General features: G+C 38.0%; 11 protein-coding genes and 2 pseudogenes across 13 annotated transcripts; 12 read left to right on the top strand and 1 right to left on the bottom strand.

The window, feature by feature from the left end:
• Positions 1-2,071: 2,071 nt before the first annotated feature.
• On the bottom strand, positions 2,072-5,428 carry LOC112180231 (protein NRT1/ PTR FAMILY 5.10). Of its 2 annotated transcripts, none has more exons than XM_024318754.2 (4): positions 5,167-5,428; positions 4,883-5,100; positions 3,824-4,305; positions 2,072-3,035 (listed from the first exon to the last, which is right to left on the bottom strand). In XM_024318754.2, the coding sequence occupies exons 1-4, from the start codon at positions 5,303-5,305 to the stop codon at positions 2,219-2,221; spliced, it is 1,656 nt and encodes a 551-aa protein (XP_024174522.1). In that variant the 5' UTR covers positions 5,306-5,428; the 3' UTR covers positions 2,072-2,218. The 2 variants fall into 2 exon arrangements, with proteins under 2 accessions (XP_024174522.1, XP_024174521.1); XM_024318753.2 differs by having other exon boundaries at positions 3,809-4,305; positions 5,167-5,427.
• A 21,278-nt stretch (positions 5,429-26,706) lies between these two features.
• LOC112180233 lies at positions 26,707-37,437 on the top strand (annotated as a pseudogene).
• A 6,399-nt stretch (positions 37,438-43,836) lies between these two features.
• LOC112180240 (protein NRT1/ PTR FAMILY 5.10) lies at positions 43,837-47,050 on the top strand. The gene is made up of 4 exons (XM_024318761.2): positions 43,837-44,018; positions 44,085-44,302; positions 44,855-45,339; positions 46,118-47,050. Exons 1-4 carry the CDS (start codon positions 43,880-43,882, stop codon positions 46,932-46,934), a joined length of 1,659 nt encoding a protein of 552 aa, XP_024174529.1. The 5' UTR covers positions 43,837-43,879; the 3' UTR covers positions 46,935-47,050.
• A 2,203-nt stretch (positions 47,051-49,253) lies between these two features.
• On the top strand, positions 49,254-49,793 carry LOC112178108 (protein NRT1/ PTR FAMILY 5.10). The gene has a single exon (XM_024316313.1). The coding sequence runs from the start codon at positions 49,254-49,256 to the stop codon at positions 49,791-49,793; it is 540 nt and encodes a 179-aa protein (XP_024172081.1).
• Positions 49,794-61,885: 12,092 nt separating this feature from the next.
• LOC112180234 (protein NRT1/ PTR FAMILY 5.10) lies at positions 61,886-65,278 on the top strand. The gene is made up of 4 exons (XM_024318755.2): positions 61,886-62,053; positions 62,120-62,337; positions 62,900-63,396; positions 64,346-65,278. Exons 1-4 carry the CDS (start codon positions 61,915-61,917, stop codon positions 65,160-65,162), a joined length of 1,671 nt encoding a protein of 556 aa, XP_024174523.1. The 5' UTR covers positions 61,886-61,914; the 3' UTR covers positions 65,163-65,278.
• Positions 65,279-67,436: 2,158 nt separating this feature from the next.
• LOC112180230 (protein NRT1/ PTR FAMILY 5.10) lies at positions 67,437-71,101 on the top strand. Of its 2 annotated transcripts, XM_024318752.2 has the most exons (5): positions 67,437-67,639; positions 67,710-67,927; positions 68,918-69,320; positions 69,363-69,414; positions 70,170-71,101. In XM_024318752.2, exons 1-5 carry the CDS (start codon positions 67,501-67,503, stop codon positions 70,996-70,998), a joined length of 1,641 nt encoding a protein of 546 aa, XP_024174520.1. In that variant the 5' UTR covers positions 67,437-67,500; the 3' UTR covers positions 70,999-71,101. The 2 variants fall into 2 exon arrangements, with proteins under 2 accessions (XP_024174520.1, XP_024174519.1); XM_024318751.2 differs by having other exon boundaries at positions 68,918-69,414.
• Positions 71,102-75,726: 4,625 nt separating this feature from the next.
• LOC112178107 lies at positions 75,727-79,915 on the top strand. Its single transcript, XM_040511489.1, has 3 exons — positions 75,727-78,296; positions 79,170-79,269; positions 79,358-79,915. The coding sequence occupies exons 1-3, from the start codon at positions 75,727-75,729 to the stop codon at positions 79,913-79,915; spliced, it is 3,228 nt and encodes a 1,075-aa protein (XP_040367423.1).
• Positions 79,916-80,218: 303 nt separating this feature from the next.
• Positions 80,219-81,989, top strand: LOC112178106 (FK506-binding protein 5-like). Its single transcript, XM_040511488.1, has 6 exons — positions 80,219-80,387; positions 80,470-80,714; positions 80,879-81,085; positions 81,165-81,254; positions 81,418-81,504; positions 81,596-81,989. The coding sequence occupies exons 1-6, from the start codon at positions 80,219-80,221 to the stop codon at positions 81,935-81,937; spliced, it is 1,140 nt and encodes a 379-aa protein (XP_040367422.1). The 3' UTR covers positions 81,938-81,989.
• An 18,548-nt stretch (positions 81,990-100,537) lies between these two features.
• Positions 100,538-101,137, top strand: LOC112178105. The gene is made up of 2 exons (XM_024316310.1): positions 100,538-100,823; positions 100,971-101,137. Exons 1-2 carry the CDS (start codon positions 100,538-100,540, stop codon positions 101,135-101,137), a joined length of 453 nt encoding a protein of 150 aa, XP_024172078.1.
• Positions 101,138-122,777: 21,640 nt separating this feature from the next.
• LOC112180235 (protein NRT1/ PTR FAMILY 5.10) lies at positions 122,778-127,318 on the top strand. The gene is made up of 4 exons (XM_024318756.2): positions 122,778-123,066; positions 123,137-123,354; positions 124,598-125,094; positions 126,409-127,318. Exons 1-4 carry the CDS (start codon positions 122,928-122,930, stop codon positions 127,223-127,225), a joined length of 1,671 nt encoding a protein of 556 aa, XP_024174524.1. The 5' UTR covers positions 122,778-122,927; the 3' UTR covers positions 127,226-127,318.
• A 2,368-nt stretch (positions 127,319-129,686) lies between these two features.
• Positions 129,687-133,734, top strand: LOC112180237 (protein NRT1/ PTR FAMILY 5.10). Its single transcript, XM_024318759.2, has 4 exons — positions 129,687-129,891; positions 129,959-130,176; positions 131,578-132,074; positions 132,834-133,734. Exons 1-4 carry the CDS (start codon positions 129,753-129,755, stop codon positions 133,642-133,644), a joined length of 1,665 nt encoding a protein of 554 aa, XP_024174527.1. The 5' UTR covers positions 129,687-129,752; the 3' UTR covers positions 133,645-133,734.
• Positions 133,735-133,871: 137 nt separating this feature from the next.
• Positions 133,872-136,863, top strand: LOC112180238 (protein NRT1/ PTR FAMILY 5.10). The gene is made up of 4 exons (XM_024318760.2): positions 133,872-134,059; positions 134,138-134,355; positions 135,204-135,700; positions 135,916-136,863. Exons 1-4 carry the CDS (start codon positions 133,933-133,935, stop codon positions 136,730-136,732), a joined length of 1,659 nt encoding a protein of 552 aa, XP_024174528.1. The 5' UTR covers positions 133,872-133,932; the 3' UTR covers positions 136,733-136,863.
• A 2,171-nt stretch (positions 136,864-139,034) lies between these two features.
• On the top strand, positions 139,035-142,142 carry LOC112180239 (annotated as a pseudogene).
• The last annotated feature ends 711 nt before the right edge of the window (positions 142,143-142,853 follow it).

The raw sequence follows: 142,853 nt of genomic DNA, 5'->3' as shown, positions 1-142,853 counted from the left end.
AAACAAAGGGTTCTAGAGTCCACCAGAGATAAAAGAGAAAATTCTCTATTTTATTGATAAAAGATTAAAGATGCGTTCTGCAGCCGCTTAAGGCTGCTTAAATAAGAGAAAATAAACCCTACGGCGACTAACAATGAAACCCCAAAGCCCATAGGTAAAAACAAAAACAATCCAAAATAGACTAGAAAACCAAAATTCGGAAAAAATATAAAAAGGCATTTTTGAGGCCCTCAACGACCCCGAAAAAGCCCACAGCTTGTGGCAAAGCAACAAATCTTGTTCCTGGCACAATTCCCTTTCCGGAAAGGTATGGTACGTTCCAATCGGACACCAAGTGATGTCGTGGCTACTAGTCACTTTTCGTTTTCCTCCTTGCGCACGATCAAGTTGCTCTTCAAATTGGATTGCCATCCGTTCCATGACTGAAGTGAAGCAGCTGGTATGTCAAAACCAGGCACAATAGTTCTGTCCATGGTAGCACCTTGCTTGGTGAAGAAAGTAGTGGACTATGCATACACAATAGCGCATGCCAAGCATGTAGCCCATATTGGAAACAGCCTAAGAACAGCCTTTGCTTCCTCAACATCAGCGATGGTACACACCTTCCTGTTTTTCTCTAAATCATCTAGTGCAAGCAAGGCTTTGTTGAGGAACCTGCAAATTAAAGGAAAAAGAATTTAAAAAAGCTTCGAGAAAGCTTTGGTCAAGTATTTAAGCTTATGAGATCAATCAAAGTTTCAATTGTCAGCGACATGAAGAAAAAAAATTTACACTATAAGGGCCATCGGATTTTCTTCCGATCAACCATGGGAAATGGCCATCGGATTTTGTCTTCTTTTGGTCAGAATTAATGTTTGTTTAGTCCAATAAAAAGTCAATTGAATTAAAGTTTTCCATTGAAAATATTTGTATTTTACATGAATTAGTTGCGACGACAATTTTTGTCATAATATTTATTTCCGGCAAAATAGTTTTGACCCACTCGTTTTGTCAAAATGACCGTCTCTGACGAATTTTTTCTGACCACAAAGGTTGTCGGAAAACTTTTTCTATGACATATTTTCCACCAACAGCTTTGTCGGAATAAATATTTTCGACTAATGTTGGATCATAATTCATATATATATATATATATATATTTGTGTTAAAACATGAAAATTACTTGTTCTAAAAGTCCAATTTAGTGTTGACTAATCTAATTCCATGTTTTGTAGAAAATCTTAACAAGAGAGAAAAAATGTGAAATTCCAAAAAAATTTCCAGCACCACCACTTTTGGGGGCACAAGTACTTAGTGAAGCAATCCCAGAAAAATAAAAGTCTAAATGGAGCAACAAAGCCATTAACCATGAAGCACAAATGCTAGGGATGATCATTCCTTTGGTCGGAAATTACAAGGGAACTCTACGGAAATCGTTGTGCAAACAATTACTGCAAAGAAGAAAACTGCAGTTTAGAATAAGCTTATCGGTAAATTTTTGGACAACTTTTCTTGCAGCACTCCAAGTGGAGTCTTGCTGAAAGGGAAGGCATCCCTTAAAGATATGATGTTTTAATACAACATGAGCCTAAGAGCTGGTCAGAAAAGTCATCAAGGAAGTGGGAAATAATGCTCAAAATAAGCTTCCCGAGAAGGCAGAAACTGTCAGCTTTTCACGAAGCATTTTGGGAGACTTTTTCCGATGACTTACTTGGAGTTTTTCTCGAAGGCTGTTGATCAATTTAGAAGACATTATGTAGGAGTCGACAACCATCCAGAAACATAGCAATAGCCAGTCAAACCTAGTCCAAGAAGGACGCTTCAGAAGCAGAATACGAATCCTAGTCAAATAAAGGTAACCATCGGCGTCTAGCAGCGGAGTTTGGGTCTCAGGAGAAGTAGCCATCGGCGCTGGTGGTTGTGAAATGGAAGAGATATTGCGTACCCAAAAATATTTTGTATTTGTTGTGCCATGTTCTTCTTAAACTAGGTCTATTTAATTCCATTCCTCTTTGGAGTTACACACCATGTTGGATGGTTTATTCTATCTGACACACAGTACCAATCAAGATCAAAATCAAATGGAAACGTATTTTTCTGACTAGAGAAGGAATGCTAGTACATGTTTGTAGGAGAACAATACTCAACACAATTGATTTACATATTCACTTTTCATATTTACCACAACAGATGTGATGACACTATATTAAGGGGTAATTATAACGATTCAGATTTGTGTTTATATTGTACTAGCCCTATTGTAAATGTAAGATTTTGCAAAATACATGTAGGCCAACAATCCTACTCCACAGAGTGCTGCTAGTAACCAGTAAAAGTAATCAAGATGTGCAAGATTAAGGTTGTCGGAAAACCAGCTAGTGTGGCCTCCCCAACTGGTTGCTTCCTCAATAATAGAGATAAGAAAGCTGCTCAGAAAGTTTCCCACACCCAATATACTGAGGTAGAGAGCAATTCCCATGCTTCTTAATTCATTTGGTACCTGATCATAGAGGAACTCTTGTAGACCAACAATGGTGAAAACATCGGCTAGTCCATACAAACAGTACTGAGGAACTAACCACCAAATACTCATTGGAATTGTAGCACTTGGCAGATCAACCAGATCATAATCTTTGGCAGTTTGGAGCCTTTTCATCTCAACTAAAGCTGCAACGACCATAGATATGATAGAGAAAAACATCCCAGTTCCGATTCTTTGTAGCATTGTAATGCCAGAGGGTTCTCTGGTGAAAGCTCTTGCCATTGGAACAAAAATGCGGTCATAAATGGGTATGATCATTATTATGGCAAGGCAGATAAATGACTGAAGTGAAGCAGCCGGTATGTCAAAACCGGGCACAATAGTTCTGTCCATGGTAGCACCTTGCTTGGTGAAGAAAGTAGTGTACTGTGCAAATACAATAGAATATGGCAAGCATGTAGCCCATATTGGAAACAGCCTCAGAACAGCCTTTGCTTCCTCAACCTCAGCGATGGTACACACCTTCCCTTTTTTCTTCAAATTATCTGGTGCAAGCAAGGCTTTGTTGAGGAACCTGCAAAATTAGAGGAAAAAGAACTTTAAAAAGCTTCAAAAGAGCTTTGGTGGAGTACCTTAACTTATGAGATCAATCACAGTTTCCTATCGTCAGCGACATGAAGAACAAATACGATTTACATTATAAGGGAAATATAACGACATTAGTACAGCAAATAGTATATAGGAGTTTCTTTAGTTGGAATGACGGCTTTTTCAATAAATAAAGTCACTTTACAAGAAATAACGCAAAGTTGCATTAAATGGCGAAGTTCAATAACATCCATAAGTATATGTAGTTATGTAGTATAACTGATGCACTGAAACGACATAGTTCTTGCTGAACCATCTAAAACCACAAGAAAAGTGCATTTATAAATTCTAAAATGCCCTTGTTACACAACAACGAATACGCATAGCTGTATAAATGACAGATTTTTCACTCAAAGTACCTTAATCCCAACTTTTATATGCCTGAGTACAAACTAATTATTGGCATACATCAGACCCAAAAAAAGAAAAGGAAAAAAAAATTGGGATTCATATTGACAATAAGAAGAAATATGACAATCTTCGGTTACGTGCTATGTAAAACTGATAGGGACAGTATCCAAATGGGAAATATTAACACTTGATAAGAACCTTCATCCATCAAATAGTTTTAAAGTCAGTACTCAGAAGAGTCATGCAAGATAAAATGGGCATCATATGTATCAAACTCTTTTATTGAATCCTTCTCCAAGTTTACTCCCCATTCTCTTTAATCTAAACCTATGCATATAAGATGCTTACTTGAATTGTTCAGACCTTTGATCAGGCAAGGTTCCACGGGATTCCTCTTCAGAAGGTATTGCTGAAGGACTAGTTCGCCAGTTCCTTAATGCAGCAACAAAAACCTTGCCAATTCTCACAAATGGGCTTTCCTCCTCCCCTTGGATGCTATACCGGTATGTCCTAGTTCCACTGACAAAAATAATCAGTGCAAGGACCATCACAACACAAGGAATTCCAAAACCCAGACCCCAGCTTAGATTGTCCTGTATGTAGGTCAATACTGAGAATGTCAATAGTATGCCTGCATTCATACCAAAGTACCACCAATTGAAGAATGAGCTTTTCGCTTTGCACTCCACTGGATCTTGTCCATCAAACTGATCTGCCCCTAAAGCCTGAACACAGGGCTTGTGTCCACCTTGCGCAACTGCTACTAGATATAGAGAGAAGAAGAATAACACTATTTGAAGCTCAGAAGAAGTAAGCAAGGCCGACACGGTCAACAAGCCGAGTCCCTGTTCCAATATAGGTCAACAACAATAATATTCAAACATGGCAAGATGTAGAAAACAATAATCATTGGTAACATGCTCCTCCATCAGAAGGTAAAGTGAAATATAGATCAAATCTGCAGTATTTTTCAGTTCCATCTGATGTATGATGGAAATGGAGATAACACCTCGTTCATTTTCACATCGTAAACACCCAGATACATGCAAATAACATTACTACAACTAAGTTCCATTTCTCGGATTTCGGATTTCGGAAATCTCTTCTCATCCATGACAAACAGCTAGTTGCTAGGTTTAGGTTAGTGTTCTTTCTAAGTATCTATTGCTTTTCAATACGAGAATGTTTCCCGGAATCAGGGTCCATCAAAAAGACAAAAAAAAAAAAAAAAAAAAAACGCATGCCATAGATTCAGATCATCCAAAGTTCCAAACTTTTGGAAACGGATCAGCTAGAAGCGGGTCGGGTCAGCAGATAAGTCAAATTACAAAGCTAACCCGCATTGACTATAAGCACGTTCACTGATTGCAAAATAAATAATAGAGCGGAAAAAAGAATAAAAATGGGATGAAAGCGACAGACCAAAATGTAGAGCAGAGAAGCAACAATAATGGTGCGGTAGCGACCGAGAAAAGAATCCGCCACGAACGCTCCCAATAGAGGAAACAAGAACGATGTTCCGGACCATATGTTCACATTCTCCGCCGCCGTCACCGTCGACTGTCCCAACGGCCCCGTCAGAAACGTTATCAGATTGGAGCTAATCCCATAGTATGCGAACCTCTCCGCAACTTCCACCCCTGAGTCAAATTCAAATGATTCTTTAGCTTCTCAGTACTGCAAGTGAAGGCAAGTGATTGTGTTACCTATTATGAAGGATGCGGAACGCCAACCGCCGGAGGTGGATCTGTGAACCGGATGGCCTTTGTAGTCAACGGCGCTGTCTACGACGTCGTCTATGAGTGGGGTTTGGGTCTCCAGAGATTCTTCGTGAGAAGTAGCCATTACCGGTGGTTAGGTCGAGTAGGGGGAGATATTTCGTATCCAACTCCTTCATGTTCTCCATTCCATATCAGATAGTTAATCTTCTCGATGCCTGATGACGTCTGACACTGACTTTTGTAGCGACTCAGAATACTTTTCAATTTTTATTTCTAAGGAAAAAAATTTTAAAACAAGAAGGAGTGACGTGAAGTTCACTCCCTTTATTTTAAGATATATATTTTTAATTTTGTCATTTTATAAGATTTTCAATTAAATTAAAAAAAAATTCATTGTAAATTAATAGGTGTGACTTTCGTTCTTCAAAGAAAAATGGTAATTTAATTAGATTGAAACTTCATTTTAATCAAATAGAGATCAATATATGGAAAATGATTGATTAGAATTTCATTAGTATCTACATTATCTATCTATAATATACGCTTTGGTCGAAGTGGATATGAAAATACTCAAATATCCTCACATTATAGATTATATTAAATTAATGTTTAATAAATAAGAAATACTAAATATAATAACAAAGTTATAAAAAAAATTACTAAAAAGAAGAAAACTACCCATTATTTGTATAAACTATTATATCTTTTTTTTTTAAACAAATTTTACTATTTTTATAATGAAAATATTTTCTTACACATGCAGAGCATGTAGTTTCAGACTAGTTATTATTAAGAGAAGCAGATTGAATGATGAAGCAATAACCTAATGCCGCAAGAGCAAGCACAAACACAACCACACTGTTCCTTGTCTAGCAGCGGCCATGGATAGAGCCGGCGTCGCTGTGTCGTCTTTGGTTGACTGCCGGACGGGCACTTCAAAACCCAGGGTTGAGGTCGGAAGAGGAGGTGTTTTGCCTTGGGGTTTGGAAAGTTGGTTTTGATGGTAGGTTTGGAAGGCCTTTCTGGGCGTCCGTGGTTTCTGTGCAGGGACAATGAGTTCTATCCGCGTGGATCTAGAAGCGGCTGGGCGACGGTGCGGTGTGAGGGTCTTGGGGCTGATGCATGGACTGTGGCTCGGAGGGGCTCGGGGAGGTGCTGGCTTGGAGGAGATCAACAGCGTGGCTCTTGGTGCAGTTAGCTTCTTGGTGGGGCTCTTTGGCGGCGCAGGCTCGTGGTGATGAGGCTCTTTGGGCGGAGCTGCACATGCGGCTGCAGGCGTGGTGGAAGGGTGGACTGGGCTTGGGTCAACTCTGGCTTGTTGGACCTTGAGTTAGGCTCTTCTCTTTGGGGTTGCCCTATTGGGCCTTTTATTTATGTTAGGGTTGTTGTAGCCCTAAGCCTTTTTCTATGTTTTTAGTTTGTCTATTTACAATAAGGTTCCGTTTTCAGGGATAATCTAGGCACCTTTGTGCATCTAGATTTTTGCATTTGGTCTGGTCTTGTCAACTTAATTATCAATGGATCTAGTTGTACACCAATTGAGGTCTCTAGACAACTAGGTTCATTGGTTACGTGTTAGGTTGGGAGGGCCAGATCTTTCTAGCGCCTTCGGCTTAGTACCAAAAGGGGATTCCTGCTATGTCCACGTATTGATTGTACAATGAGTGGGTCTATTTTCTATGTACTATTGTGGGTACTACCACTATCTTCTTGTCTGTCTAAATGGCAGCAGAAGGGTATGTAACGGCCTATTCTGGCATTTGATGAATATATATTCGCCCTACTGGCTCTATTATATAAAAATAAAAAATAAAAAAAAATAAAAAAGCAGATTGATTTCCACATATAGCTAGATATAGCTCTCAAGAACTCTTATCGGGGAACATTGGAATTACGTTTCCAAGTGTGATAGTTAAGTTTTCACTTTTCAATGTGTAGTTGATTTTCACTTAAAGTTTGTTTTAACTCTCAAAGACAGGTTTCTCTATATGGAACACTGGAGTTATGTTTCCAAGTGTGGGAGAGAGTTGAGTTTTCAATGTAATAGTTATGTTGTGGTCTGCAGTTGCGTATAAGAATAAGATGGTTCATTTTTTTTTTTTTTGATAGGGACAAAGTTTGGATTGAATTTAGGAGTTTGGAGAAAAGCACATAATTCAATATTTGACAATGAATGCTGGACTTTTAACAAGGTTTCTCCTAAAGCTGCCAATAATATTTTGCATCTTCTTGAAATTTTTTTCAAAAGCTTCTTGTCAACATATCAAGTGATCAACTATAGCAGATCCAATCAAATAATTCCTAGTGGGAGAAAGTCTACCTTCTCTCTAAAAAACAAAAACCAAATACACTTCCTTAGTTTTCCTCCCTATTCTCTATAGGCGGATCTAGATCTATATTGATTCGGATCATCAGCTTGAGAGTTAGGGGAGGCACCGATCTACAATTTCCCAATGGATCTACCTTCTTCCAAGACTTTATGCCTCTCATCTCGGCTTTTCCTTTCGAGTATGCTCCATTACAACATAGACGGTAATTTCCGACCATCAAAAATTAGTCTGAAGTAGGGTCTTTTCGTCGGACATACGTTTTTCCAATGAAAAAGTCATCATCGAAAATCATTGAAAATGCCTGGGTAGGAAATAATTTTCTTCTAACCAACCGTCGGAAATTCTTGTCATTTGCTCCGCCAGAGATAATTGGAGGACAACCAGTTAGATTGATATTGTCGGAGAAATAGTATGGCAATGGAGGTGGAAGAAAGAAACACTGTATATGGTGAAAAGAAGGGCACAATTGAAAGTTTAATGCGATAGTTTTGAAGTGAAGTCTAAATACTATTTTAAGAGGTATGAATAGAAGCCTCCTTTATTCTGTTGTGCAACTCACTTTCAAACAATATCTTTAGACAATAGTTATTTTTTGCTGCTATAATCTATTATACGACTCTCTAAAGGATAATGACTATGAACTCATGTTGTCTGAACTCTGAAGTTGTATTTTTTTTATCAAACAAAAAACTTCTTCATTCAATTTTCATAATCAACCGAGCAAATTCATCTCTCTCTCAAAAAACTTCCTATTCCGATTGAAACCTAATCCCATCCTCTCCAATGGCCACCATCGATATCGCAAAACCCACCGACGCCACTCCCTGTAGACCCCTTGCCGCCGCGGCTAAACTAGATCTACTGCTATCCAAAAGAAGATGCTCGAATCGGAAATCAGGGCAAAGCAAATACGCTTAGCAAGAATGGGTAATCTGTCTCTCCTTTTCAATTTGTATGGTTTTTCTAGGTAATGGGTCAAACCAAATTATGGTTTCTTTCTAATTTTTATTTTGGGGTTTCCTTCTTAATAGACTGTAGTTCAATAAGTTGTTTTTTGTGCATGTTTTCATTTCTCTTTCTCGTTTTATCTCTTAGTGGGGTGTATTCATTTAAGAGTCTACAAGATTTTTTTGTATTTTAAAAATCTATGGGTATTCAATTGAGATTTTAAATAATCCTTTAAAATCTTAATGTATTCAATTAAGATTTAAAATTATCCATTCAAATCTGCAGATATTCAAAAGTATACGAAATTTTAAGGATTTCATTAAATGTTGGATTTAGGAGGATTTTATAGTGCTTTTTATACATATCAAAACTAAAAAACAATCCAACCGCTTCCCAAGAGATTTTGATGGATTTTGAAGAACCTCTTCACCAAAAAAAAAAAAAAAAAGGAGAAGCAGCTCTCAATAGGTGACACTCATCCATTTTGTCTTAGACCTATTTCCCACTATCCTCCTCTACCTCTGCTCTCATCTAATAATTTTTTTATTTTTATCACTATAGCTCTGGAAGCCTTAACCTTCTAGCCAATTAAGCTCACTTTTAATGGTATTGTTAAGATGATACATACACACATGTTTTTTTTTTTTTTTAATCAAACCCGAAGTCGGGTGCATATATATATATATATATATATATACATATATTCATCTAAAGTCAAAATAGGTCATTACATACACACATGTTTATTTTGTAAATTAGATATGAAATAAATTATGTCATTACTTTACTACTTTATTTTTTGTGTAACATTTTGGTTGATTAGTTTTCTCTTATTATTCATATAATACATAAACATAAAGAATGGTAGATTGCCACACACACACACACACTTTTTTGTCACTGATATAGCATTATATATATCCATTGCTTTTAAAGTAGAAGAAGAAGGGCTTGTAAAATCTAAACAAATACTAATATATCAATCCATTAGAATCAATCAGAGTCCATATAGAATTTAAACAATCCGTGGATTAAGTAAATCCATGGATTATAAAAACTCAAACAAAATCTTTTAAAATCTGAATTGAATACACCCCCCTTAGTTTGTACTGATTATGTATGTTGGATTGAAAGTAAGCTATATGATAAATGTCTTTTCTTATTTTCTTGTAGTCAGAGAGTTGATTTTACTCTTATATTAACCTTTTCATTTTTGGCTTTTGCTATCTTTTTACAGGATTGGCCAATCTCTCAGTCTCAGGTTAGAACACATTCTACCTATAACTTTGTGGTGTTATTCTTTTTCTCTTTTCCAGTTTTTCTTTTGCTTCGATGAGAGAAGTGGGGCTTGGCTTTTTCCTACATTTGCCTATTATAATAAAATGAAACTCTTCTATGTTTTAAATATCAGTTCTTGCAATGCAAAGTTTTGCTGGTGTTTCCATTCTGATAAGTTATTCTAAGAATGCTGGTAACCTTACTGTGTAGAACACATTCAGCAATTGGAACCTATTATTCGAGCAAAGAAGATGAGTAAAAGAATATTAGTAATTCACATTCAAAGAAACACCATTTTCTTACTTCAAATTGCTGACAGCTCTCTTGAGTTGATAAATTATATTGGTATGGAACAGGGTCACCATGACTTGTGACTCTAAACAAGCTTTCATGCTGTTCTTACTTCAAATTAGACAGGTGTTAAACGGACCGAGTTAAACCGCCCAAACAGCATTTTTATTTAATTTAATTTTTGAATTAATTTTATTACTTGTCTAATTATGATTTGTCATAAACCAAGCTTACATAGACTTGTATGCACTCGATCTGCAGAAACCCTAATACTCTCAAAAGTCAAAACCTAGCCGCACGACCTCATTTGCCAAAACACTCTCTCAGTCTCTCTTCAGAAAAGAAAAAAACTCTCTCAATCTCTCTCTACCCATCTGCTCCAATCCCATCTTCTCTCTCGGCCGAGAGCTTGCGAGGGTAAGCTCTCTAAATCTCCGATTGATTTACTGAGCTTAAAGATCCATGTTTAGATGTTCAGAGTTTAGATTGTTCTTCTAGAAAACTTATCACAATCAAAAATTCAAAATCAAATGAGGGTTTCGAAATGCGATTTGGGGCTTTTTATTAAAACTCGGGTTTTGATATTCTTACTAAGGTTTTGGGTTTCAATATTGATTTGGGGCTTTATGATATCAATGGAAATTTGAAATTAGGGTTTTTGAGCTTCATTGTTGTTCTGGGTTTATGAGTCTCATTGGGGCTTCTATTTTGTATATGCAAATTATGGAAGGGATTAGCGCAGCTCCGACTCCTACAGGGACAAAAACTCCAACTGTAGATTCCAGTATTGGAACTACTCCCACACCAACTCCTCAACCTACAGTTGATCAAGGTGCAGCATCAGTTCCAGCAGTTCCAGGATTTCCACCAATACCACCAGTTCCAGGGGACCCTGATGGGAGTTCAAGCAAAGTCAAGAGGAAGAACACTTCAGTCATGTGGGCGCATTTTGAAAAGTGTAAGAATCCAGACATGAAGCCAGCTCGTTCAAAGTGCAAGTACTGCCCCCAGACATACGCCAGCGACACTAGAAGCAATGGCACATCAGCAATGAGGAACCATTTGCTCCACCAGTGTTGAAAGTGTCCCATTTATGTCCCCAACAAGAAGCAGAAGTTCTTGACCTTTGATAGCACAGAAAGTGGAGGTAATTTAATTGCTGTGAGTTATGAAAAGCATGTTTCTAGGCTAGCTTGTGCGAAAATGGTGGTTCGTGATGAACTGCCATTTTCTTTTGTTGAGAATGAAGGTTTTAAAGAATTCATGAAGGTGACTCAGCCTCTATTTAATCCACCTTCTAGGAGAACACTAGCTAGGGATGTTTTGAAGTTGTATGAGGCAGAGAGGGAGAGGATTAGGGGATTTCTTGTTGCTAATGAGCAGAGAGTGTCGCTGACTACGGATACTTGGACAAGTATCCAAAACATCAACTACATGGTGTTGACAGTGCACTTTATTGATTCAAAATGGAGGCTGCATAAGAGGATTTTGAATTTCTGTGTGATTCCAAATCACAAGGGGAAAACCATAGGAAAGCTAGTTGAATCGTGTTTGATAAAGTGGGGGATTGAGAGGGTTTTTATGATAGTTGTGGACAATGCAAGTCCAAATCAGGTTGCTTTAGATTACATGAAGGAGAAGATAGGAAATTGGGATAAGTTGGTGTTGGGAGGTTCTTTTCTGCATTTGAGATGTTGCTGCCATATTCTAAACCTCATTGTGAGGGATGGAATGGAGGAGCTAGACTCCTCCATTGATGGCATTCGAAATTCGGTAAAGTACATTAGATCTTCACCGGCAAGGCTAGATAAGTTTAGGAAGTGTGCAGCTCAAGAAAAGACTGAGCATAAGGGAGGAATTGTTCCTTTAGATGTCTGCACCCGATGGAATTCAACATACTTTATGTTGGATATCACTGTGAAGTATAAGAAGGCCTTTCAGAGGCTTGAGGATGAAGACCAGCAGTTTGAGAACTATTTCCAAGAGAGAGTGGGTGGAAATAAGAGAGAAAGACCCCCTAAAGCTGCTGATTGGGATAAGGCAGCAAGGCTCGTCAAGTTCCTAAAAATTTTCTATGAAGCCACCCTGAAATTTAGTTCCACAAAGTTTGTAACTGCAAATGAGCCTTTGCTTTGGATGTGCACAATCGTGGGTGAGATGGAGAAGTGCATGAGCAATGATGATCCTTTATTAGTTAATATTGCAAACTCGATGAAAAAGAAGTTTGACAAGTATTGGCTGCATCTTGAGGATTTAAACAAGATTCTGATCATTGCCATGGTTTTAGATCCAAGATACAAGCTATTGTATCTTGAGAAAGCTGCAAGCATATCAGACTTTACAAATTCTGATGATCGATGAAGTGAGGGATGCATTGCATAACCTATATAGAGAATATGAAGGTAAAAATGTATAGAGAATATTAGTTATTTACTTATATCTTTTTGCTCTATAACCTTGCTATTTTAATAATGATACACTAATCGCAACTATTTTTTTTATTTGTAGAATCTGATCCAGTGGCAACAACAGCTTCAAGGGATGTCACAATGCCAAGGATGGAGTCTACATCTGTGCAAGAGCAAGAGGATAGTCATGCAGCAAACCTGTACCAGTTCAAGCTTCTTAGGCAGAAGAAAGATGTCATGGTGATCAAGAATGAGTTGGACAAGTATCTGTTGGAGGCTTCAGAAGACCCTTCTAATTCAAAATTCCATATTTTGGACTGGTGGAAGGAGAATGCTCCAAGATATCCTATTCTATCCAAAATAGCCAAGGATGTCTTTGTTGTACCGGCTTCAACCGTGGCTTCGGAGTCTGCCTTCAGCCTTGGAAAAAGAGTTGTGGATCCTTTCCGAGCATCACTCACCCCTAAGATGGTTGAGGCTTTGGTCTGCATGAGTGACTGGCTAAAGGGAAGAGGCTTTGATGCATACAAGGAGCCTACCAAAGATGAGATGGATCTGTATGCTGTGTTGGAAAGACTTGAAATTGGTAAGTTCAAAAACTGGAAAAACTTTCAGATTTCTTGCATTTTGTTAACGTTGCTTCGAATTCTAACTTTTGATGTAATTGACTACTTTGTTGCTTTCTGTTGGGATTGTTGAATACTTGGATAGATCCAGCCGAAGGGAATTCTGATGATGAAGATTGAAGAATGGAGGCCGAAGCAATTTTCCGGCATGTAATGTTTTAGACTTTCATTTTGTTATTTCTTGTTTGGTTTTATGTATGAAACTATGAATTATGAAGTTTGATGGTGTGTATCGTGTTGAACTGCACTTTGCCTTGTTGGTTTTAATTTCAGCAGTTTGAACTTTGAACTTTGCAAAATTGAAGTTTTCATGAAGTGTTGAACTGTTGATTGTTCAACTACAGTTTCACTTGCAGTTTGGAACTTTGGATTTTGGAACTTTCATGAATGTTTTTTTAGAAGAATTGATGTTTGAGTCTTTTTAGCAGTTGGCAGTTTGGATGTTTTTAGACTTAGGAGTTTTGCAGCTATAAACTTTTGATTTTTGGATGATGTATTGAGCAGTTTGGGCCTGGCTTTAGGGCCTCAAATGCTGATTAAACAAGGTCTTATTAATGGGCCTAAAATATTCGGTAACCGGCCCGCACCGAACGACATTTCAGTGTAACCGAAAAATGCGGCCCAGCCAGAAGAAATTCGGTTGCGGTTCCAAAAAAAGGCAAACCGCAAAATACGGTGTGGATGCAGTTTGGGCCTCAAACCGGGCCGAACCGCACCGTGCCCACCCCTAAATTCTTAAACCTGGAATCAGAATTCAGAACCATTCAATACCAAAACCAAAATCAATTGATAAACCAATAATTGAAATTATCAAAGTAACAATCACCTTCTTGCAGTGATGTGGTTCTAGTGAAAAGTCGAAACATACAATTGCGAAGACATCAAGTAAACAGAGATCATAAACAATAAATTCCCTAATTGTGTATGGTTGTCCACTATTTATCCAACTTCTCGTATTATGTTCGTCCTCCACCCCTATTTGCCCTATGCCCCTATGTATGAATTGCGTGGGTGCAATTGAAATTGAACGACTTACTGAAAACCTTGCGCAATCTTCTCTCACGTTCACTCTTTTCGGATTTGTTTTCTGTTTTTCTTTCTTTCTCTTTTATTTTGTATTTGTCAATGTCAATAATAACCCTATTTTATATTCCTTTCTTACGTTGTATTTTTATTCTATTAGAAGGGTGTTTAAGGTAATCCTATTTTTTGGTGAAGCCTTTGACACCAAAACATGGCCCAGCTTTATAGTAGTAAAGATATACCATTTTATTTATTTATTTATTTTTTAATCACATAAACAACTCAAATGCTACAACTAGTCTTTCGTAAGTCGAACCCACACCTCCCACGTACGAAGGGGAGACTATGCCACTAGACCAAATAGTACTAGACATATCTTTTTTTTTTTTTTTTAATAAATTTTACTATTTTTATAATGAAAATATTTTCTTACGCATGCAAGCATGTGGTCTCAGACTAGTTATTATTAAGAGAAGTAGATTGATTTCCACATATAGTTATATATAGCTCTCAAGAACTCTTATGGTGTTTCTCTATATGTAGGGGATGGCAATGGGAAGGGTAGGGTAAGGGGATTAAATTACCATGCTCATACCCAACTTCATTCTCCATTCCCTTACCCGCCTCAATCCCCGTAATAAGATACTGGGGATTCTCTGTCCCTGTCCTCATTGGCGATTAAGTCTCCGTACTCGCCCCAATCCCTGTTAACAATATTGCTCATTTATTATACAACAATCCATACAAATAATTATGGATCGTAAAAGATGAATGAAGTTAAAATCAACCATCAAAATAAAATAAATTTCTTATTTCAATCAAGGAACATTGACATGTTGATAAAGATTTTTATTAAAAGAATCTTGTTAAAGGAAAAGCACATTATGTGCCTTCGTCAAAGAAACAGACGAAGAGGGAATCAAGCAATTACAAATCACAGCTCAATCAGCATTTAGTATCATCAATGTAATTGATATTTCCGTTGTAATCCTATCCCTATATAAAGGGGTTATGAATGAAATGAGTAGACCAATTCCAATTGCATTTTACTTTTACACGTTATCAGCACGCTCAGAGCCAATAGCCAAAGAAATCTAATTTTCTAGTTTCATTCTTCTTCCCGTCGAAAAACAAATCAAAACCCTAGAAGAAAAAAATTTCTTCTTTTTCTGCCACCACAAACAACAACAATTCTCAACAAAAAAAAATAAATTTCATCCAGCGCCACGTGTTGCCATGACAAAGGTTATGAACCTTCTCAAACTAGGCTGATCTAGTTGGATGCGATATCTAGGTAAGGTTCAGATGAGGCTGTGTACTTAAGTGGGCCTCGCTCCACCAAAACGTCATCCTTCCTTCCCTGGTCGTATTCAATTGGAGTTACCAAAAGGGTTGAGCAATAACTTTTCATTCCTTAGCAGACCAGCCTGAGCCCAGCAGGCCCTCTCTCCCTCTGCATGACCTACCAGCCCAACAGGCCTCACACACTCTTTGACTAGTGCATGAAAGCCTGAGTCACGAACTCACACACTAAGCCCCGTAGGCTTCACTATCAAGCCCACTCTTTCTTTGGTCCAGTAGAATCAAATAAAAGGAAAAATGATTTGATTCCGCTGAGATTTGAACTCAGTCAACATGCATGTCATTATGACTTTTGTGAATAGATTCACCATATTTAATATGTGTAATTAATCGCCAGAAGTATTTATTCACATAATTGTATGATAATTAATATGTTATATTAGTATATTACTAGTATTTATTCACGTCCTCTTCAATGAAGCAAAATGCTTACCGGCCAATAACCCAATCTAAAACAGAATAGTCAAGCTTCCTCGGACATCTCCATCAAGCCGGACACGAATGTAAAGGATTCTCAGGGTTGAAGGAGAGACTAGTTTTGGGTAAGTATTCTTAAGTTTGAGAGACTGAGATGGCTGAGATTGAGAACACAATCTCAATTGAGTCTTTTGTTGCTTCGAGAGCTGATGGAGTTCTAGACATTTTTTTAGGGGTTGAGTCTTAAACAGGGTCAATATCACGAAGAGGGGTTTTGTGTTATGTCCAAAGAGCAAGACTTGAAACAATTAAATTGAAACTGACCTTTCTTATTCGGACAACATAATTGTGTTGTCTGAAACTAGTCAGCTATAGGGTTTGAATACTTGAGAGGGAAAGACTTGAACTTCTAGGAGGGAATTCTAAAATTTTTGCTTGGGTTCAACATAGAAAATCTCCATCCATTAAAACAACATATAACTGTTGTCTGAATCTAACCATATTTTCAAAAGTTCAGAGTATGGTTTTTCTGTGTATTCAGATAACACATTATTTATCTGTCGTCTTAGACAATTAGCATTATGTCGTCTAATGCGTGTCGTCTGATAGGTTTTTTGGCATAGTGCGGATTTCAAGTGTTCAGCGGTTTCCCTTAACTCTTTAAGGACTTCCAATGAAGAACATGTCTAATATGAACCACGATAGAATCCGAAACTTGTTATGGAAAAATGCGGGCATATCCCTTCCCAATCAAGTAGTTAATTTAGTGAGCGTTTTAACCTTATTGTAAAAGCGCTCCATGGTCTGGAACCACTTGACTTGCATAAATGAAGTTCACCATTAACCTTCATGTATATTCCATATCTAGATCCCCATATAGATTCGTAGTAATCACATTTGTAAGCTACATGTTCAGTTATTCAGAACTACCAAACTGACAGGGTAATGGAGTGCAATGACATCCATTACGAGATAATATGTCTCAGCGTAGTCGATTTCAGGGCATTTTGTTAGAAGCTTTGTGCCATAAGGCGAGATTACTATCTCTTTTTCTCATCACGCTTTCTAATGAAGACCTGTTAGTCAATAGGTTTTATGTTAGGAGGTGTTGGCATCATTTGCTCGAAAACCTTCCTCTTCGTTAGAGAATCCAACTTAACCTGGATCGCATCTTTCCATTTAGGCCAAATTTCTCTACGTTGGCATTCATTCATCAACGGAGCGTGGTTCGATATCATCGGACTCAACAAACTCATACGCAACTACATCATCAATTATGATGAAGTTTCTATCCCACGTCTCGTGTACACTAGTATAATTTTCATATATTCTCAGGAACAGGTTTTGACGTTGAGGCGTCCCCAACGATAACCATAATCCGGAAGATTCTCATGAGACGGATTTTGAGTGTCGATTATCCAAGGATTGAGTTGTGCCAAAGTATCCTTCGAACCCACGGGCCTCCCATGCATCTTATTTGGGGCCATGGCCTATAACGCCAGAGTGCCACTCTCTATGGCGTTGGCGCCATGCCTGCCTCCGTGTAGGGTGGCGCTACGTCTTTTAGTAGGGGCGTCCTTCCTTGAAGGCATATTTGCAGAAGATGTGTGATCTCGTGACTTTAACAGCGATCGAGATGAGACATAGTGGGGACATACCACGATAATTCCTGTTGTTCCTTATGAACATTCATGTTCTTATCTCCCCAAAACGATGGGAAGACTATCTCATAAAAGTGACAACCCACAAATCTAGAGGTAAGGAGATCGCCTAGTAAGGGCATTAAGTGGCGGACGATTGTTGGAGTCTTAAATCCAACGTAGTTATCCATTCGTCTGTAAGGACCCATCATAGTGCGCTGGGGCGGTGCAATTGGCACATAAATGGCTCACTCAAATATGCGTAGGTAAAACATACTTGTACCCAGTCACTAGCTGTAATGCAGAGGTAGATTGAATGGCAGTGGGTCGTAGACGAATTAGTATGGCTGCATGCGATATTGCATCACCCTAAGTGGATATAAGGAGATTGGTGCGCATTACCAACATCAGGGCTACCATCGTAGTCATTTCTGCAAGAACATTTGGGTGTGTACATGAGAATATGATGTCCAACATCAGTTCCAATGATATGCAATAACCATCGAAAGTCTTCGATGTAAACTCTCTAGTAATGTCAAATCCAATTGACTGAATAGGATGATCCGGGGAGCGAGCCCATTGTCATATGATATTTGCTAGGAGTGTAGCATCAGTAGATTACAAGTGGATAATGGCACAACATGTGACCAACGTGTTTGCTTGTCAACCAACATCATGAGATATTTAAACGTCCGCAAGTTGGTTGAACTAGTCCACAGAATCCTCACATATTCTATGTAAGAACAGAATGTGTATGTTCAATTCCTTTGCATAGGACGGTCTCAGTCCTAATTTTCCTAAAGAACGGGCTTTGTAAATTGAGCGATAGGCCCTAAAAGCAACCAATGAGGATTGTGGTTGGGCCTGAGCATCTGAAACGCTATTTGAAGTAAAGTTGGTGATTGCAACATCACCATGATGGACGCCATCCATGGTGTCAAGGATAAGGACTGTACCAGCCCTAGGCTGGTAGTGGACTGTTACGGCTTTGGAGGCAGCGGCGGCGGTCATACTTAGTCCAAGAATCAACTTTTGATTCATGCTTTGTTTCGCTCGAAAGAAATGATGCCCATGTGAAGTCTTTAGTAGACGGATCATCATATCATGACTAGGATGACCTTCATGTCGTAACAAAGCCAATATGTGTCTAAATCCAAGAGAGCTTCTCTCATAACTTTATTGGATTTAATAGCTCGAATAGTGACATAGAGTCCACTAGAGAGACACATAAACTTCTCTAAGATGCACCTTTGTTCACAATCTTTAGAGGTATTGCAAAGGAACTCATTTCCGTTCTCCACATGCATTTTCACATGGAATCCGTTGGCTATCCATAGGTGCGATTTGCCCTAGGAGCGTAGAGAGTTTCTGTAACAGTAATCAAGGTACCATTTGGCAAGAGGAACTTGGGCTATTCCATGTCCTTGAATTAATACTGATCGCCCAGCCATCGTAGTCACAAAGTAATATGATCAGAATCAAAATGGAGTCATAATGAAAAGACCTCGAAATTTTATTCATATGCCAACGTAGTACATTATCTCTTAACCATTAGGAGAATCTAATCCAAATGCTAGCTAATGCAAAACAAAGGTAGTCGTTTGACTTCTTTCGATAACTCCAAAATAAATTTGACCAAGTGAGTAGAGAGATGTCGGTGGAGCAAAGCTTGCTTAAGTACTACTTATCTCGAAACCTTCCTAGACATAATACTAATTTTAGATGAGCCTATGTTAAGAAAAACTAAACCAATGGCATTTACTACAAAGTATATGGCAATTGCCTATTACATCTCTTGGAAAAATAAAGACTTAAATTGAATTGGCGATCTATTGATCCAACCAGATTTATAGTCTTCAACCCTTCATTCTAGATCATCTTCTTGATCTTCTTGTTCCACATAGTGAGCTTCTCTTGCTTCACAATATGCTTTGTAGGCGGTGACAATTTCTTCACGAGCTCTACAAATATGTGTCCAATGACATGACACTCCACATCGGAAACATACATCTCTATGCTCAAACTCCATTGATTGAGGCGCTTTGAAAACGTCATTAGGATGGCTATTAGTGTTAGTGGCGCCACCAACATGGCCAAAGGCATTGCCTCCCCCTCTCTTTCCACGTTGACCTCTTCAGTTCCGTGTTCACCTATTTTGGTAGTTACCTTCCCAAGTAAAGTGATTATATGGATGAGAATGTCCAAAAGTATCCCTAAGATTAGAGTTTTACTCTTGGCTCCATCTCTTAGGGGTGTGACTATAATTTGATTTTGGAATAAGCTTTGTTTCCACGGATCTCAAATTATAGTTCTTCACAAGGATGTTGTATTGCTTTTCAATTACATTCATAGCTCTAATGAGCTCATGAAACCTTGTGATCCGTCCTGCAGTAACAACGATTTCTTTGCAACCATCAAAGTAGAGACGAGGAAGGTAGAGAGAGTCCTCTCAATCAACATCACATCTATGATATCTGTTCCATAGAATTCCATTAAGGATTTAATGCGAAATGCTTCCGAGTTGTAGTCAATAAATGACTTGAAATCACATAAGCTGAGGCTATGCCATCTCACTTCAAGTTCAGGAACGTTGCCAAATCTTTCTTCGAGTGAGACCCACAACCTTCTACAGTCCTCTTCATTCATACCCTCGTATTGGAGCGAATCATCCATATGATGGGTCATTAGAATGATGACTTTTACCATATTTGCCTCTCAAGCTGCTCTATTTGCTTCCAAAGCTTGAGCTTGCTCAACTGTTAACACATCTTGGCTAGGCTTGAGAATCGTATCCAGGATTCCATCGACCTTGAGATGCTGGCGGACATCACGAACCCAACTACGATATCCAGAGGTAGTTGTTACCAATGGAGCAAAGTCTAATTTGTTCAGGTTACTCATGCTAAAAGAGAACAAGAAAAAGGGTTAGTTTCGGAGCTGAAAAAGCTACCAGGAAAACATATAAAATTTCTGATAGTAATCGCTTCCAAGAAATTAGGAATTTCTAAGCATAATCGCTTCCAATAAATTCAATTCCAAGAGGTATTGGATTAGATCGAAACAATGACGTAAGTGGTCGATCATAAATTCTCTACAAACTAAGTTTGGAGATCTCAACAAGCTCTAAGCTTGGAGTGAGCACGAACCCCCACAGTTCGGCTAAATTAGGTCTCCCCTATGATGAAGAAATGGGGGGTAGAGGAAGGGAGTTTGCAAGTCCCCGAGATAAACAAGAGAAAAACAATTAAAAAAAAATTCAAAAACAGGAACTAATGGAACATTTAAAACATACCTCGAAAAAAGTGTAAAAAAGTCACTCGAAGGAAATTGTTGCCAGAGGTGGTTAACTAGAAATCATTGCCGGAGTTGGTTGACCAGATAAGCTTGGCTAGTGGGCTGCCCTTGCCTCTTTTTCTTCTTCTGTTTTTCTTTCTTTCTTTCTTTTGGTTTGGCCCAGGCCTGGCTTTCCATTTTTTTTTTCTGAATGGGCCCAAGCCCGCACGTCCCCTTTTTTTTTTTTTTATTTCTGGCACGTGGGCTGCGGGCCCTGGGCTACCTTTTTTCTTTTCTTCTTTTCCTTCCTTCTTTCTTCTCTGGGCCGTGAGTCTCTTCTGGGCTAGCCTCCAATTTTTTTTTTCTCTGGGCCGCGTCGTTTCTGGCTCTGGGCTAATCTCGATGAGGTTTGGGCTTCGTCGGATCTGGGTTAGGTGCATGCAGGTGCAGGGATCAATGGGAGGCTAGCAGTTCAAGAATTCCGGCCATTTTGCCGACCGGTTCAAAAACTTTTCGGCCTGTTTAGGAATAATGTTTTCCAGTTCTGGGATTCTGGAAGAGAGATGCCACCTATGACAAAATATGAAGGTTGGAGGTGGACTGTTAAGTTGGGAACCAGGCAGGGGAGCTTTTGCTTCTTCTAGAGGCCGGTTCGGTATTTTTCTGGCAGGTTCTGAGGGTGGCGCCGCCGGTTCTGGACTCCTGGTGTTGTGGGCTTTAATATATGCAATGGTTTGAAGGCAACAATTTTAGGGTTTCAGGAGTAGGGCTTTGTGCTGATAACATGTTTAAGGAAAACTGAATTGGGAGAGAATTGAGTCGTGCTTTCATTGATAATAGGGACCTCTTTATATAGAGGATTACAAGACATAGAATCAGAGTTGTACAAGGAAAGATAATCGAACAATTAATCGGATATCTATGAATATCTCTGAGAATATCTCTAATTCAAAACCCTATTACAACTAGGTCAAGTAACCTAGAGTTTAGGCCAAACACATATTCTGGATTTACTTGAACATAATCATTATAATTATCACAAAATATAGTGTCATCACATCTGTTGTGGTAAATAAGAAGGCCTGGCAATTGGCGGGTTTAACGGGTTACCGTGCAAGTTTCTTGCAGGTTGCTGGGTTACAACTTACAACCCATTTGCCAGGTCTATAATTTACACAAAATGTGTGTTTTGAATTTTCAAAAGTTAATCACTAGCATTACCAAAATACTGCTATATTTTATATATATATATATATATATATATATTTATTATGTTGAATGGTCAATATATTGGACATATTCATTTCTACTTTCTAGGCACATGTCCTTATTGGAGAAATGAAGAGTAGACTTGCAATAGTTCATCTGTTGACCAAACTCTAAAATTCAATACAAACTATGTCCCTACTGAAAAGAAAGATGAATAATCTTACTCTTATACCAACTAGGGACCACAACATAATTATTACACTAAGGTCACGTTTGGTTCACGGAACGTAAGCATTAAGAAAAAAAAATTTGTTTGTTTTTTGCGTTTGGGATACAAGAATTTTCTTGAAGGAAGGAAAAATAAGGGGAAAATTAGTACCTTCCAAACTCCAAAGGAATCATTTTTCCTCATTTTTTTACTGGTTACTTGCAACACTCAGTGCAGTAGGATTGTTGGCCTACATGTATTTTGCAAAATCTTACATTTATAATAGGGCTAGTACAATATAACCACAAATCTGAATCATTGTAATTACCACAAAATACAGTGTCATCAGTCATCACATCTGTTGTGGTATAAATGAAAAGTGAATATGTAAATCACTTACTAGCATTCCTTGTCTAGTCAGGAAAGATTCCTCTCCATTTGATTTTGATTTTGATTGATACTGTTTGTAAGATAGAATAAACCATTCAAGATGGTGAGGAATGGAGTTAAATAAACCTAGCTTAGGGAGAACGTGGCACAACAAATACAAAACATATTTGGATACGCAATATCTCTTCCATTTCACAGCCACCTGTGCCGATGGCTACTTCTCTCGAGACCCAAACACCGTTGCTAGATGCTGGTGGTTATCCTTATTTGACTAGGATTCGTTTTCTGCTTCTGAAGCTTCATTCTTGGATAAGGTTTGACTTGCTATTGCCATGTTTCTAGATGGTTCTCGACTCCTTTTCTAGATTGTTCAACAACCTTAAAGAAAAGCTCCAAGTAAGTCGACGGAAAAGATCTCCAAAAAAGTTTCGTGAAAAGCTGACAGTTTTTGCCTTCTTAGGAATCCTATTTTGAGCATTAATTCCCGCTTCCTTTATGACTTTTTTGACCAGCTCTTAGGCTCATGTTGTATTAAACCATCATGTTAAGGAATGCCGGCGCTTTCTACAAGAGTCCACTTGGAATGTTGCAAGAAAAGTTCTCCAAAACTGTTCCCGATAAGCTTATTCTAAACTGCAGTTTTCTGTTTTGCAGCAACTGTTTTGTACAACGATTTTCGTGGGCTTCCCTTGTAATTAACAAAGGAATTATCAAACTACATCCTTAGCATCTGTGCTTTATGGTTAAAACCTTCGTTACTCCATTTAAACTTCTATTTTTCTGGGATTGCTTCACGAAGTACTTTTGCACCCAAAAGTGGTGATGCATGAAAAATTCGCCTAAATTTCACTTTTTCCTCCTTTTGTTAAGATTTTCTACAAAACATGGAATTAGATTAGTCAACACTAAATTGGACTTTTAGAACAAGTAATTTTCATGTTTTATGGCACAAATATATTTATATATATATATGAATTATGATCCAACATTAGTCGGAAACATTTATTCCGACAAAGATGTTGGTTGAAAATATGTCATAGAAAAAGTTTTCCGACAACCTTTGTGGTCGGAAAATATTAGTCGATCGGAAACAGTTATTCCGACAAAACGAGTGGTCGAAACTATTTCGCCGAAAATAGATATTCCGAAAAAAATTGTGGTTGCAACTAATTCAACGGAAATTGAATTATTTCCAATGAAAAACTTTAATTCCATCAACTTTTTTTTTTTTTTTTTACGAAATAAACATTAATCCCGACCAAAAGAATATCGAAATCCGATGGCCATTTCCCACAAGAATTTTTGACTGTTGGTGGGAAGAAAATTATTTCCTACCAAGGCATTTCCGATGACTTTCGATGATGGCTTTTTCATAGGAAAAATGTATTTCCGACGAAAATACCCTATTTTTGACTAATTTTTTATGGTTGGAAATTACCGTCTTTGTTGTAATGGAGCAGACTCGAAAGGAAAAGCCGAGATGAGAGACATAAAGTCTTAGAAGAGGGAAGATCCATAGGGAAATTGTAGATCGGTGCCTCCCCTAACTCTCAATCTAATGATCCAGATCAATATAGATCTAGATTTGCCTATAGAAAAGAAGGGAGGAAAACTAAGGAAGTGTATTTTGTTTTTGTTTTTTAGAGAGAAGGTAGACTTTCTCCCACTAGGAATTATTTGATTAGACTTGCTATAGTTGATCACTCGATATGTTGACAAGAAACTTTTGAAAAAAATTCAAAAAGATGCAAAATATTCTTGGCAGCTTTAAGAGAAACCTTGCTAAAAGTCCAGCATTCATTGGCAAATATTGAAATACGTGCTTCTCTCCAAAGTCCTAACTCCAAAATTCAATCCAAACTGTCCCTATCAAAAAGAAAAATGAACCATCTTATTTTGATACCCAACTGCCGACCACAACATAACTATTACACTGAAAACTCAACTATCTCCCACACTTGAAAACTGAACTCCAGTGTTCCATATAGAGAAACTTGTCTTTGAGAGTTAAAACAAACTATAAGTGAAAATCAACTACACATGGAAAAGTAAAAACTTAACTGTCACACTTGGAAATGTAATTCCAATGTTCCATATAGAGAAACCCAACAAGAGTTCTTGAGAGCTATATCTAGCTATATGTGGAAATCAATCTGCTTCTCTTAATAATAACTAGTCTGAAACTACAAGCTCTGCATGCGTAAGAAAATATTTTCATTTATAAAAATAGTAAAATTTATTTAAAGAAAAAACGATACAATGGTTTATACAAATAATGGGTAGTTATCTGCAAAGATGGGTAGTTTTCTTCTTTTTAGTAATTTTTTTTATAACTTTGTTATTATATTTAGTATCTCTTATTTATTAAACATTAATTTAATATAATATGTAGTGTGACAATATTTGTGACTATTTTCATATCCACTTCGGCTGCCAAAGTGTATATTATAGATAGATAATGTAGATACTAATGAAATTCTAATCAAATAACTATTGTCCATATATTGATCCCTACTTGATAAAAATGAAGTTTCACTTTAATTAAATTACCATTTTTCTTTGAAGAACGAAAGTCATACCTATTAATTTACAATTCACACTCATTCTTTCTTAATTTAATTGAAAGTGTTATAAAAGGACAAAACTAAAATTTTAAAAGAAAAATCGTTAAATATATATCTTAAAATAAGGAGGGTGAATTTTTAAAAAATTTTCCCTAAAAATAAAAAACGAAGTATACAGTGAAGTCAGGGTGTTGGTTAGCATCAGAGCTTCAGAGGGTTCATGAAGGGTTAGTCGGTTGTAGCAACAGTAGCAATAAGGAAGGTACCCAAGTTTGGGACACTTTGTGGAAATTAAGAATTGCTAATAAGGTGAAACTTTTTCTTTGGCGTGCTTGTAAAGGCTTCCTACCTTGTGCTGCTAATTTGTTCAGAAGGCATGTGGGAAATTCTAGCCTTTGTTGCCGTTGTGGGAGGGAGGAGGAGACAACAATCCATTGTATGTGGAGCTGTCCGTGGTCTAAGAAGGTTTGGAAATTCTCATTCTTAAATGGAGTTTATAAACAATGGAGAGAACCTAGTTTCATTGACTTGTTTGCGCATGTGGTTAAAACTTCCTCCAAAGAGGAGGTTGAATTGTTCAGTGTTATCTGTTGGTTACTTTGGAAGAGCAGGAACAGATTTAAGCACGAAGGAGTTGTGGAGGAGAGTAAGCATATTGTATGGAGTGCGAATGAGTGGTTAAACAACTTCCAAGATGCACAAAGAAGTAATGAGACCGTGACTAAAGATGCAACACAAAAGAGAGTGAAAGTCAAGTGGAGGCCACCTACTGCACCAAATCTGAAGTTGAATACTGACGCAGCAATAGATTATAAACAGAAGAAGGCTGGTCTAGGCATGGTTGTAGGAGATGGTGAGGGGAAATTGAAGTGTGCAGGGCACAAGGTACTGCCAGGAAACCCATCTATTGTTGCTATTGAAGCTCTTGCTGTCTATCATGGACTGCTTTTGTGTAGAGAAGCTGGTTTTCAGAACTTAGTAGTGGAGAGTGATTCCACCATAGAAATATTGATACGTTGAATAAGACAGAGCTTGATCTTAGTGTGGAGGGTGGAGTCTTGGATGATATTAAGTGCTTGGCTTCAACTTTCGAATCAGTCCTGTGGAAGAAAGTCAATAGAGAAGGCAATATTGCTGCACACAAGATGGCAAAGCATGCCTTGATGGCTGACGAAGATAGACTCTGGCAGGAAGCAGGGCCACCTTGGCTTACTGATATCATTTTAGATGAATGTAGAAATTGATGATATGGGGGGTGGTGCTCTTTTTTACTTGCTCTGATCATGCAGGGTTTTTAGCGAGACCACCTTAACCCCGAAGGTTGTATTGACCATTTGTTATCGATGAAAGTTTTTTTTAACTGATCAAAAAAAATATATATATCAAAAACGAAAAGTGTTCCAAGTTATTGCTTTACGTACGTAGTTACTACAAAAGTCAGTGTCAGACGTCACCAGGAAAACGAAATTCGCATCGAGAAGATTAACTATATAATGTGGAATGGAGAACATGAAGGAGTTGGATACGAAATATCTCCCCCTACGTACTCCATCCAACCACCGGTAATGGCTACTTCTCACGAAGAATCTCCGGAGACCCAAAACCCACTCATAGACGACGTCGTAGACAGCGCCGCTGACTACAAAGGCCCAGAGATGCCGGGATCGCTAGGTTTGCCAGTGACCCGCGTTCCCGATCGAGCGATCCGAATCGCGGTACGATCGCGAACTAGATCGGTAACTCCAGCGATCCCTTATTTACCCAGCATCAGGTGATTCAGATCTGGTGTTCTTCAATAATCAAGACTTCGTCAGTCATCATTCAATTAAGTTTACCCACTTCTGCTGCTCCACTGAGATACCCACCTCTGCTGCTCTGCAGAGATTTATTTCTACTGTTTTAAGTTTATCCTCTTTTTGGTTTTTTTAAGAAGATAATGACTATTCTAATAAAATAAAAAACGATAATATGTAAAAGAATTCTAATATCTAATTTTACTTATTTATCCTTTCAAATTAATGTGGTTTTCATAGTAGATGTATAAGGGTTATTTACGTAAAAAAGTTATGTTTCTAAATATACAATTAGGAGTATGGTTTATCTATTTATTATTTTTTTTATAATTATATTTATCATATGTAATTTATTTTCAATAAAATTTTCACTAATATATTCTAGCGCACCGCGTACCATAGAAACTGGCGTACCGCGTACCTGTAACACGTACCCGTACCGTAACGGCCCGCGATCCAGGCAACACTGCAAAGGCCATCCAGTCCACAGATCCACCTCCGGCGGTTGGCGTTCCGCATCCTTCATAATAGGTAACACAATCACTTGCCTTCACTTGCAGTACTGAGAAGCTAAAGAATCATTTGAATTTGACTCAGGGGTGGAAGTTGCGGAGAGGTTCGCATACTATGGGATTAGCTCCAATCTGATAACGTTTCTGACGGGGCCGTTGGGACAGTCGACGGTGACGGCGGCGGAGAATGTGAACATATGGTCCGGAACATCGTTCTTGTTTCCTCTATTGGGAGCGTTCGTGGCGGATTCTTTTCTCGGTCGCTACCGCACCATTATTGTTGCTTCTCTGCTCTACATTTTGGTCTGTCGCTTTCATCCCATTTTTATTCTTTTTTCCGCTCTATTATTTATTTTGCAATCAGTGAACGTGCTTATAGTCAATGCGGGTTAGCTTTGTAATTTGACTTATCTGCTGACCCGACCCGCTTCTAGCTGATCCGTTTCCAAAAGTTTGAAACTTTGGATGATCTGAATCTATGGCATGCGTTTTTTTTTTTTTTTTTTTGTCTTTTTGATGGATCCGATTCCGGGAAACATTCTCGTATTGAAAAGCAATAGATACTTAGAAAGAACACTAACCTAAACCTAGCAACTAGCTGTTTGTCATGGATGAGAAGAGATTTCCGAAATCCGAAATCCGAGAAATGGAACTTAGTTGTAGTAATGTTATTTGCATGTATCTGGGTGTTTACGATGTGAAAATGAACGAGGTGTTATCTCCATTTCCATCATACATCAGATGGAACTGAAAAATACTGCAGATTTGATCTATATTTCACTTTACCTTCTGATGGAGGAGCATGTTACCAATGATTATTGTTTTCTACATCTTGCCATGTTTGAATATTATTGTTGTTGACCTATATTGGAACAGGGACTCGGCTTGTTGACCGTGTCGGCCTTGCTTACTTCTTCTGAGCTTCAAATAGTGTTATTCTTCTTCTCTCTATATCTAGTAGCAGTTGCGCAAGGTGGACACAAGCCCTGTGTTCAGGTTTTAGGGGCAGATCAGTTTGATGGACAAGATCCAGTGGAGTGCAAAGCGAAAAGCTCATTCTTCAATTGGTGGTACTTTGGTATGAATGCAGGCATACTATTGACATTCTCAGTATTGACCTACATACAGGACAATCTAAGCTGGGGTCTGGGTTTTGGAATTCCTTGTGTTGTGATGGTCCTTGCACTGATTATTTTTGTCAGTGGAACTAGGACATACCGGTATAGCATCCAAGGGGAGGAGGAAAGCCCATTTGTGAGAATTGGCAAGGTTTTTGTTGCTGCATTAAGGAACTGGCGAACTAGTCCTTCAGCAATACCTTCTGAAGAGGAATCCCGTGGAACCTTGCCTGATCAAAGGTCTGAACAATTCAAGTAAGCATCTTATATGCATAGGTTTAGATTAAAGAGAATGGGGAGTAAACTCGGAGAAGGATTCAATAAAAGAGTTTGATACTTATGATGCCCATTTTATCTTGCATGACTCTTCTGAGTACTGACTTTAAAACTATTTGATGGATGAAGGTTCTTATCAAGTGTTAATATTTCCCATTTGGATACTGTCCCTATCAGTTTTACATAGCACATAACGAAGATTGTCATATTTCTTCTTATTATCTATATGAATCCCAATTTTTTTTTCCTTTTCTTTTTTTGGGTCTGATGTATACCAGTTAGTTTGTACTCAGGCATATAATAGTTGGGATTAAGGTACACTGAGTGAAAAATCTGTCATTTATACAGCTATGCGTATTCGTTGTTTTGTAACAAGGGCGCGCATTTTAGAATTTATAAATGCACTTTTCTTGTGGTTTTTGTAGAACTAATTTACAAGACAAACTCACACATATATATGTTCATGATTAACCCTAAACATACCATTGACATCATAAGTTGAGGCCATTGTTGCAGCTGCAAAAACAAGGATGAAAACGAGGTTGAAGTCTTCTGCTATTCACCAACTGTAGCTTCTGAATGGGCAGAACACAATGCTTGTAGAACGGTGGTGATAACAGGGACCCTAACCTCTTATATATATAAGTTCAAGTCCTAGGAATCCTCCCATAAAGGTTTTCCTTATGGAACAAGACTTGTATCTTAGATTCCTAATGCATCACAGTTTAGGACTTTCTTGTAGTCCAAATAATGGATTCCTAATCCAATGATAAATACACTATCACATTAGATATCTAGGTTGATTCTTTTCCATATCCATGTTGTATTCGATTTCATGCTTTGATGGTTTCCTAGTTGCTCTAGGATAACTTGTGATGAGTCCACAATTGATCTAACAATCTCCCACTTGGACTATCACTGGTTATCTAGGACAACCAAAACTGAACAACATCAACTCGTTTACAACCAACTGTAGTGTGCACCAGAATAAGGAAAAGTCTCAAAATCCATTCAACATGGTCAAAACACAGTAGCTTAAGCAGAGTAAGGAAAAGCATACATTTTAACAAAAATGCAGCACTTCCAGACCACTATCATAAACTCCTGCATTCCACATATGCTATTAAAACAAAAGATGCAGTATATGAACATCGTGTATTACCAGAAGATCATATACCTAAATAGTCCAACTAAATGTTTCAAAATGAAACTCAAGCATAACTGAAAACACTGATGGCCTTAATGCTTGTACTTTAAACTGAAAGAACATGTTCACTGAATTTACAAGACCATCTGACATTTAGATAAATCAAGAACACAAAATAAAGTTGCAGAGAATTTTAATAAAATTGCAGTAACACAACTTGAATGAAATACCTCGAGAATTTTATTGATAATCAAAATTCAATAATACATAAAGTTGTGATGATGAATAGACTGGAATTCACAACTACCAGAACCTTACAAGAACTTAGAAAATACAAAACTCATAAAAATTTGCTCTTACTAAATAGACTCCCACTGAACTCAAGAACCTAAACTAGGTAAAACACCAATGTTCTCAATATGTTTCTTAAAAGCTGCAACTGACAATGCCTTAGTGAATGGATCTGCAAGCTGAAAGTCTGTGCTTATACTTAATACTGAAATTTCACCATGCTTGACTCTCTCTCTCACACTGTAATACTTGAGGTCAATATGCTTTGAGTTATTTGACCTTTTACTGTTTTTACTGAAGAACACAGCTGCCTCATTGTCACAATAAATTACAAGAGCATCAGAAACTATATGACTTAAAATTCTAGTCTGCATCAAGAAATTTCTAATCCATAGCCCTTCACACATTCCTTCATATACTGCAATAAATTCTGCCTGCATTGTAGATGTTGTCACTAAGGTTTGTTTCATGGTTTTCCAAGCAATAGCCCCTCCTGCAAGCATAAAGACATATCCACAAGTCGATTTCTTGGAGTTTTCCATCTGTCTATACACAAGCATGTGGTTTTTAGTCCTCTGCAAGTACCTGAGTACTTTCTTTCCAGCTACCCAGTGTTCATGACCTGGATTAGACTGAAACCTGGAAAGAATACCAACTGCAAAAGACAAGTCAGGTCTAGTGCAGACCTGAGCATACATTAGACTGCCAACAAGCCTTGCATAAGGCTTGGACTCCATATTCACCTTTTCTACTTCATTATTTGGACTTTGTTTCTTAGTGAGCTTATCTCCTTTAGACATTGGAACTTCCCCTGATGCACAAGTCTCCATGCCAAATCTTTTCAGTATTTTGGCAATATAGCTTTGCTGGGATAAACCTAGCAGCCCCTGTGCTCTATCTCTCTTAATTTCTATTCCTAGTACATATGATGCCTCTCCTAAATCTTTCATGTCAAAATTCTTTGACAGAAAAGCTTTGGTTTCTTTAAGTAGCTTTAAATTGCTACTGGCCAACAAAATGTCATCAACATAAATTACTAGAAATATAAATTGGTTTCCAGATGTTTTGAGATAAACACACTCATCCACTAGATTCTCAGTGAATCCAAAAGAAGAAATCACAGAGTCAAACTTTTCATACCACTGTCTAGAGGCCTGTTTTAAACCATAAATGGATTTCCTTAACCTGCAGACTAAGTCTTCTGTACCTGGTTCCATAAACCCTTCAGGCTGCTTCATGTAAATAACCTCATCGAGTTCTCCATTCAAGAAGGCTGTCTTGACGTCCATCTGATGTAGCTCCATGTCAAACTGAGCTACAAGTGCCATAATGGTCCTAAAAGAGTCTTTGGTTGAAACTGGGGAAAAAGTTTCAGTAAAATCAATACCCTCCTTCTGTGTGAAACCCTTGGCAACTAACCTAGCTTTATATCTCTCAATATTCCCATTTGCATCTCTCTTGGTTTTAAACACCCACTTGCAGCCTATAGCCTTTTGATTGGGGTCAGGTTTCACTAAATCCCAAACTGCATTGTGGTTCATGGACTCAATCTCAGCTTCCATAGCTTGTTTCCACTCATTTGACTGACTGCTTTCAATAGCTTGATTGAAAGTAACTGGATCATTGTCATTTGCAAGATCAATTTCAACTTCATGTTCTTGCAAATAAACAACGTAGTCAGAATCTTCCCCCCCCATAAGTTGGTTTCCTTGTCTTATGAGACCTTCTTAATTGGGGATTTTTATTTTGTTGTGGTTCTGCAGGCTGATCTTGAGGTTCTACAGCCTGTGGTTGATCAGGTAAGGGTTCAGGGTTAGCTTGATCATCTTCAAAATGCATTTCTTGATCAACAAGTTGATCTTGTGCATTTTGAGTTTCTGGAACACTAGTGGCTACTTGTGTATCTTGAACTATAGGCAATATACTTTCAGTATGCGCATTATCCACAATTTCTTCAAATTCTGAAGATAAATCTTCCAAACTTGTATTGTGAATTTTCTCATCCAAGAATTTTACTTGATGTGTTTCAAAAATTCTTGGTGAGTGTTGAGCTGCATAAAGCTTATAACCCTTAGATTTTTCAGGGTAGCCTATAAAATAGCAGCTTACTGTTTTAGGATCAAGTTTGTTAATGTTTGGATTGTAGATTCTAGCTTCTGCAGGGCAGCCCCACACATGACAATGGTGGAGGCTAGGCTTTCTGCCACACCATAACTCAAAAGCAGTTTTCTCTATACCTTTACTAGGTGTTCTATTGCAAACATAGTTTGCAGTCCTTAAAGCTTCACCCCATAAAAACCTAGGTAGGCCTGTTGTGCACATCATGCTCCTGACCATATTCAAAAGTGTCCTATTCTTTCTCTCAGCCACACCATTTTGCTGAGGATTATATGGTGTGGTATATTGAGCCTTAATGCCTTGTACTTGCATAAACAAGGCAAAAGGACCTTTTTGTTGTCCATTCTCTGTGTATTTTCCATAAAATTCACCACCTCTATCTGATCTAACAGTTTTGATTTTCTTCTCTAGTTGTTTTTCTACTTCAGCCTTAAAAATTTGAAAGGCTTTAAGTGCTTGAGATTTTTCTGAAAGTAGATAAACATAACAATATCTAGAGAAGTCATCGATGAAGGTTATGAAATATACGTTTCCACAGATTGTTTGAGTTCTAAATGGACCACAAATGTCAGTGTGTATGAGTTCTAAAAGTGCTTAGCTTCTGTATGCAGTCTTTTTCCTTAAGTTTGTTATTTTTCCCTTAAAACATTCAACACAATCTTGTAAATCAGAAAAGTCAAGTTCATTCAAGGTATTGTTTTTAACCAAAAGTTTCAATCTCTCTTTTGATATATGGCCAAGTCTTCTATGCCACAAATATGCAGACCTTTCATTGCAATTAGTTCTTTTAACACCAGTTAAAGTGTTACTCGATGTGTTATTATTTTCAACAAGAGAAATTTCTTGTTGACTGTGTGAACAATTTAACTGTAGGTAATCATTCAATATAACACCAGAACCAATTTGAACTGAATCTTTAGAAATAATAATTCCATTATTGTCAATAAGAAGTCTACATCCAGATTTAACCAAAAGAGAAACTGAAATTAAATTCCTTCTCATGGAAGGTACATAATAAACATTATCTAAAACTAACAACTTTTCTAAACCAAGATCTAATTTTAAGGTTCCAATAGCTTTCACTGCCACTCTCATGCCATTGCCTACACACAGGTTCACTTCATTACTTCTTGGGACTCTCTTCCTTATGAATCCCTGCAGAGAATTAGTAATATGTAAGGGGCTTCCTGAATCAATCCACCAAGTTTTTGGTTCAACATTAACTAAATTAATTTCTAAAGAAAACAGTGAGTTAGAAAAATTACCCTTTTTGATCAACCAATTCTTAAAGCCTGTGCAGTCTTTCTTCATGTGCCCTACTTTCTTACAGAAATAGCACTTGAACCTAAATGGTTTGTTGGCTTTAGCTGCTCCTGAGGTAGATCCTTTGAAGATGGTTTTGGTAGGCTTGAGCTTGGGCTGGTTCTGGTATTTCTTCTTAGGCTTCTCAACAAGGTTCACTGAGGTACTTGGCTCTCTTTCCTTCCTAATTCTGTCCTCCTCATCTACACAAATGGCAATCAGCTCCTTGAGGCTCCATTTTTCCTTCTGAGCATTGTAGCTGGTTCTTAGTTGGCTAAAACTATTAGGCAAGGAATGCAGTGCAGTGTGCACTACATAGTCATCAGTGACCCCCATGTTGAGGTCCCTTAGCTGAGCATTAATCTCAATAAGCTTCATGATATGCTCTCTCACTTTTCCTGTTCCAGTGTACTTAAGGTCGTTAAATTCCTTTGCCAGCGTAGCTGCCTCAGCCTTATCACTTTCCCGGTACATATCATGAATGGCATACAAAAAATCCATGGCTAGATCAGGTTCCTCTATGCTACCTCTAACTGTGTCTGACATGGTAGTCCTAATAACATTCTTTGCCATCTTATTAGCCTTATGCCATTCCTTAAAATATTTCTTCTCTTCATCTGAACTTTCACTAGTAAGCTTCTCAGGTTCATCCTCAGTTAAGCAAAGGTCCATGTTCTGGTTCATGGCTAGGTAAAATTCTACTTGGTTTCTCCACTTCTTGTAGTTATAGCCAGTTAGGAGCTGAATGGTGTTCAAGGTCACAGTAGGGATTCCTAAAGAGCAAAACAAAATAAAGCTTTGTAAGTTTTCTATCTGTAAAGTTCTTAAAATTTTTAAGTTTTATGTTTTCTGTAACTTCAAGCAATATCAAAACCAAAACAATGCAAACAGAAAACAAAACACAAGCAATGTCACATATCAATAGCCCTTTAACCAAAATTAATAGCATGCATCACTTTTAAGCAGAAGACATGATATTCTGAAGGTTCCAAATCAACATGCCACATTTATTCAATCCAAGTTATCCAAAGAATCCAAATCACATCTTTAGACAGAAATTTGAATTTTAAGTATCCATATTTGAAAAGAATGAATATGCATGTTGCTATCTGCATCCTAAAATCACACTGTACTACTTCTTTGGAAGCAAAATTATATGCATGATTTTAAAACACAAGATACAATTTTCTGGTTTGTTAACTTGAGGTTGTCTGCAAGAATTAGTGGAGATTGCTTTGTGCAATATGTTCACTCAAACCTACAGAAAACACAAACCACATTTAGCTTGAAAACTTGATTTTCTATCCGGATTAATAATCCTTATAAGAAACTAAGCTCTTTGTACTTGTCAAAATTCAACAATGCTTAAAATTTTGGGAGTTTTCTGTATGCATTGTTATATCAAGATTCACAAATACAAATTCAATAATTCACTTTAAACATGCATATCATGTCATAAACACAACCAACACAGATATGCAAGCAACAATGTCGATTTCACAAGAACACAAAAAACATCCAAGAAATTTAAATTTCATCCGGTCACCATCTACTCTAGCCTATGCGCATGCCGAGAATGCTACTAGGGTTCTTGTGCTCATCAATCAACAAAACAAATTGAATCGAAACTGAATTTTTTTGTAAAAACCAACCTTTGCAAATTTTCCCAATTTTTGCTGCGAAAACATTCGCGGAAGCATGAATTTAAAACCAGAGTGCAGCAAAAACATCCTTCTTGGCATCATGATTCGACAGCATAAGGGGTTTTGAATTCCCAGAAGGATGAATCATCCTTTGTGCTTCCGATTCCAAAACCCAGAAAAACCCATTTAACCCAGATGACCGTTGTGAAATAACGGTCATCTTCTTTAGTTTTTGAAGGAATAGGTTTTCGAGCCGGGTATGGGCTTGGATCAGCACATGCTGTGACTTGGGCCTTGAAGGTTTTTCTGAAGAGGCAAACGAGGGTTTTTTTTTTTTTTTTTTTGAAAACCTAAAACGATTTTTACATCGAAAATAAGTTTGAAGAACAATTTGTGAGCCTAAGCTCTGATACCAATTGTAGAACTAATTTACAAGAAAAACTCACACATATATATATGTTCATGATTAACCCTAAACATACCATTGACATCATAAGTTGAGGCCATTGTTGCAGCTGCAAAAACAAGGATGAAAACGAGGTTGAAGTCTTCTGCTATTCACCAACTGTAGCTTCTGAATGGGCAGAACACAATGCTTGTAGAACGGTGGTGATAACAGGGACCCTAACCTCTTATTTATATAAGTTCAAGCCCTAGGAATCCTCCCATAAAGGTTTTCCTTATGGAACAAGACTTGTATCTTAGATTCCTAATGCATCACAGTTTAGGACTTTCTTGTAGTCCAAATAATGGATTCCTAATCCAATGATAAATACACTATCACATTAGATATCTAGGTTGATTCTTTTCCATATCCATGTTGTATTCGATTTAATGCTTTGATGGTTTCCTAGTTGCTCTAGGATAACTTGTGATGAGTCCACAATTGATCTAACAGTTTTAGATGGTACAGCAAGAACTATGTCGTTTCAGTGCATCAGTTATACTACATAACTACATATACTTATGGATGCTATTGAACTTCGCCATTTAATGGAACTTTGCGTTATTTCTTGTAAAGTGACTTTATTTATTGAAAAAGCCGTCATTCCAACTAAAGAAACTCCTATATACTATTTGCTGTACTAATGTCGTTATATTTCCCTTTTAATGTAAATCTTTGTTCTTCATGTCACTGACGATAGGAAACTGTGATTGATCTCATAAGTTACAGTACTCCACCAAAGCTCTTTTGAAGCTTTTTTAAGTTCTTTTTCCTCTAATTTTGCAGGTTCCTCAACAAAGCCTTGCTTGCACCAGATAATTTGAAGAAAAAAGGGAAGGTGTGTACCATCGCTGAGGTTGAGGAAGCAAAGGCTGTTCTGAGGCTGTTTCCAATATGGGCTACATGCTTGCCATATTCTATTGTATTTGCACAGTCCACTACTTTCTTCACCAAGCAAGGTGCTACCGTGGATAGAACTATCGTGCCCGGTTTTGACATACCGGCTACTTCACTTCAATCATTTATCTGCCTTGCCATAATAATGATCATACCCATTTATGACCTCATTTTTGTTCCAACAGCAAGAGCTTTCACCAGAGAACCCTCTGGCGTTACAATGCTACAAAGAATCGGAACTGGGATGTTTTTCTCTATCATATCTATGGTCGTTGAGCTTTAGTTGAGATGAAAAGGCTCCAAACTGCCAAAGATTATGATCTGGTTGATTTGCCAAGTGCCACAATTCCAATGAGTATTTGGTGGTTGGTTCCTCAGTACTTTTTGTATGGACTAGCTGATGTTTTCACCATTGTTGGTCTACAAGAGTTCCTCTATGATCAGGTACCAAATGAATTAAGAAGCATGGGAATTGCTCTCTACCTCAGTATATTAGGTGTGGGAAACTTTCTGAGCAGCTTTCTTATCTCTATTATTGAGGAAGCAACCAGTTGGGGAGGCCACACTAGCTGGTTTTCCGACAACCTTAATCTTGCACATCTTGATTACTTTTACTGGTTACTAGCAGCACTCTGTGGAGTAGGATTGTTGGCCTACATGTATTTTACAAAATCTTACATTTACAATAGGGCTAGTACAATATAAACACAAATCTGAATCGTTATAATTACCACAAGATACAGTGTCATCACATCTGTTGTGGTAAATATGAAAAGTGTATAAGTAAATCAATTGTGTTGTGTATTGTTCTCCCACAAACACGTACTAGCATTCCTTCTCTAGTCAGAAAAATACGTTTCCATTTGATTTTGATCTTGATTGATACTGTGTGTCAGATAGAATAAACCATCCAACATGGTGGGTAACTCCAAAGAGGACTGGAGTTAAATAGACCTAGTTTAAGAAGAACATGGCACATCAAATACAAAATATATTTGGGTACGCAATATCTCTTCCATTTCACAGACACCAGCGCCAATGGCTACCTCTCCTAAGACCCAAACTCCGCTGCTAGACGCTGATAGTTACCTTTATTTGACTAGGATTCGTATTCTGTTTCTGAAGCGTCCTTCTTGGACTAGGTTTGATTGGCTATTGCTATGTTTCTGGATGGTTCTCAACTCCTACATAATGTCTTCTAAATTGATCAACAGCCTTCGAGAAAAACTCCAAGTAAGTTGTCGGAAAAAGTCTCCCAAAAAGCTTCGTGAAAGGCTGACAGTTTCTGCCTTCTCGGGAAGCCTATTTTGAGCATTATTTCCCATTTCCTTGATGACTTTTCTGACCAACTCTTAGGCTCATGTTGTATTAAAACATCTTGTCTTTAAGGAATGCCTGCCCTTTCAGCAAGAGTCCACTTGGAATGCTACAAGAAAAGTTTTCCAAAAATTTCCCGATAAGCTTATTCTAAACTGCAGTTTTCTGCTTTGCAGTAACTGTTTTGCACAACGATTTCCGTAGAGTTCCCTTGTAATTTCTGACCAAAGGAATGATCATCCCTAGCATTTGTGCTTCATGGCTCAATTTAGACTTTTATTTTTCTGGGATTGCTTCACTAAGTACTTGTGCCCCTAAAAGTGGTGGTGCTGGAAATTTTTTTGGAATTTCACATTTTTTCTCTCTTGTCAAGATTTTCTATAAAACATGGAATTAGATTAGTCAACACTATATTGGACTTTTAGAACAAGTAATTTTCATGTTTTAACACAAATATATATATGAATTATGATCCAACATTAGTCGAAAATATTTATTCTGACAAAGCTGTTGGTGGAAAATTTGTCATAGAAAAAGTTTTTCGACAACCTTTGTGGTTGGAAAAAATTGGTCAGAGACAGTCATTTTGACAAAATGAGTGGGTCAAAGCTATTTTGCCGGAAATAAATATTATGACAAAAATTGTCGTTGCAACTAATTCATGTAAAATACAATTATTTTCAATGGAAAACTTTAATTCAATTGACTTCTTATTGGACTAAACAAACATTAATTCCGACCAAAAGAAGACAAAATCCAATGGCCATTTCCCATGGTTGGTCAGAAGAAAATTATTTCCTACCAAGGCATTTCGGACTACTTCCAATGATGACTTTTTCATAAGAAAAACGTATTTCCGATGAAAAGATCCTATTTCTGACCATAAAAAATGGTCGGAAGTTACCGTCTATGTTTTAATGAAGTAGACTCGAAAGGAAAAGCCGAGATGGGAGGCATAAAGTCTCAAAAGAGGGAAAATCCATGGGAAAATTTTAGATCGGTGTCTCCCCTAACTCTCAAGCCGATGATCCAGATCAATATATATATATATATATATATATATATATATATATATACCGATGATCCAGATCAATATATATATATATATATATATATATATATATATATATAGATCTAGATCTGGCTACAGAGAAGAGGGAGTAACACTTAGGAAGTGTGTTTGGTTTTTGTTTCTTTAGAGAGAAGGTAACTTTCTCCCACTACGAATTATTCTTTTTGATTGCTCTAGTTGTTGATTAGATTTTGTATTCAAAAAGACGCAAAATATTCTTAGTAGTTTTAGGAGAAACCTTGCTAAAAGTCCAACATTCATTGTCAAATATTGAATTATGTGCTTCTCTCGAAACTCCTAAATTCAATTCAAACTTTGTCCCTATCGAAAAGAAAGATGAACCATCTTATTCTCTTTTTCAAAATTTTTACTGAAAAAATCAAAATCGGGAAGTGAACTGAGTTACTATTTTTACTCCAATAATAAAATAAAAAAATAAAATAAAATGAGTTACTACTTTAGTCACTTCAAAAGCGAGACGTCATCAGGAAAACGAAATTAGTGAAGATTAAACTCTATAATGTGGAAGGGTGAACATGAAAAGGTTGGATACGGAATATCTCCCTCTACTCGACCCGACCACAGTTGATGGCTACATCTCTCGAAGAATCTCCGGAGACCCGAGCTCCACTCCTATACGACGTCGTAGACGGCACCATTGATTACAAAGGCCATCAGGTCCACAGATCAACCTCCGGCGGTACTCAAGACATTTCCATCCTCTCTGCTTCGTTGCTAGGGCTCATACTTAAGGATAACTTGAAATTAATAGGAAGAGGGGTAGAGATTGACTCACAATCTTGCATGTTGAAGCGACACAAGATTTTCTTTAAGTAGTTTTTTTTAGAGAGCCAAATCTTCCTACTATTTCTGTCTTGGTAAATTTGCATCCCAAGAATCTTGTTTGCTGGTCCCAAGTCCTTCATTTCAAACTCCCTAGCCAACTGTGCCTTCAATTCTTTAATACGATCTTTGTTGGGGCCCGCTACCAACATGTCGTCAACATATAACAGCAGAATAATGACATCACCATCACCAAATCTCTTGTAGTAAGCACAAGGATCTGGACTGAGTCTGTTGTATCCAAGGCTCATGATGAAGGAATCAAATCTCTTATACCAACATCTCGGCGCCTGTTTGAGACCGTACTGAGATTTGTTCAACCTGCAAACCAAGTTCTCTTTTTCTTTTTCCTCAAATCCATCTGGTTGGAGTATGTAAATCTCTTCTTCAAGTTCTCCATGAAGAAACGCAGTTTTCACATCTAATTGCTCTAAACACAAGTCAAATAAAGCACACATCGCCAGGACTACTCGAACTGTTGTGAGTCGAACAACAGGAGAGAATATTTTGTTGAAGTCAATACCTTCTTTCTGAGCGAAACCTTTCACCACCAATCTAGCACGATACCGCTCCACTTGGTCATTGTCATCTCGTTTGATCTTGTAGACCCATTTGTTGCCAATGGCCTTCCTTCCTTGTGGTAGCGGAACAAGATCCCGCGTCTTATTTTTATGGAGGGATTCAATCTCTTCTTGCATTGTTGTCATCCACAAAGAAGCTTCTTGACCTTTTGTAGCCTCATGGAAAGTTGATGGCTCTCCATCCTCTGTTAGTAGACAGTATGCAAAATTTCCTTCCATAATGTATTCTGAGTGCCAAGCTGGTTCTCTTCTTTCCCGAGTTGACCGTCGAACTCGTGGAGTTGCAAACTCAACTTGTTCTTCGTGCTCTAGTGTCGCTTCAGAAGAATCTGGAACTTCTTGTTCTTGTTTATCTTCAACTTGAACTGTAATAGTCTCTGGTTTCTCTTTTGAAGTGCTGTCATTTTCTTTTCCTTGTACCTTGTCTTTTCCTTGTACCTTATTTGAATAGGATTCGTTTTTTGCTTCTGAAGCTTCATTCTTGGATAAGATTTGATTTGCTATTGCCATGTTTCTGGATGGTTCTCGACTACTTTTCTAGATTGATCAACAACCTTCGAGAAAAGCTCCAAGTAAGTAGGTGGAAAAGATCTCCGAAAAAGCTTCTTGAAAAGCTGACAGTTTCTGCCTTCTTAGGAAGCCTATTTTGAATTAATTCCCGCTTCCTTTATGACTTTTTTGACCAGCTCTTAGGCTCATGTTGTATTAAACCATCATGTCTTTAAGGAATGTCAGCGCTTTCTACAAGAGTCCACTTGGAATGTTGCAAGAAAAGTTCTCCAAAATTGTTCCCGATAAGTTTATTCTAAACTGCAGTTTTCTGCTTTGCAGCAACTGTTTTGCACAATGATTTTCGTGGACTTCCTTTGTAATTAACAAAGGAATTATCAAACTGCATCCTTTAGCATATGTACTTTATGTTAATGCCTTCGATGCTCCATTTAAACTTCTATTTTTCTGGGATTGCTTCACAAAGTACTTGTGCACCCAAAAGTGGTGATGCATGAAAAATTCACCGGAATTTCACTTTTTCCTCTTTTTGTTAAGATTTTCTACAAAACATGGAATTAGATTAGTCGACACTAAATTGGACTTTTAGAACAAGTAATTTTCATGTTTTGTGGCACAAATATATATAAATATATATATATATATGAATTATGATCCAACATTAGTCGGAAATATTTATTCCGACAAAGATGTTGGTCGAAAATATGTCATAGAAAAAGTTTTCCGACAACCTTTGTGGTCGGAAAATATTCGTCGATCGGAAACAGTTATTCCGACAAAACGAGTGGTCGAAACTATTTCGCCGAAAATAGATATTCCGACAAAAATTGTGGTTGCAACTAATTCATCGGAAATTCAATTATTTCCAATGAAAAACTTTAATTCCATCAACTTTTTTTTTCTTTTACGAAATAAACATTAATCCCGACCAAAAGAAGATCAAAATCTGATGGCCATTTCCCACAAGAATTTTTTACTGTAGGTGGGAAGAAAATTATTTCCTACCAAGGCATTTCCGATGACTTTCGATGATGGCTTTTTCATAGGAAAAATGTATTTCTGATGAAAAGACCCTATTTCTAACTAAATTTTTATGGTTGGAAATTACCATCTATGTTGTAATGGAGCAGACTCGAAAGGAAAAGCCGAGATGAGAGACATAAAGTCTCAGAAGAGGGAAGATCCATAGGGAAATTGTAGATCGTTGCCTCCCCTAACTCTCAAGCTAATGATCCAGATCAATATAGATCTAGATCTGCCTATAGAAAAGAGGGACGAAAACTAAGGAATTATATTTTGTTTTTGTTATTTAGAGAGAAGGTAGATTTTCTCCCACTAGGAATTATTTGATTAGACTTGCTATAGTTGATCACTCGATATGTTGGCAAGAAACTTTTGAAAAAAATTCAAAAAGATGCAAAAATATTCTTGGCAGCTTTAAGAGAAACCTTGCTAAAAGTCCAACATTCATTAGTAAATATTGAAATACGTCTTCTCTCTAAAGTCCTAACTCCTAAATTCAATCCAAATTAACTGTCCCTTTCAAAAAGAAAAATGAACCATCTTATTCTTATACCAAACTGCAGACCACAACATAACTATTACACTAAAAACTCAACTATCTCCCACACTTGAAAACATAATTCCAGTGTTCCATATAGAGAAACCTGTCTTTGAGAGTTAAAACAAACTATAAGTGAAAATCAACTACACATTGAAAAGTGAAAACTTAACTGTCACACTTGGAAATGTAATTCCAATGTTCCATATAGAGAAACCTGATAAGAGTTCTTGAGAGCTATATCTAGCTATATGTGGAAATCAATCTGCTTCTCTTAATAATAACTAGTATGAAACTACAAGCTCTGCATGCGTAAGAAAATATTTTCATTTATAAAAATAGTAAAATTTATTTAAAGATAAAATGATACAATGGTTTATACAAATAATGGGTAGTTATCTTCAAAGATGGGTAGTTTTCTTCTTTTTAGTAATTTTTTTATAACTTTGTTATTATATTTAGTATTTCTTATTTATTAAACATTAATTTAATATAATATGTAGTGTGACGATATTTGTGACTATTTTCATATCCACTTCGGCTACCAAAGTGTATATTATAGATAGATAATGTAGATACTAATGAAATTCTGATCAAGTAACCATTGTCCATATATTGATCCCTACTTGATTAAAATGAAGTTTCACTTTAATTAAATTACCATTTTTCTTTGAAAAACAAAAGTCATACCTATTAATTTAAAATTCGCACTCATTCTTTCTTAATTTAATTGAAAGTGTTATAAAAGGACAAAATTAAAATATTAAAAGAAAAATCGTTAAATATCTATACTATTATTAAGAGAAGAGGCTTTGTTAGCCAAAATTGAAAATTTGGACAGATTTAACCCTGAAAGATTAAAAAACTTTGACAACAAATTAAATCACAAGGGTAAATAGGACAATTATAAAATAGATTTTATTAAGAAAATTGAAAAGAAATTATTCTACAACCTCCCATTTTCTCTCCCACTATTTTCTCCCTGCAATAACTACCCACTAAATCTATTTTCTTTTGCAGATAAATTTTTTTTTTTATAATTAAAATTTTTCTTACAAATGCAGAGCATGTGATTGCAGACTAGTATATCTTAAAATAAAGAGGATGAATTTTTTAAAAAATTTCCCTAAAAGTCAAAAACGAAAAGTGTTCCAAGTTATTGCTTTACGTACGTAGTTACTACAAAAGTCAGTGTCAGACGTCATCAGGAAAACGAAATTCGCATCGAGAAGATTAACTATATAATGGAGAACATGAAGCAGTTGGATACGAAATATCTCCCCCTACTCCACCCAACCACCGGTAATGGCTACTTCTCACGAAGAATCTCCAGACACCCAAAGCCCACTCATAGACGACGTCGTAGACAGCGCCGTTGACTACAAAGGCCATCGGGTCCACAGATCCACCTCCGGCGGTTGGCGTTCCGCATCCTTCATAATAGGTAACACAATTACTTGCCTTCACTTGCAGTACTGAGAAGCTAAAGAATTATTTGAATTTGACTCAGGGGTGGAAGTTGCGGAGAGGTTCGCATTCTATGGGATTAGCTCGAATCTGATAACGTTTCTGACGGGGCCGTTGGGACAGTCGACTGTGACGGCGGCGGAGAATGTGAACATATGGACCGGAGCGGCGCTGTTGCTTCCTTTGTTGGGAGCATTCGTGGCGGATTCTTTTCTGGGTTGCTATCGCACTATTGTTGTTGCTTCTCTCCTCTACATTTTGGTCTGTCGCTTTCATCCCTTTTTTTTTTTTTTTGTTTCTTTTTTCCGCTCTATTATTTATCCAGTTGAACGTGCTTAAAGTCAATGCGGGTTAGCTTTGTAATTTGACTTATCTGCTGACCCGACCCGCTTCTAGATGATCCGTTTCCAATAGTGTGGAACTTTGGATGATCTGAACCTATGGCATGCGTTTTTTTTTTTTTTTTTGCCGGGAAACATTCTCGTATTGAAAAGCAATAGATCCTTAGAAAGAACACTAACCTAGCAACTAGCCGCTTTGTCATGGATGAGGAGATTTCTGAAATCCGAAATCCGAGAAATGGTACTTAGTTGTAGTAATGTCATTTGCATGTATCTGGGTGTTTACGATGTGAAAATGAACGAGGTGTTATCTCCATTTCCATCATACATCAGATGGAACTAAAAAATACTGCAGATTTGATCTATATTTCACTTTACGTACCTTCTGATGGAGGAGCATGTTACCAATGATTATTGTTTTCTACATCTTGCTATGTTTGAATATTGTTGTTCTTGACTTATATTGGAACAGGGACTCGGCTTGTTGACCGTGTCGGCCTTGCTTACTTCTTCTGAGCTTCAAATAGTGTTATTCTTCTTCTCTCTATATCTAGTAGCAGTTGCGCAAGGTGGACACAAGCCCTGTGTTCAGGCTTTCGGGGCAGATCAGTTTGATGGACAAGATCGAGAGGAGTGCAAAGCGAAAAGCTCATTCTTCAATTGGTGGTACTTTGGTATGAATGCAGGCATACTATTGACATTCTCAGTATTGATCTACATACAGGACAATCTAAGCTGGGGTCTGGGTTTTGGAATTCCTTGTGTTGTGATGGTCCTTGCAATGATTTTTTTTGTCAGCGGAACTAGGACATACCGGTATAGCATCAAAGGGGAGGAGGAAAGCCCATTTGTGAGAATTGGCAAGGTTTTTGTTGCTGCATTAAGGAACCGGCGAACTTGTCTTTCAGCAATAGCTTCTGAAGAGGAATCCCGTGGAACATTGCCTGATCAATTCAAGTAAGCATCTTATATGCATAGGTTTAGATTAAAGAGAATGGGGAGTAAACTCGGAGAAGGATTCAATAAAAGAGTTTGATACATATGAAGCCCATTTTATCTTGCATGACTCTTCTGAGTACTGACTTTAAAAGTATTTGATAGATGAAGGTTCTTATCAAGTTTTAATATTTCCCATTTGGATACTGTCCCTATCAGTTTTACATAGCACGTAACGAAGATTGTCATATCTCTTCTTATTATCTATATGAATCCCAGTTTTTTTTTTTTTTTCCTTTTCTTTTTTTGGGTCTGATGTATGCCAATTAGTTTGTACTCAGCCATATTATAGTTGGGATTAAGGTACATTGAGTGAAAATCTGTCATTTATACAGCTATGCGTATTCGTTGTTGTGTAACAAGGGCATTTTAGAGTTTATAAATGCACTTTTCCTGTGGTTTTAGATGGTTCAGCAAGAACTATGTCGTTTCAGTGCATCAGTTATACTACATATACTTAAGGATGCTATTGAACTCCGCCATTTAATGGAACTTTGCGTTATGTCTTGTAAAGTATTTATTGAAAAAGCCGTCATTCCAACTAAAGAAACTCCTATATATTAATCGCAGTACTTATAAAGTCGTTATTCACTCCACTTTAGTATATTTCCCTTATAATGTAAATCTTTGTTCTTCATGTCGCTGACAATAGGAAACTGTAATTGATCTCATAAGTTAAGGTACTCCACCAAAGCTCTTTTGAAGCTTCTTTTAAGTTCTTTTCGCTCTAATTTTGCAGGTTTCTCAACAAAGCCTTGCTTGCACCAGATAATTTGAAGAAAAACGGGAGGGTGTGTACCATCACTGAGGTTGAGGAAGCAAAGGCTGTCCTGAGGCTGTTTCCAATATGGGCTACATGCTTGCCATTTGCTATTGTATGTGCACAGTCCAGTACATTCTTCACCAAGCAAGGTGCTACCATGGACAGAACTATTGTGCCCGGTTTTGACATTCCAGCTGCTTCACTTCAGTCATTTATCTGCCTTGCCATAATGATGATCGTACCCATTTATGACCGCATTTTTGTTCCAATGGCAAGAGCTTTCACCAGAGAACCCTTTGGAATTACAATGCTACAAAGAATTGGAACTGGGATGTTTTTCTCTATCATATCTATGGTCGTTGCAGCTTTAGTTGAGATGAAAAGGCTCCAAACTGCCAAAGATTATGATCTGGTTGATTTGCCAAGTGCCACAATTCCAATGAGTATTTGGTGGTTGGTTCCTCAGTACTTTTTGTATGGACTATCCGATGTTTTCACCATTGTTGGTCTACAAGAGTTCTTCTATGATCAGGTGCCAAATGAATTAAGAAGCATGGGACTTGCTCTCTACCTCAGTATATTTGGTGTGGGACACTTTCTGAGCAGCTTTCTTATCTTTATTATTGAGGAAGCAACCAGTTGGGGAGGCCACACTAGCTGGTTTTCCGACAACCTTAATCTTGCACATCTTGATTACTTTTACTGGTTACTAGCAGCACTCTGTGGAGTAGGATTGTTGGCCTACATGTATTTTGCAAAATCTTACATTTACAATAGGGCTAGTACAATATAAACACAAATATGAATCGTTATAATTACCACAAAGTACAGTGTCATCACATCTGTTGTGGTAAATATGAAAAGTGAATATGTAAATCAATTGTGTTGAGTATTGTTCTCCTACAAACACGTACTAGCATTCCTTCTCTAGTCAGAAAATTACAATTCCATTTGATTTTGATCTTGATTGTTACTGTGTGTTAGATAGAATAAACCATCCAACATGGTGGGTAACTCAATAGACCTGATTTAAGAAGAACATGGGACAATAAATACAAACTATATTTGGGTACGCAATATCTCTTCCATTTCACAGCCACCAGCGCCGATGGCTACTTCTCCGGAGACCCAAACTCCGCTGCTAGACGCCGATGGTTACCCTTATTTGACTAGGATTCGTATTCTGCTTCTGAAGCATCCTTCTTGGACTAGGTTTGACTGGCTATTGCTATGTTTCTGGATGGTTCTCGACTCCTACATAATGTCTTTTAAATTGATCAACAGCCTTCGAGAAAACTTCAAGTAAGTCGCCGGAAAAAGTCTCCCAAAAAGCTTCGTGAAAAGCTGACAGTTTCTGCCTTCTCTAGAAGCCTATTTTGAGCATTATTTCCCACTTCCTTGATAACTTTTCTGACCAGCTCTTAAGCTCATGTTGTATTAAAACATCATGTCTTTAAGGAATGTCGGCCCTTTCAGCAAGAGTGCACTTGGAATGCTGCAAGAAAAGTTCTCCAAAAATGTTCTCAATAAGCTTATTCTAAACTGCAGTTTTCTGCTTTGCAATAACTGTTTTGCACAACGATTTCCGTAGAGTTCCCTTGTAATTTCCGGCCAACGGAATGATCATCCTAGCATTTGTGCTTCATGGTTAATGCCTTCGTTGCTCCATTTAAACTTTTATTTTTCTGGGATTGCTTCACGAGTACTTGTGCCCCCAAAAGTGGTGGTGCATGGAAATTTTTTTGAAATTTCACATTTTTTCTCTCTTGTTAAGATTTTCTACAAAACATAGAATTAGATTAGTCAACACTAAATTGGACTTTTAGAACAAGTAATTTCCATGTTTTAGCACAAATATATATATATATATATATATGAATTATGATCCAGCATTAGTCGAAAATATTTATTCCGACGAAGCTGTTGGTGGAAAATATGTTGTAGAAAAAGTTTTCCGACAACCTTTGTGGTCGGAAAAAATTGGTCAGAGACAGTCATTTTGACAAAACGAGTGGGTCAAAACTATTTGCCGGAAATAAATGTTATGACAAAAATTGTCGTCACAACTAATTCATGTAAAATACAATTATTTTCAATGGAAAACTTTAATTCAATTGACTTTTTATTGGACTAAACAAACATTAATTTCGACCAAAAGAAGACAAAATCCGATGGGCATTTCCCATGGTTGGTCGGAAGAAAATCTGATGGCCCTTATAATGTGAATTTTTATTCTTCATGTCGCTGACAATTGGAAACTTTGATTGATCTCATAAGCTTAAATACTTGACCAAAGCTTTCTCGAAGCTTTTTTAAAATCTTTTTCCTTTAATTTGCAGGTTCCTCAACAAAGACTTGCTTGCACCAGATGATTTAGAGAAAAACAGGAAGGTGTGTACCATCGCTGTTGTTGAGGAAGCAAAGGCTGTTCTTAGGCTGTTTCCAATATGGGCTACATGCTTGGCATATGCTATTGTGTATGCACAGTCCACTACTTTCTTCACCAAGCAAGGTGCTACCATGGACAGAACTATTGTGCCCGGTTTTGACATACCAGCTGCTTCACTTCAGACAAGATGCAGAACGGATGGCAATCCAATTTGAAGAGCAACTTGATCGTGCAAAAGGAGGAAAACGAAAAGTGACTAGTAGCCACGACATCGCTCGTTGTCCGATTGGAACGTTCCATACCTTTCCGGAAAGGGAATTGAGCCAGGAACAGGACTTGTGGCTTAGCCACAAGCTGTGGGCTTTTTCGAGCTTTCGGGGTCGTTTAGGGCCTCAGAACTGCCTTTTTATATTTTTTCCGAATTTTGGTTTTCTAGTCTATTTTGGATTGTTTTCGTTTTTACCCATGGCCTTTAGGGTTTCATTGTTAGTCGCCCTAGGGTTTATTTTCTCTTATTTAAGCAGCCTTCAGAGGCTGCAGAATGCATCTTTCATCTTTTATAATTAAAATAGAGAATTTTATCTTTTATCTCTGGTAGACTCCAGAACCCTTTGTTTAGATTTATCGCTTGTAAACCTAGTTTATCATTCCAACTGCGTCAAGTCATTTATCTGCCCTGCCATAATGATGATCATACCCATTTATGACCGCATTTTTGTTCCCATGGCAAGAGCTTTCACCAGAGAACCCTCTGGCATTACAATGCTACAAAGAATTGGAACTGGAATGTTTTTCTCTATCATATCTATGGTCGTTACAGCTTTAGTTGAGATGAAAAGGCTCCAAACTGCCAGAGATTATGATCTGGTTGATCTGCCAAGTGCCACAATTCCAATGAGTATTTGGTGGTTGGTTCCTCAGTACTTTCTGTATGGACTAGCCGATGTTTTCACCATGGTTGGTCTACAAGAGTTCTTCTATGATCAGGTACCAAATGAATTAAGAAGCATGGGACTTTCCTTCTACCTCAGTATATTTGGTGTGGGATGCTTTCTGATCAGCAACTTTCTTATTTCTATTATTAAGGAAGCAACCAGTTGGGGAGGCCACACTAGCTGGTTTTCTGATAACCTTAATCTTACAGATCTTGATTACTTTTACTGGTTATTAGCAGCACTTAGTGCAGTAGGATTGTTGGCCTACATGTACTTTGCAAAATCTTACATTTATAACAGGGCTAGTACAATATCCACACAAATATGAATCGTTATAAGCACCACAAAATACAGTGTCATCACGTCTTTTGTAGTAAATATGAAAAGTGAATGTGTAAATCAATTGTGCATAATATTGTTCTTCCATACCGTTCCTTGTCTTGTCAAGAAAGATTCCTTTCCATTTGATTTTGATCTTGATTGATACTGTTTGTCAGATTGAATATACCATCCAACATGGTGGGTAACTCCAAAAAGGAATGGAGTTAAATAGACCTAGTTTAAGAAGAACATGGCATAACAATTACAAAACATATCTGGGTACGCAATATCTCTTCTATTTTAGAGCCCCCAGCGCTGATGGCTACTTCTCCGGAGACCCAAACTCCGCTGCTAGACGCCGATGGTTACCCTTATTTGAATATGATTCGTTTTTTGCTTCTGAAGCTTCCTTCTTGAACTAGGTTTGACTTGCTATTGCTATGTTTCTGGATGGTTCTTCATTCCTACATACTCTATGACATCTTGTCTTCTAGATTGATCAATAACCTTCAAGAAAAACTCCAAATAAGTCGCCGGAAAATATCTTCCAAAAAGTTTCGTGAAAAGATGACCGTTTCTGTCTTCTCGGGAAGCCTATTTTGAGCATTAATTCCCGCTTTCTTGATGAATTTTCTGACTAGTTCTTAGGCTCCTGTTGTATTAAAACATCATTTCTTCAAGGAATGCAAGCCCTTTCTGCAAGAGTCCACTTGGAATATTGCAAGAAAAGTTCTCCAAAACTGTTCCCGATAAGCTGATTCTAAACTGCAGTTTTCTGCTTTGCAACAACTATTTTGTACAACGATTTCTGTGGACTTCCCTTGTAATTTCTGGCTGAAAGAATGATCAAACTGCATCCTTAGCATCTGCACTTTAGTTTGTTGCTCCATTAAAACTTATATTTTTCTATGATTTCTTCACGAAGTACTCGTGCCACCGAAAGTGGTGGTGCATGGAAAATTCGCCAGAATTTCAATTTTTTCTTCTCTTGTTAAGATTTTCTACAAACATGGAATAGATTAATAAACACTAAATTAGACTTTTAGCGCAAGTAATTTTCATGTTTTAGGGCACAAATATATATATATATATATATATATATATTCGTGTTTTACAACACGTTATGGCACAAAAAGCTTTGAAATTGCTTATCAACCAAAGGAGGATCATCATTTAATCTGGTTTAGGATCTGAATCACAAACAAGCTCTTGGATTTGCTGAGAAGGCAACCTTCTCAGTTCTGCACAAATAAGGTAAAGATTCATCCGTTCTTCATCAAGTAATGTTTTCCAGAATCTAATTAATTTTATATTCGTGCTTATTGAGCCTATTGATTGAATATGAAAAATCACCATAATGCATGAACCCTAGCTAATCCAACATAATTTATTTACTTGGTATACATATATGTATATATTTGTTCATGTGTTTTAGATCGTTTGATTGGAAAGGAAAAATTGCTTAATGGAACGCATCAATCTACCTCCATTTGGTCCAGTAGTGCCAAATAACAATAACAAGCAATCTGCCTCCATTTGGTCCAAAAAATTAGAGATTTTGCCATTTCTGAGATTTGAACCTAGGTGTTGTGTACCACATCTCAATACCCTTTCCACGATGCCATTATGGCAAGCTGGTATAGATCAACACCATTTAATATTAATACTGCTAGTAGCAGATTCAACGCCATGTAATTAGCGATTGATCAATTTGATCAATTCATGTTTTGGTTTTGATTGACATTTATCCAAAACAATTGCCATAATATATAATTTCACACTGTATCCTTTATTACTACATTTTAATATCGTATATTACGCGAATTATGGGCTTAATTTTTGGTTACACAATTTTGAATTTGCCATTATAATTCCTTATGCTAGAAGTATTATGGGCTAAATTATTACGCGATTATTACATAAACGTTATGCGAGAAGCATTTGCCCAATTTATTACCTATACGAAATGCCAGAAGCATTAATGGGACTTGAACTCATTCCCTTAGGTACATAACCGCTCAATAAATAATATTTATTTGGTCATTTATTTAATATTTAATTTATTTCAGTTTCATTGATAATTACTTTCGCATTAAGTTGTTTCTATCATAATTTAATAACATACATGTATTGAATTTGGTTATGTTATAATGGTGAATATTAAATGAGGCTGAGTCAGAAGCTCAAATCAAGGCCAAAGTCACAACAACAAACCTGAGACAGAAGCTCAGGCCTAAGCTGCAAGGTTAAAACAAAAGCTCGCCACGTGTTGCCATGATAAAGGTTATGAACCTTCTCAAACTAGGCTCATCTAGTTGGATGCGATATCTAGGTAAGGTTCAGATGAGGCTGTGTACTTAAGTGGGCCTCGCTCCACCAAAACCTCATTATTCCTTCCCTGGTCGTATTCAATTGGAGTTACCAAAAGGGTTGAGCAATAACTTTTCATTCCCTAGCACACCAGCCTGAGCCCAATAGGCCCTCTCTCCCTCTGCAAGACCTACCAGCCCAACAGGCCTCACACACTCTTTGACTAGTGCATGAAAGCCTGAGTCACTAGCTCACACACTAAGCCCCGTAGGTTTCACTATCAAGCCCACTCTTTCTTTGGTCTAGCAGAACCAAATAAAAGGAAAAATGATTTGATTCTGCTGAGATTTGAACTCAGTCAACATGCATGTCATTATGACTTTTGTGAATAGATTCACCATATTTAATATGTGTAATTAATTGCCAGAAATATTTATTCACATAATTGTATGATAATTAATATGTTATATTAGTATATTACTAGTATTTATTCACGTCCTATTCAATGAAGCAAATGCTTACCAGCCAATAACCCAATCTAAAACAGAATAGTCAAGCTTCCTCGGACATCTCCATCAAGTTGGACACGAATGCAAAGGATTCTCGGGGTTGAAGGAGAGACTAGTTTTGGGTAAGTATTCTCAAGTTTGAGAGACTGAGATGGCTGAGATTGAGAACACAATCTCAATTGAGTCTTTGGTTGCTTAGAGAGCGGATGGAGTTCTAGACATTTTTTTAGGGGTTGAGTCTTAGACAGGGTTAATATCACGAAGAGGGGTTTGTGTTATGTCCAAAGAGCAAGACTTGAAACAATTAAAGTACCTTTCTTATTCGGACAACATAATTGTGTTGTCTGAATTTCACCCCATTGACTAGTCAGCTATAGGGTTTGAATACTTGAGAGGGAAAGACTTGAACTTCTAGGAGGGAATTCTAAAATTTTTGCTTGGGTTCAATATAGAAAATCTCCATCAATTAAAACAACATATAACTGTTGTCTGAATCTGACCATATTTTCAAAAGTTCAGAGTATGGTTTTACTGTGTATTCTGATAACACATTTAATTTATCTGTCATCTTAGACAATTAGCATTATGTCGTCTAATGCGTGTCGTTTGATAGGTTTTTTGGCATAGTACGGATTTCAAGTGTTCAGCGGTTTCCCTTAACTCTTTAAGGACTTCCAATGAAGATCATGTCTAACATGAACCGCGATAGAATCCGAAACTTGTTATGGAAACACGCGGGCATATCCCTTCCCAATCAAGTAGTCACTTTAGTGAGCGTTTCAACCTTATTGTAAAAGCGCTCCATGGTCTTGAACCACGTACTTGACTTGGATAAATGAAGTTCACCATGAACCTTCATGTATATTCCATATCTAGATCCCTATATAGATTCGTAGTGATCACATTTGTAAGCTACATGTTCAGTTATTCAGAAACTACCAAACTGACAGGGTAATGAAGGGCAATGACATCCATTACGAGAGAATATGTCTCATCGTAGTTGATTTTAGGGCATTTTGTGAGAAGTCTTGTGCCATAAGGTGAGATTACTATCTCTTTTTCTCATCATGCTTTCTAATGAAGACCTATTAGTCAATAGGTTTTATGTTAGGAGGTGTTGGCATCATTGGCTCGAAAACCTTCCTCTTTGTTAGAGAATCCAACTTAACCTGGATCGCATCTTTCCATTTATGCCAAATTTCTCTACGTTGGCATTCATTCATCAATGGAGCGTGGTTCGATATCATCGAACTCAACAAACTCATGCACAACTACATCATCAATTATGATGAAGTTTTTATCCCACGTCTCGTGTACACTAGTGTAATTTTCAAAGAGCTCTATATTCGCAGGAACAGGTTTTGACGTTAAGGTGTCCCCCAACGATAACCATAATCCAGAAGATTCTCATGAGACAGATTTTGAGTGTCGATGATCCAAAGATTGAGTTGTGCCAAAGTATCTTTCGAACCCACGGGCCTCCCATGCATCCTATTTGGGGCCATGGCCTATAACTCCAAAGTGCCACTCTCTATAGCGTTGGCGCCATGCCTGTCTCCGTGTAGGGTGGCTCTACGTCTTTTAGTAGGGACATCCTTCCTTGAAGGCATATTTGCAGAAGATGTGTGATCTTGTGACTTTAACAGCGATCGAGATGAGACATAGTGGGGACAGACCACGACAATTCCTGTCGTTCCTTCTGAACATTCATGTTCTTATCTCCCCCTAACGATGGGAAGACTGTCTCATCAAAGTGACAACCCACAAATCTAGAGGTAAGGAGATCGCCTAGTAAGGGCATTAAGTGGCGGACGATTGTTGGAGTCTTAAATCCAACGTAGTTACCCATTCGTCTGTAAGGACCCATCATAGTGCGCTGTGGCAGTGCAATTGGCACATAAATGGCTCACTCAAATGTGCGTAAGTAAAACATACTTGTACCCAATCACTAGCTGTAATGCAGAGATAGATTGAATGACAGTGGGTCGTAGACGAATTAGCATGGCTGCATGCGATATTGCATCACCCCAAGTGGATATAAGGAGATTAGTGCGCATTACCAATATCAGGGCTACCATCGTAGTCGTTTCTGCTAGAACATTTGGGTGTGTACATGAGAATATGATGTCCAACATCAGTCCCAATGATATGCAATAACCATCGAAAGTCTTCGATGTAAACTCTCTAGCAATGTCAAATCCAATTGACTGAATAGGATAATCCGGGGACTGAGCCCGTTGTCATATGATATTTGCTAGGAGTGTAGCGTCAACAGATTACAAGTGGATAATGGCACAACATGTGACCAGCGTGTTTGCTTGTCAACCAACATCATGAGATATTTAAACATCCGCAAGTTGGTTGAACTAGTCCATAGAATCCTCACAGATTCTATGTAAGAACAGAATGTGTATGTTCAATTCCTTTGCATAGGACTGTCTCAGTCATAATTTTCCTACAGAACGAGCTTTGTAAATTGAGCGATAGGCCCTAAAAGCAACCAATGTGGATTGTGGTTGGGCCTGAGCGTCTGAAACACTATTTGAAGCAAAGTTGGTGATTGCACCATCACCCAGGGCGCCATCACCATGATGGACGCCATCCATGGTGTCATGGATAAGGATTGTGCCAGCCCTAGGCTGGTAGTGGACGGCTGCGGCTTCGGAGGCAGCGGCGGAGGTCATACTTAGTCCAAGAATCAACTTTTGATTCATGCTTCATTTCACTCGAAAGAAAGGATGCCCATGTGAAGTCTTTAGTAGACGAATCATCATATCATGACTAGGATGACATTCATGTCGTAACAAAGCCAATATGTGTCTAAATTCAAGAGAGCTTCTCTCATAACTTTATTGGATTCAATAGCTCGAATAGTGACATAGAGTCCACTAGAGAGACACATAAACTTCTCTAAGATGCGCCTTTGTTCACAATCTTTAGAGGTATTGCAAAGGAACTCATTTCCGTTCTATACATGCATTTTTACATGGAATCCGTTGGCTATTCATAGGTGCGATTTGCCCTAGGAGCGTAGAAAGTTTCTGTAACAGTAATCAAGGTACCATTTGGCAAGCTGTGACAATTTCTCTTGCTTCATAATATGGTTTGTAGGCGGTGACAATTTCTTCACGAGCTCTACAAATGTGTGTCCAATGACCTGACACTCCACATCGGAAACATACATCTCTACGCTCAAATTCCATTGATTGAGGCACTTTGAAAACGTCATTAGGATGGCTATTAGTGTTGGTGGCGCCACCAACATGGCCAGAGGCATTGCCTCCCTCTCTCTTTCCACGTTGACCTCTTCAGTTCCGTGTTCACCTATTTTGGCAGTTATCTTCCCAAGTAGAGTGATTATATGGACAAGAATGTCCAGAAGTATCCCTAAGATTAGGGTTTCGCTCTTGGCTCCATCTCTTAGGGGCGTGACTATAATTGGATTCTGGAATACGCTTTGTTTCCACGGATCTCGAATTATAGTTCTTCACAAGGATGTTGTCTTGCTTTTCAACGACATTCATAGCTCTAATGAGCTCATGAAACCTTGTGATCCGTCCTGCAGTAACAACGATTCGATAGTTCTTTGCAACCATCAAAGTAGAGACGAGGAAGGTAGAGAGAGTCCTCTCAATCAACATCACATCTATGATATCTGTTCCACATAATTTCATTAAGGATTTAATGCGAAATGCTTCCGAGTTGTAGTCAATAAATGACTTGAAATCACAGAAGTGGAGGCTATGCCATCTTACTTCTAGTTCAGGAAGCAGAGAGTCACGAACGTTGCCAATTCTTTCTTCGAGTGAGACCCACAACCTTTTAGAGTCTTCTTCATTCATACCCTCGTATTGGAGCGAATCATTCATATGATGAGTCATTAGAATGATGGCTTTTACCTTATTTGCCTCTCAGGCTGCTCTATTTTCTTCCAAAGCTTGAGCTTGCTCAACTGTTAACACATCTTGGCTAGGCTTGAGAATCATATCCAGGATTCCATCGGCCTTGAGATGCTGGCGGACATCACGAACCCAACTATGATATCCAGAGGCAGTTGTTACCAATGTAGCAAAGTCTAATTTGTTCAGGTTACTCATGCTGAAAGAGAACAAGAAAAAGGGTTAGTTTCGGAGCTGAAAAAGCTACCAGGACAACATATAAAATTTCTGAGCGTAATCACTTCCAAGAAATTAGGAATTTCTTAGCATAATTGCTTCCAATAAATTCAATTCCAAGAGGTATTGGATTAGATCGAAACAATGACGCAAGTGGTCAATCATAAATTCTCTACAAACTAAGTTTGGAGATCTCAACAAGCTCTAAGCTTGGAGTGAGCACGAACCCCCACAGTTCGGCTAAATTAGGTCTCCCCTATGATGAAGAAATAGGGGGTAGAGGAAGGGAGTTTGCAAGTCCCCGACATAAAGAAGAGAAAAACAATTAAAAAAAAAATTCAAAAACGGGAACTAAAGGAACATTTAAAACATACCTCGAAAAAAGTGTAAAAAAGTCACTCGAAGGAAATTGTTGCCTGAGGTGGTTAACTAGAAATCATTGTCGAAGTTGGTTGACCAGAAAAGCTTGGCTGGTGGGTCTTTTTCTTCTTCTTTTTTTCTTTCTTTCTTTCTTTTGGTTTGGCCCAGGCCTGCCTTTCCATTTTTTTTTCTTTTCTGAATGGGCCCAAGCCCGCACGTCCCCCTTTTTTTTTTTGTTTCTGGCACGTGGGCTGCCTTTTTTCTTTTCTTCTTTTCCTTCCTTCTTTCTTCTCTGGGTCGTGCGTCTCTTCTGGGCCAGCCTCCAAATTTTTTTTTTCTCTGGGCCACGTCGTTTTTGGTGCTGGGCTAATCTCAATGAGGTTTAGGCTTCGTCGGATCTGGGTTGGGAGCATGCAGGTGCAGGGATCAATGGGAGGCTGGCAGTTCAAGAATTCCAGCCATTTTGCCGACCGGTTCAAAAACTTTTCGGCCTATTCCGGGATATTTTTTTCCAGTTCCGAGATTCTAGAAGAGAGATGTCACCTGTGACGAAATATGAAGGTTGGAGGTGGACTGTAAAGGTGCGAACCTGGCAGGGGAGCTTTTGCTTCTTCTAGAGGCCGGTTCTGTATTTTTCTGGCAGGTTCTGAGGATGGCACCGCCGGTTCTGGACTCCTGGGGTTGTGGGCTTTAATATATGCAATGGTTTGAAGGCAACGATTTTAGGGTTTCAAGGGTAGGGCTTCGTGCTGAAAACGTGATTAAGAAAAACTAAATTGGGAAAGAATTGAGTCGTGCTTTCATTGATAATAGGGACCTCTTTATATAGAGGATTACAAGACACAGAATTAGAGTTGTACAAGGAAAGATAATTGTACAATTAATTGGATATTTATGAATATCTCTGAGAATATCTCTAATTCAAAACCCTATTACAACTAGGTCAAGTAACCTAGAGTTTGGGCCAAACACATATTTTGGATTTACTTGAACAGAATCATTATAATTATCACAAAATATAGTGTCATCACATCTGTTGTGGTAAATAAGAAGGCCTGGTAACTGGAGGGTTTTAACGGGTTACCGTGCAGGTTTCTTGAGGGTTGCTGGGTTACAACTTACAACCAATTTGCCAGGTCTATAATTTACACAAAATGTGTGTTTTGAATTTTCAAAAGTTAATCACTAGCATTACCAAAATACTGCTATATTATATATATATATATATATATATATATATATTATGTTGAATGGTCAATATATTGGACATATCCGTTTCTACTTTCTAAGCACGTGTCCTTATTGGAGAAATGAAGAGTAGACTTGCTATAGTTCATCTGTTGACCAAACTCTAAAATTCAATACAAACTATGTCCCTACTGAAAAGAAAGATGAATAATCTTACTCTTATACCAACTAGGGACCACAACATAATTATTACACTAAGGTCACATTTGGTTCACGGAACGTAAGCATCAAGAAAAAAAAAGTTGTTTCTTTTTTGCATTTGGGATACAAGAAAAAATGAAATATTTTCTTGAAGGAAGGAAAAATAAGGGGAAAATTAGTACCTTCCAAACTCCAAAGGAATCATCTTTCCTCATTTTTTACTGGTTACTTGCAACACTTAGTGCAGTAGGATTGTTGGCCTACATGTATTTTGCAAAATCTTACATTTATAATAGGGCTAGTACAATATAAACACAAATCTGAATCGTTGTAATTACCACACAATACAGTGTCATCAGTCATCACATCTGTTGTGGTATATATGAAAAGTGAATAAGTAAATCACTTACTAGCATTCCTTGTCTAGTCAGGAAAGATTCCTCTCCATTTGATTTTGATTGATAATTTTTGTCAGATAGAATAAACCATTCAAGATGGTGGGTAACTCCAAAAAGGAATGGAGCTAAATAAACCTAGCTTAAGGAGAACATGGCACAACAAATACAAAACATATTTGGATACGCAATATCTCTTCCATTTCACAGCCACCTGTGCCGATGGCTACTTCTCTGGAGACCCAAACACCGCTGCTAGATGCTGATGGTTATCCTTATTTGACTAGGATTCGTTTTCTGCTTCTGAAGCTTCATTCTTGGATAAGGTTTGACTTGCTATTGCCATGTTTCTGGATGGTTCTCGACTCCTTTTCTAGATTGTTCAACAACCTTAAAGAAAAGCTCTAAGTAAGTCGGCGGAAAAGATCTCCCAAAAAGTTTCGTGAAAAGCTAATAGTTTCTGCCTTCTTAGGAATCCTATTTTGAGCATTAATTCCTGCTTCCTTTATGACCTTTTTGACCAGCTCTTAGGCTCACGTTGTATTAAACCATCATGTTAAGGAATGCCGGCGCTTTCTACAAGAGTCCACTTGGAATGTTGCAAGAAAAGTTCTCCAAAATTGTTCCCGATAAGCTTATTCAAAACTGCAGTTTTCTACTTTGGTGCAACTGACTTCCCTTGTAATTAACAAAGGAATTATCAAACTGCATCCTTAGCATCTGTGCTTTATGGTTAATGCCTTCATTACTCCATTTAAACTTCTATTTTTCTGGGATTGCTTCACGAAATACTTATGCACCCAAAAGTGGTGATGCATGAAAAATTCGCCTATATTTCACTTTTTTTCTCCTTTTGTTAAGATTTTCTACAAAACATGGAATTAGATTAGTCAACATTAAATTGGACTTTTAGAACAAGTAATTTTCATGTTTTATGGCACAAATATATATATATATAGATATATATGAATTATGATCCAACATTAGTCGGAAATATTTATTCCGACAAAGATGTTGGTCGAAAACATGTCATAGAAAAAGTTTTCCGACAACCTTTGTGGTCGGAAAATATTCGTCGATCGGAAACAGTTATTCCGACAAAACGAGTGGTCGAAACTATTTCGCCGAAAATAGATATTCCGACAAAAATTGTGGTTGCAACTAATTCATCAAAAATTGAATTATTTCCAATGAAAAACTTTAATTCCATCAATTTTTTTTTTTTTTTACGAAATAAACATTAATCCCGACCAAAAGAAGATCGAAATCCGATGGCCATTTCCCACAAGAATTTTTGACTATTGGTGGGAAGAAAATTATTTCCTACAAAGGCATTTCCGATGACTTTCGATGATGGCTTTTTCATAGGAAAAACGTATTTCCGACGAAAATACCCAATTTTTGACTAATTTTTTATGGTTGGAAATTACCGTCTATGTTGTAATGGAGCAGACTCGAAAGGAAAAGCCGAGATGAGAGACATAAAGTCTTAGAAGAGGGAAGATCCATGGGGAAATTGTAGATCGGTGCCTCCCCTAACTCTCAAGCTAATGATCCAGATCAATATAGATCTAGATCTGCCTATAGAAAAGAAGGGAGGAAAACTAAGGAAGTGTATTTTGTTTTTGTTTTTTTAGAGAGAAGGTAGACTTTCTCCCACTAGGAATTATTTGATTAGATTTGCTATAGTTGATCACTCGATATGTTGACAAGAAACTTTTGAAAAAATGGAAATTATTCTATTCACTGACGGTGCAAATGACCCAACACTTATAAGATGATCTTAACCGTTGATATTTATAATTAATATTTTTATTAATAACTTAAAAGTGTATTTAATATAATCTAACCATTCATTTATGTCGGTGCAAGTGCATGTCGGTGCACTGAATCCTCCCCAAAAAAAAAAATTCAAAAAGATGCAAAATATTCTTGGCAGCTTTAAGAGAAACCTTGCTAAAAGTCCAGCATTCATTGGAAAATATTGAAATACGTGCTTCTCTCCAAAGTCCTAACTCCTAAATTCAATCCAAACTGTCCCTATCAAAAAGAAAAATGAACCATCTTATTCTGATACCCAATTGCAGACCACAACATAACTATTACACTGAAAACTCAACTATCTCCCACACTTGAAAACATGACTCCAGTGTTCCATATAGAGAAACCTGTCTTTGAGAGTTAAAACAAACTATAAGTGAAAATCAACTACACATTGAAAAGTGAAAACTTAACTGTCACACTTGGAAATGTAATTCCAATGCTCCATATAGAGAAACCCAATAAGAGTTCTTGAGAGCTATATCTAGCTATATGTGGAAATCAATCTGCTTCTCTTAATAATAACTGGTCTGAAACTACAAGCTCTGCATGCGTAAGAAAATATTTTCATTTATAAAAATAGTAAAATTTATTTAAAGAAAAAACGATACAATGGTTTATACAAATAATGGGTAGTTATCTGCAAAGATGGGTAGTTTTCTTCTTTTTAGTAATTTTTTTTATAACTTTGTTATTATATTTAGTATCTCTTATTTATTAAACATTAATTTAATATAATATGTAGTGTGACGATATTTGTGACTATTTTCATATCCACTTCAGCTACCAAAGTGTATATTATAGATAGATAATGTAGATACTAATGAAATTCTAATCAAGTAACTATTGTGGACATATATTGATCCCTACTTGATAAAAATGAAGTTTCACTTTAATTAAATTACTATTTTTCTTTAAAGAACGAAAGTCATACCTATTAATTTACAACTTACACTCATTCTTTCTTAATTTAATTGAAAGTGTTATAAAAGGACAAAATTAAAATATTAAAAGAAAAAGCGTTAAATATATATCTTAAAATAAGGAGGGTGAATTTTTAAAAAAATTTCCCTAAAAATCAAAAACGAAAAGTGTTCCAAGTTATTGCTTTACAAAAGTCAGTGTCGGACGTCATCAGGAAAACGAAATTCGCATCGAGAAGATCAACTATATAATGGAGAACATGTTGGATACGAAATATCTCCCCCTACTCCACCCAACCACCGGTAATGGCTACTTCTCACGAAGAATCTCCGGAGACCCAAAACCCACTCATAGACGACGTCGTAGACAGCGCCGCTGACTACAAAGGCCATCCAGTCCACAGATCCACCTCCGGCGGTTGGCGTTCCGCATCCTTCATAATAGGTAACACAATCACTTGCCTTCACTTACAGTACTGAGAAGCTAAATAATCATTTGAATTTGACTCAGGGGTGGAAGTTGCTGAGAGGTTCGCGTACTATGGGATTAGCTCTAATCTGATAACGTTTCTGACGGGGGCGTTGGGAGAGTCGACGGTGACGGCGGCGGAGAATGTGAACATATGGTCCGGAACGGCGCAGTTGCTTCCTCTGTTGGGAGCATTCGTGGCGGATTCTTTTCTGGGTCGCTATCGCACCATTATTGTTGCTTCTCTCCTCTACATTTTGGTCTGTCGCTTTCATCCCATTTTTTATTATTTTTTTGTTTCTTTTTTCCGCTCTATTATTTATTTTGCATTCAGCTGAACGTGCTTAAAGTCAATGCGGGTTAGCTTTGTAATTTGACTTATCTGCTGACCCGACCCGCTTCTAGATGATCCGTTTCCAATAGTTTGGAACTTTGGATGATCTGAACCTATGGCATGCGTTTTTTTTTTTTTTTTTTGCCGGGAAACATTCTCGTATTGAAAAGCAATAGATCCTTAGAAAGAACACTAACCTAGCAACTAGCTGCTTTGTCATGGATGAGGAATTTCCGAAATCCGAAATCCGAGAAATGGAACTTAGTTGTAGTAATGTTATTTGCATGTATCTGGGCGTTTACGATGTGAAAATGAACGAGGTGTTATCTCCATTTCCATCATACATCAGATGGAACTAAAAAATACTGCAGATTTGATCTATATTTCACTTTACGTACCTTCTGATGGAGGAGCATGTTACCAATGATTATTGTTTTCTACATCTTGCTATGTTTGAATATTATTGTTCTTGACTTATATTGGAACAGGGACTCGGCTTGTTGACCGTGTCGGCCTTGCTTACTTCTTCTGAGCTTCAAATAGTGTTATTCTTCTTCTCTCTATATCTAGTAGCAGTTGCGCAAGGTGGACACAAGCCCTGTGTTCAGGCTTTCGGGGCAGATCAGTTTGATGGACAAGATCCAGAGGAGTGCAAAGCGAAAAGCTCGTTCTTCAATTGGTGGTACTTTGGTATGAATGCAGGCATACTATTGGCATTCTCAGTATTGATCTACATACAGGACAATCTAAGCTGGGGTCTGGGTTTTGGAATTCCTTGTGTTGTGATGGTCCTTGCAATGATTATTTTTGTCAGCGGAACTAGGACATACCGGTATAGCATCAAAGGGGAGGAGGAAAGCCCATTTGTGAGAATTGGCAAGGTTTTTGTTGCTGCATTAAGGAACCGGCGAACTAGTCCTTCAGCAATAGCTTCTGAAGAGGAATCCCGTGGAACCTTGCCTGATCAAAGTTCTGAACAATTCAAGTAAGCATCTTATATGCATAGGTTTATATTAAAGAGAATGGGGAGTAAACTCGGAGAAGGATTCAATAAAAGAGTTTGATACATATGAAGCCCATTTTATCTTGCATGACTCTTCTGAGTACTGACTTTAAAAGTATTTGATAGATGAAGGTTCTTATCAAGTGTTAATATTTCCCATTTGGATACTGTCCCTATCAGTTTTACATAGCACGCAACGAAGATTGTCATATCTCTTCTTATATGAATCCCAATTATTATCTATATGAATCCGAGTTTTTTTTTTTCTTTTCTTTTTTTGGGTCTGATGTATGCCAATTAGTTTGTACTCAGCCATATTATAGTTGGGATTAAGGTACATTGAGTGAAAAATCTGTCATTCATACAGCTATGCGTATTCGTTGTTGTGTAACAAGGGCATTTTAGAGTTCATAAATGCACTTTTCTTGTGGTTTTAGATGGTTCAGCAAAAACTATGCCGTTTCAGTGCCTCAGTTATACTACATATACTTATGGATGCTATTGAACTCCGCCATTTAATGGAACTTTGCGTTATGACTTGTAAAGTATTTATTGAAAAAGCCGTCATTCCAACTAAAGAAACTCCTATATATTATTTGCTGTACTAAAGTCATTACGAAAATATTCACCTGGTCAGTTATTGACCAAGAAAATAATGCTCAACCACCTTTAGATGTCAATCCAATGGCAGAGAGAATTATTATTAAGTTGAGGTGTTTTGTTTTCCACCCTTTGATGTAAATCTAAAGGTTATTGAACATAAATTTTTTGGTCAGCAACTGACCAGGTGAACACCACTGTCCCTTAAAATGTAAATCTTTGTTCGTCATGTCGCTGACAATAGGAAACTGTAATTGATCTCATAAGTTAAGGTACTCAACCAAAGCTCTTTTGAAGCTTCTTTTAAGTTCTTTTTGGTCTAATTTTGCAGGTTCCTCAACAAAGCCTTGCTTGCACCAGATAATTTGAAGAAAAACGGGAAGGTGTGTACCATCACTGAGGTCGAGGAAGCAAAGGCTATCCTGAGGCTGTTTCCAATATGGGCTACATGCTTGCCATATGCTATTGTATGTGCACAGTCCAGTACATTCTTCACCAAGCAAGGTGCTACCATGGACAGAACTATTGTGCCCGGTTTTGACATTCCAGCTGCTTCACTTCAGTCATTTATCTGCCTTGCCATAATGATGATCATACCCATTTATGACCGCATTTTTGTTCCAATGGCAAGAGTTTTCACCAGAGAACCCTTTGGCATTACAATGCTACAAAGAATCGGAACTGGGATGTTTTTTTCAATCATATCTATGGTCGTTGCAGCTTTAGTTGAGATGAAAAGGCTCCAAACTGCCAAAGATTATGATCTGGTTGATCTGCCAAGTGCCACAATTCCAATGAGTATTTGGTGGTTGGTTCCTCAGTACTTTTTGTATGGACTAGCCGATGTTTTCACCATTGTTGGTCTACAAGAGTTCTTCTATGATCAGGTACCAAATGAATTAAGAAGCATGGGACTTGCTCTCTACCTCAGTATATTTGGTGTGGGAAACTTTCTGAGTAGCTTTCTTATCTTTATTATTGAGGAAGCAACTAGTTGGGGAGGCCACACTAGCTGGTTTTCCGACAACCTTAATCTTGCACATCTTGATTACTTTTACTGGTTACTAGCAGCGCTCTGTGGAGCAGGATTGTTGGCCTACATGTATTTTGCAAAATCTTACATTTACAATAGGGCTAGTACAATATAAACACAAATCTGAATCGTTATAATTACCACAAAATACAATGTCATCACATCTGTTGTGGTAAATATGAAAAGTGAATATGTAAATCAATTGTGTTGAGTATTGTTCTCCCACAAACATGTACTAGCATTCCTTCTCTAGTCAGAAAATTACGTTTCCATTTGATTTTGATCTTGATTGTTACTGTGTGTTAGATAGAATAAACCATCCAACATGGTGGGTAACTCCAAAAAGGAATGGAGTTAAATAGACCAGGTTTAAGAAGAACATGGTACAACAAATACAAACTATATTTGGGTACGCAATATCTCTTCCATTTCACAGCCACCAGCGTCGATGGCAACTTCTCCGGAGACCCAAACTCCGCTGCTAGACGCCGATGGTTACCTTTATTTGACTAGGATTCGTATTCTGCTTCTGAAGCGTCCTTCTTGGGCTAGGTTTGACTGGTTATTGCTATGTTTCTTGATGGTTCTCGACTCCTACATAATGTCTTCTAAATTGGTCAACAGCCTTTGAGAAAAACTTCAAGTAAGTCACCAGAAAAAGTCTCCCAAAAAGCTTCGTGAAAAACTTACAGTTTCTGCCTTCTCAATAAGCCTATTTTGAGCATTATTTCCCACTTCCTTGATGACTTTTCTGACCAGCTCTTAGGCTCATGTTGTATTAAAACATCATGTCTTTAAGGAATGTCGGCCCTTTCAGCAAGAGTCCACTTGGAATGCTGCACGAAAAGTTATCCAAAAATGTTCCCGATAAGCTTATTCTAAACAGTAGTTTTCTGCTATGCAGTAATTGTTTTGCACAACGATTTCCGTAGAGTTCCCTTGTAATTTCCGGCCAACGGAATTATCATCCCTAGCATTTGTGCTTCATTATTAATGCCTCCGTTGCTCCATTTAAACTTTTATTTTTCTGGGATTGCTTCACGAAGTACTTGTGCCCCCAAAAGTGGTGGTGCATGGAAAATTTTTTGGAATTTCACATATTTTCTCTCTTGTTAAGATTTTCTACATAACATAGAATTAGATTAGTCAACACTAAATTGGACTTTTAGAACAAGTAATTTCCATGTTTTAGCACAAATATATATATGAATTATGATCCAACATTAGTCGAAAATATTTATTCCGACGAAGCTGTTGGTGGAAAATATGTCATAGAAAAAGTTTTCGGACAACCTTTGTGGTCACAACATTAGTCGAAAATATTTATTCCGACGAAGTTGTTGGTGGAAAAATATGTCATTGAAAAAAGTTTTCTGACAACCTTTGTGGTCAGAAAAAATTGGTCAAAGACAGTCATTTTGACAAAACGAGTGGTCAAAACTACGTCACCGGAAATAAATATTATGACAAAAATTGTCGTCGCAACTAATTCATGTAAAATACAATTATTTTCAATGGAAAACTTTAATTCAATTGACTTTTTATTGGACTAAACAAACATTAATTCCAACCAAAAGAAGACAAAATCTGATGGCCATTTGCAATAGTTGGTCGGAAGAAAATTACTTCCTACCAAGGCATTTCCGACTACTTCCAATGATGACTTTTTCATAGGAAAAAAGTATTTCCGATGAAAATATCCTATTTCCGACCATTTTTTATGGTCGGAATTGAAGTTACCGTCTATGTTTTAATGGAGCAAACTCGAAAGGAAAAGCCGAGATGGGAGTCATAAAGTCTCAGAAGAGGGAAGATCCATGGAAAAATTTTAGATCGGTGTCTCCCCTAACTCTCAAGCCGATGATCCAAATCTATATAGATGTAGATTTGGCTATAGAGAAGAGGGAGGAACACTAAGGAAGTGTGTTTGGTTTTTGTTTCTTTAGAGAGAAGGTAACTTTCTCCCACTAGGAATTATTCTTTTTGATTGCTTTTGTTGTTGATTAGATTTGCTATAGTTGATCACTTACCTGTTGACAAGAAGCTTTTGAAAAAAATTCAAAAAGATGCAAAATATTCTTGGCAGTTTTAAGAGAAACCTTGCTAAAGTCCAGCATTCATTGTCAAATATTGAATTATTTGCTTCTCTCCAAACTCCTAAATTCAATTCAAACTTTGTCCCTATCGAAAAGAAAGATGAACCAACATTTTTTCTTTTTCAAAATTTCTACTAAAAAATCGAAATCGGGAAATGAACTGAGTTACTACTTTTACTCCAATAAAAAATAAAAATTAAAAAATTAAAAAAATTACTACTTTAGTCACTTCAAAAGCGAGACGTCATCAAGAAAACGAAATTAGTGAAGATTAAACTCTATAACGTGGAAGGGAGGACATGAAAAGGTTGGAATTGGATACGGAATATCTCCCTCTTCTCGACCTGACCACAGTTAATGGCTACATCTCTCGAAGAATATCCGGAGACCCGAAGTCCACTCCTAGACGACGTCGTAGACGGCGCCGTTGATTACAAAGGCCATCAGGTCCACAGATCAACTTCCGGCGGTTGGCGTTCCGCATCCTTCATAATAGGTAACACAATCACGTACTTGCCTTCACTTGAGGTATTGAGAAGCTAAAGAATCATTTGAATTTGACTCAGGCGTGGAAGTTGCGGAGAGGTTCGCCTACAGTGGAATAAGCTCGAATCTGATAACGTTTCTGACGGGACCGTTGGGAGAGTCGACGGTGACGGCGGCGGAGAATGTGAACATATGGTCCGGAACGGCGCAGTTGCTTCCTCTGTTGGGAGCATTCGTGGCGGATTCTTTTCTGGGTCGCTATCGCACCATTATTGTTGCTTCTCTCCTCTACATTTTGGTCTGTCGCTTTCATCCCATTTTTTATTTTTATTTTTTTGTTTCTTTTTTCCGCTCTACGATTTATTTTGCGCTCAGTGAACGTGCTTAAAGCCAATGCGGGTTAGCTTTGTAATTTGACTTATCTGCTGACCCGACCGGCTTCTAGATGATCCGTTTCCAGAAGTTTGGATGATCTGAATCTATGGCATGCCATTTTTTTTTTTTTTTGTCTTGTTGCATGCTACTTGATTCCTGGAAACATTCTCGTATTGAAAAGCAATGCGATCCTTAGAAAGAACGCTAGCCTAGCAACTAGCTGCTTTGTCATGGATGAGAAGAGAATTCCGAAATCCGAAATCCTAGAAATGGAACTTAGTTGAAGATGTCAAAATGAGCGAGGTTTGCATGTATATGGGCTGTTTAAGATGTCAAAATGAGCGAGGTTTTGTCTCCATTTTCATCATACATCATTTTACAATTAAGGGATACATGCACAACTTGATGTGAAGCCATTAATTACCAGATTCTCAGGAGGGAAAGCTGAGCCGAGTTTGTGGAGCTGCAGGGGAAACTCTGCTGTTGCTGGTGACTGCTTGTGTACTAAAAAACTTTGGTTTTCTTCGCGTAGGACTAGGAGGTTGAACTGGTCTGCCTTGTCCTGTCTAAATTCCAACGGAATTATGGCTGTCTGGCTGACAGAGAGAAATATTATCACAGTAGTTTAGTTTGGAAAACAGAAGGAAAACAGAAGTATTCGTGTCACAAACTACCTTTAACGTACACTTCTCATGAACCAAGTCATGGTTTTCCCAGGTGTTACCTTTTGGCCTGGTTTAAACTGAATTCTGGTTTTGCCAGGTGTACTAAAAAATACTGCAGATTTGATCTATATTTCACTTTGCCTTCTGATGGAAGGAGCATGTTACAAATGATTGAGTGCCAGTTCTAGTATTGTTTTCTGCATCTTGCTATGTTTGAACATTGTTGTTCTTGACCTGAATTGGAACAGGGACTCGGCTTGTTGACCGTGTCGGCCGTTCTTCCTTTTTCTCAGCTTCAAATATTGTTATTCTTCTTCTCTCTATATCTAGCAGCAGTTGGGCAAGGCGGACACAAGCCCTGTGTTCAGGCTTTCGGGGCAGATCAGTTTGATGGACAAGATCCAGAGGAGTGCAAAGCGAAAAGCTCATTCTTCAATTGGTGGTACTTCGGTATCTGTGCAGGCTCGCTATTCACAGTCTCAATATTGGTCTACATACAGGACAATCTAAGCTGGGGTCTGGGTTTTGGAATTCCTTGTGTTGTGATGGTTCTTGCACTGATTATTTTTGTCAGTGGAACTCGGACATACCGGTATAGCGTCAAAGGGGAGGAGGAAAGCCCATTTGTGAGAATTGGCAAGGTTTTTGTTGCTGCATTAAGGAACAGGCGAACTAGTCCTTCCGCAATAGTTTCTGAAGAGGAATCCCGTGGAACCTTGCCTGATCAAAGTTTTGAACAATTCAAGTAAGCATCTTATATGCATAGGTTTAGATTAAAGAGCAAGGAGAAAGATTCAATTAAAGAGTTTGATACATATGAAGCCCATTTTATCTTGCATGACTCTAAAATTATTTGATAGATGAAGGTTCTTATCAAGTGTTTATATCTCCCATTTGGCTCCTGTCCATATCAGTTTTACATAGCATATAACGAAGATTGTCATATCTCTTCTTATTATCTATATGAATCCAAGTTTTTTTTTTTCTTTCTTTTTTTGGGTCTGATGTATGCCAATTAGTTCGTACTCAGGCATATAATAGTTGGGATAGTACACTGAGTGAAAAATCTGTCATTTATACCGCTATGCGTATTTGTTGCTGTGTAACAAAGGCCTTTTAGAATTTATAAATGCACTTTTTAAACCAGTGTGGCAGTCATTGTGGTTTTAGCTGGTTCAGCAAGAGCTATGTCGATTCAGTGCATCAGTTATACACTTTATACTATATATACTTACGGGAACTTCGCCATTTAATGGAACTTTGGGTTATGTCTTGTAAAGTGACTTATTTATTGGGAAAAGCTATCATTCCAACTAAAGAAACTCCCGTTATTTGCTGTACTAAAGTTATGCACTCCACTTTAGTATATTTCCCTTATAATGTAAATCTTTATTCTTCATGTCGCTGACAATTGGAAACTTTGATTGATCTCATAAGCTTAAATACTTGACCTAAGCTTCTTTGAAGCTTTTTTAAAATTATTTTTCCTTTAATTTGCAGGTTCCTCAACAAAGCGTTGCTCGCACCAGATGATTTGGAGAAAAACAGGAAGGTGTGTACCATCGCTGAGGTTGAGGAAGCAAAGGCTGTTCTTAGGCTGTTTCCAATATGGGCTACATGCTCGGCATATGCTATTGTATATGCACAGTCCACTACATTCTTCACCAAGCAAGGTGCCACCATGGACAGAACTCTTGTTCCTGGTTTTGACATACCAGCTGCTTCACTTCAGTCATTTATCAGCCTTGCCATATTGATGATCATACCCATTTATGACCGCATTTTTGTTCCAACGGCAAGAGCTTTCACCAGAGAACCCTCTGGCATTACAATGCTACAAAGAATCGGAACTGGGATGTTTTTCTGTATCATATCTATGGTCGTTGCAGCTTTAGTTGAGATGAAAAGGCTCCAAACTGCCAAAGATTATGATCTGGTTGATCTGCCAAGTGCCACAATTCCAATGAGTATTTGGTGGTTGGTTCCTCAGTACTTTCTCTATGGACTAGCCGATGTTTTCACCATGGTTGGTCTACAAGAGTTCTTCTATGATCAGGTACCAAATGAATTAAGAAGCATGGGACTTGCTCTCTACCTCAGTATATTTGGTGTGGGACACTTTCTGAGCAGCTTTCTTATCTTTATTATTGAGGAAGCAACCAGTTGGGGAGGCCACACTAGCTGGTTTTCCGACAACCTTAATCTTGCACATCTTGATTACTTTTACTGGTTACTAGCAGCACTCTGTGCAGTAGGATTGTTGGCCTACATGTATTTTGCAAAATCTTACATTTATAATAGGGCTAGTACAATATCAACACAAATATGAATCATAATAATTACCACAAAATACAGTGTTATCACGTCTTTTGTATTAAATCTGAAAAGTGAATGTGTAAATCAATTGTGCTTAATATTGTTCTCCCATAAACACGTACTATCATTCCTTGTCTTCTCAAGAAAGATTCCTTTCCATTTGATTTTGATCTTGATTGATACTGTTTGTCTGATTGAATAAACCATATCATGGTGGGTAACGTACTCCAAAAAGGAATGGAGTTAAATAGATCTAGTTTAAGAAGAACATGGCACAACAATTACAAAACATATCTGGGTACGCAATATCTCTTCCATTTCACAGCCCCCAGCGCCCATGGCTACTTCTCCAGAGACCCAAACTGCTAGACGCCGATGGTTACCCTTATTTGACTACGATTCGTTTTCTGCTTCTAAAGCTTCCTTCTTGGAATAGGTTTGACTTGCTATTGTCATGTTTCTAGATGTTCTCTACTCCTACATACTCTATGACATCATGTCTTCTAGATTGATCAACAACCTTCAAGAAAAACTCCAAGTAAGTAGCTGGAAAAGATCTCCCAAAAGCTTCGTGAAAAGTTGACTGTTTCTGCCTTCTCGGGAAGCCTATTTTGAGCATTAATTCCCGCTTCCTTGATGACTTTTCTGACTAGTTCTTAGGCTCATATTGTATTAAAACATCATATCTTCAAGGAATGCCGGCCCTTTCTGCAAGGATCCACTTGGAATATTGCAAGAAAAGTTCTCCAAAACTGTTCCCGATAAGCTGATTCTAGATTGCAGTTTTCTGCTTTGCAACAACTATTTTGCACAACTATTTCCGTGGACTTCCCTTGTAATTTCCGGCCAAAAGGATGATCAAATTGCATCCTTAGCATCTGTACTTTAGTTTGTTACTCCATTAAAAGTTCTATTTTTTTAGGATTGCTTCACGAAGTACTTGTGCCACCAAAAGTACATAGTGGTGCATGGAAAATTCACCGGAATTTCACTTTTTTCTCCTCTTGTTAAGATTTTCTACAAACATGGAATTAGATTAGTCAACTCTAAATTAGACTTTTAGAACAAGTAATTTCCATGTTTTAGGGCACAAATTTATATATATGAATTATATATGATCCAACATTAATCTGAAATATTTACTCCGACGAAGGTGTTGGTCAAAAAATATGTCGTAGAAAAAGTTTTCCAACAACCTTTGTGGTGGGAAAAAGTTTGTCGGAAACAATTATTCCAACAAAACAAGTGGTCGAAACTACGTCATGCGGAAATAGATATTCTGACAAAACTTGTGGTCGCAACTAATTCATCGGAAATACAATTATTTCCAATGGAAAACTTTAATTCCATCAATTTGTTTTTTTTTTGACGAAACAAACAATAATGCCAACCAAAAAAGGACCAAAATCCCATAGCCATTTCCAACGGTTGGTCGGAAGAAAATTATTTCCTACCAAGGCATTTTCAACCACTTCTGATGATGACTTTTTCATAGGAAAAACGTATTTCCAATGAAAAGACCCTATTTCCGACCATTTCTGATGGTCAGAAATCACCGTCTATGTTGTAATGGAGCAGACTCGAAAGGAAAAGCCAAGATGAGAGGCATAAAGTCTGAGAACATGGAGAATCCATGGGAAATTGTAGATCGTTGCCTCCCCTAACTCTCAAGCCAATGATACAGATCAATATAGATCTAGATCTGGCTATAGATAAGAGGGAGGAAAACTAAGGAAGTGTGTTTAGTTTTTATTTTATAGATAGAAGGTAGACTTTTTCTCCCTAGGAATTATTCTTTTTGATTACTCTAGTTGTTGATTAGACTTGCTATAGTTGAACACTTGATTTGTTGACAAGAAGCTTTTGAAAAAAAAATTCAAAAACATGCAAAAGATTCTTGGCAGTTTTAGAAGAAACCTTGATAAAAGTTCAGCATTCATTGGCAAATATAGAATTATGTGCTTCTCTCCAAACTCCTAAATTCAATCCAAACTTTTATCGAAAAGAAAGATATGAACCATCTTATTCTTATAACAACTGGGGTCCAACACCTATTACACTAAAACTTAACTCCCTCCTACACTTGGAAATGTAATTTCCGTGTTCCATATAGAGAAACCTGTATTTGAGAGTAAAAACTAACTAAATGTGAAAATCAACTACTTCCACTACAAAAAAAAATTGCAACGGCTACCACAGTTAGCGTCGGCGCAAAAATGCCGTCGCCATTGGTCATAGATTTGCTACGGGAAACAAGGCGTCGCAAAATTAAAATTGGTTTGCGATGGCTAATTAACGCCGTGGCATAAAAACTGATACAATTGCGACGGCATCTTTAATGCCGTAGTTAAATTTGTCCTGATCCTTGCTACGCTGTAGTTGCCGTAGCTTTTTTTATTTTATTTTTATTTTTCTTTTATACGATTTGGGTCTTAAAATCAGAATCAAAGTTGACCTAGCTTCACAAGGGGCGGGGAAACGAAAAATAGCCGCGCGCCAAAGTGAACCCAAAAAACTCAATCTTCCCGAAGAATGAAACCTCATACTCCATCTTCCCCTCCCCTCAACCCAAAAACTCTTCTCTAAAGACTCATCTAAATCTCAAAAACCTCATACGCAGTACTCACCTTCGTCTCTCTCACTCTCTGGGTATGTATCTTCTCTCTCCCTTCAGTGGGTTCAATTCTATTAGTTCAAATTATCAAATGAAAGAGATGAGATTTTTGTTGTCTGAGAGGAACCAAGTATAGAAAATTTGTTTGTGTATTTGAAATCACTTTCAATTTTGCTTATTTGTGGAAGAACCGTTATGTTTGTTGGTTTTGGTGTTTGGGTATGTCAATTGAGTGTTTGGGTATGTCGATTTGGTACTGAAAATCTCAATATGAATAGAGCTAACTTCAATTTGCTCTGTGGACAATTCAAAGCACTAGGCCTGATCTATTCCTTCACATGGTAGATAGCAATATCTCGGTTGTTTAATCTTTTCGTTTAGATGGTTTCAAGCCCTAAATCTTTTAATTTAAATTTGGCCCTGAATGGTTTTCAAGCCCTGAGTAATTAAGAGCTCTGGTTTTGTTTATCACTATATGGGTTCATTTAGTTGCTGAAGCTTTCAGCTAAATGGTATATGCATGTGTTTGTGATTATGTTTTAGTTTTCCGTGGTCCTATTCAGTGGTTGGTTTTGATACTTGGATATTTATATGTATTATGAGTAATGGCCTTTTATAGCTTGTAGGGTTCTTTGAATGAAAACAGATATATACTTGGTTTTGTTGGCTGGTGTTTAATTTGATTAGCTAATAATGTGCTATTTGTTTATAAGAGATAGAACTAATGTAATGTGAAACTCGAATATATGTGCTATTTCTTTATCAACTTGTCTTCAATTTTTAATTGTCATATTATGTAGAATAGCAGTATATGATATGTAATATAGTCCTTCCAGCCTTAGCACTCTCCCTATGGATCATTTTGGAAGGGGAAAAAAATGATGCTTATGCCTTTGGGGACAAAACGGGACGAAATTTTGTTTGATGATTTCATTGCTAGTGTTCTGATTTGACTGTCGAAATTTTGGTATTCTTTTGCAAGTATTCAAGATTAGGGTGAGCTACAGCTACTTGATCAGTTACTTGGTTAGTTACTTGACCAGTTACAGTTACTTGGTCAGTTACATGGTCAGTTACTTGGTCAGTTACATGGTCAGTTGGTCAGTTACATGGTCAGTTACTTGGTCAGTTACTTGACCAGTTACAGTTACATGCTCAGTTACTTGGTCAGTTACATGGTCAGTTGGTCAGTTACATGGTCAGTTACTTGGTCAGTTACTTGACCAGTTACAGTTACTTGGTCAGTCACATGGTCAGTTACATGGTCAGTTACTTGGTCAGTTACTTGACCAGTTACAGTTACTTGGTCAGTTACATGGTCAGTTACTTGGTCAGTTACATGGTCAGTTACTTAGTGGATAGTTTCTTAGTTTCTGGGCATAAAAGTAATGATGTTCTTGTTACTTTGACATGGTCAGTTTAATTTGTCCAGTTTTCTTAGTGTCGTTAGAAAACTTAGAAGCTTCCACAAATGTGGAAATCTTCAGCAAAGCACCAAAGAGTTTTGTATTGTGTTTGGTTCATGCATGTTTACTGATTTTTCTGAATTTCATTCCCTTTCAGTTAATTGGTTTTGTTTGCCTGAAGCACTAAAGTTTGATACTTCATAACCTGTTTGCATCTTATTGTTTGGCTTTGCAGGTTATTTGCGTATCACTTGGAGGCTAATCTGCTCTGTCCTCTATTCTCTATCATCTATCTTCCACTCATCATAGAAAATTCAAGGTAAGCTTCAACTTTTTTGTGTCTTGGATGAGATTGTTGGGTATAAATGCAGAAGCTATCTGCTTTATCTTTTTGGTTTGCTGCTTTTATATATATTTTTGTTTAATGTATTTTTGAACAAAGCTTATATGTTTATTGCAACTGGAGTATATGTTCTTTGCTTAATTAATTACCTTCTTTTAGGGACTGAACTAGCTTATAGTAACTTTATACTTTTGATGTTGGAAATTTATAGTTTTTGTGTTGTATTTTGATGGCAGCTCAGTTCTAGGCAATGTTTCTTCACTTTGGTTAATTGTTTGAAGTCCTTTGTTTGGTTAGTAGTCATGGTTATAATTTGATAAACTGTATTTTTCTTGGCTATTTGACGTAGATGTTCAATCTGATTGCTTAAGGAGAAATATGGACAAATCATGGATAGATTTAGCAGATAGGCATTCTCTAGCATATTATGATGCAATAGATCAATTTTTGACTTTTGCATACATCAATAGGGATCTGGGTTCAAGGATTTATTGTCCTTGTAGAAAGTGCGAAAATCGTTATCTCTATGTAAGATTAGTTGTGCGGCAGCATCTTCGTGATTATGGTTTCTTTAAGAAGTATAGGAAATGGGATAAACATGGTGAGCCTAGTCATTATGTTCATCCAGTGGATGGAAATCAAAATGGTATTGGGTTAGATTCTTATATGGAGGATGATATGGTCAGACTTGTCCAAGAAGCTCTAGGAGCTCCTAATGTAGGAACACATGATCAGACTAGTGAAGAAAACTCAACTAATCCTAATGTAGGGGCAAATGAACCTACCAAGAAGTTCTTGAAGCTTCTTGAGGATGCAAACCTTCCATTGTATCCGGGTTCTAAGAGACACACAGCTTTGTCATATACAGTTCGTCTTTTGCAAGCGAAGGTGCTCCATGGATGGACAGATAAATCCTTCAAAACTTTACTTGAGATAGCAAAAGAATCTATGCCTGATGGTGTGCAACTTCCCAAGTCATATTATGAAGCGCAGAAGTTAACAGAAGATCTCGGATTCACTTATGAAACAGTAGATGCATGTCCTAACAGTTGTATGTTGTTTAGAAATGAAGACATAAATTTGGATGAATGCAGAATATGCAAGACATCTCGATGGAAAGATAACAATGGTAGTTCAAATGATGTTGCAGCACTTGGGAAACAAAAAGCAGCAAAACAAGCAAGATATTTTCCTTTAAAACCAAGGTTACAAAGGTTGTTTATGTCTTCAAAAACAGCAAAGCTTATGAGATGGCATGGAGAGGAAAGAACCGATGATGGTGTGTTTAGGCATCCTGCAGACTCTCTTGCATGGAAAGATTTTGACCAAAAACACACAAATTTTTCGGGAGACATTCGCAATGTAAGGCTTGGGTTAGCATCTGATGGATTCAACCCATTTAGGTCTATGAATATAGTTCATAGTACCTGGCCTATCATATTGGTTCCTTACAATTTACCACCTATGATGTGCATGAAGCAACCCTTTATATTTCTATCTGTTCTTATTGATGGTCCTAAGGCACCCGGTGATAAAATTGATGTCTACATGCAGCCACTTATTGAAGAATTGAAGGAACTGTATGAAGATGGTGTAGAAACATTTGATGCATTCAGCAATGAAATGTTTAAAATGCATGCTGCATTGTTATGGACGATTAATGACTTTCCTGCCTATGCCAACTTGTCGGGGTGGAGTACAAAAGGTGAATTTGCTTGCCCATCATGCAACTCTGAAAGTGGTTACCAACGGTTGAAGTTTGGTAAAAAAGCTTCATACATGACTCATCGGCGGTGGTTACCCTATGATCACAAGTATCGAGCAGATTCAAGGTCATTTAATGGCAATACAGAATATAGAAGGAAGCCTAAAACTTTATCTGGTGCTGATCTTCTTGCACAATTGGAATCAAATGGTGTTCTTACAGAGTACAAGCGGGAAGATCTAGAGCGAAGGAAGGTGCTTGGGGTGCAAAAACCTGATAATGATCCTTTGATGAAAAAGAAGCATAATTGGAAGAAGAAAAGTATATTTTATGAGCTTCCATATTGGAAAGACAACCTGATACGTCACAACCTTGACGTGATGCATATAGAAAAGAACATTTGTGATAATGTTCTTTTCTCAATATTAGGAGTTGCTGGAAAGTCTAAGGACAACTTGAATTCTCGTCGTGATCTGGAACTTATGGGAATTAGGGAGCAATATCATCTAAAGAGGAGAGAGTCCGGTACAGAGTATGCTGATCCAGCTGAGTTTGAGATGAACAATAAGGGGAAAGATATGTTCTTTTCAGCCTTATCAGGATCACGAATGCCAGATGGAGCTGCTTCCAATATTGCACGTCGAGTACGTTTACATGATCGTAGTATTGGAGGTCTTAAGAGCCACGATAACCATATTCTATTGCAGCAACTTATTCCTTTATTTATACGAAGTTCTTTACCAGAGAATGTGGTTCAGGCATTGATTGATCTGGGTAGTTTTTTTAAACAGTTATGCTCAATGGATAATTGTGCAGCAGATCTAGAAAAGGCTCGTGCTCGTATAGTGCTGACACTTTGTGAACTTGAGAAGATATTTCCGCCATCATTCTTTGATATAATGGAGCATTTACCAATTCATTTAGCTGATGAAGCATTAATTGCTGGTGCTGTAATTTTTCGGTGGATGTATCCTATTGAGAGTTATCTACTGACCTTGAAGGAATATGTGCGGAATCGGGCTTGTCCTGAAGCATCAATGGCTAAAGGTTATTTGATGGAAGAGTGCATGAACTTCTGTACTCAGTATCTCAATGATGTGGAAAGCAAGTTTAATAGACCAGCAAGGAAAAAAAATGATGACGATATAAACAAGGGAAAAGACTTTGTACTTGAGGAAATTACTCGGACACAAGCTCATCGATGGATCTTATTCCATACAGAGGCAGTCACACCATTTCTCAAGTATGTCATGTTGCTTATTGTTTTGTTTTTTTATAATCTGCATCTAATCACATGGTCGGTTACTTGGTTAGTTACTTGACCAGTTACAGTTAATTGGTCAGTTACATAGTCAGTTACATGGTCAGTTACTTGGTTAGTTACATGGTCAGTTACTTGACCAGTTACAGTTACATGGTCAGTTACTCAGTTACTTGGTCAGTTACATGGTCAGTTACTTGACCAGTTACAGTTACATGGTCAGTTACTTGACCAGTTACAGTTACATGGTCAGTTACTTGGTCAGTTACATGGTCAGTGACATGGTCAGTTACATGGTCAGTTACTTGACCAGTTACATGGTCAGTTACAGTTACATGGTCAATTACATGGTCAGTTACTTGACCAGTTACAGTTACATGGTCAGTTACTTAGTCAGTTACATGGTCAGTTACTTGACCAGTTACACGGTCAGTTACATGGTCAGTGACATGGTCAGTTACATGGTCAGTTACTTGGTCAGTTACTTGACTAGTTACAGTTACATGGTCAGTTACTTGGTCAGTTACATGGTCAGTGACATGGTCAGTTACATGGTCAGTTACTTGACCAGTTATATGGTCAGTTACTTGACCAGTTATATGGTCAGTTACTTGACCAGTTACAGTTACATGGTCAGTTACATGGTCAGTGACATGGTCAGTTACTTAACCAGTTACAGTTACATGGTCAGTTACTCAGTTACTTGGTCAGTTACATGGTCAGTTACTTGACCAGTTACATGGTCAGTTACTTAGTTACATGGTCAGTTACATGGTCAGTTACTTGGTCAGTTACTTAGTGGATAGTTTCTGAGTTTCTGGGCAGAAAAGTAATGATGTTCTTACTACTTTGCAGTGAACATCTTATTACTATTCGACGACAATTTCCTGCTGCAAATGAACACTATGTTCAGAGAGTTCATTTTCGGGAATTTGCAAACTGGTTTAAGGAGCATGTATGTTGCTAGCTATAATTAGATATATTTAGTTCATCTTTCGGTGTCTTATAGTGTGCAGTTTTTAACTATTGTTTACCTAAATCAGGTTATCAATTTGCAAAGAACAAGTTCTGTATTGTTATCAGAAGAAGTTATTGCTTTGTCTAATTCTCCTAGTCCATCAGCAAAGAGATTGACTTCTTACAATGCGAATGGGTTTTTCTTTCGAGTGAAAAGTCTTGATAATCATCGCTCAACACATAATAGTGGTGTAACTTTACAAGCAGACAAGAATCTTTCTATTGACTCCTCACCATACTATGGGAGATTGACAGATATTATCAAAATCTCTTATGGTATTGATATCAAATATGTTTTGTTTAAGTGTGATTGGGTTAATCCTGCTACAGGTATAAAGTTAGACCATTTTAACTTTCCTTTAGTTAACTTCAAGCGTTTGTTGTACAAAAATGATTGCATAGGGGATGAACCCTTCATATTGGCATCTCAAGCTCATCAAGTTTGGTATGCTCTAGATCCTTCAGGGCAAGAATGGCTGAATGTTGTTGACATGCCTTCAAGAGACTTATCCCTTGTGCAAACTAACAATACTGAAGAAGCTAGTATTTCAAGCGAGTCAATGGATGTTGAAATGGATGATTGAGACCGTAACTTGTAATATAGTAGATGTAGGTTAAGATGGCACTTATAGGTGCAGATTTTTGTGTGCATAGGTCTTTTTTGTTTGCTGGAACTTGGTATTCGTGTATGGAATATATGATATTAATTACGGTCTTTTTTGGACAATGGAATGTGATTCTGTCATTTCAATTTATAATAAACTGTGGTATTTCTATCATATAAAACTTGTTGGTTATTTCGATTCGAAACATTATGTTCTCATATAATTGTAAATGTCCTTTTTCAGTTAACCATGAAGAAAAGGAAGATTGGTCGACCGCGCACCATGTCTGAATATTTGAGTTCCAGCAGCTCTCAATCTTCAAGCAACAGCATTTCCTCATCACAACAGCCATCACCGTCTTCAAGATTGCCACCACCATCTCCTTCCCCTCCACCTCCTCCTCCACCTCCTCCACCACCGCCACCCCCTGCACTACCATCTCCACCAGCAGGTACATCAATATCTAATATATTTGTAATGTAGTATCTTTTTTGTTTTAAAGTTACAATTTGATATTTTTAAAACTTGGTTAGAGATGGAAGTACAAGCTACTGCTGAAAGTTCCAGAGGTCAAAATAAGGGTATCTCAGAATGGAATACTGGAGTTAAAGTCGAAATCAAGTTTGATTCTACCTTCCAACCTGTGGGAGATAGGGCTGCCCAATTAAAGTCGCAGTTAGGACAAATTGTAAGGGATGGGCAAAGAATTCCCCTTACAATAATTGATTGGAAGTCTGTTGGAGCTGAAGTGAAAGATGGAATATGGAAAGAAGTTAAGGTACATATGTCATTTATATTTGTTGGTAAACACTTGAATGAAAGAAAAAAAAACTTGATTCCATGTATTTGCAATTAGTTTTTGGTTTTGATTTGTTTTAAAATTATGAAGCATAAGTACTAGTTTCAAGTATAGACTAATCCTAACCTATCAATGTTTCGTAGGATAATTTGCTGAATGTTCCAGAAGGATATAAAACTGTATGTTTGAGATGTTGCAATAGTCTGTGGAAGGATCATAAAAGCAAAACGAAACTCAACTTCTTTGAGAAAAACAAAGAAGATCCAGATATTCTTTCAAAAGTTCCTGCCAATATTGTGACAGAGCAATGGAGTGAGCTAGTTGCCTATTGGAGTAGTGAGGAAGCTAAGGTATTAGTGGCACAATATTTATAAATAGATTATCGAATACCAGAATCACTACCATTTAACCTTGACATTGATGTTGCAGATGATAGCAAGAAGAAATTCTATCAATAGGGAGCTTCGTGGACCAGTTCATACTACTGGTCGAAAACACTTTGCTCAATTACGATTTGAGGTATTCCACTGCATTCTACATTTATGTGTTTCTTCGGTAGGAGATGAGTTTCTTCTTTTTTCCATTTCATCTATAAATTTGATTCTTGTATTGAAATATGAAAATATGTAAATTTGGATTGGAATATTATAGATTCAGTTTGCTATTATTTTGCATTTGATAGATGGAGCAAAATGGAGAAGAAACTGATAAGATGAATGTGTGGAAAAAAGCACGAGACCAGTCAAAACCAGAAGTAGTTGAAGTCATTGTAAGCTTTATTTTTAGTATATTGTATGATAATGTTTCAGTTTCTAATTTATATGTTCTTTTCAAGCTGGTAATTATATACTTGAATGTAGGAAGAATATGAAAAACGACTTTTATTAGAACCTGAGGACCAAAGGAACCTTCAGGCTGTCAAAGACCGTATATTTCATGAATTGATTGGAGAGGATGGCCATGGATATTGTCGCACCTATGGATCTGCCGTGCCTAGAAGATTTGTCTACCCACATGCACCAAATTCCTCTGAAACCACTGATGATATAATACAGAAAGTAACTGAATCTGTGGCAAAAAAGTTTCAGGATCAGCTTAATATGCTACAAGCTCGAATTGATTTTTTGGAGAACAAAGAGAAGAGAGGCATAGATCAAAATGGACAGGTTTGTCATCACAAGAATAATTGTTTGAATATTTAGCTCTTATTTGATGTGCACAATTTATTAGATGGTATTGATGAGATAATATAGCAAGACAAGAAATATGAAGTAATGCGGAGACATTGAGATTTCAGTTTGTTTTGACAAGAAATATATAGTTGGTGATAAGATCTATTCAGCTTTGACAAGAATTGTTTGGTTTAATATGCTTCCCTATATAGATCATATGTTGGTTTTGTATAAAGGTCTCTAAAAGGTCTTTTTAGTGGGATGTTTTTCCTTGTTTAAGTATGTCACTTTTGTTAGTTCTGTATGTGTATAGTAGGCAGGTCGATGATAATGTTTTATTATGATCATATATGTCCTCAGTCCTACAATTGTTTCAAGTGTCCTCAGTCCTACAATTGTTCTATTATTTGATCTGTTTCCCCTTTGCTGTTATTTTATCAATGATGAATATATATACATACTAGATCAACTTGTAAAAGAAACACTAGCTTTGATGACACTTGGTTTGAAATTTCCTCTCATACTGTCATTCTCTTTGTAATATGATTATAAAAAATGATGCAACCTGCGAATCTGCGTGTTTGGTTATTGGAATTGGGTTATGGTGTGACATTGAAAAAGGGTGATATGCAAAGCCATACATGATATATCTAATTTTTTTTTTTTTTTGATGTCTTAGGTTTCAGATGCAACTAGTGACCATGAAATTCGGAGGGAGTCTGTAGGAGAAGAAGGGAATCCAGATTCAAGCAGTGATAGAGCAATGGGCTAAGTTTCAATATGTTATTGCATATTTTTGTTAAGTGTTAATCTTGGTTGTCTTCATTAGGAACTTGGTTTTGGGCATAACTTAATTTGTACTTCTTTTAATTACCTATACTGATAGTGCAACAACTTAATTACATTGCAATGAAATAGATGAGTTAATGAACAATATATGTGTTGTGTATTGATATTTTTATCCCATTTTTGGATATTGCAAAAATACAGGTTTTGTTAAAAAAAAATATTGGTTGGCTACTAGCATCGGTGAATTGCCGTAGCCAAGAATATATTTCTATATAACACCACACCGAAGCTACGGCAACGAGACCGTAGCAAAATTTGCTATTGAAAAATTGGCGGGAAGCAAATTAGTTTGGCAGCAAAAAAAAATTGGCGGGAAACAAATTTGGTAGGAAACAAATTTTGGCGGGAAGTAATATAATTATCTTAATATTAATTATGCTGCGACGGAAATTTGCCGTAGTATATTTTGTAATGGCGACGGCATTAGGGGTAGCATGAAACCGTCGCAGAGTAAGTGTCGCAAAGATCTTTGCCGTCGCAAAAGTGGTTTGCGACGGCATTTTGCCGTGGCTAAAGATATTGGCGACGCCACCAACGGCGTCAGAAGCTTTGCCGTCGCAGAGCCGTCGCAAATGCTTTTTTGCCACGGCAAAACAGCTTTTCGCTACGGCAGGGCGCCGTGGCTATTGCAATTTTTTTTTGTAGTGTTCACATGAAAACTCAACTGTCACACTTGGAAATGTAATTCCAATGTTCCACATAGTTCCATATAGAGAAACCCCATAAGAGTTCTTGAGAGCTTTATCTAGCTATATGTGGAAATGAATCTACTTCTCTTAATAATAACTAATTTGAAACCACATGCTTGCATGCGTAAGAAAATGTTTTCATTATAAAAATAGTAAAACTTGTTGGAAATAGTTATGGCTAATATCATGTAAATAGATGGAGAATCATATATGCCTTTCACTATGGATTAGTGATTGATAGGATTATGAATAGGAGTAATTGACGTTGCTATTAAACATTGCCTATTTGTATACATCATGTACTCCTATATAAACCCCCTCATGGTGAGATGAATAGACACACTCTATCTCCATGCGTCAAAACTCTCTTTTTTTCTGAAACACTTTTGCTTTCATTTTACAACACGCTATTAGCACGACTAGCTCTAAGATTTGGATCGAATAGCTTTGAGATTCAGGATTTCCTACCAGAAGAGGCGAATAGCTCTTCGATTAGCTGAGAAGACAACCTTCTCAGTTCTGCACACATAAGCTGAAGATTTATCCGTCCTTCATCAAGTAATGTTTTCCAAAATCTAATTTTATATTCATGCTTCTTGCTTATTGAGCCTATTGATTGAATATGAAAAAATCACCATAATGCATGAACCATAGCAAATCCTACATGATTTATTTACTTGGTATACGTATTTGTATATATTTGTTCATGTGTTTGAGATTGTTTGATTGGAAAAGAAAAGAGAAAACTTTATGGACTGCAACTATATATCTGTAGTACTTGGTCCAGTAGTACCAAATCAATATCAGTAACGTCGATCAATTCAACAAGAAAGAAGAAAAAAAAAAAGATTGTGTAGTTGCTGGGATTCAAACCCAGCTAAAATAGGTACCAACTCAACATGTTGTCCGTTGTACCACTATGTCAAGTTAGTATGTGCTAACACTATTTAGTATTAATTTGCCAGAAGCAGATATGAGGCCAATTAATTGGTGATTGTCTAATTGATCAATCCGTGTTTTGATTTTGATTGATTTTTATCCAAAGCAATTACTATAGTAATTTATGCTCATTACCACAATCACTTCATAATATATTCTTTCTTATTTCATTATTCATTTTAATAACATATATTGCGTTTATTACTATAATAATTTTGTGGTGTTACTTGCTTATCTATTTGCTCATATTAATTATACGAATATTTTAGTGGCTTAAAAAAATTCCTTGGACTAGAATATATATGAATAGAATGCAGGTACTTAATGAACCAGAAGTTCACACATAAATATTGAACCAGAAGTTCACACGTATCGAACCCGTAGTTTCGATAACATTGAAAGGTTATGAATCTTTCCAAGTAGGCGCACCCAATTCGATGCGATGTCTGGGCAAGATACAATGAGGCTGCGTACTTAAGTGAGCCTCACTCCACCCAAACCTCATACTCTTACCTGATCATATTTAATTGGAGTTACCAAAAGGGTTGAGTAATAACATTTCATGTATATCGAATCTGTAATTTTGATAATGTCATAAAAGGAACTTGAAGTTTCATTCATGAATTCACCATACATGTTTAATTCTATTTTTCATACTATGTTATAAAACCTAAAGTTCTTATTAATTGCTTGAGGAAATTATTACCCATAGCACTAACAATAATCCTTTAAATCCTTGTAGAGAATGTCAAATCTCAACAAGCTTAACTTTGTTGCTTTGGAAGTTTCCGGAAGGAACTACCTCAAATGGACCCAAGATGTCAAGCTCCATTTGACTGCAAATAAGATGAGATCCACGATTGATGCTGACAACATTGCCCCTATAGATATGAAGGCAAGGGCTATGATTTTCATCAGGAAACATATGGAGGAAGCACTCAAGGTGGAATATTTAGCTTAACAGGACCCACTGTTACACCCCACATCCGATTTACCCCTTTTACTGAGTTACACGAATCAATGTATGTTTTACCATACGCGGTTATAGTTTTATCTTTTAGGGGGGTGGCTAGAAGTTGACTTTTTATGGGTTAACAATTTGAGAAAATTTCCTTCATGAAAGTTGTAGAGGACGTTAAACCGAGCGCGTGCATATGTGGTACGTAAAAATCGGAGTTCATATGTGAAAGTTATAGCTTAAAATGTGAAAGTTACTGTTCATGGTAACAAAAATATATATATGGAAAGTTACCACTGTAGGTTTCCATTTTCGGAAACCCACGGTAACTCTCCCTCTCTCCTCCCCCGACCCCTTCCCCTTTCGGCCCGAGTTGGTTCTCCTCCGATTTCTCCCTCCTCCGGCCGACCCACGACGGAATCCGGCTATCCCCAAGCTCGTCTCCTCCCCCTTGACACATTGGCGGTGCTATTTTGTGAAGATTTGGCCGGAGAAGCTCGATTTCGAGCCGGGAAGGTAACTGTTGCAGTTTACGATTTTTGCCGATTTCCGGCGATTCCGGCCATCTCCGGTCACCAAACCGGCGTCGAAGGTCGGGTTTTTGCTGGAGATTATTTCCCCTAAGGTTTTGCTTTTCAATTTGCAGTGTGGAGGTCGAATCGATCAAACCTGATCCTAGGGTTCTTGAATTTTTCTGGAAAATTTTCACCGGCTTAATTGGAGCTCTTCCAGATAAAATTGGCACTTGTTGTAGTTGAGAAAGAGATTGGGTCTGTTGAGTACGTGGTGCTGCCAAAATTTGGTGGCCATTGGTGGTGGTTGGCCGGTGGCGCGTGGGCCCCACGCGCGGCCACTGTAGGTGGCGTGTGGTGGCGCGTGGAGCTGCAATTTATTTTCTGTTTTGACTCCATAAATCCCTTAACGATTGTAGAAGTTTATACATGAAGTTTGGTGGATATTGGAGGGATTACGAATTGAGTATAAATGGATAATTATTGATTTACGTGAATTCAATCGCCGAAATTCTTTCGATGTCACTTTAGAATTTATACATCGATGAATGAATATTGTTGGAATATTGGGGATGGATTCGTTGTGAATTGAGGAGTTGGACTTCGAAGGGGGACGTTATGAATTTAAATTTCTAATTATCGTAAAGTTAATTTCCGTCCTGTAAATATATTTTTATGAGTGCTATTCATACAGGACGAGAGGAGTCTTCGTACGAGGAAAATACCGAGCGACGTCAGGATTGATCACATACTGTGAGTGGACTTTTATTTTTCAAAGAATGATGCATGCATTTATTTAATTGATTCCGAGGTTATAATTTATTTATCGTATTACTTTCCCGAGCGTATGGTTATTTTCAGAAATGGTTTTGGATATTGATTATTTGAAGATTTTATGGCGTGCGGGATCACGTCATTGGATTATGCTTATCTTACCTTATTTATTCATTTCCGATGTGATTGCCAGATTTATACTATTTATATTATATTTATATTCGGCGATTTGAGATTTTTATGAGATTTTCGAAATGAGATTTCGATAGAGTAAATCTTTATATTTATTTATCTCCTATTTATTTTGAATTTGAGATTATCTTGGCATGTGGGATACGTCGTTGGAAATTTATGTACGAGAGATGGGGAAGCTTTATATACTTATGGATTTACTTGGTTTTCGGGTTTCTTTTGCCATACTTTGGGTGACTTATCATTGCTAGCATTGATTTCCGCCTTTGTGGCGCGGTGATGGGATCACCGTAGCCCTTCCGCCTTTGTGGCGCAGGTTACTGTCTCTGTGACAGTAATTATGTAGCCCGGTATCCTATCGCTACAGTTAGTGGCGTAAGGGTATATTACGGGAGTTATGGGAGTATTTTAGCCTGGGAGGCTATCACCCGAGCCTGGGAGGCTCACTCGTATGGCTATCGCCTTCCCCTACTCACTTTACTACTTAAGCTAGTGGGGCTAGCTTGATTTTCGTTTAACCAGCGGGGCTGGTCTTATTTTCCTTGAGTATCAGAGTTCCAACTTTTTCTTTTAAATCGTATGTGACTAGCGGGGCTAGTCGGTTTTTATGAGTGGAACTCCTCTTGTTTTATTTTCGTTAATCCTTGCATGCATCGGGATTTTTAAAGAAATAAATGTGGGGAAGTATAAAATCCATTTGGTTTAAATTTGTTTATTTTTGTCCACTCACGCTAACGTTTTTTACGTACTTTCCCCTGGGCCCTTTGGTTTCAAATGCCTAGTTTTCAGTGTTGCTGCTCGGCGTTCTGGAGTGAGCCATAGTGACCGCATCCGCTTCCGTCATCATATTTTGTAGGTTATCTATTTAGCCTACTGTACTCTATGTTAAATTTACGTTCCTAGAATTGCTCTGATTCCTATGGAATTGTGACCCAGACTTGTATGGAAATATATTTGAGGTCTACGACCTAACTTTGGAAATTGTAGTATCTAAAATCTTGGAGTTTCTTAGACTTGAAGTATTTGTTAAACTTTTATTTTGGGCTTGAGTTGGTTGAATGTTGGGAGCAGGGTGGCTCCGGGAGTTTGTGGGTGGATTATTAGAAGTGAAATTTGTTTTCCACAGGTTTTGGGTTGTCCATTTTTAAGGGAGGTTATGCCGAAATTTTTGGTAAACCTTCTTTAAAAGTGGGTCCCGCAAGGCCACTTCGGATTCCAGGGTGAAATCCGGGGCAGGTCCTGTCAGTTGGTATCAGAGCCAGGTTTCTAGATTCTGTAGACTTCCTTAGTTCCTTGCTACTTTATATGCCTAATGACGCCTAGTACCTCCCGAGTGATGGCCCGACCGCGGCGGATCCCCATCGTGTGCTCTTCGGTACTAGTGTGTTATTATGCATGTAAAGTAGATACCTTGTTGTACTGATCCTTGAACTTCTTAAATACTCTGTCTTCAGGTACTATAGCTAGAAATCGCCGAGCACGTAGGGGAACCCTTCCTGTTGAGGATGATGAGCCGATACCTAGGGGGTTTGTGGATACTTTTGGCAGTTCTTTCGGCAGATTGCTGCAGCACTCCCCGGGTCACTTACCGACTATTCTGTAGAGCATGCTAAGAGGCATGGGGCTCAGACTTTTGCTTCTGCCGCCTCACCTGTAGAGGCTCAGCGGTGGCTTGACAGGATGGAGAGAGTTTTCTCCCAGATGGACCTTCCAGAGGACAGGAAAGTGAATTTGGCAGTACAGTTCCTTGAGGATACCGCCTGGCATTGGTGGACTGGTGTTGTCAATGACCCTGTAAATGCTGGTCCGATGACATGGGATATGTTCAAGGCCCACTTCTACGGACGTTACTTTAGTGATGCCCACCTTAATCAGATGGAGGACGAGTTCTTGAATTTGGAGAAGAGAGAGGATCAATTAGTGTTGGAATTTGAGCAAGAGTTTCTCTCCTTGGCTCACCATTTGCCGGACTTGGTTCGTACTGAGCAAGGCAAGATCCGTAGATTTGTTCAGGGACTTGGAGGAAGGTTTAAGGATAAGATGTTAGGCACACCGTACCGGAGTTTTGCTGAGGCAGTATCTTATGCCTTGGACATTGAGTCGGACTCACCTGCCGGATTTCACCCTAGGGATCTTGGTGGCCCTAGCCAGGGTCCATCTAAGAGGGCTACTTCCACATCTGGTTCTGGTTCTTCAGTTGGTAGTGGAAAGAGAAGTGGTTCGAGTTCGAGGTCCCGTAATAGAACCAGGGGACGTTTCAGTAGGAGATTCTCTCGGGGTCAGTTTAGTGGACGACAGTCTGGACAGCTTGAGAGGTCCAGGAGTTATCATGGTGGTTCGAGTGGGGCTTCGACTAGCCAGTCAGCTCAGTTTGGGCAGCATCAGACAGTGGGATGTTTTATGTGTGGTCAGCAGGACCACTTCAGGAGAGACTGCCCTCTTTTGGCTCAGGGAGCCAGATCTACCCCCACTCAGACTGTTGGTCAGTCCTCTGCTGGCGGATCGACTAGCGGTGCCCGCACCAGCTCGATAGGCCGAGCTAGTTCTCAGCAGGGCAGGGCTCAGCGAGGTCGTCCTGTGACACATGCTAGACTGCACGCCATGACCCAGCAGGAGGGCCGTGATTCACCGAAAGTCATTGTTGGTACGTTGTTCCTGCTTTAACCTTAATTGATCCCGGTGCGACGCACTCTTTTATGTCAAGTAGATTCGCATGTTTTGCAAATGTGCCATCATCACTCCTTGTTGGCGAGTGGTATGTTTCTTTACCTGCGGGGGGAGCACTTAAGATAGATTGGGTTTTTAATGGTTGACGGTTTTTTCCTAGAGGCCAACCTAATTCCTCTAGATCTTGTTGAGTTTGATGTAATTCTGGGGATGGACTTTCTGGAGACACATGGTGCATTGGTTGATTGCTTCTGCAAAGAAGTTGTGTTTCGAAGTCCCGGAAAACCGGAAATCACTTTCCGTGGTGAGAGGAACATTCTCTCCTCTTGCCTGATTTCAGCCATTACAGCTGAAAAGCTTTTGAATAAAGGTTGTCAGGCTTATTTGGCACACATTGTAGATACAAAGAGGGAGGTGTTGAATATTGAGGATATTCCTGTGGTCAGGAGGTTTCCGGATGTGTTTCCTGATGAACTACTTGGTTTACCTCCAGAAAGAGAAATAGACTTTACCATTGAATTGCTCCCTGGTACTACACCTATATATCAGGTACCTTATAGAATGGCTCCAGCTGAGTTAAAAGAGTTGAAGACCCAGTTACAGGAGTTGTTGGATAAAGGTTTCATTCAGCCAAGTGTGTCCCCTTGGGGTGCTCTGGTGCTTTTTGTTAAGAAGAAGGATGGCACCTTGAGATTGTGTATTGATTATAGAAAACTAAATAAGGTCACAGTGAAGAACAAGTATCCATTACCACGGATTGATGATTTATTTGATCAATTGCAGGGTGCCAAAGTCTTTTCTACGATTGATTTGAGGACAGGTTACCACCAGTTATGGATAAGAGAGTCCGATGTACCCAAGACCGCTTTCCGATCACGTTATGGTTACTATGAGTTTGTGGTGATACCTTTTGGATTAACCAATGCTCCTGCAGCCTTTATGGATCTCTTGAATCGAGTATTCCGCCAATACTTGGACCGTTTCGTGATCGTGTTTATTGATGACATTCTGGTTTACTCCAAGAGTGATGAGCTTCATATTAAACATTTGAAGCTAGTCCTTCGGACTTTGAGGGAGGCTAGACTATATGCCAAGTTGAGTAAGTGTGAATTCTGGCTTAACAGCATTGGATTCTTGGGTCATGTGGTGTCAGCTGAAGGTATTAGTGTGGATCCTCAAAAGGTGGAAGCGGTTTTGAATTGGGGAAGACCCACCACCGTGACGGAAATTCGTAGTTTCTTGGGTTTAGCTGGTTATTATCGGCGGTTCGTGCAGGATTTCTCTAGACTTGCGGCCCCCCTCACTAAATTGACTAGGAAGGGTGCTAAATTTGTTTGGTCGGAGGAGTGTGAACAAAGTTTTCAAGAACTCAAAGAACATTTAACTCGTGCCCCAGTTTTAGCATTGCCTGATGATAGCGGGGAGTATGTGATTTACAGTGATGCCTCAAGACAAGGCTTAGGTTGTGTGTTGATGCAGCATGGAAATGTGATTGCCTATGCATCTAGGCAGCTAAAACCTCACGAAATGAACTACCCGACTCATGACCTTGAGCTTGCTGCTATAGTACTCGCACTTAAGTTATGGAGACACTATCTTTATGGGGCACGATGCCAGATTTTCACGGATCATAAAAGTCTCCAGTATCTACTTAATCAAAGGGACTTAAATTTGAGGCAAAGGAGGTGGTTAGAGTTGATTAAGGACTATGATTGCACTATTGAGTATCATCCAGGAAGGGCCAATGTGGTAGCTGATGCACTTAGCCGAAAGCCCTCTAGCTCTTTAGCCCATTTGAAGATAGTTCGAGTTCCTTTACTTTATGAATTGCGATCTACAGGAGCTAATTTGACGATTGAGAATGGGTCTGGAGCATTGATAGCTAGCTTCCAGGTGAGGCCGAATCTCGGGAGGCACAAGATGAAGATGAATATCTAAGACAATTAAAAGAAGCAATGAATAATGGCACTAGAACGGACTTTATTCTCAGAAGAGATGGAGCCTTAATGTTTGGAAATAGAATATGTGTACCTAATCTTCATGATATTAAACGAGAAATTTTGGAAGAGGCTCATAGTTCTGCGTACGCTATGCATCCTGGCGGGACAAAAATGTACCGAACTTTAAAACCATACTATTGGTGGAGAAATATAAAGAGAGAAATTGCAGCATATGTGAGTAGGTGCTTGGTGTGCCAACAGGTAAAAGCAGAAAGACAGAAACCTTCGGGATTGCTACAGCCGTTGCCTATTCCGGAGTGGAAGTGGGAGCACATCACCATGGATTTTGTTTCGGGTCTTCCGCAAACTCGTAATGATCATGATAGTATTTGGGTGATTGTGGATCGACTCACTAAGTCTGCTCATTTCTTACCTGTTAACAAGACTTACGGGATGGACAAGTTAGCGAAACTTTTTGTGAATGAAATAATAAGACTTCATGGGTCACCTGTTTCTATTGTCTCTGATCGAGATCCTCATTTCACTTCAAAATTTTGGAGGAGTCTACAGGAGGCTTTGGGTACTGGGTTGAATTTTAGCACTGCATTTCATCCACAGACTGATGGACAATCAGAAAGAACTATCCAAACTTTGGAAGACATGTTGAGATCCTGTGTTATGCAATTCAAAGGAAGTTGGGATAGCCATCTGGCATTGATTGAATTCGCTTACAATAATAGTTATCATTCCAGTATTGACATGGCTCCTTACGAAGCTCTCTATGGAAGGCAGTGCCGTACTCCCATGTGTTCGAATGAAGTGGGAGAAAGGAAGCTCATAGGCCCAGAGATTGTACGGATTACCACTGAAAAAGTTAAGTTGATCAAGGAGAAACTCAGGGCAGCTCAAAGTAGACAAAAGAGTTATGCGGATAACCGCAGGAAAGACTTGGAGTTTCAAAAAGGTGATTGGGTATTCTTGAAATTGTCCCCTTGGAAGGGCGTTGTAAGATTTGGAAAGCGGGGGAAGCTCAGTCCTCGATATATTGGACCTTTTATGATTAAAGAGCGAGTTGGCCCAGTTGCTTACAAATTAATACTACCTCCGAGGTTATCAAAGATTCATGATGTCTTCCACGTGTCCCTGCTCCGCAAGTATATTGCTGATCCTTCTCATGCACTATGCCAAAAACTGTATCACACTACACTTTTTAGACAACGAAAAAAAAATTTCCGTTGTGTGATCACTGAAACTGCTTCACACAACAGGTTTAATGAGATTGGCGTTGTATAAGGAGGTCGTACATCAATTTTTTTGGGTCCAAGATTATTGTACAACAGTTTTAAGGATTTGTCTGTTGTCTGAATGTAAAAAAAATTTCCCCCTCACCTTGCTCAATTTTGGGTCGAAATTTTGACTCACCTTGCACAACAGTATTGTTGTATATGTTGTATGAGAGTAAGTTGCAAAATAACATACAACGCATTTTTTTGTGTCCGTTGTGCAAGTTTGGAAGAAAATCACATGTACCCCAAAAAGGCCAATATTTGAGTGAAATGCTGGTACACGATTGTAATCTCCTACAACGGAATGACTTAGTTTTGTTGTGTGAATGTGTGATGGTAATCCTAGGCGGGAAAAATGAGTTTGTCCCTTTGCACTAGGCGGGAGATTTGCTAGTAGGATCTCTACGCTGAAATTTCATTGTATATTATCAAACAACCGAAATTATTTTGTGTGTTGTCTGAATTGGTTATACAAATCAAAAACTAAACTTGTCCCTTTTCCCTCATCCCACTTAGCTGTTTCCAACACTTAGCCAGCTAGTCTTCAAGAGAAACAACAAAACCCATCTTCTTCTTCTCAAAGCAGATCCCCTCTTCTTCTCTTAAAGAATCAAACCCAACTTCTTCTTGAAACCCATCTTCTCCTCAAAACCCATCTTCTAAATACACTCGATTAGGGTTCGATATACTCAATTAGGGTTTTCAATTTGGAGATTTGAAGGACGAGGAAAGAGGGGGGGGGGAGGGGAAATGGTTTCTCGGGCTTCTTCAATCATTGAAACTTTAACTCACTCTCTCAAACTCATTCGCGACCCCCTCATAAACCACCACACTACCCACCTCTCCGACCTCATCTTCGACTCTGTTCACTTCGATTCAGTGAGTAAGCTTTAAGAGATCGATTCATCAGACTCTCCACTATCTCTATTACTAAAGCCGAAGGTACTACAATCTTTGCAATCTCACTAATTAATCGACTTCGATTTTTTTTTCTTCTGTTTTTCCAGTTTTCAATTCTTGTTCTTTGAGCAGCGAAGAGAAACGACTTCTTGGGCTATGGAGTCTTACGTTGAGGGACGATTTCGATTTGGCTGGAAGAACAGCAGTGGATCCAAGCTGGCATGAATTGGTTTGCTTCTTGCTGCCTTTTATTCAAGTATAATCAATGGGTCTTGTAAGTTTTACTTGTTTCATCATTAGCTTTGGTGAAATTGTGTTTCTTTTTAAGAATCAAAGGTTGCTCTGCTTGAGTACTGAGGTAAATTTGGCTCCTTTTGTGAACACCCATCTCGACTGATTGAAATTGGATTCATTTTGATCTGTCTTCTTTCGATTTGTACTGATAATTGTGGTGCAATTTCTCTTTCCAATGATTGTAAATATCTGAATATTTGAATGTACTATATTTTGTACAGTTGTGTTTAAATTTGGGTACTCTGTGCGTGCCTGTATGATGGTTTGGATTTCTGGATGATGGAATTTGGATTAATGGGTGTGTTGAATGTTGGTTTTCTTTGGGCTTTTGCTTCAGATATACAAAGAGAATAGAAAAGCAATTGAAGATGTTGCCAAGAGAAATGACATGGGTTCTGCTAGGTGTTCTCTTTTTCCCCCAGAACTTTTTGTTCTGAGCTTAGGTTTTCTACTTACAATTTTCCAATTTTATGCTTTGTTTTCCCTTATTGGTTTCGAATGAGACTGCATTATAATGTTCATATTATACTTCATAGTAATGTATTTTTTGGTTAAATTTAACCAAATTGAAATAGGTAGTAAATGTCGAGCTATCATGATATTGTAAATTTCATAGGAGATAGGAAGTTACCTAAATAAAGGCAATTTATTTTCCTATACTTCATGAAAGTTTAGTATCATTATCTACTTAGAACATATTTTAATTGTGGGCGGTCATAACAAAAGGATGTGGTTGGGCACCAAGTTCTGGCTACACTTGAAGCCATTAAATGTTTAAGATAGTGAGCTAAAGGGGGCTCTCCAGCTTGATTTTGATCATTGCCATGTGGTTTTGTTTGGTACTGTATTTTATTTAACAGAATACTCTTATTTTATTTATGTCTTTTGTGTAAATTATTTCAATCACTTGATCTAGAAATTGTGAGATCAAGAAAGACAATGAATCTCTTTCGAACATGTCATCTCTTACTATGGTACTATTTTTCAAGTTGTTTAATTTCCAATTTGAGGGAGCCTTCCTGAGTTGTTGAAGCTAAATTGTTATGTCTATGCAAAAGGGTCTAGATTTTTCATTTTTAAATTTTTTGATTCACTTGCTGATGATTGTATTCTGGAACTAGGTAATCTGTCTTCCTTACTATATCATAGTAGAAAAGAAGTAAATATTAGAGGTGGACAATACAATGATGAATGGTGCCTTTTGTTTCAAAGTGGCTGATTGTCATAGAGACAACCCTTTAGATCTATAAGAATTCAATAAGGATTCATCTTTGGGAATAACATTGCCAAGATTGTTGTTCTGCATTTTCAGAATGTCGTCGTTCATGTTTGCTTATTACATAGTTGTAGCTTGAGGATTCAAATTCTTTTGTTCAGTCTATTCTAATAGAGTTGGTCTAAGTGTATAAATCATGAGGGTCTTTGTAATCATGAGATGTTTGTGCTACATCATTCTTATAAGCAAATTTCCATTACAGAGAAGTCGGGGTTATCTTGCAGTGATAGTATGTGGGCATTTCTTGATCTGATATTTTACTTTTCATGTTCCCTTGCCTTTTGACAGCGAACTGATAATATATGATTATCAAGGCCCAGACACTTCCATTGGAGGTCCAAAGTCATGGTATGGCGCTTTCTTTTGTTTTTTGTTTTGTACTTTTTATTTTTACTCTTTTAAATTTGTTTGATTTTCTCAACGTTTAGGCATTTTACATTAGTCAGTTTTTTTTTTAATTTTTTTTTTTATTTATCGGAAGGTTAAAACTTAAAAGCTATTAAACCTACATACAAAGCATAACTACAAGAAGGTTTCTGTTGTCCCTTAAATTGCTTGGTAGTTCATATGCATTAGAAGATAATGACACTAAAGGATAGTAAACCATTTCCACTTGCTACTCTCACAATGTTCTACTTAGTTAAAGGGCTGTGCCAAAAAAGAAATGTGGGTCTTGAGAAGACTAGAAACAAATGTGGATACATTACTCTGTTTTCCGAAGACCTAATTGAAATTGGTTACCATGTCATCTTTATTTTATTTTTAACGAAAAGAACATTGTTCTACTCTTCTTGTAGAATCAAGATTTATAAAGATTTCATACTCCTACTCAATCTTTAGATAATCTATATGGCACATGTCTTGTCTAGCTCTCTTTACTTGTCAAGCAAAACCACCTCACTTGTCAGAGAACATGGAGATTACCTTCGTGGCCGAGGCTGTACATCTCTCTCTTTCTCTCTGCAACTTTTTTGTGGTGCAAACTTAAACCCCTATGTGTGCAATCAGGCCTTGGAGCAGAAGCAAGATGTAGACGTTGAATAAGGTGAGAACATGTAGGAACTTCCGTACAATCCAAGGAGTTGTCTTGTGAACCAGAATATGCTTGAATAAGAGGTGGGAGGACTGAAACTTGGTGGCGGACATTTGATATATATGTGTTAATTGGATTTGTTATCTACTTTTGCTCTCTATTTATTTCCTGAAATTATTCTCTTTGGTTCTGTTTCATATATTTATAAACTGAAATTATTCTCTTTGGTTCGGTTAATTGGATTGTCATTTTGCTCCCACATTTTCTGTTTTGAAAGATCACATGTCTTCCAAACTAGGGTTTGCATTACCAGATGTAAATGTAAGTCTTTTTATTGTCTTTCTCTTTGAATCTTCTTGCATGTATCATTTAATTTGTCATGTTGCTCATTGGTAGTGTGGCTTTTGATGTGGGAGTATTGTATGCAGCTTCTTAAAACAAGTTGATGTGGTGGCAGAAGCAGAAGAAAAAGAGGAGCAACAGGAGCGCTTATTAGTCATGGCCGAAGTGGGCAAGCAATCATAAATAGTCCAATAATCACTTATCCATTTCTAGCACACTAATATTCTAGGAAATACATCATTTGTAGTACATTAATTTGACTATAATGTATGAATTGGAGTACTTCAATTGATGAATTGGATTCAAATTTCTTTCCAATATTTGCTAGTACCATTATTTAGGTAATAATGGAGTCTTAATTTTGCCCAATTATGATCACATAATGATCAGGTAATAATCACACCACACTAATACTCTACAAATTGTTGTGTGAGGAGTAATGAAACAACAAAATAATTCTAATTCATGTTGTCTGACAAGCAATCAAACAACAGACCAAACTAGAACTCTGTTGTCTTAACCTAAATCATACAACATAAATCACTAGAACCCCGTTGTCTGACAAGCTTAACAAACAACGGATTTAAATATATTCTGTTGTCTGAAAGTAGCGCCTTAATTGGTGGGCAGCTGCGCCTGGCATCTGTCGAACCATCTGTCGAGCCATCACACAACAGTTATAAGACATACCCGTTGCCTGTGTGTTTCTCAGACAACTGTGTTCCACCGTTGTCTGAATTTTCAACAGACAACGGCTCGCTCTACAACGGTGGCACTCCAAATCACACAACAGTTTTTGTCTGTCGTCTGATAAGTTTTTTGGCATAGTGATGTCTTAGAAGAACAGTCTATTCGTTTGAAGGAGGACCTGACTTATGAGGAGAAACCGATCCAGATACTCGACAGAAGGGAGCAGGTCCTTAGAAACAAGACAATACCTTCAGTTAAAGTACTGTGGAGTAATCATTTGGTGGAGGAAGCTACTTAGGAACCGGAAGATCTAATGAGACGGCAGTACCCCCATCTATTCTGACAGGTATGTAAATTTCGAGGGCGAAATTTTTTTTATGGGGGGGGTGAATTGTTACACCCCACATCCGATTTACCCCTTTTACTAAGTTACACGAATCAATGTATGTTTTACCATACGCGGTTATAGTTTTATCTTTTAGGGCGGTGGCTAGAAGTTGACTTTTTATGGGTTAACAATTTGAGAAAATTTCCTTCATGAAAGTTGTAGAGGACGTTAAACCGAGCGTGTGCATATGTGGTACGTAAAAATCGGAGTTCGTATGTGAAAGTTATAGCTTAAAATGTGAAAGTTACTGTTCATGGTAACAAAAATATATATATGGAAAGTTACCACTGTAGGTTTCCATTTTCGGAAACCCACGGTAACTCTCCCTCTCTCCTCCCCCGACCCCTTCCCTTTTCGGCCCGAGTTGGTTCTCCTCCGATTTCTCCCTCCTCCGGCCGACCCACGACGGAATCCGGCTATCCCCAAGCTCGTCTCCTCCCCCTTGACACATTGGCGGTGCTATTTTGTGAAGATTTGGCCGGAGAAGCTCGATTTCGAGCCGGGAAGGTAACTGTTGCAGTTTGCGATTTTTGCCGATTTCCGGCGATTCCGGCCATCTCCGGTCACCAAACCGGCGTCGAAGGTCGGGTTTTTGCTGGAGATTATTTCCCCTAAGGTTTTGCTTTTCAATTTGCAGTGTGGAGGTCGAATCGATCAAACCCGATCCTAGGGTTCTTGAATTTTTCTGGAAAATTTTCACCGGCTTAATTGGAGCTCTTCCAGGTAAAATTGGCACTTGTTGTAGTTGAGAAAGAGATTGGGTCTGTTGAGTAGGTGGTGCTGCCAAAATTTGGTGGCCATTGGTGGTGGTTGGCCGGTGGCGCGTGGAGCTGCAATTTATTTTCTGTTTTGGCTCCATAAATCCCTTAACGATTGTAGAAGTTTATACATGAAGTTTGGTGGATATTGGAGGGATTACGAATTGAGTATAAATGGATAATTATTGATTTACGTGAATTCGATCGCCGAAATTCTTTCGAATTCACTTTAGAATTTATACATCGATGAATGAATATTGTTGGAATATTGGGGATGGATTCGTTGTGAATTGAGGAGTTGGACTTCGAAGGGGGACGTTATGAATTTAAATTTCTAATTATCGTAAAGTTAATTTCCATCCTGTAAATATATTTTTACTAGTGCTATTCATACAGGACGAGAGGAGTCTTCGTACGAGGAAAATACCGAGCGACGTCAGGATTGATCACATACTATGAGTGGACTTTTATTTTTCAAAGAATGATGCATGCATTTATTTAATTGATTCCGAGGTTATAACTTATTTATCGTATTACTTTCCCGAGCATATGGTTATTTTCAGAAATGGTTTTGGATATTGATTATTTGAAGATTTTATGGCGTGTGGGGTCACGTCATTGGATTATGCTTATCTTACCTTATTTATTCATTTCCGATGTGATTTCCAGATTTATACTATTTATATTATATTTATATTCGGCGATTTGAGATTTTTATGAGATTTTCGAAATGAGATTTCGATAGAGTAAATCTTTATATTTATTTATCTCCTATTTATTTTGAATTTGAGATTATCTTGGCGTGTGGGACACGTCGTTGGAAATTTATGTACGAGAGATGGGGAAGCTTTATATACTTATGGATTTACTTGGTTTTCGGGTTTCTTTTGCCATACTTTGGGTGACTTATCATTGCTAGCATTGATTTCCGCCTTTGTGGCGCGGTGATGGGATCACCGTAGCCCTTCCGCCTTTGTGGCGCAGGTTACTGTCTCTGTGACAGTAATTCTGTAGCCCGGTATCCTATCGCTACACTTAGTGGCGTAAGGGTATATTACGGGAGTTATGGGAGTATTTTAGCCTGGGAGGCTATCACCCGAGCCTGGGAGGCTCACTCGTATGGCTATCGCCTTCCCCTACTCACTTTACTACTTAAGCTAGCGGGGCTAGCTCGATTTTCGTTTAACCAGCGGGGCTGGTCTTATTTTCCTTGAGTATCAGAGTTCCAACTTTTTCTTTTAAATCGTATGTGACTAGCGGGGCTAGTCGGTTTTTATGAGTGGAACTCCTCTTGTTTTATTTTCGTTAATCCTTGCATGCATCGGGATTTTTAAAGAAATAAATGTGGGAAAGTATAAAATCCATTTGGTTTAAATTTGTTTATTTTTGTCCACTCACGCTAACGTTTTTTACGTACTTTCCCCTGGGCCCTTTGGTTTCAAATGCCTAGTTTTCAGTGTTGCTGCTCGGCGTTCTGGAGTGAGCCATAGTGACCGCATCCGCTTCCGTCATCATATTTTGTAGGTTATCTATTTAGCCTACTGTACTCTATGTTAAATTTACGTTCCTAGAATTGCTCTGATTCCTATGGAATTGTGACCCAGACTTGTATGGAAATATATTTGAGGTCTACGACCTAACTTTGGAAATTGTAGTATCTAAAATCTTGGAGTTTCTTAGACTTGAAGTATTTGTTAAACTTTTATTTTGGGCTTGAGTTGGTTGAATGTTGGGAGCAGGGTGGCTCCGGGAGTTTGTGGGTGGATTATTAGAAGTGAAATTTGTTTTCCACAGGTTTTGGGTTGTCCATTTTTAAGGGAGGTTATGCCGAAATTTTTGGTAAACCTTCTTTAAAAGTGGTTCCCGCAAGGCCTCTTCGGATTCCAGGGTGGAATCCGGTGCGGGTCCTATCACCCACGGTCCCTTTGCGTCACTCTAGAACAGCCATTCAACCATCAGAGGACTATCTACTTGCCAGAAGCAAGGCACGACTGGCAGAACATACATTTCCAGGATTTCAAGACTGTCAATGAGTATAACTCTGAAATCTGCAGGATTCGGTCACTCCTAAAATTCTGTGGAGATGAGCTCACAGAAGCTGATCTATTGGAAAAAAACTTTCTCCACCTTCCCTCCTTCCTGTATGGTCCTGCAGCAACAATACAGGGAGAGAAACTTTGCTAGATTCTCAGAATTGGTCACTGTCCTGTTGCTCGCTGAAAAGAACAACGACCTACTTTTGAGGAATGATCAAGCAAGGCCCACCGGTACCAGAGGAGTTCCTTTGCCTGAAGCAAATGTTATTGCCCATCACGAAAATAACCGCGCAAGGAGAAACTGGGGTCGTGGAAGGGGAAGGAGGCCTGAATGTCCGAGACATGGAAGGAGAAATGGGCCCAGAAATGGCCCATATGACCGTGACCACCAAGGTAATCGCTCAAGGAGTCGAGGAGGACGTGGACAAGGCCCACGTGGTGGAAATCGAAATGACCAGGTCCAACAAGCTCCAATTAGAGAGAATGTTAGCCCGGCCCGTCACCCTCAGAATTAGCATAATCTATGTTATAGATGTGGAGGCACTGACCATTGGTCCCGCACCTGCAGTGCAACAAATGAAGAGATAGGAGAGTATCACGCCAGACGCGGAACTCGAGAGGCCAACCTTGTGGAAGGGTCAGTTCTTATGGATACCACCTTGGAGATTACTGATTTCCAAGCAGCTAATGGGTACATCGAGGATTGAAAACTAGAGAACATGGACATAATAGGCACTTGTGCCATATCTATATTATTGTTATGAATAATGGTTTATATTTTCTTTGGATTATCTTTGGTGATTTTTGGAATATTGGTTTTATAATTTGGTTATGCTTGGATGTTTAATTCAATAAAGTTATTTATTTTCAGACATGTGATCCATTACATTTATGAATAGGCATGTCTTGTGGGGAAGTTTGTTGTCTGGTTGATAATGCTACTACGCACACCATACTCCGAGATAGGAAGTATTTTGCAAACTTATTGCCTACTCATACCTCTATGACAACTATATCAGGTCAATCCAACCTGATAGAGGGTCATGGCAAAGCCTATTTTATGTTGTACAATGGTACTGAATTTACCATTAATGAGGCCTTATATTCTCCACGTTCCAGAAGAACATTATTGAGTTTTAAGGATATTCGAGCCAACGGTTATCACGTTGAAACCACTGAGGAAAAAGGAGTGGAATATCTTTGCATAACCTCCAATTTGTACGGCTGGAAGCGTACATTGGAGAAGCTAAAATGCCTTTCGAGTGGTCTCTACATGACTACCATAAGATCAATTTAGGCAAATCACATAACTAGCCAGAAGCTAATTCGAGCAACTACTTGCTTTGGCATGACCGTTTGGGACACGCAGGTCAAAGTATGATGCGATGTATCCTAAATTCATCCCACGGGCATCCACTTACCAATAAGGATCTTGTGTATAGTAACACATTATGCCAAGCATGCTCATTGGGAAAATTAAATGTAAGACCATCATATGCAAAGACTGAAAAAGACTCCAACCTTTTCCTACAAAGGATACAAGGGGATATATGTGGACCTATCCAACCACCATGCGGACTATTTAAATATTTCATGGTTTTGGTTGATGCATCGACAAGGTGGTCACATGTTACACTATTGTCCACAAGAAATGCTGCGTTTGCTAAACTCCTTGCCCAAATTATTAAATTGAGGGCTTACCACCCGAATTATCCAATAAAGTCCATAAGACTTGATAATGCTGGAGAGTTTACATCAAAATCTTTTGATGATTATTGCATGTCCCTTGGGATTAATGTTGAGCATCCAATTCCCTATGTTCATACCCAGAATGGTCTCGCAGAAACGTTCATTAAAAGATTACAAATGATGGCATGGACCTTGGTAATGCGCACCAAGCTTCTAGTATCTGCGTGGGGCTATGCAATTTTGCATGCAGCTATGTTGGTTCGACTGAGGCCCATTGCCACCCAACCTTATTCCGCGTTACAATTGGTTACTAGGTATGAACCTGATGTTTCGCATTTACGCGTATTTGGGTGTGCAGTTTTCGTGCCAATTGCGCTGCCACAACGTATAAAAATGGGTCCTCAACGAAGGATGGGCATATATGTCGGTTTTGAATCCCCATCCATTATACGCTTTTTAGAGCCCTTGACAGGCGATCTCTTTACCGCTAGATTTGCGGATTGTCACTTTGACAAGACAGTCTTCCAGTCGTTAGGGGGAGATATGAACGTTACTGTTCCTGATGAACGACGTGAATTGACGTGGAATGTCCCCACTATGTCTCATCTTGATCCCCGAACCCCACAATGTGATAATGAAGTGCGGAGAATTCTAGATCTACAGAGTGTAGCCCAAAATATGCCAGACGCTTTCTCTGATCTAGCTAAAGTGACGAGATCACATATACCTGCTGCAAATGTGCCTGCAAGGATAGATGTCCCTGTAGGACACGTCGCCCCAGATGGACGAGGTACGACCATGGCGGCTAACCAGTCACATGTCCCTACCCAGAAGAGAGGTAGGCCACTAGGTTTGAAGGATTCTTATCCCGGAAGAGGGTAAAACTGGCACAAACCAATCCACTAAACATCGCGATCTCAACTGATCCATCTCACGAGACAATTCCGGATTATGGGTCCGTTCTAGAAGAGACGACGTTGGGGGATGCTCCAACTTCTGAACCCACTTCCGAGAATAGAGAAATCTCAGTAAATTATGCACGCTTAAGTGAGATCTGGAATCGGAATGAGATTATCATCGATGATATATTTGTATTCGTAGTAGCTACCGAAATTATAAATAGCGATGACATCGAACCTCGCTCCGTTGATGAATGTCAACGTAGAGACGATTGGCCAAAATGGAAAGAAGCAATCCAGGTCGAATTAGATTCCTTTGACAAAGATAAAGGTGTTTGGGCCTGTAGTTCCCACACCTCCCCATCTTAAACCTGTAGGATTTAAATGGGTATTTGTAAGGAAGCGTAATGAGAAAAACAAGATTGTGAGATACAAGGCTCATCTAGTGGCGGAGGATTTTCTCAACACCCTGGGATTGATTACGAGGAGACATATTCTCCCGTAATGGACGTCATAACGTTCCGCTACCTTATCAGTTTGGTAGTTTCCGAAAAACTGAGTATGCAGCTAATGGATGTGGTCACAGCTTATCTCTATGGGGATCTTGATATAGAGATATACATGAAAATTCCCGAAGGACTTAAGATACCCGGTGCAAATAGTTCTAGACCACGGAACACGCTCTCCATTCATTTGAGGCGTTCACTTTATGGATTAAAACAATCCGGAAGGATGTGGTATAACCGTCTAAGTGAATATTTGATCGGGATGGGATATGTAAACAATGAACTATGCCCATGCCTGTTTATTAAGAAAAAAAGTTTTGGATTTGCAATTGTGGGGTCTATGTCGATGACATGAATCTGATTAGTACTCCTGAAAAGATCAAAGAAACCGCAAAGCACCTGAAGTCTGAATTCGAGATGAAAGATCTTGCGAGAACGAATTATTGCTTTGGCCTAAAGCTCGAGCACCGTGCTGATGGCATTCTGCTTCATCAATCAAACTACATCCCGAAGATGTTAAGACGTTTTAAAGAGGATAAAGTAAAGCCCTCAAGCACTCCTATGGTTGTTCGAAGTCTAGATCCTAAGAGAGATCTGTTTTGTCCTGCAGATGATAAGAGATATTGGCACTAGAAGTCCCATATCTAAGTGCACTAGGCGCATTATTGTACTTGGCTCAATGCACTAGACTAGACATTTCATTCTCTATGAACTTGTTAGCTAGATATAGCTCCGCGCCAACACGCTGCCACTGGAATGGTATAAAAGACATTTTTCGCTACCTTAGAGGTACGACCGATATAGGCTTATTCTATCCCTATGCATCAAGAAATGGATCAAACCCCCTTGATCCTCAAAATGATGCTTGCCTTGTTGGATATGCTGATGCAGGCTATCTATCAGACCTGCACAAGGCGCGTTCCCAAACTGGTTATGTCTTTACCATTGGGAATACTACAATTTCTTGGAGGTCTACAAAACAAACTCTTATTGCTACCTCTTTGAATCATGCTGAGATTCTAGCTCTTCACGAAGAAATACGTGAATGTATATGGTTGAGAGCCATCACAAAGCATGTTCGAAGCACATGTGGATTGTATTCCACTACTGATGAACCAACCACTATCCACGAAGATAATGCTGCTTTTATTGAGCAAATGAAGACGGGTTTTATCAAAGGAGACAACACCAAACATATTGCACCGAAGTTCTTCTTCAGTCAGCAACAACAGGAGCATCAAAAGATTGAAGTCAAGCAGATTTGATCTGAAGACAATCATGCAGACCTCTTTATCAAGTCACTACCAAAGTCTACATTCCAGAATCATGTTCAAGGTATTGGTCTATGTAAACTATCTGAATTACCTAACATGTAATTTTCAGGAGGATTCAAAATTAGGGGGAGTATCCTGAAGCATACTCACTTGACCATCGTGTACTCTTTTCGTCCTTCGTCTAGGGTTATTTTTGTCCCACTGGGTTTTGTTACCTGGCAAGGTTTTGATGAGGCACATCTTTGGCATGGTCACCCTACTTACTGCATCCTGAAGATGCTTTGATTTGACATATATGCATTTGCTCATCTTTTCCCTTCGACCACGGGTTTCTCCCACTGGGTTTACCGCGCAAGGTTTTGGTGTAGCAACTCTAATGCATCCCTCTTGTAGACATACTATCTACTTATGATGCTGATAAGAAGACTTCGCCTATCTCTATTATGATAGACTACTCCACATTCAAGCGTGTTGTGCTCTTTTTCTCCTTCGACCAAGGCTGTTTTTCTCCCATAAGGTTTTTATTACTTGGCAAAGTTTTTGACGAGACAACTTAGAAGCACTCAGCCTAAGCAACACTATTGACATGAAATATCCAAGGGGGAGTGTTGTAAATAGTTATGGCTAATATCATGTAAATAGATAGAGAGTCATATATGCCTTTCACTATAGATTAGTGATTGATAGGATTGTGAATAGGAGTAATTGACGTTGCTATTAAATGTTGCCAATTTGTATACATTATGTACTCCTATATAAACCCCCTCATGGTGAGATGAATAGACACACTCTATCTCCATGCATCCAAACTCTCTCTTTTTCTGAAACACTTTTGTTTTCATTTTACAACAAAACTTATTTTATAAAAGAAGAAGAAGAAGATAAAATGGTATATACAAGTAATGGGTAGTTATCTGCAAAGAAGGGTAATTTTCTTCTTGTTAATATTTTTTTTTCTTTTTTTTTCTTTTGTTAATTATATTTGTATCTTGTTTTAGGAAAACTGAAATTAGGAGAGAATTGAGTCATGGTTTCATTGATAATAAGGGCATCTTTATATAGAGGATTACAAGCATAGAGATAGAGTTGTACAAGGAAATACAATCGTACATTGATTAGATATCTATTAAGATTCTCCGAGATTATCTCTAATATAAACTCTATTTCAACTAGAGCAAGTAATCTCGAGTTTGGGCCAAACACATATTCTGGATTTATTTGCCCAAACATGGTGCTCATCTCGTTGCCTCGTCAAAAATCTTGTCGAGTAACAAAAACCCAGTGGGACAAAAATAACCTCGGTTGAAGGAGAAAAAGAGTACAACGCACCCTTCACGTTTTGAGACCATACATATAGACATCAGGGGTGATGTCTACATCTCCCCCTGATGACTACGGTCATAGGAGTTTGGATAATCTCCGCAAAAGATGCTACCAATATATTTCTCGAAAGTGGAATTAGGCAATGACTTAGCGAGCAAGTATTGATATCCAAAAAAGCATGAGACATGTTGTACGTGCATTTCAACCCCAATAAGAAAATACACATGCAAATCACATTTTGAAAGACAAAAAGCTACATATCTTCTTGCACCGTCATGCCACGCATGTGGACCCAAGCCACAACTACGCTCTTGGGACTTGTAGAAGTGGGTGTGGTGTGGAAGGTTACAGAAACACATAATGCTCGTCTATTGATTTAGTGTCATTGGTGATTTCTGTCTTAGGCCCGAAATCCAAGCCCGATGACTTAAATCAATAATGAAATGGTGAATATAAGAATATTTGAGCCAACATTTCCCTCAAAACACAAAACCCAAAAGAAAAGAAAGCCTGAACCTTCTGTTACTGCCAAAAACCCAAAAGAAAGAAAGCCCAAAAACCCAACACCTTCTTCCACTTAATTCTAGCCTTATTTTCTTCCTTGCAGCAATTGGATACACATATCAAACCAATGTCCCTGAGGAATAGTGATTCCTTCTGTTAGTTGGTGAGGATGAAGCTTTCTGACAAGTAGAGGGATATCCTCTTCTTCCTTAAACAATAAGCCCACAATTCCCAAGCTTCCTCATTCCAGGATTTGCATCACCGTAGTTGCTTGCTGCAGCGACTGTCTCTTCCTCCCAAAACTTCATCTCTCAAGTAATCTTCTCTTTCCTTGGATTTAAGGCATGAATTGTGTGTGGAGTGAAGAAAAAATGCTTTACCCATAAACCGTGCCTTCCCAATAGTCTATATAAAGGGAGATTTGGGGGAGAGAGTAACAATCCAACATAATCGAGCAAAATCTAGAATACTTAGAAACATCTATAGCAAATCAAGACTTCAAGCATAAGTCTAGCTTTAAGCCATTTTCCCAGACCCTCATTCAAACCAATTTTCAGAAACCCCAAATCCAAAAACCATCCAGTTCTCTCACAGCAGTGTGTCTCTAACTCCCACACCATGCTTCATGATGCCAAGCCTTATTTGTTTTTTTTTTTTTTTTTTTCATATGATCTGAATCACAGACAAAGTCCTCCTAATAATCAGATTATTAGGTTGATTTTGGCCTAGTCGATGTTTAATTCAAAAAGGATCCTCACATTTTGGTGACTCTGCTGGGGACTAGGTTGTGATTCAGAAAATTGGTTCATCATGCAATCTTTCAATTTAAGCATGCTCGTGTCATTCAAGACTGTTGTTGGATTCAAGTAATAGGGGGCTACCTCTTTTAACATGATTCACAACTGCTGTGTATCTTTTGTTGATGATATCTCAACTCCAAGCTTACCACCTTAAATTCCTTATTTCTTCATTATATTCATAGCTTTCTATACCAAAAGCTCAGTGGCGATAACATACTTGATAGTTCTTGTTGCAAGTCTCTTTTCCAAGTTGTATCCTTTCTTGCCGAAGCATGAATCTTCACAGTAATAACCAAAATTTTCACTGCCATAGTCAAAGGTGTTTCATACCAGAAATCTTTTATTCAAGCTTTACTCATATCTGAAACTTTTAGTGCGTAGCTAAAGTTTTTACTCGCTTAGCCGAATCCTCAACTACAATGAAAACTGGTACCTAAATCTGGATAAAACCTCAGCCATTATAGCATATACTCGTTAAATCTTAAAGATTGTAATGTTACTGTAGTATCATTTCACTGCTATAGATTGTCTTTAAAAATTGAAGCAAATATAGACAAGCTTAACATTCAAGGGATGTGCAATTAACAAGAGGATCCTCCTATTAGTTAGTCCATTATACTCAATGCATACAAGCAAATATTGTTTCTCTTGCATAAATGTTTGCATGTGCTTGATGAATCTTAGAAGAAGCATTTGTATTGATGTGATCAAACATCCTACAGCTATACTTCATAACAGTAACTCAAGCCATACAAACAAGCTTGATCAAGAGTTGCAGTTCTTGTGATCTACATTAAGAACATTGTACAATGTTGAAAATATTTAAGTATACTGAGATGCATATCTCAAATCATGCAAACACTTGGGGGCTGACAAATGCAATTTTAACTTTTTTTTTTTCCTAACTCATGATCACCTTGTAGAAACCTTCTTGATAGCATTCACAACCATAACCAAAGTCTTTGCTACTATTACCAAAATCTAGCCAAAGTTTCCACTTTAGTAACTTAATATGCATTGATTACAATATTTGATTTTCCAGCCAAACAAGCCTCATGTCAAACCAAGAACATCAGTGAAAACCTTTCTAAAACTAAAATAATCACCCCCAGAGCCAAAGTTTTCACTGTAGTAGCTTTCATTTCTGTAATAGTCTAATGATGCAAATCATGCAAATTCAATGAAATTGACAGAAAGACTTTGTTGATGCATATAGAAGAGTGTTGTACAATACTACCAATATTCAGGCTTAGTCAAGTTACTTCATGCTAATAAACTTAAGGGGCTGAGGGATGAAACTTCAACCTCAATCACCGATATATACTCATACAAGGATGAACATTTCATCCTTTTATGGTTAGTACATTCAAGCCTTCTTGGGAAAAAGTATCCACTGCTATAAAAGAATTCTTTACTGCAATTACCAAAATTATGCCATAGCTACTGTAGTATTTAGGAATCCTTATTACAAGCCTTCTCAAACAAAAGCAAATTATGCCAAAGCCAAAACTTCCATTGCAACAACCAAAACCTCCTTTTGTACCTAATTAAGCATGATGTCAAAACTCAAACCAAAATAGAGTCAAAGCTCTCACTACAGTAAACAAAACCTCACTTGCAATTATCAAATTATTCAAGCTCAAAGTAAAATAGCTTGAATCGAATCAAGTCCACTATTCCAAGCCTTTTGAAAACATGTTATACTGCATAGTACAAGTTTTGAATGCAATAACCAAACATAAATTTTCAATCTTACAGCCAGAAATTTCTGCAGTCAAACTAAAATTTTTATTGCAAGTCTCTCTTAAGCCAATGAATCTACTTCTAAAACCAAAACTATCACCGATTCTTAACCAAAGGAGCTCATATAAAACTAAATTCCCATGTTACAAGCCTTGTCAACCAAAAATAGGTGTTTCCAGAACTTCTACCATGATAACCAAACCTCATATGCAGCAAAGACTTTTATTGCAAACCTCCTTAAAATCAAGCATTTATTGATGGAGACAAAGTTATCACTGGCTCTTTAGCCAAGTAAAAAATAGTTACAACCCTCATTGCAAGCATTTCTCAAACAAAACCTCTTGTAGTCAGAACAAAAGTTTCCACCATAGCTAGTAACAAAAACTTTATTTATAACAGGCAACAAGCCAAAGTCAAACCACCATGCCATTATACTTACAGAGTAAAATTAGCCCTCCACTAAATCAAGGTTATTACAAGCACATCTCACATCTGGCTCATTATCTAAATCATGCAGTTGAAGTTATTTATGTAGACTTACTTTCAGGAGAATCCTAGTTAAACCTGCACTCACAAAGTTTTTGCTACCTTAATTCAAGCATAACATCTCTTCAAACTGAACCCCGAAAATTATTGTTCAAGCTCCCAACCATTCATTAAACACCATAGTAGCAAGCTTCACTGACGCCTTCATCAGCCAAGAGCAAACACTATTTGGTAACCATAACCAAAACCTTCCCCTCCACAAACATAAATATTTTTAGCATATTAAATGGTCAATCAAAAACCTTTGTTACACATTTTCACCAGTAAAATGTCCTTATTACACCTTTTCTCCAGTAAAAAGTCTTTGTTACACCTTTTCTCCAGTCAAAAGCCTTTGTTCCACTCTTATTGCTTTAGTCAAATCTTCTACTGTCTTAATCACCATCCAGTGTAGCTTCCAATCATATCTTATTATCCATTCTCATGACCTATGCAATGACGAAACATTTAGTACAGTGACATAGCACTGTGGTTTTTTTAATTTTCAATTGAAAAGTTGTTGCAGACAAGCTTGGACTGTAGTTTTAGTCCTCTTGTTGCTATGTTACACTCTATGCAAATGTAGTTTTAGTCCATAAATGAAGTTCGTATACTTGATCGGCAGGCACTACAAAAGTTGGTCATTCATTTCAATATTTGGCATGCAAACAAGCTTGAGAAACTAATTTATGCAGATGAATTATTCAATTCTTGATTATCTCTTTTCCTATACTAACTTTTATGCCAAAATGGTGTAATTGTCTTCAAAAGCTGAGGTATGAAATCAATAACAGGCATAGTTTACACCTAAGTCTTGAGGACTTAGTTCAAGCTTATGTTATGTCACTGTAGTAACTTCATGATTAGCTACATGCTGATTTGCTAATCTCATATGACTCATGCTATGGCCTATTACCTTCATACCAAGCAAACATGAACATGCTTAAAAAAAAAAGAGGCAACACACTCATACATCAAGCAAATCATTCCAATATGACCGACATAAGAGTCTTTCTCCTTTCTCGGTAGCTAGCATGAGAATCATTCCTAGTGTCATCATAACAGTCTTTCTTTCATAGAAGCACTGAACAACACAACAATCTTAGTCTATTCCTACAATAAATTTATCCAACCCCAACACTTGTCTTACTTATTTTACTACTGCAACAACTATAATCTTCGTAATGCCAGTGAAGTGCTTCAATCACAATAAGAACCAACATGCCATAACCCATTTTCTTGAACTTCAAGCATTAAACAAACATAAGTCTCGTATCTTTTGAGTCTTTAATGATCCCCAATCATACCTTTTAGCTCATAAATTATATCCATAAGTACTATTACCCTCATCTCTAGTTCTCCTAATCGACAATTTTTCAAATTACACTATCAAAAATCCTATTAAGAAAACACCAATTCCATTGTGATGCTCATTTTTCATATATACAAGATGCTGCTATACTTTCATTGATGTAAATCTATATAATTACTGTGCAGAAAGCAGAAAATCACTACCAATATGTCACTGTAGGGAGGGCCATAGTTTCAGAAATCTTATTTTTGTTGCACATGCATTGCAAGGGAAAAGTTGTCTCTATTAACTAATTTTTTGCCATAATCGATGGTGCTGCAAAGCCATATATTGTTGCAACCATGCTATGAGTCACTTTCTCATGCTCAAACATAAGATGTTGCTATATAGCCATTACTACAAAGCCATGTATTAAAGGAGCCTAAATTATCAGCTATCTAATCGATTCCAAGGCCAATTTTTTATTTATTGCATGCGGTGTTTATAGTTTCCTGCAGTCTATATATTACAAGGATGAAGTTGTTGCTATAAAGTAATTTGCTGGTATAATCGATGGTGCTGTAAAGCCATACAATGTTGCTACCACACTATAAGTCAATGCTAAATTCTTGCTACAATATAAGTTGCTCTGATCAACCTATTTACATCAAATTACTATTGCAATACTAAGCTTTGTGCAAAAACTATGTCACTATATTATGGCCACACGCTCTCTCCCAATTGCTTAAGATGAAAATGTTATGTAAATTCATGTACCAAGTTCATATCTAGCTCTGACAAGCTAATGCATAATTCAATCTTATAATCGCACCAAGCTCAATCCCATGCCAAGCGGATTCATGACTAAGAGGATTTCTCCAAGCATACAAACAGCATGCATATGAATCTAATACATTCAAAAGCATGTCTTGCCAAGCTCCTCTTTTGAAGGTCGTGGATCCATTCTAAAAGCCATGATAGAGACACGCCAAGCCCATCTCCAAAGCACATACTTTTCAATGCACATGAGCTCTTTCACGGTCATTAAATTACAAAAGACAACCACAAGCCGAAGCAATCAAAACACATGCCTATGCAAGGTTGCCATAAGCTAAATCTACTTAAAGTCAAGCAATTGCAATACACATATTAATCATTAAGGAAAAATCAAGCAAACTAAGGCAAATGCAAGAAATCTTTATATACCACATGCAACAATTCTATATTCATTAATCCAAGCCAAAATGAATTCAAACAAAGAACATTGCTTTTCAAAATTTATATTCACTTTCTTTGAACATTCATGTCATGCTCAACCTTGCATACCATCCTTATGTTTCTTCATTTTCAATTGCTTAAGCCACAATAACGTACAATTTTTCTTTTATGCTACATCATTTTTAACCATGCTCTTGCTTCAATTCCAATGTCATGCTCTTTCATCACATATAGAATTACATACTTTGCTTTACCCAAAAATCATTTTTGATTTTCTATGCACTAACGTATCCGTCTATTTTCAAATATGGGTATTTTGCACCAACAGTGTCTGGAGACTTGGGTGACTGACAATATGATACCTGAACTTACAAAGTTATCAAAGTAATACCCAGACTCAATTTTTCGTATCTCCGTCATACCCGCGGTCATTTTCCGTCACGGAGCTGTTAACTTTACCACGTGCAACGCACGTGAGTCATAAAATGAAGTTAAAAAGACTGATTTACCCTAAATCTAGCATTTTACTTTTTGTTTTTTTTTACACCCTTCTCCACCTCTCGTCTTCTTCGTCTACACTCTCGCCCAGTCCCCCCACCCTACTCTCTTCAACTTTTTCTGTTGATCTGACCAAAAGTCTTAGTGTCGCACAAATGGAAGACCCTTTTCTTGCCTCCTCTCTTTCCCAATCTCTGTTTTCAGCTCTTCAATTCTGACCCAAGGTGAGTTGAAGAAAATTGCCGCCTACAAGGTCGTCGAGTCCGGCATGATCTTCAACCTCAGCTCCGGCTCCACCGTCAAACACGCCGTGGATCGCATCGGCGAGCTTTTGCAACATCATCGGAATCATCGCTTCCGAGAACATCCACCAACAAGTCATCTCTCTTATAATTCCATTATCCAACCTCCATGACTACCCGATCCTCGATCTCGCTATCGACGGCGCCTGAGTTTGAATTTCGATCAAGAAATTGAGTAGATGAGATAAAGATTTGTGTTCTGGGTTTTGAAAATTTCGCTTCTTTTTTGGACGAATCTTAGAAATTAAGGATTTGGGATTGAGTTTTTTATTTTTGGTTGAGCTAGGGTTTAGATGAGTCCACCTGCTGTGCTGAATAAGGAAGATACAAAGCCGAAGGTTTCTGCATCCAACAATTCGAATTTAGGAACTGGAGATTCAGACCCTGTCAAGGCTCGATTTACTAATTTGTGCAAGGTTGGTTTTTCACCGTGACCTCAACCTAGTCAAGGGCCGCTGCAGGTACCTCTTGAGAGAGAAAATGGTGGAAGGTGCTGGGTTCAGAACATGAACGAATTAACAATTGCTGAAATTTTCTTCTTTTGCTTTTTGGCTGGGTTCAAGAACATAAATATGATGAATTTCTGGGTTCAAGTGTTGCAATCTAGTTGTTTTATTGTCCTTTGAATCTTGAATGTTTGTTTTTGTGTTTTTGATTGATTTCAAGTTTTTGATCTATTCATTTGGTTTTCTTCTAGATGGCTTCAGTAACCATCTGGAAATTTTTGGGCTTAGAAATCTGGGTTGGCCATTTGGTGTTCATACCCACCTGGTTTTGGTGTTGATGATGAGATTGTAAAGCAGATTCTCTGGTCGATATGCCAAACATATCATCTCCTTCTCACCTTGGTCTTGAATCGAAAGGCACCCCATTATTTTTTAGGCATTTTCTGAATCCAAGTTTGGGAATGAGTTTGGTCAGGTTTTTTGTCCGAGTGTTGTTATTTTGGAAGAATTTGAGGATTTGATCGAGTTTAGGATGATATCAGTTGAAAAAGTCTTTTTTGCCCTCCGTCAACGAGTCACGTGCATTGCACGTGGTCAAATTTGACGGCTCTGTGACGGAAAATGACTGTGGGTATGACGGAGATACAAAAAATTGAGTCTGGGTATTACTTTGATAACTTTGTAAGTTCGGGTATCATATTGTCAGTCACCCAAGTCTCCAGACACTGTTGGTGCAAAATACCCTTCAAATATTTATAGCCAACTTTCCATACATTTGATACTAAAAGCACATGCTCTATTACTATCCCATTTCCGAATTAATCTATTCATTATATATATATATATATATATATATTTTACTCTTTACAAGTTCCACATGTCTCACTTCTACTCAAAGTTTTCACGACTTCTTTTCACAAGGCCTACACATACTCAATTCATTTTACTTCTATGCCTATACTCACTTACTATATGTCTTTTAAAATGCATCATTTTAAGCATCTCTTATAAAACCTAATCTTTATATTGCTTTATACATCCCCAAGTCTATACACCAGCATTATCTTTCACATTCAATACTTTCAAATATTTGATCTTGATGCTTTCAATTCTTTGTTTTAATTATATGGCTCATATCATTGTCATTGCATGACCCACATAATTAACGGGGCTAATGTTGATACCCAAAAAAACACGAGACATGTCGTACGCGCATTTCAACCCCTATAGGAAAATACACATGCAAATCACATATGGAAAGACAAAAGGCTACATATCTTCTTGCACCGTCATGCCACGTATGTGGACCCAAGCCACAACTATGCTCTTGGGGCTTGCAGAAGTGGATGTGATGTGGAAGGTTATAGAAATACATAATGCTCATCTATTGATTTACTGTCATTGGTGATTTCGGTCTTGGACCCGAAATCCAAGCCCAATGACTTAAATCAATAACGAAATGGTGAATATGAGAATATTTAAGCCAACATTTCCCTCAAAACCCAAAACCCAAAAGAAAAGAAAGCCTGAACCTTTTGTAACTACCTAAAACCCAAAAGAAAGAAAGCCCAAAAACCCAACACCTTCTTCCACTTCGTTCTAGCCTAGTTTTCTCCCCCGCAACAATTGGATACACATATCAAACCAATGTCCCTGAGGAATAATGATTCCTTCTTTTAGTTGGTGAGGATGAAGCTTTCTGACAAGTAGAGGGATATCCTCTTCTCCCTTAAACAATGAGCCCACAATTCCCAAGCTTCCTCATTCTAGGATTTGCATCAACGTAGCTGCTCTGCTGCAATCATTGTCTACTGCTGCAGCGACTGTCTCTTCCTCCGAAAACTTCATCTTTCAAGTAATCTTCTCTTTCCTTGGATTCAAGGCATGAATTGTGAGTGGAGTAAAGAAAAAATGCTTTACCCATAAACTGTGCGTTCCTAATAGTCTATATAAATGGAGATTTAGGGGAGAAAGTCACAATCCAACATAATCGAGCAAAATCTAGAATACTTAGAAATATCTATAGCAAATCAAGCCTTCAAGCATAAGTCTAGCTTTAAGCCATTTTCCCAAACCCTCATTCAAACCAATTTCCAGAAATCCCAAATCCAAAAATTGTTCAGTTCTTTCACCGCAGTGTGTTTCTAACTCCCACACCATGCTTCATGTTGCCAAGCCTTATTTATTTTTTTTCATATGATCTGAATCACATACAAAGTCCTCCCAATCATCGGATTATTGGGTTGATTTTGGCCTAGTCGATGTTTAATTCAAAAAGGACCTTCACAGCAAGTCTGCCACACTGTTCTCAAATTGAACCTAGTTCACTTTGATCTTAAGGAGAGCCTATTTTTGTTGATTATGCTTAGTGTTGCCACTTTTGACGTAGCCTTGCTACCTTTGGTCAAAGCAAGTAGCATTATCCTCATAAATGCTCGTAGGCTCATATGTGGTAAACTTCAAACCACAATTGCTTCGAACATGCTTAATTATAGATCCAATCCATTCACCAAATGATTCGTGAAGAGCAATCATCTCTGCATGGTTCAAAGATATAGCGACAAAGGTCTGTTCTGTAGATGTCCAAGATATCGCGGTCTTGCCCAAGGTGAACACTTAACCAGTTTGGGAGTGATCTTTGTATGGGTCAGAAATGTACCCAAAATCAGCAAAACCTTTGAAAACACTAATGTCTTTTTGGGATGGGGATAGAGGACGCAGGTCAGTGTTAGTGGCATTCCTGGTGTGTGATGGGTGTCAATCATACATCTCAATTATTGAAAGATATCTTTTACACCAATCTAATAGTGTTGCGTTGGCGCAGAGCTATACCTAGCTAACAAGTTCACTGCAAATGAGATGTCTAGTCTTATGCATTGAGCTAAGAATAATAATGCGCCTATTGTACTTAAGTAGGGTAGCTTTGCCTCTAGCACATCTTCGCCATCATCCTTAAGCAAAATTTCTGAGTGTAGTTCTTAACCATTAAGAAACAATGATGTACTCTGTTGGCTTATAAATAAAATTTCGAGTTCTTATCATTATGACTCTATTCTGAGCATATCACTTTGTGACTACGATGGCTGGGCCATCAGGATTAGTTCAAGGACATGGAATAGCCCAAATTTCGCTTGTCCAATGGCACCTTGATTATCATCCTCTTCGTCCAAAGGATGATGACGAAGAGCCCAAACAATGATGTACTACGCTCAGAAATTTCTGACGTAGTTTCTACAAGGGCACTAATTGGGGGACGATTGTTAGTCTCAAATCCAACATAGTTGCGTATTCGTCGGTGATGACCCATCATGATTCTCAATTGGCACTTAAATGGCTTACTCAAATATGCGTAAGTACGAGATACTTGTATCCAGTCACTAGCTGTAACGCAGAGATAGATTGAGTGGTTATGGGTCGTAGACGAATTGGCATGGCTGCATATGATATTGCATAACCCTAAGCGTATATAGGGAGATTAGTGCGCATTACCAATTTTCAAGCTACCATTGTAGTCGTTTTCACGAGACCATTTGGGTGTATACATGGGAATATGATGTCCAACATCATTCCCAGTGATATGCAATAACCATCGAAAATCTTTGATGTAAACTCTCTAGCATTGTCAAACCCAATTGACTTAATAGGATAATCCGGGGAGTGAGCCCGTTGTCATATGATATGTGCTAGAAGTGTAGTATAAGCAGCATGACATGTAGACAATGACACAACACATGACCAGCGTATTTGCATGTCAACCAACATCATGAAATATTTAAACGTCCGCAAGTTGGTTGAATCAGTTCACAGAATCCCCACAGATTTTATGTAAGAATAGAATGAGTATTTTCATATCCTTTGCATAGGACGGTCTCAGTCCTAATTTTCCTAAGGAACAGGCTTTACAAAATGAGTGAGGGGCCTTAGAAGCAACCAATAGGGATTTTGGTTGGGCCTGAGAGTCTGAAGCGCTATTCGAAGCAAAATTAGTGACTATATCACCCATCATGGCATTGGAACCATGGGAAGTGGCATTCATGGCACCATGGCCATGAGAATTTACATTCATGGCATCATGGCCATGTGTGACGCCATCTATGGCATTGTTAAAAGGGACAGAGGAGGCCCTAGGGCAACGGTGGACGACGGAGGAGCTAAAGGTGACTGCAGCAGCGGTCACACTAAGTCTGGGAATCAATCTTTGATTCTTGCTTCATTTCACTTGAATGAATGAATGTCCGCATGAAGTCTTTAGGAGAAGAATCATCATATCATGACTAGGATGACCTATCCTATCGTGAGAAAGCCAATATGTGTCTAAATCTAAGAGATCTTCTCTCATAACTTTGTTGGATTTAATAGCTCTAATAGTGACACATAGTCCACTAGAGAGATACATAAACTTCTCTAAGATGAGCATTTGTTTGCAATCATTAGAGGTATTGTAAAGGAACTCTTTTTTTGTTCTCTACATGCGTTTTCACATGGAATCCGTTGGCTCAAATGGCTCAATATAGTTGATTTGCCTTAGAAGCGTAGAGAGTTTCTGTGACAATAATCAAGGTGCCATTTGGCAAGCGAAATTTGAGCTATTCCATGTCCTTGAACTAATCCTGATAGCCCAGCCATCGTAGTCACAAAGTGATATGCTCAAAATAGAGTCATAATGATAAGAACTCGAAATTTTATTTATAAGCCAACGGAGTACATCATTGTTTCTTAATGGTTAAGAACTACGCTCAGAAATTTTGCTTTATTTGCCTCCAAGTCTGCTCTATTTTGCTTCCAAAGCTTGAACTTGCTCAACAGTTAGCACGTCCTGTGCAAGCTCGAGAATAGTATCTAGGATTCCATCTACCTTGAGATGCTGGCGGACATCACGAACCCAATTGTGATATCCAAAGCCACTTGTTCCCAATGGAGCAAAGTCCACTGTTCAGGTTACTCATCCTGAAAGAGAACAAGAAAAAGGTTAGTTTCGGAGGGAAAAATGCTACCACGAAAACATATAAAATTTCTAAGCATAGTCGGTCGCAAGAAATTATGAATTTTCGAGCCTAATCGCTTCCAAGAAATTAGGGATTTCTGAGCGTAGTCGCTTCCAAGAAATCTAATTCCAAGAGGTATTGGATTAGATCGAAACAATTATGTGTTTATGGTCGATCATAACTTCTCAACAAACTCTAAGTTTGGAAGACACTACAAGCTCCAAGCTTGGAGTGAGCACGAACCCCCACAGTTTGGGTTTTAGTCTCCCCTATGAAGAAGAAAGGGGGGTAGAAGCAAGGAGGTTGCAAGTCCCTGAGAAAAACAATAAAATTTTTCAAAACTAGGAACTAAAAAAATCTTTAAAACATACCTTAAAAAGTGTCAAAAAATTTGTCGAAATTTAGTCGCCGGAAGTGGCTGGAGCTTGGCGGTGGTTTGCAGAAATTGTTTTGTTGGTGGGCTGCCCCTTCCTTTATTTCTTTAGCCTTTTTTTTTCTTTAATTCCAACCTAGGCTTGATTCTCCCTTGTTTTTTTTTTTTACTTCAGCCCAAACCCACTGAAGATTGACCTCCGTTTTCTTTTCTTCTCTTCTGGGCCCACGCCTTCTTTTTTTTCCTTCTTTGTGGGCTGCTTCCTAGGCGGTTTTGTATTTTTAAAATTTTTATTTATTTTTATATAATATATATATAAGAGTATATATCAAGTATATATAGCCTAATATGAATACTTATTATAACTTATAAATAATAAGATATTCTATAGAATTATATTTTATTCCAAGTTCCCCCACAAACATGACCATTCTCCATTCTCCAACAACTTGATTGAATATTTATATAATTAGTATAGGAAACGTGCCACCTAACATGTTCAAAGTTCAAACATAATCAATTAGTTATGCTGCTACAGCCACTTGCCCATCTATCCTCTCTCTCTCGACAAACCGCAGCCACCCCTCTCTCTCTCTCTCTCTCTCTCTCTCTCTCTCTTTTAATTTTTTGGCAGCATCTTGTTCTCTTTTTTTCTGGGCCTTGTCTTCTGCAAGCATGGGCTTCCTCCCCTTTTATTTCTCTAGGCCGTGCATTGTCTTCTGGGCTGCATCTTATTCTCTCTCTCTCTCTCTCTCTCTTTTTTTTTTTTTAGTAATCTGACAGTTGAAGAGTTTACCAGCTTCAGCAAGCCGGTCTAGTAGCTTTCCGGTAGGTTGTTAGAGCCTAGTTTTCGGTTCCCGTATTCTGGAGTCGAGGCGCTAATGGTGGCCAAATATGACGGTATACTGTCTGGAGGGGTTCAAATCAGTCAGGGATTTGTTTTCTCTTCAAGGGGGTCGATTCAGTACTTTTCCGGATGGGTTCGATGGTTCCGCCTCCAGTTCTGAGTTCCTACGATCGAGAGTTTCAAGGTGGAGGCCAGTGGTTGCTAGAGTTTGAAGGCTACGATTTAAGGGTTTCAGGGTTAGGGATTCGTGCTAAAATGTGTTTTAGGAAAACTGAAATTGGGAGAGAATTAAGTTGTGCTTTCATTAATAATAGGGGTCTCTTTATATAGAGAATTACAAGCATAAAGATAGAGTGTACAAGGAAACATAATCGTACATTGATTGGATATCTACTAAGATTCTCTGAGATTATCTCTAATATAAACTCTATTTCAACTAGAGCAAGTAACCTCGAGTTTGGGTCAGACACATATTCTAGATTTACTTGAACATATCCTTATTTATTAAACATTAATTTAATATAATCTATGGTGTGAGGATATTTGAGTATTTTCACATCCACTCCACCTAACAAAGCCTATGTGTTAGATAGATAATGTAGATACTAATGAACTTTTAATCAATTAAGGGGGGTGTATTGTATTTGGATTTGTGCAGACTTTTTTTAAATGACAGACTTTTTGAAAAGTCCACAGACTCTTTAAAAAGTTGATAGACTGTTATGGATTTCTTAAAACCATTGATTTTAGCAACGGACTTTTATTGATTCATGAAAATCTATATACTTTATTATGAATGACTTCTACAGATTTCCTAGGATGTACAAAATATAAAATATAAAATAAAAAAAAATTAAAGCAAATGCAGCCCAAACACAAAACAAAATAATTACTTGTTGTCTCTTCAATGCTCCAGTATCTTCTAATAGAAATTGACTCAAATAAATAATTGTTAGTCTGTCTAGCGAGTTTGTTCTCATTCCTAATTTCCCAACAACATAAATATATAATATAGATCACTTGATGTTTATGGTTAATTATTCTCATCAATTTTTGTTTTCGCTGATTAACATATATTGTAGCAATATCGGTCAATGTCTTGATCTATAGTCAATCAATTGAAATTCAATTGTTCAACATTTTTTTGAACCATAATATAAATTCAAATTAATGAGAATAATTAATTAATAAAATAAAATTTAGTATGGTTCAAGGTCTTAGGGTTAGACCACAATATTTGAGTTTTAGGGTTCCATAAATCATTTTTATTGCTATTAGGGTTCAAAGTATCACAATTGAAAAAAAAAACAAAACAAAACAAAAATCACATTCAACAACTACAATGAACATGTTGGGTATCAAAAAGGTTGATATCATAAAAGATTAGAGAAAAGACAAAAAATTAAGAAAGAGGGATGATGAAGGACAAACTTCTTCGTGCGTAGAGAGAAGAACTTTGATAGACCTTTTTTTTTTTTTTTTGAAGAGGAAACTTTGATAGACTTTTTGAAATCTTTGGCCTGGAGGCTGGAAAATTATTGGAGTTTGGTATGTATAGTTAACACTACAAAGTCCATGATTATCAATGATTTTCTAATTCTATAAGTATGAATGATATTTTGAATACCTCTGTACTTTTATTCATTTTTAAAAGTCCTAATTGAATACCCCTAGATTTTGGTGGAATTCATGAAGTCTTTAAAAATCCTAATTGAATACCTCAAGACTTTCATGGACTGTTAAAAGTCTATATTGAATACACCCAGACTTTTAAATTCCATAGATTTCTTTAAAAGTTCCACTAATTCCATATACAATACACCCCCCTAAGTAACCATTTTTCATATATTGATCTCTACTTAATTAAAATGAAGTTTCACTTTAATTAAATTACCATTTTTCTTTGAAAAATGAATGTGACACATATTAATTTGCAATTCACACTCATTTTTTTCTTATTCAATTGAAAGTCTTACATAAAGACAAAATTAAGATATTACAAAAAAAAACATTGTTGAGTGTAATGGAGAGTATGATCTACGCTTTTTTCTCTTTTTCAAAACTTTTACTGAAAAATCAAAATTGAAAAGTGAACTGAGTTGTTATTTACTTGAATAATAATAAAAAAAAAATTGAGTTACTACTTTAGACCAGCTCTAACGGAGTGCTCATTTGCCACCTGAAATGCCCAACGACAACAACAGACCTCTAATATCACCCCAACTCATATGTCTAATCTGACGTGGAAATAACATCTTCACTTCCATCTGTAAAATTTGACATAGGCAAACTCACATGTCTTTTATTTTTTTTATTATTTCTCTCTCCTTTTTCCTCTTTCCTTCTCTCTCTTTTCTTCTCCTCTATTGTTCTTCCTACCCAGACCAAAACCTTCATATTCCTACCTAGATCTCTTCTCACCACGAATAGCTCCTTCTCATCATGAATATACCAAAACCTCTATGTCCCCAACCTCACCACAAGTAGCTTTTTCTCACCATGGATGAGTTTGATTTCGACTATAAAATCAGAAGAGAATAACAAACAAACCAAAACTCTCTCTCTTTCATCTTACCCAAACCAAAGCAACTCATTCATTAATCCTTCTTGTCTCTCTATTTACCCAATTATGCAGAAAATCATATATCAGTTCTTATTTCCTTTCTAGATCTGATCTGATCTTATTTTCTTTCTATATTACTGGGTTCTAAGCCTTTGCCCACTTTCTAATGAAAGAAGATGGAAACAAAACGGCGAGAGGATAAATTTTTGTCTTATTGATTTGAAGATGGTGGGTGGTATGTTACAGGGAGAAAATCTCAACATTTGATTATAGAAAAAAAGTTGATTAATGGGTAGTTGGGTGCCACTTGATTACGAAGAGAAATAAAAGAGAGAAGATGCTGAAAGAAACCGAATAAGTAGAGATAGAGATGAGGATGTCCAATATATTTGTAATTTTATTGTGATAAAAAAATTAATTCTACAAGCCAAAAAAAAAAATTGAATTGAATATATTAAAATAACAAATAATTTTAACATATTAATTGGAGTAAGATTAACATAAAAATGAAGATTGCCATGTCACATATCAGATTTAAATTTGATACGAGCCAAAAGAAATATCCAGCGGAGATACCAGTCACTTCAAAAGCGAGACGTCATGAAGAAAACGAAATTAGTGAAGATTCAACTCTATAACGTAGAAGGGAGAGCATGAAAAGGTTGGACTTGGATACGGAATATCTCCCTCTTCTCGACCCAACCACCGGTAATGGCTACATCTCTCGAAGAATCTCCGGAGACCCGAACTCCACTCCTAGACGACGTCGTAGACGGCGCCGTTGACTGCAAAGGGCATCCGGTCCTCAGATCCACCTCAGGCGGTTGGCTTTCCGCATCGTTCATAATAGGTAACGCCGCACTGAATCACTTTCTTTTCACTCAATTACATTCTGAATCATAGTAGTGAATTTGAATTAGGAGTGGAAGTTGCGGAGAGGTCTGCCTACTATGGAATAAGCTCGAATCTGATAACGTTTCTGACGGGGCCGTTGGGACAGTCGACGGCGGCGGCGGCGGAGAATGTGAACATATGGTTCGGAACGGCGTCGTTGCTTCCTCTATTGGGAGCGTTCGTGGCGGATTCTTTTCTCGGACGCTACCGCACCATTATTGCTGCTTCTCTCCTCTACATTTTGGTCCGTCCCTTTCCTCCGATACTTTATTTTTGTTTCTTTTTTCCTCTCTATTGTTTCTTTTGACTTATTTTATCTGGATCTGGATAATCTGTTGACCTGTGATCTGGATCTGTAGCATGCGTTTTTTTTTTTTTTCCATGCACCTGGATTCCTGGAAACGTTCTTGTATTGAAAAGCAATGCGATCCTTGTTAAGAACACTAGCCTAGCAACTAGCTGCTTTGTCATGGATGAGAAGAGAACTCCGAAATCCGAAAAATGGAACTTAGTTGAAGTAATGTTATTTGCATGTATCTGGGTGTTACACGATGTCAGAATGATCGAGATGTTGTCTCCATTTCCATCATATATACATCATTTTAGAATTTAAGGGATACATGCACTACTTGACGTGAACCTATTACCAGCTTCTTAGGAGGGAAAGCTGAGCTGAGTTAGTGGAGCTGCAGGGGAAACTCTATGCTGTTGCTGGTGACTGCTTGTGTTTCTCCTACCATCAGCATTTCGAAAGGTGGAATGGTCGTGCCTGACCGCACCTCCTTTTTTGGTACCCCGAGTCTTCACACTATATTTAGCACTGACATTCCTTACTTGTCAGCACGTACAATACCCTTGTGTTTACACTTTAGCATTTACAAACATAACCAGTATTCCTCGTCATGCAATTACAAAAAACCCAGGATGAGATGTATATGAATCTTTGTGCTTTGGTAGACCTTTTCCCTTCCAAGGCATAACTTTAGTAGTTGATGATGCTTATGGTGGTTTTGTAACCATTGCCTTGGTTGGGAAAACAGGAGGTCTCTAACTATACCAGTCTTCGGTGCTTGTAGGAACTCTAAAGCTGCCACATCAAGATGAGTTGCATCCTCAGTTTTGTGTACCAGGAAACTTTAGTTTTCCTCACCTAGGACTATGAGGTTCAACCATCTGCCTTGTCCTGTCTAAATTCCGACAGACTTATGGTTGTCTGGCTGACAGTGAGAAAATGAGTATTCTTGTCGCAGTAGTTTAGTTTGAAAAACGAGAGTATTTGTGTCAAAACTACTTTTAATGTATACTTCTCATGAACCGAGTCATGGTTTTGCCAGGTGTACTAAAAAATACTGCAGATTTTATCTATATTTCACTTTACCTTCTGATGGAAGGAGCATGTTACAAATGATTATGAGTGCCAGTTTTAGTATTGTTTTCTACATCTTGCTATGTTTGAACATTATTGTTCTTGACCTGAATTGGAACAGGGACTCAGCTTGTTGACTGTGTCGGCCTTGCTTACTTCTTCTGAGCTTCAAATATTGTTATTCTTCTTCTCTCTATATCTAGTAGCTGTTGCGCAAGGTGGACACAAGCCCTGTGTTCAGGCTTTTGGGGCAGATCAGTTTGATGGACAAGATCCAGAGGAGTGCAAAGCGAAAAGCTCATTCTTCAATTGGTGGTACTTTGGCATGTGTACAGGCTCACTAATCACAGTCTTGGTATTGGCCTACATACAGGACAATCTAAGCTGGGGTCTGGGTTTTGGAATTCCATGTGTTCTGATGGTCCTTGCACTGATTATTTTTGTCAGTGGAACTAGAACATACCGGTATAGCATCAAGGGGGAGGAGGAAAGCCCATTTGTGAGAATCGGCAAGGTTTTTTTTGCTGCATTAAGGAACCGGCGAACTAGTTCTTCAGCAATAGCTTCTGAAGAAGAATCCCGTGGAACCTTGCCTGATCAAAGTTCTAAACAATTCAAGTAAGCATCTTATCTGTATAGCTTTAGATTAAACAGAATGGGGAGTAAAATAGGACAAAGAGAAAGATTCATATGAAGCCAAATATAGAGTAAAATCGCTTTAGATAAAAGGGTTTGATTTGCTTGACTTTTCTGAGTACTGACTTTAAAAGTATTTGATAGATGAAGGTTCTTTTCAAGTGTTTATATCTCGCATTTGGCTCCTGTCCCTATCAGTTTTACATAGCATGTAACAGAGATTGTCATATTCCTTCTTATTATATATATGAATCCCATTTTTTTTGTTTTTTGTTTTTGTTTTGGGTCTGATGTATCCCAATTAGTTCATACTCAGGCATATAATAGTTCGGATTGAGGTACACTGAGTGAAGAATCTGGCATTTATACAGCTATGTGTATTCGTTGTTGTGTAACAAGGTCAATTTGGAATTTATAAATGCACTTTTCAAACCGGTGCTGCAGTTATTGTGGTTTTAGTTGGTTCAGCAAGAACTATTTCGTTTCAGTGCATCAGTTATATATATATATATATATATATATATATATATATATATATATATATATATATATATATATATATATACAGATCCGATCCAGAGCGGAGCTCTGCTTTGAAATTAACGTGTGAAGTTAGAGTTTTGGGTCACTTTTCGGTCGCATATCCACATCTCGACCGTTTAGTTTTTAGGTACTAGTGTATAGATCATCTCTGCAAATTTTCAACCAAATTGATGATTGTTAAGGTATCTAACTCGCTTAAACCAATGGACGGACTGAATCTGTCAACTTGAACCGTACTAGCTTTAAGGCAGTTATCAATGCCTTAACGATCATCATTTTGGCTGAAAATTTGCAGAGACGATCTATATACTAGTACCTAAAAACTGAACGGTCGAGATGTGGATATGCGACTGAAAAGTGACCCAAAACTCGAACTTCACACGTTAATTTTCAAAGCGGAGCTCCGCTCTGGATAGGATCTGATATATATATATATATATATATATATATATATATATATATGTATATATATTTATGAGGCTATTGGACTTCGCCATTTAATGGAACTTCGGGTTATGTCTTGTAAAGTGACTTTGTTTATTGAAAAAGCCGTCATTCCAACTAAAGAAACTCTTATATGTAATTTGCTGTACTAAAGTTATTCACTCCACTTTAGTACATTTCCCTTATAATGTAAATCTTTGTTCTTCATGTTGCTGACAATAGGAAACTGTAATTGATCTCATAAGTTTAAATACTCGACCAAAGCTCTTTTGAAGCTTCTTTTAAGTTCTTTTTCTTTTAATTTTGCAGGTTCCTCAACAAAGCCTTGCTTGCACCAGATGATTTGAAGAAAAACGGGAAGGTGTGTACCATCGCTGAGGTTGAGGAAGCAAAGGCTGTTCTTAGGCTGTTTCCAATATGGGCTACATGCTTGGCATATGCTATTGTATTTGCACAGTGCACTACTTTCTTCACCAAGCAAGGTGCCACCATGGACAGAACTATTGTCCCTGGTTTCGACATACCAGCTGCTTCACTTCAGTCATTTATCAGCCTTGCCATAATGATAGTCATACCCATGTATGACCGCATTTTTGTTCCAATGGCAAGAGCTTTCACTAGAGAACCCTCTGGCATTACAATGCTACAAAGAATCGGAACTGGGATGTTTTTCTCTATCATTTCTATGGTTGTTGCAGCTTTAGTTGAGATAAAAAGGCTCCAAACTGCGAAAGATTATGATCTGGTTGATCTGCCAAGTGCCACAATTCCAATGAGTATTTGGTGGTTAGTTCCTCAGTACTTCTTGTATGGGCTAGCCGATGCTTTCACCATGGTTGGTCTACAAGAGTTCTTCTACGATCAGGTACCAAATGAATTAAGAAGCGTAGGACTTGCCCTCTACCTCAGTATATTTGGTGTGGGAAGTTTTCTGAGCAGCTTTCTTATCTCTATTATTGAGGAAGCAACCAGTTGGGCAGGCCACACTAGCTGGTTTTCCGATAACCTGAATCTTGCACATCTTGATTACTTTTACTGGTTACTTGCAGCACTCAGTGCAGTAGGATTGTTGGTCTACTTGTATTTTGCAAAATCTTACATTTATAACAGGGCTAGTACAATATAAACACAAAAGTACATGAATAGGATTAATGTGGTCATTAAACGAAAACCAAAGGTCACGAGCATAAGTACAGTGCACAAACAAATGGTTTACAAATTCATCTTCTAAAAAGGGTATTGGCTCTTCAATCAAAATGTAGGCCTGGCAAACTAGCGGGTTTTAACTGGTTACCGTGCAAGTTTCTTGCGGGTTGCTGGGTTACAACCCATATGCCAGGTCTATAATTTACACAAAATGTGTGTTTTGAATTTTCAAAATTTAATCTTTGGCATTACCAACTTATCAAAAAAAAAAAAAAAATCACTGGCATTACCAAAATACTACTATGTTATATGTTGAATGGTCAATATATTGGACATATCAGTTTCTAAACACATGTCCTTATTGGAGAAATGAAGAGTAGACTTTTTAGAGTTCATTTGTTGACCAAACTCCAAAATTCAATCCAAACTTTGTCTCAGGGTCATGTATGGTTTGTGGAAAGTAAGCATCAGGAAATGAAAGTTGTTCATTTCTTGCGTTTGGGATACAAAAGGAAAGGTAATATTTTCCTTAATGAAGGGAAAATAAGGGGCAAATTGGTACCTTCCAAAGTCTAAATTAATCGTTTTTCCTTATTTTTTCTTTTCATTTATTACTTACAATACATTATTTTATTACATTAATTATAAACTTTTTAACAATTTTCCGAATAACTTTATTATATTACCAAACATTGGAATAAAAAGTTTTTCGGAAATTGAGTAACTATTCACTACTATGATTCATGAGTGTGAATTGCATTTTTTTTTCCGATGAACTATTAAAAAAGGGTATTATTGGCGTTTCAAAAATTTAATTATATTAAGAGGAATTGACTTAATATATAAGATTTTTTATATATTGATCTCTACTTCATTAAGATAAAGTTTTATTTTAATTAAATTACCATTTTTCTTTGGAGTATGATAGTCACACTCACACAGTCACCAGTGGCGGAAGGACGTGGTAGGTTGTATGGGCTCAAGCCTAGACAACATTTTGGGCTAAAAACCCTTAGGTATATATATATCTCTACCTCCAGCCCAAAGAAAAAAAACAAAAAAATTATATTGAGAAGTCTCGTGTATTCGTCTGCTCCCAACTCCCACAGCAGCTCACAGAGTCACAGTCACAGCCTCACTGCCTCAGTCTACTCTAGTGTTTCGATGGAGGTTATGGACTTATCGATTGAAACAAGGTATGAATCTCAGGCTCTATCGATCTCCTCTGTTCTTCACTTCTTCTTCCTGCTCTGTTTTTCCTAGGGCTGTCACTCGGTCGGTTCGAATCAGTTATAGGTATTACCAACTTCAAAACCAAAGCTTTCAGTTCCAAAACTGAGCTACCAATTACCAACCAAAATTTTTGGTTGTTAATTATTTCTACCAAATTCGGTATTTCAGTTTTCGGTATTACAAACTTTAGAACAATTAATTCTTTATAATATAAATTAGAATGAACAAAACTAGGTTTTTGAATTTTATAGTCATAAACTTTGTATTCATCTACTAATTATAGCTTTCTTTTGTATATATGACATCAAGTTTTAGCAATTTTCAATAACACTAGGTTATTTAACCATCGTTGACTAGGTTACTTAAAATATATATACTATTAATGTAGTATATGTAGTAATGTTCATACTATTATAAAAGTTTTTATGTTTATTTCTTAATATACATGTATGTGTATTGAAAACTGTAGTATATAAATATAATATTTAGATAATCGGTAGATTCGGTATTTACCAAAACCAAACCAACTTTTTCGGTAATTTTTTATTTCGGTTTTATCGGTCTCGGTTACCAAAAAGTCGGTTTACCAAACCTAAAACATCGGTTGATATTCGGTCGGTTTGGTAATTACCAAACCAAGTGACAGCCTTAGTTTTTCCCAATGGAGTTTCCTCAAAGAAATCCCAGATCTCCTTTTGCCTAATTAATGTTGATTTTGTTTGCTACCACTGGTTGTGAGTTGGGCTTTTGTGTATGAGTTGAGGTTTGGGGGAGAGAGAGAGAGAGAGATTCCATGTTAGATTGTTAGCTGAGGTCGGAGGTCCTGAGGATCTTGATTCATGGAATCATGGTCGGTGAGGTCGTGAGGATCTTGTTAGCTGAGGTGAGTGAGGTCCTGAGGATCTTGATTCCATGTCAGTCGGTGCCTCGGTGGATGGCTATCTCATCGTCATAGGCTAATCCGATAAATCGATAAAAAATTATTGTGCCCTCATAATTAGCCTAGATAGGAATTTCGCTCTTTTTTTTAAAAAAACTTTTACTGAAAATTGAAATCGAAAAGTGAATTGAGTTACAACTTTACTCGAATCTGGTAAAAAAAAAAAAAAGAGTTACTATTTTACTAGTCACTACGAAAGCCAGACGTCATCAGGAAAACGAAGTCGTGCAAGCAAAGATTAAACTATATAACGTGGAAGGGAGAACCTGAAAAATTTGGATACGAAATATCTCCAAGTAGGCAAATTGCCTACTACTCGACCCGACCACTGGTAATGGCTACATTTCTCGAAGAATATCCGGAGACCCGCACTCCACTCATAGACGACGGCGTAGAGGGCGCCGTTGACTACAAAGGCCATCAAGTCCGCAGATCCACCTCCGGCGGTTGGCTTTCAGCATCGTTCATAATAGGTAACACAATCATTTGTTTTCACTTGCAGTATTGAGAAGCTAAAGAATCATTTGAATTTTGACTCAGGGGTGGAAATTGCGGAGAGATTCGCCTACTATGGGATTAGCTCGAATCTGATAACTTTTCTGACGGGGCCGCTGGGACAGTCGACGGCGACGGCGGCCGAGAATGTGAACATATGGTCCGGAACTTCTCAGTTGCTTCCTCTATTGGGAGCATTCGTGGCGGATTCTTTTCTGGGTCGCTACAGCACCATTATTGTTGCTTCTCTCCTCTACATTTTGGTCTGTCCCTTTCATCCCTTTTTTTTTTTGTTTCCTTTTTCTGCTCTGTTGTTTATTTTTGCACGCTGTGGACGTGGTCAAAGTCAATGCGGGTTAGGTTCGTAATTTTGACTTATTCGCGGGGATAATCTGCTGACCCTACCCGTTTAGATGATCTGGATCTGTAGCATGCGTTTTTTTATATTTATTTTCCTGGATTCCTGGAAACGTTCTCGTATATATTGAAAAGCAATGCGATCCTTGAAAAGAACACTAGCCGAAAAATGGATCGGAACTTAGTTGAAGAGAACTCCGAAATCCAAACAATGGAACTTAGTTGAAGTAATGTTATTTGCATGTATCTGGGTGTTACACGATGTCAGAATGAGCGAGGTGTTGTCTCCATTTCCATCATACATCATTTTAGAATTTAAGGGATACATGCACAACTTGACGTGAAGCTATTACCAGCTTCTTAGGAGGGAAAGCTGAGCTGAGCTGAGTTAGTGGAGCTGCAGGGGAAACACTATGCTGTTGGTGGTGACTGCTTGTGTTTCCCCTGCCATCAGCATTTCAAAAGGTGGAATGGTTGTGCCTGACCGCACCGCCTTTTTGGTAACCTGAGTCTGCATACTATAGCACTGACATTCCTTACTTGTTATGCACCAGCATTTTTCTCTCCTGTGAAAATAGTCAAAATATATACCCTTGTGTTTATACTTAATCACTTGTTAAAACCTATTCTGCGTTTCAAGTTATGCAATTATGAAACCGAACCCAGGATGAGAGGTATAGGAATCTTTGTGCTCTGGTAGTAGACCTTTGCCCTTTCAAGGCATAACTTTAGAAGTTGATGAAGCTTATGGTGGTTTTGTAACCTTTGCCTTAGTTGGGAAAAGGTCTCCAACTATACCAGTCTTTGGTGCTTGTAGCAACTGTAAAGCTGCCACATCAAGATGAGTTGCATCCTCAGTTTCATGTACCAAGAAACTTCAGTTTTCCTCACCAAGGAGGCTAGGACTAGGAGGTGGAACAGTCTGCCTTGTCCTGCCTACATTTCGACAGAATTATGGCCGTCTGGCTGACAGTGAGAAAATGAGTATTCTTGTCACAGTAGTTTAATTTGGAAAACGAAAGTATTCGTGTCACGAACTACTTTTAACGTAGACTTCTCATGAACTCAGTCATTGTCTTTCCAGGTGTTACCTTTTGGCCTGGTTTAAACTGAATTCTGGTTTTTCACCATAAACTGAGTTCTGGTTTTGCCAGGTGTACCAAAAAATACTGCAGATTTGATCTATATTTCACTTTACCTTCTGATGGAAGGAGCATGTTACAAATGATTATGAGTGCCAGTTCTAGTATTGTTTTCTACATCTTGCTATGTCTGAACATTATTGTTCTTGACCTGAATTGGAACAGGGACTCGGCTTGTTGACCGTGTCGGCCTTGCTTACTTCTTCTGAGCTTCAAATATTGTTATTCTTCTTCTCTCTATATCTAGTAGCAGTTGCGCAAGGTGGTCACAAGCCCTGTGTTCAGGCTTTCGGGGCAGATCAGTTTGATGGACAAGATCCAGAGGAGTGCAAAGCGAAAAGCTCATTCTTCAATTGGTGGTACTTTGGTAGCAATGCAGGCATACTATTGACAGTCTCAGTATTGGCCTACATACAGGACAATCTAAGCTGGGGTCTGGGTTTTGGAATTCCTTGTGTTGTGATGGTCCTTGCACTGATTATTTTTGTCAGTGGAACTCGGACATACCGGTATAGCATCAAGGGGGAGGAGGAAAGCCCATTTGTGAGAATTGGCAAGGTTTTTGTTGCTGCATTAAGGAACCGGCGAATTAGTCCTTCAGCAATAGCTTCTGAAGAGGAATCCCGTGGAACCTTGCCTGATCAAAGTTCTGAACAATTCAAGTAAGCATCTTATCTGCATAGGTTTAGATTAAAGAGAATGGGGAGTAAACTCGGAGAAAGATTCAATAAAAGAGTTTGGTACATATGAAACCCATTTTATCTTGCATGACTCTTCTGAGTACTGACTTTAAAAGTATTTGATAGATGAAGGTTCTTATCAAGTGTTTATATTTCCCATTTGGCTCCTGCCCCTATCAGTTTTACATAGCATGTAACGAATATTGTCATATTTCTTCTTATTATCTTTATGAATCCCAGTTTTTTTTTTTTTTTGTTTTGGGTCTGATGTATCCCATATAATAGTTGGGATTAAGGTACACTGAGTGAAAAATCTGTCATTTATACAGCTATGTGTAGTCGTTGTTGTGTAACAAGGGCATTTTAGAATTTATAAATGCACTTTTCAAACCGGTGCTGCAGTTATTGTGGTTTTAGATGGTTCAGCAAGAACTATGTCGTTTCAGTGCATCAGTTATACTACATATACTTATGGGGGCTATTGAACTTTGCCATTTAATGGAAGTTATGTCTTGTAAAGTGACTTTATTTATTGAATAAGCCGTTATTCCAACTAAAGAAACTCCTATATATTATTTGCTGTACTAAATTCACTCCACTTTAGTATATTTCCCTTGTAATGTAAATCTTTCTTCTAAATGTCGCTGACAATAGGAAGCTGTAATTGATTTCATAAGTTTAAATACTCGACCAAAGCTCTTTTGAAGCTTCTTTTAAGTTCCTTTTCCTTTAATTTTGCAGTTTCCTCAACAAAGCCTTGCTTGCGCCTGATAATTTGAAGAAAAACAGGAAGGTGTGTACCATCGCTGAGGTTGAGGAAGCAAAGGCTGTTCTGCGGCTGTTTCCAATATGGGCTACATGCTTGGCATATGCTATTGTATTTGCACAGTCCACTACTTTCTTCACCAAGCAAGGTGCCACCATGGACAGAACTATTGTGCCCGGTTTTGACATACCAGCTGCTTCACTTCAGTCATTTATCTGCGTTGCCATAATGATGATCATACCCATTTATGACCGCATTTTTGTTCCAATGGCAAGAGCTTTCACCAGAAAACCCTCTGGCATTACAATGCTACAAAGAATCGGAACTGGGATGTTTTTCTCTGTCATATCTATGGTCATCGCAGCTTTAGTTGAGATAAAAAGGCTCCAAACTGCGAAAGATTATGACCTGGTTGATCTGCCAAGTGCCACAATTCCAATGAGTATTTGGTGGTTGGTTCCTCAGTACTTTCTGTATGGACTAGCCGATGTTTTCACCATGGTTGGTCTACAAGAGTTCTTCTACGATCAGGTACCAACTGAATTAAGAAGCATCGGACTTGCCCTCTACCTCAGTATATTTGGTGTGGGAAACTTTCTGAGCAGCCTTCTTATCTCCGTTATTCAGGAAGCAACCAGTTGGGGAGGCCACACTAGCTGGTTTTCCGATAACCTGAATCTTGCACATCTTGATTACTTTTACTGGTTACTTGCAGCACTGAGTGCAGTAGGATTGTTGGCCTACATGTACTTCGCAAAATCTTACATTTATAATAAGGCTAGCTAGTGCAATATAAACACAAATCTGAATCGTCATAATTACCACAAAATACAGTATAGTAAATCTGAAAAGTGAATGTGTAGATCAATTGTGCTCGGTATTGTTCTCCCGTAAACACGTACTAGCATTCCTTGTCTTGTCAGTAAAGATTCCTTACCATTTGATTTTGATCTTGATTGATAGAACAAACCATTCAAGATGGAATAATGAAGTTACATATACCTAACATGGCACAACAACAACAACAAATACAAAACAAAAAATATCTCTTCCATTTCACACCCACCAGTGCCAATGGCCCGTTCTCCGGAGACCCAAACTCCGCTACTAGACGACGTCGTGGAGGGCGCCGTTGACTGCAACGGCCATCCGGTCCGAAGATCCAGCTCCGGCGGTTGGCGTTCCGCATCTTTCATAATATGTAAGACCGCACTGAATCCACCGCTCTTCAATTTCATCATAAATAGTGAAGTTGAGTGAGTTCAATATTGATTTTCAGGGGTGGAGGTTGCGGAGAGGGTTGCCTACTATGGGATCAGCTCCAACCTCATATCGTTTCTGACCGGGCCTATGGGACAGTCCACGGCCACGGCGGCCAAGAACGTCAACATATGGTCCGGAACGGCGTCGTTGCTTCCTCTATTGGGAGCTTTCGTCGCTGATTCTTTCCTGGGTCGCTACCGCACCATTATCGCCGCTTCTCTCCTCTACATCATGGTTCGTCTCTCTCTTCTATGATTTTTTTTTTTTTGGATAATTTTTTTTTTTTATAAAGTTTGGCTTCTACCCAATTAATGCAAATTATTGAGCTATGAATTCAGTCCATTGGTCTCAAGCTAATTATTTCTTTTTTTCTTCTTTCTAATTTGGAAAATTCTGGCATTATGGCAAATACATTGCTATTAGATTTTTTTTTTTCCCATAATTTTTTCGAATACAGAATCAGAATTTGTGGATAATTGGATAAACATAACTGTGAGGATGTCTAATCTACCTGATATACAGCAGTTTGCTTCTTCGAGCATCAATTTAAGCTTCTGGGATCATCAGTGGCATTCAAATACAGGATGCTGCCTTTTGGTGTAAGGAAATTATGTGGTGTTACCGGGTTAAATAAATAAGTCTTAATTATTTAGAGTTCTTCTAGTTAGGTTACTAAAGTTGAACACAGACAGAGAAAACTTGAACAATAGAATTACAAATAAAAACTAAAGCAATTATGTTCAACTCTAATCTTGTGTTCTAAGTAATAAAACTTAACATGCCAGCTGAAATGACTTGAACTTGTCATTTATGCAACAAAAAAAGTTATTGCTGAAGTGCTATTTTTCAACTGCTTCTCATGATTTTTGCCAGGTGTTACCTTTCTGGCGTGGTTTAACATCAAGTCTGGATTTTAACCACAAAAGTTTTATAGAAAGATACTTCAGATTTGATCTATATTTTACTTTACCTAGTGATGGAAGGAGTGGGTAACAAATCATTATGAGTTCCAGTTTCAGTATTGCTTTCCACATCTTATATGCTATGTGAGATGACATCATTCTTGAATCGAACTGGAACAGGGTCTTGGGTTGCTCACTGTGTCAGCCGTGCTTCCTTCTTCTCAGCTTCAAGTATTATTATTCTTTTTTTCTCTATATTTAGTAGCAGTTGGGCAAGGTGGACACAAGCCTTGTGTTCAGGCTTTCGGAGCAGATCAGTTTGATAGACAAGATCCAGAGGAGTGCAAAGCAAAAAGCTCATTCTTCAATTGGTGGTATTTTGGTATATGTGCAGGCCCTTTATCGACACTTACAGTATTAGACTACATACAGGACAATCTTAGTTGGGGTCTGGGTTTTGGTCTTCCTTGCATTGTGATGGCCTTTGCACTGCTTATTTTCCTTCTTGGAACAAGAACGTACCGGTATAGTATCAAAGGGGATGAGGAAAGCCCATTTGTGAGAATTGGCAAGGTGTTTGCTGCTGCATTAAGGAATTGGCGAACTACTCCTTCAGCAATAGCTTCAGAAGAGGAATCTCGTGGAACCTTGCCTCACCAAAGTTCTGAACAATACAAGTAAGTGTTTTAATTGTCTAGAGAGCTTGAGATTAAAGAGAGTGGGAAGCTTGCACTGCTTTACTCCAGTTTATATGTTTCCTTAACAGTACAAATCTTTGTTCTTCATGTTGCGTGCTGACAGTAGGAATTTTGGTTAATTATATGTTAAAGTGCTTGAACAATGCTCTTCTAATAATTGAAAGCTTTTTTCACTTTATTTGAAAATCTTGCAGATTCCTTAACAAAGCCTTGGTTGCACCGGATGATTTGAAGGAAAATGGGAAGGTCTGTACCATCACTGAGGTTGAAGAAGCAAAAGCTGTTCTTAGGTTGTTTCCGATATGGGTTACATGCTTGGTATATGCTATTGTGTTTGCACAGTTCTCGACTTTCTTCACTAAGCAAGGTGCCACCATGGACCGAACATTTGTGCCAGGTTTCGACATACCAGCTGCTGCACTTCAGTCGTTTATAAGCCTTGTCATTATTATATTCATTCCCATTTATGATCGTATATTTGTCCCAATAGCAAGATCATTCACCAGGGAACCGTCTGGCATTACTATGCTACAAAGAATAGGAACTGGGATGGTTATATCTACTATTTCCATGGTAGTTGCAGCTTTAGTTGAGATACAGAGGCTCCAAACTGCCAAAGATTATGATCTGGTTGATATGCCAAGTGCCACTGTTCCAATGAGTGTTTGGTGGTTAGTTCCTCAATATTTGTTAACCGGACTGGCAGATGTTTTCACCATGGTTGGTCTGCAAGAGTTCTTCTATGATCAGATGCCAAAAGAATTAAGAAGTGTAGGACTTGCCCTCTACCTCAGTATATTTGGTGTCGGAAGCTTCCTGAGCAGCTTTCTTATCTCTGTTATTGAGGAAGCAACCAGTTGGGCAGGCCACACTAGCTGGTTTTCCAATAACCTTAATCGTGCACATCTTGATTACTTTTATTGGTTACTAGCTGTACTCAGTGCAGTACAATTGGCCATCTACATGTGTATAGCAAAATCTTACATTTATAACAGGGGTGGTACGGTATAAAAACTATTAATATTCAGAGCGAATGCAGTGTGCCAGTGCCACCATGTCCATTGTAGTAATCCAAAAAGTGAAGATTTAAATCAATTACTGAATAGTCTGTTTGCTCATGAAGTCTTGTGATAAATGGTAGAGGACATGATTTTTGTGTTATTTTTCTATTTTACATTAATTTTATTTTTCATTCTTTCTTGATGACACTGCAAATCCCTTGTGTTATTACTTCCAATTTTGGTTTGTTATGTGTTTTCAGGTGCTCTAGTTTTCTTACATACCGAGTGAACCTCTCTGATCATGCCCTCGTGAATTCTTCTTCGTGAGAACCTTCCGAACTGTTTCAAGATAAAGATATACTTTTCTTGGGCTGCATATCTTCATTTCTAGCATCATCTTCATCATTATCTGATCGATGCTTTTGAGTGCAATACTTTGACTTTTTCTGTTCTAGGAGCTCCATTGCAGCAGTGGTGAAAGACCAGATCAACTATTGGAGCTTATACAAATTCAAGTCCTTGGAATCTTTAATGGAAGTTATCTTGGAATGGTACTTCGATTCATAGGAAAAGAGACCTTAGAATCTTAGGAATACTGTTGTTAAGCATAGAATCTCCCTAAACTCTGACAACCAAGCATCGGGAGGGTCAAATAGCCATACCCTAGAAACCTTGACCAATTTTAAGTTCTTATGACATGCAATGTGTGTTGGATAAGAGTACAATGTTTAACAGTCTGAATTTGATTGTTCACTACGAGCCTAAAGTGAAGCGCAATTGAAGCAACAAGTCAACAACACTGCAGATACTTTAATAACATGAGGAGTTCGTTGACGCAGTATGAAAACAATTGAGAAATCAAGCACCATAGGCAGCTATAAAGTCTAGTTACAGGACTCACTGTAAAAAAAGCAACTTGATCTCATCATTTCTACTGATTGCTCCTCCGAATCTACTTTTGTTTGTCTTCTGTAGTTGGCACTGGGCGGCGGGCGCTAATCATATCAATGATCTTGAGGCAAGAGCTATGCAGTATGCAGTATGCACACCACTTCCTCTCAACCGATTTTGTCTGGTTGCAGACATATATGCAGATGATGTGAATGAGTATGAACGGATGTTATGACACATTAATATAACCAAGGTTATGTAGCAAATTAATTAGATTTCCCACTCTTAGTGAAGCTCAGAGATTTTCTTAGAATGGCTGCAGCTAAAACCGTACATATGTATATGCACATATGAGTAAAAACAATAACCAACACTCGGATGCTAGGGTCCAAGGGAAATTCTACAATGCATTAACACATCAATACATAAAAGTTGAACAACTCCATGGTAGCTCCATGCAATGGTAGACCAGTATTTCACTAGTTCTTGCTGGTTGTAGGGTAGGTCTCTTGAAACAGATTCCTATACAAGCACTGTATGATTAGTTTGATTTAAAATCATTCAACAGGCAGTTTTAACTGATCATGAAGGAACAACATATTACAGTTTTTGGACTGTAACTAATCCTAACCAAAAGACACGCAAATTTCTATGAGCTTGTGTGTACAGAACTAGAGATGAATACATATATTCTCTGTCCTTAATTGCTTTTAAGATCAGAGGAGGGCCTTGTTCAGATCTTCAGAGGCTTTAACTGTTCATTTCTTATACTAATGAACAGTTAAAAGCTAACCACATGTATTAAGGTTATCAAGTTAATTAAGCATGAGTTTCCAACCAACAATTTCAGAAGATTTTGGTTGAAGAGAATTTGATACTAAAGATTTTGATTATTGACACTGAGAAGAGGGTTTCTGTCCCATAAATAATGAAACATCTCTGATTTTGAAAGGGATGTTCTTCCAATTAGACCAAATTGATTGAAGATCAAAATGAAGAAAAAAAAATTGAGAAAATTGGGGACTAGGACTAGAATCACCAGTATTACAAAACTCGATCATCAGCATCTCCACCGTTGTTAGGTCATACCGTTGAATCGTTGATGTCATCAAGTTTCAACCAAATTTCCATGTCTCAAAAGCACTTGAAGAAAAGAGAGATACACACACACACACACATGTTATCCATCTCCATATATATCCCATGTAGAAAAAGCTCCAGAAGAAGCCTCCCGCGGCTAAAAATGATTGAAACAAATTTTTCTTTTTCTTTTTCTTTTTTTTGCTGAGAATTTTGTCTAGCAAAAACTTACAGCATTCCTACTCTAGTCAGGAAAGATTCCTTTCCATTTGATTTGATAACAATTAAGAAACCAATATCATTCTCAAAAAAAAAAAAAAACAAATTAAGAAACCAATACTCTCCACTATCTGTCAAATTGAATAAAGTATTCAAGATGGTGGGGAATGTAGTTAAATAGACCTAATTTGGTGTACGCAATATCTCTTCCATTTCAGTTTTCACAGCCACCAGCGCCAATGGCCACTTTTCCGGAGAGCCAAACTCCACTGCTCGACGACGTTGTGGAGGGCGCCGTTGACTGCAACGGCCATCCGGTCCGCAGATCAAGTTCAGGCGGTTGGCCTTCCGCATCGTTCATAATATGTAAGACCACACTGAATCCACAAAAGAATCATAATAGTGAAGTTGAGTGAGTTCAATACTGATTTCAGGGGTGGAGGTTGCGGAGAGGCTTGCGTACTATGGAATCAGCTCCAACCTTATTTGTTTCTGACCGGGCCTCTCGGACAGTCGACTGCCACGGCGGCTGAGAACGTCAACATATGGTCCGGAACAGCGTTCTTGTTTCCTCTATTGGGAGCGTTCGTGGCAGATTCTTTTCTCGGTCGTTACCGCACCATCATTGCCGCTTCTGTCCTCTACGTCATGGTCCGTCTCTCTCTTCTATAATTCTTTTGTTTATTATATTTTTGGCTCTATTCTTTGTTTTTTAAGGTTTTGGCTTCTACCCAGTATGCAAATTATTGGCCTATGGCATGAGTCAATAGGTATTTAATTTAATTTATTTATTTATTTTTTTTGTTCTCTTTAATTTGGAAAACGCTGGGATTTTGGCAATGCATTGCTCATTGCATTGTTTTCCTTTTTCATAATTTGTTTCAAATACAGAGATATTAGAATTTTTGGATTGCACATATATAGTATAACTGTGAGTATGTCTGGTGATCTGTCTGATATACAGTAGTTGGCTTGTTTGACCATCAAAAAACTTCTGGGATCATCAGCGGTATTCAGATACAGCTTTACATGTTAGATGCTGCCTTTTGGTTTAAGGAAATTATGTGGTGTTACTGGGTTATAGAAATTAAGTCTTAATAATTTACAGTTCACCTAGTTAAGTTACTAAAGTTGAACACAGATAGAGAAAACTTGAAGAAGAAGAAGAAGAAAAGCCAAAAGCAATTATGTGCAGCTCTAATCTTGTATCCCAAGTTATAGGACATATTGCTGGCAAAGAAGAGTTTGTAACTCAACATGCCAGCTTAAATGACTTGAACATGTCAGTTGTGGCCTTGTGTAACAAAGAGTTAATGCTAAAGTGCTTCTCATGAGCTCAGTCATGTTTTTGCTAGGTGTTACCTTTCTGGCCTCTGGCCTCGTTTAAATTTAACTTTGGCTTTTAACCACCAAAATTTGTACAGACCAATACTTATAGATCAAATTTTACTTTACCTAGTGATTGTAGGAGTGAGTAACAAATGATAATGAATTCTGATTTTAGTGTTGGTTTCTACATCTCATATGCTATGTTTGATGACATCATTCTTGAACCGTACTGAACAGGGTCTTGCCTTGCTGACTGTGTCAGCCGTGCTTCCGTCTTCTCAGCTTCAAGTATTATTGTTCTTTTTCTCTCTATATTTAGTAGCAGTTGCGCAAGGTGGACACAAGCCCTGTGTTCAGGCTTTCGGAGCAGATCAGTTCGATAGACACGATCCAGAGGAGAGCAAAGCGAAAAGCTCATTTTTCAATTGGTGGTATCTTAGTATGTGTGTAGGCCCCATGATTACCTTTCCAGTATTAGCCTACATACAGGACAACCTGAGTTGGGGTCTGGGTTTTGGTCTTCCTTGCATTGTGATGGTCCTTGCACTGCTTATCTTCCTTCTTGGAACAAGAACGTATCGGTATAGTATCAAAGGGGATGAGGACAGCCCATTTGTGAGAATTGGCAAGGTGTTTGCTGTTGCATTAAGGAATTGGCGAACTACTCCTTCAGCAATAGCTTCAGAAGAGGAATCTCGTGGAACCCTGTCTCACCAAAGTTCTCAACAATTCAAGTAAGTGTTCTAACTGTCTACATAGCTTTAGGGAAAAAGTGAGAACCTTGCACTAAACTTACTCCCGGTTTGATATATATATATTTCCTTAATACTACAAATCTTTGTTCTTCATATTGCTGACAGTAGGAAGTTTGACTAATTATATGTTTACTGCTTGATCAAGCTCTTCTAATTGAAAGCTCCTTTTACATGTAATCTTTTGATCTTGCAGATTGCTCAACAAAGCCTTGCTTGCACCGGATGATTTGAAGGAAAATGGGAAAGTGTGTACCATCGCTGAGGTTGAAGAAGCAAAGGCCGTTCTTAGGCTGTTTCCTATATGGGTTACATGCTTGCCATATGCCATTGTGTTTGCACAGTGCTCGACTTTTTTCACTAAGCAAGGTGCCACCATGGACAGAACAATTGTGCCAGGTTTTGATATACCAGCTGCTTCACTTCAGTCGTTTATCGGCATTGCCACTATTATATTCATTCCCATTTATGATCGCATATTTGTTCCAATAGCAAGAGCTTTCACTAGAGAACCCTCTGGCATTACAATGCTACGAAGAATCGGAACTGGGATGTTTATATCTATTATTTCCATGGTAGTTGCAGCTTTAGTTGAGATGCAAAGGGTCCAAACTGCTAAAGACTATAATCTGTTTGATAAGCCAAGTGCCACAGTTCCAATGAGTGTTTGGTGGTTAGGTCCTCAGTACTTGTTAATTGGACTGGCCGATGTTTTCACTATGGTTGGTCTGCAAGAGTTCTTCTACGATCAGGTACCAAATGAATTAAGAAGCGTAGGACTTGCCCTCTACCTCAGTATATTTGGTGTGGGAAGCTTTCTGAGCAGCTTTCTTATCTCTGTTATTGAGGGAGCAACCAGTTGGGCAGGTCACACTAGCTGGTTTTCCAATAACCTCAATCGTGCACATCTTGATTACTTCTATTGGTTACTTGCAGCAGTCAATGCAGTAGGATTGGTGGTTTACATGTATTTCGCAAAATCGTACATATATAATAGGGGTAGTACAATATAAAGAACAAATTTGAATCTTCATATATTACCATAAAATACAGCGTCGTCACATCTGTTATGGTATATTTGAAAAGTGAATGTGTAAATCAATTATGTTCAGTTATTTCATATGTCCACGAAGTCGACTGATAAATGTTACAGGCTGCGATGTTTGTTTTAGTGTTTTAATTTACTGTATACTTGTTTTAATGATACTGCAGTGGAGATGCCTTGATAAATGTTTGAAAGCATATTAAGGTTAAAAAGGAAAAGAAAGTTCATCAGTACCAATTTATCATACGCATCTCTAGTCTTCTTAGATAGCAAGTCAAACTCCAGATCCCTTTCCGAACTTTCGTCACTACATACCTGGTATCGAGAAACTTTCTGAACTGCTTTGGTACAGCTCTTGTTCCTAAGCTGCACATCTTCAATTCCAAGCTTCCAGGCTTCCAACATGATGAAGATGCTATGTATTAGATGACTCCTGAAACTTATAAAACACTATAAACTTTACTTACATTTAATTGCCGTAGAGTTTTAAGGTCGGTATGGGCAGGAACCAACCTAAGGTGTTAGGCAGATGCTATTACGGTCCAAATGAATTACCGTGTTAGCTACGAAAAAGGGGGCTTACGAATCTAGGGTGTTATAACGTAGATGCAGAGTTACGGGCCAAATGAACCGGTGCCTTCAAGCCCTAAAGTTAGCTCCAACAAGGAGGAGCATACACTCAGGAGTGATCATAGACCTTCTGACGCTTAATAATTAGAATATAGGATTTGTGGATGTTATCCCATACTATTAGTGAAATGAGCTAAAATATGAATATTATCTTTCATAATGTAGAAGTCCTAAATTAGGACAGT

The sequence above is a fragment of the Rosa chinensis genome, chromosome 7, assembly GCF_002994745.2.
Source record: "Rosa chinensis cultivar Old Blush chromosome 7, RchiOBHm-V2, whole genome shotgun sequence".
Taxonomy (NCBI): domain Eukaryota; kingdom Viridiplantae; phylum Streptophyta; class Magnoliopsida; order Rosales; family Rosaceae; genus Rosa; species Rosa chinensis.
This window is presented reverse-complemented; position numbering and strand designations above follow the sequence as displayed.

What these genes read in the sequence shown, in the direction of transcription:
- LOC112180231 (XM_024318753.2), bottom strand. Translation starts at nt 5,305, where the DNA reads ATGGCTACTTCTCACGAAGAATCTCTGGAGACCCAAACCCCACTCATA. An exon ending in TTCCGCATCCTTCATAATAG is followed by an intron (nt 5,101 to 5,166) that starts GTAACACAATCA and finishes AATTTGACTCAG; the next exon opens with GGGTGGAAGTTGCGGAGAGG. An exon ending in CAAAGGTCTGAACAATTCAA is followed by an intron (nt 3,036 to 3,808) that starts GTAAGCATCTTA and finishes CTAATTTTGCAG; the next exon opens with GTTCCTCAACAAAGCCTTGC.
- LOC112180240 (XM_024318761.2), top strand. Translation starts at nt 43,880, where the DNA reads ATGGCTACTTCTCACGAAGAATCTCCAGACACCCAAAGCCCACTCATA. An exon ending in TTCCGCATCCTTCATAATAG is followed by an intron (nt 44,019 to 44,084) that starts GTAACACAATTA and finishes AATTTGACTCAG; the next exon opens with GGGTGGAAGTTGCGGAGAGG. An exon ending in CTTCTCTCCTCTACATTTTG is followed by an intron (nt 44,303 to 44,854) that starts GTCTGTCGCTTT and finishes ATATTGGAACAG; the next exon opens with GGACTCGGCTTGTTGACCGT.
- LOC112178108 (XM_024316313.1), top strand. Translation starts at nt 49,254, where the DNA reads ATGGCAAGAGCTTTCACCAGAGAACCCTCTGGCATTACAATGCTACAA.
- LOC112180234 (XM_024318755.2), top strand. Translation starts at nt 61,915, where the DNA reads ATGGCTACTTCTCACGAAGAATCTCCGGAGACCCAAAACCCACTCATA. An exon ending in CTTCTCTCCTCTACATTTTG is followed by an intron (nt 62,338 to 62,899) that starts GTCTGTCGCTTT and finishes ATATTGGAACAG; the next exon opens with GGACTCGGCTTGTTGACCGT. An exon ending in CAAAGTTCTGAACAATTCAA is followed by an intron (nt 63,397 to 64,345) that starts GTAAGCATCTTA and finishes CTAATTTTGCAG; the next exon opens with GTTCCTCAACAAAGCCTTGC.
- LOC112180230 (XM_024318751.2), top strand. Translation starts at nt 67,501, where the DNA reads ATGGCTACATCTCTCGAAGAATATCCGGAGACCCGAAGTCCACTCCTA. An exon ending in TTCCGCATCCTTCATAATAG is followed by an intron (nt 67,640 to 67,709) that starts GTAACACAATCA and finishes AATTTGACTCAG; the next exon opens with GCGTGGAAGTTGCGGAGAGG. An exon ending in CAAAGTTTTGAACAATTCAA is followed by an intron (nt 69,415 to 70,169) that starts GTAAGCATCTTA and finishes TTTAATTTGCAG; the next exon opens with GTTCCTCAACAAAGCGTTGC.
- LOC112178107 (XM_040511489.1), top strand. Translation starts at nt 75,727, where the DNA reads ATGGACAAATCATGGATAGATTTAGCAGATAGGCATTCTCTAGCATAT. An exon ending in GCAGTCACACCATTTCTCAA is followed by an intron (nt 78,297 to 79,169) that starts GTATGTCATGTT and finishes ACTACTTTGCAG; the next exon opens with TGAACATCTTATTACTATTC. An exon ending in CAAACTGGTTTAAGGAGCAT is followed by an intron (nt 79,270 to 79,357) that starts GTATGTTGCTAG and finishes TACCTAAATCAG; the next exon opens with GTTATCAATTTGCAAAGAAC.
- LOC112178106 (XM_040511488.1), top strand. Translation starts at nt 80,219, where the DNA reads ATGTCTGAATATTTGAGTTCCAGCAGCTCTCAATCTTCAAGCAACAGC. An exon ending in GGAGTAGTGAGGAAGCTAAG is followed by an intron (nt 81,086 to 81,164) that starts GTATTAGTGGCA and finishes TTGATGTTGCAG; the next exon opens with ATGATAGCAAGAAGAAATTC. An exon ending in TTGCTCAATTACGATTTGAG is followed by an intron (nt 81,255 to 81,417) that starts GTATTCCACTGC and finishes TGCATTTGATAG; the next exon opens with ATGGAGCAAAATGGAGAAGA.
- LOC112178105 (XM_024316310.1), top strand. Translation starts at nt 100,538, where the DNA reads ATGGTCCTGCAGCAACAATACAGGGAGAGAAACTTTGCTAGATTCTCA. An exon ending in ATATGACCGTGACCACCAAG is followed by an intron (nt 100,824 to 100,970) that starts GTAATCGCTCAA and finishes ATAGATGTGGAG; the next exon opens with GCACTGACCATTGGTCCCGC.
- LOC112180235 (XM_024318756.2), top strand. Translation starts at nt 122,928, where the DNA reads ATGGCTACATCTCTCGAAGAATCTCCGGAGACCCGAACTCCACTCCTA. An exon ending in TTCCGCATCGTTCATAATAG is followed by an intron (nt 123,067 to 123,136) that starts GTAACGCCGCAC and finishes AATTTGAATTAG; the next exon opens with GAGTGGAAGTTGCGGAGAGG. An exon ending in CAAAGTTCTAAACAATTCAA is followed by an intron (nt 125,095 to 126,408) that starts GTAAGCATCTTA and finishes TTAATTTTGCAG; the next exon opens with GTTCCTCAACAAAGCCTTGC.
- LOC112180237 (XM_024318759.2), top strand. Translation starts at nt 129,753, where the DNA reads ATGGCTACATTTCTCGAAGAATATCCGGAGACCCGCACTCCACTCATA. An exon ending in TTCAGCATCGTTCATAATAG is followed by an intron (nt 129,892 to 129,958) that starts GTAACACAATCA and finishes ATTTTGACTCAG; the next exon opens with GGGTGGAAATTGCGGAGAGA. An exon ending in CAAAGTTCTGAACAATTCAA is followed by an intron (nt 132,075 to 132,833) that starts GTAAGCATCTTA and finishes TTAATTTTGCAG; the next exon opens with TTTCCTCAACAAAGCCTTGC.
- LOC112180238 (XM_024318760.2), top strand. Translation starts at nt 133,933, where the DNA reads ATGGCCCGTTCTCCGGAGACCCAAACTCCGCTACTAGACGACGTCGTG. An exon ending in TTCCGCATCTTTCATAATAT is followed by an intron (nt 134,060 to 134,137) that starts GTAAGACCGCAC and finishes ATTGATTTTCAG; the next exon opens with GGGTGGAGGTTGCGGAGAGG. An exon ending in CAAAGTTCTGAACAATACAA is followed by an intron (nt 135,701 to 135,915) that starts GTAAGTGTTTTA and finishes AAAATCTTGCAG; the next exon opens with ATTCCTTAACAAAGCCTTGG.